Below are 144,179 nucleotides of genomic sequence, written 5' to 3' on the forward strand. Positions count from 1 at the left end.
TATTAACAAACACAGTTTTGCTTAAAACAAATGTAAAAGTTCTCTACTGGGTGTAGTTCAGGTTTTTATTTTATTTTAAGTATGTTGTGTCATCAGACCTATAGACTTTTATCACGGAAGTGCATTATGGGATAGTGTAACACTGCAGTTCTGCTTGTCAAAAGAGGTAAAGTAAATAGTCCACTGCAGTTAAACTCATTGTGGTGACATGAGATGACATGACAGAGAAAAACATTACGTTTTTCCATAACACACCTTTTTACCATTTTGATAATCATTTAAATATTTAAATGTTTTTTTTCTGGCAAAATCAAACAAACATTCTGTAGTTTAAGGAGTTGTTGCTTTATATCAATACAATCCTGTGAGGCTCTAGGAACTTGCGACGATATATTCACCAAATGTCAGACTTAATGTTTCATGGATTATATCATGAAATGATCTGCACATGAATCAATAATGAAAATAATAATTAGCTGCAGACCTACATGCATTTGCCCTTCTCTGACTTTGTATTCTTTTACCACAGTTTTTTACATTTTTTTTTATAAATTGTACAGTAATGACTGAGTGTTTGACGAATCATTTCATGAGAATACGTCGCAGTAGTAGTAACATGGAGTCGAGTTAGACTTCCTCACATTCACAGCTCCCTCTGAGGCAAATATATATATATATATATACCCGGCGATGATCACACGCTAAATCCTCACAGACTCAAACATAGCTCCAGGTGAACTACGAACAATGACATCATTTGACAATCAAGCACAGTCACACTGTTATCATGTGGCTCGCCAAGTAACTGTTAATGTATGAACAGCTACAGTGTCGAGGAGGATTTGTTCAGTGTCTCCAGAGTTTATGTTGTCCGTGTGACCAAGAAATCTTTAGGTTGACTTTAATTTAAAATTACTTTGTGGTATTTGTGACTAACACGTAAATAGATCCATAACAAATAAGAGCTCCAACTGGTATGCTTATGTGACATATTTTTCTCTGAGAGGTTTGACAGGAAGACAGAATGAGTATGTCCTCAAGAGACTGATTCTTCCTTTTGCCAGACGAAAGCCATGTGAGGGCGCTGCAGGCTGTAGGCTGAGCCATTATGATGGGAAAAAAACCAGCAACACAAGATTTAAAATATAGGAAAATGGTGACACAAAAATTAAGATGGAATGAAATGCTTCTTCATATTTTGCCGACGTGCTGCCAGACATACAGTTACAGCCTCAGGTTCTACCTGCGGTGAATCAGCCACCAAGAAACAGGTCATGAGCATATGACTATGCGTGCAAAAATCAATTTAGGCAACATTTATAAAATATGTGTCATACTCATAACTTTGAAGACAGCAGATTACTGGAAAGAAAATGGGGCCAATTCTCTGTACGGTTTTATTAGGTGGAGTAAGCCACAAATAATGAAAATGTAGCAAGTCAATTCAAAAAGAAATCAGAATTGATTTCCAAACAGAGTGGGAGCGAGGGAACATAACAGAGCAACAGCAGACATCCTACGGTAATGATAAGATTTTCACAAGAATCAAAAACAGGCAAGTAGAAGTCCAAGAAAATGTGATTAGATTCTCATACTGTGGTTTTCTAATAAAATGACTATGTGACAAAATAGCCATTTAACCAATATATTTCTTCTGTGGATAACACAGAAAAACAGAATCCCATTATTATGGTTAATATTTTGATTTAGAAATTAGCAGAAGACAAGACAAAAATGAATTCATGTTTATGGAAAATTAGATTTAAATAACTCGTAAAGGCTAGAGCGAGATCCATCAACTCATTGCTTAAATCTCATCAAGATTTTCTTTGTTATTTTTTTATCATGAAATTACTTTTTGCTTTTTCTAAAATAATGTGCTGCTTTTAGGCATTGTTTTTAGTACTCAAGTAATTAATATCCTTTTTTGGAGTCCCTTGCCTTATTTTGAAACTTTTTAGCAAACTATTTGGTAGGAAAGCACTGTGGTTTGAGGAGAGGGTATTTATAAAAAGAGTTTTACATATATTTCAATGTATATGCAAATACAAACTTTCTTTTGGATTCTGTGAAAGAAAAACCAAAAAAAAAAACGTTAAAGTGCTGCTAAGCTTACTTTTGAATTTGTGATACAGAACATCCACTCAAAATAAGATCTGTCTTACAGGCGTTCTTATTAAATAAATCAGTCCACTGTTGGTAAACTGAAATACTCCCTGAAAGCCGAAAACCAGAGGAAGAAGAGTAGCGCCCAATGCATTAGTGCTTCTCACTGACAATGACTGGAGACGTTGGAACTGCGTAATGTTTATCACAAATAAAACTGTCAACTTGAGAGTCGTAACAAGTTCAACAAACCCATCTGTTTTCTGACACTGGAAATAAGTTCATAATTGTCAGGATTGTCCCAGGGTCATTTTAAGTCATCTCTTCCTTTCACTAAAGTACTCTGATAACTGTGACAATTTAAAAAAATAATTCTCAGTTGTTTCACTTAATCTTTTCTTAATTATTATAAACCCACCAACACCATTAAATATTTTCAGATTTCTCAACGTCATTATTTTTTTTCCACCTCCGTCTCCCTCCTCTCTCAGTCCCACTCCTCCTCATCCCTGTACGGGTTGTCGTCTCTCGGTGGCTCTTGAAACCTGATGTTGGCCAGCATGTCCCTCATTGCCACCATCAGACGATTCACTTCCTGGTTCAGCTCCTGTCCAGCTCGAGCAACTTCCATGTCGTCCTCCTGCCTCAGTCCACCCTTATCAAGAAAAAAATAATTCAGTTAAAACACAAATATCGAGAATCTTAGTACTTTCTACAAGCCTTTTGACCTTTTCAAACTGACACACACTGATACATTCTTACCTCTGTGGAGTTCATCACTGAAATTGTTTCTTATATTTCATAATTTTCCAGGTATATTCTAAATAAATCCTGTAACCCCTGGTACAATAGTCTCAACCTGCTGGAAACACTTGATTGTGTTGAAAGACACCTAAAGTTATAAGACCATTATGATTTGTCCTACTGTTTTTTTTACGCATGTTATTGACACTAAACTATTAGTAAATAGTAAATGAAGAAAATCAACACAAACAAATAAACTTTGATGATGTTTTTAGAATCACTATGAAACATTCAACATTTGTGTGGCGAATAAAACCGATTGATACCAGGAATACTGTCGGTTGTGTTATAAAATGTTATGTTGTTTGTAGATATTTAACTCTATTTCAACAGTAACAAAGAGGAACTGGGTAGCATATCTTCCCTATTAACCTTGTTTTCTTTTATCCATATCATATCTCTTCCTCTCCATAAGTGGATAACACAATCAGGATGGATGGAACTGTCCTGATGGAAGACGCCTCAGGCCCGTCTTGTATCTTTAAGCATGTATAGCTGACCCACAAGATGTTCATTGTGTAGTTGTACCTGATATATGAATCTTAATGTGGCTGCAGTTGGTTTTTGCTGCACACTGGCAGTGGACTAAAAGACCAATGATGAGTTAGAGATAACTCTGTAACTCTTTGCATAACATTTATGATCCCCTGGGTACACACTGTTCCATGTTAAGCACCTCAATCATCGTAAAATTGTGAAAGCCCTCTTGTTTTAACCCTGTTTGGACATTCTGTGCTTGGTCTTGCACCACCAAACTCCTTTAACAGCACGAAGTAGCCTTTAAGTCTTAACATTATTCACTAGTAAATATTATGGACCCCAACAGATTGTTTTATAACAGGAATCTTAAAAAATGATTCTGTTGGCAAGTTAAATTCAGAAAAATAGAATGAGCCCGGTAGAAATGGGTTCAGTCTATTTGTTGCTTTCAGCCCATTCATGGAATACATTTCTGTCAGTGTCCTTTTTTTGTAGCTTAAGTCAGAAATCTGTCATTCACGACACCCATTAACAATGTACCCTGTGGAGTTTTCTTGTACACAAACAAGTTCTGTTTACATTCAGTGTTGCTCGACTATACAAATTGTAGGCACCCTGGAGGTCTAGCAAATATGTTGAATGCTTTCCCTTCCCTATAAAACAATTTGTAATAAATAAAATGCATGAATTGTGCATTTTTCAATCCATATACCAGCTTGTCATCTTCATCCATGCCTTAGCTGGCAACTATTGGCATCACAGGACCATGCCCATGCGTGTGCATGACAACAAACAAATAGCGGACACACTCATAAAAACATTGCTCCATAGCGATAGTAGTGGTCCAAAACTCCAAAGGGTACCTTTAGATTCATGATCCGACATGTATTTCTCACCACGAGACTGAACAATTCAGGCTGAAATACAGAGTATAAAAACCTATTTACTCACATTACAACATTTATATGTATATACATATTATCATTCAGTGCTGAGACAGAATAACATGTCATCCTCCTCTGTTTTTCCTTGCCATCAATGCTATCAATCAGCTCAGCTTTTCTGATTTATGTGGAGAGCGGTGCATGCTTTCTTGATTTATAAAGGGGGTCCTTGAATTTTGTGAGAACATATGATAAAACCATTAACTCCTGAATGCTTTTACAAAAAAAAAAAAATATCCCCCATTGATGCTATAAAAGACCACAGATTAACATCCCGCTACGGTTCTCCTTTTCTTAAACAGTGATGATCTACTTAAGATTGGCTGCACCTTGCAAATATGACTGTCTTTAAGTCACACGCTTTGGTACTCAACCAATCTGTCTGCAGTGATTTTGTACTTTCTTATCTTCACATCAAAATGTGTTTGTTGCCATATGGTAAGCCATATGGAAAGCCATATGGAACAAGGAATAAGCAAATAATATGGAGTAACAGAGCAGAAAGAGCAAACACGCTTTAGTTGCTGAGGACAATATGGACTAAGGATGACTGTAAAATTGTGGCAATTGACCGGTATATTGATAAAGTTTAAAACAATCAAAAATCTAACTTTAACTCTGGTCAAAGTTACTGTGAGGAACTTTTAATGGGTTATAAATCAGTCTCTGTACATGACCTTAATAAGTCAATGAGACCATCAGGGAGAAATTGGCTATTTCTATATAGTCATTCTAAATGCTTGTCATCAGTGCCAAAACAGCACGAAAGTATCATGCAATACATTGGCAAAAAGATCTTAAGAAAAACACTTCAAATGTGCAGTCTGAAACACAAAGCCAGCTATTGTGGGAATAGTTGAAATGGTTTGATGCTTAAGTTTAAGCAGAAATATGAAATGTGCTCAACTGACGTCGTATAAATACAGGTAACACTGAAGATTGTAAAAATGTCTCATAATAATTGTTGGAAAGTCAACTTGACTTGGCTTTATAACTTGGCCCTATACATTAATAATAAGGATATATAAGATATATAAATATTTATAAACATCAAACTTCACTAATAGGAAAGATACAGCAAAGAAAAGGCCAGTAAAAAAACACGTTATCGTCTTGTTCTTCAGTGACAGTGTGAAATGTTGGACAGAATTAACTGCAACAAGGTCATATATTTTGCAGTTGTCCCCACCTCAGGGTGACCGTGTGTCTTTGGGGGCAATATTCCATCAGTCAAGCATGTGTGGTGAGGTGTTTTCCAAGATCTTTTACCAGTTTATGTATTTCCACCAGCCCTGGAGGGTCATGCTACTAGTTAGCACAGTGTGTTATTTTAGTAATAGTTGAAAAGAAACCTTGACCTTTAACACAATTAACACTGTGCTCCGTCACTGATTTTGGAAAGTAAATCCAACGAAAACAACCCCTACTTCAGTTGACACTCTTCGAAGGAGGTCGCTTCATAGTGGATTATTCACGGATTGTTAGTTTACACAACTTCTTAAAATGTGTTATATTTGAACATAGACCTTACAGCTGTTAATCACATGATGTGCCCACATCCACATCATGGGTCCCTTTGTAGAGTCTTCTAAGTTTTTATTACACATCAATGCAGCAGCACCAGGATTCATCTTGAGATAACATCACTACAGTTTGCTCTTCTGGTTGAGGACCTTGAATTCACAAATTATGAATGCGATCCACAGCATTACATAAATAACATACGTAAATTCGGTTTGTTGGCCCTTTTTTTTAATTCATGGAAGACAACCATATTGTGAGTCTTTCAATAAAACTAAAGCCCAATTCAATTTGTCAGAACTATTTCCCACCACCTCTTTATTGCCTGATCCATGGAACTGACCTGAAGGTTGAAGTTTGGCAGCAAAGACCGGAAAAACAGCGACAACGTGCTCTCATTGGTTGCACCAACATGCTGCCTATACACACAAACACACATACAAAAAATTATTTGATTGCGGAAAAGCAAATTGCGGAAAAAAGCCTGCACAATATTTTCGTCTTCTTTGATTGTGAGATGGGATTTCATGTGCACAGTTGTGCGTGTCCTACATTACCTTTCTGGTCTGGTGTACGACATCACTGAGTCCAGTGGAGGCAGAGGGTCAAAGCCCATCACAGGCTGACTGGTCACCTCCTGAGGTTTTTTTTTTTTTTTAAACACACACACACACACACACACACACACACACACACACACACACACACACACACACACACACACACACACACACACACACACACACACACACACACACACACACACACACACACACACACACACACACACACACACACACACACACACACACAAGATTAGAATAATTTCCTCAGGGATGCATGAGTTCAGAGATACAGGAATACTAAAAAGTGTGGAACCAAGTTATCAAGCAAAGTTTAACCATTTTTGCAATCACACATAAAACCCTGATTGGATTTGTGAGGGTTTTCTGTATAGCACAGATCATATGATAGTCAGCAGGTCTATGAGTCGATAATTGTTGTCTTTCCCTGTGAGACCACACTTATTATTCAGAGACAAATCATTCTTTGAAAAATTATTCAATTTGATAATTTATGCAAATTACATTTTCATTGAATATCTTTCTAAAATGTTCTTAAACATTTTTCCGCAGGGACTAACTTTCTCCCACAACGTTGAGTCCGTTACAGTTAAAGGGAAACAATTGCACAACATTGAAACAATACAAAGTCGGTTGAAAATCCTTTTATGAAATAGAGCCGCAAGGCTCTGCGTATGAAGCACTATCATTTCATATTTTTAAACATGCAAATGTCTGTGAAAGAAGAAATAGCAACTTCACTAGTAACAAGCCAAATTTGACAAGTTGATCTATCAGCTTGTTGTGATTTTTGTACAAATAAATACACAAAAACTAAGAAAAAAAGCCAAGTGTGGTTACACTTATGGGAGACTAGATCTGTGAACTGGCTGGACTGAAGACATTGTGGATAAAGTGAATTGTGTGCAGGTGTGGGTGCTGATTGATCCTTACTAGAGGCAGACTGGAGGTGGCTTCTTTGATCTCAGAGAGGAGGACGTGACGATGGATGTTCCTTGGTGCACACTTGTACCTCTCCTTTCTGATAACGCAGAGTGATGGGAGTTATGCTAAAGTATGGAGCATGATTGCACAAGAAATAGTGACAGCAGAGCAGCTCAATGAGATCTTACTTATTTTGGCAGTCGTCTACCAGAGGGTCTTTGGCATCAACTCGACGCAGCACCTCTTTCACAGACTCTTCCAACCAAAGCATTACTGCCGCCTCTCTCCACATACTGTGAGTCCTCCCCACATACAGAGCAGTCAGTTCCGCCAGGGCTGGGGGCTGCCTAGAGACAGAGAGGGTAGGGTGAGTTTTTTTAAGATCATGGTAAAAGAAAAGCAAAATGGATACAAAATAAAGCAAAAAGTTATAGGCCATAACAATGTATATAGCAATAACATTATGTATACGTTATAGTTAAAAGCTGCATGATAAACAATACCCTGCTATGTTAATTTAAAGGGGTTAAATTGCATGATAATCAAAACAAAGGGAGCATACATTACCCAATCTGGCTCTTTGGGCCAAAGAAGGCATGTGAGCTGACTGTGGCATCTGGCTGCACAGTACACAGATCCAGCAGAGGAATCAAGACTGCAGAAAAACACATTCAAAGCAACATATGTGGGTCAAAGTACACATTAATAACTTCATTGACGTGGATGGCATGTTATCCCTTCTTTATTATAGAGATATTTTTAGTCACAGAATAAACAATGTGAAGAAAAGACTGAATGGGAATTATGTTTGAATATTCATAGACTGGGAGTAGTTCATTAGAAGTAGAGTCTAACCTCCGGGGAACATGATGAGAGCTTTCTGAAGCAACTGGTCAGCTTTGCGTCTGTCATTGTCACTTTCTTCAGGATCCACATCTTCCTGCTGACTGAGATGGAAATGACAAAGTGCAGTGGAGAATGCAAAGTTTGGCAGCAGGCACAGATTTCTGTGCACCTATAATGCAAACAAATAAATAATTCTGGGTTAATAAATCAAACATATAGGACCATACATACAAAATCTTTGTCGACTAACACGAGATAAGTTTAAATCTTGTGTGTGCCAGAGATAAGTCAGTCAGCATGAAACATGCATAAAATAACGACTAATCCAGGTAGACTAGTCCAGGTGGATACCTGTGCCAAATTTGAAGAAATTCCCTCCAGGTATTCCTGAAATATGGCCTTAACATACGGAGAGATATACAGACAGACATACAGATGGGATGTACTAATGGATGGACGGATGGATGAATGAACGGATCAACGGACGGACAACTAAAGCCAAAATCCCTCTGGCCATGGCTGTCCCCTTGTCAAATTTGCTTTAAAAAGAAGTTAAAGAATTTTAAAATCGAAACGGAAACTACTAAGCAACCAATATAAGGACTTTATAACAGATGTAATGTGTTTTCCCCCTCGGTTTCCGTTAAGCACTTGGGCCGTAGAGGCCGATTCAGATTTATTTTATATTTTCGAGTAGACAGACACACAGACACACACACACACACACACACACACACACACACACACACACACACACACACACACACACACACACACACACACACACACACACACACACACACACACACACACACACACACACACACACACACACACACACACACACACACACAGCACACACAGCACACACAGCACACAGCACACTTTACCTCCAAGTCCTGATGTAACTGGAGGAGAAACTGGTACTCTCTGGAGCGCAGCGCCAGGAAGTCAATGAGCAGGAGCATGCAAAGTGGGTCACCGTCTGGGTCCAAACTGAGCGGCAGACAACACCAGAAGTAAATGATTAGGAATGAACGGGGCACAGGCACACAAACATCTGAATCCAAGTGCAATTAAAAGGCTCAAAGTGTCCTTAAAGACACTGTTGGTTAAAGCTGACATTAAGCTTCATCTAAAATGTTGCCATTTTAGTGTGAAATAAATTATGAGACATCAGAAACCAGATATCATTAAAAATCCTGCAGCTATGCTATTTCCTTTCAGAGTACATTTTAAAGCTTAGGCTGCAGACCAACTTAAGTGGTCCATGGAGTGGCTCAGCTGTGCACAAATTGCTACTGACAGTGATAGGGAAATAAGTTCATTTTTCTGGTTTCCTTCAAAATCCACCACAATGCATTTGATACTATCTAAGCAGATTGAAAATGGTTTGTGTTTGAAAAAACAATAAAAAGGGGGATACAATTATAAGCACTGTTTCTTTTCTCTTGAACATAACATTGAGTTCAGTTTAATCAAATCATATATGTGAGACCATTATTCAAACAGATTATTCTTGCCATTTTAAGCAGGCAGTGATTTATTCATTACTGGTTGAACAGGGGCAGCTGTCAGCTTTTATTCATTCACAGCTGCTTTACAAAAGGACCAGAACATTGCTTTATGTGTGTGGCTAAAGCATTATGGAAGTGTACTTTGTAACAGCAGGATACAGGAGGTTATGTGATTTTCACGCTCACATTGTTTTTGGACTTAAACCAATGTAAATTCAATTTATTTTGCCATTTGCATCACCTCGGTCATACGCATCATCTTACATAAGCCTATATTAGTGTCACTGCTATAGCCTAACAAATAGGGAAAGCATTCAAATGTCTTGATAAAACATATTATCAACCATTAAACAATTTGGAAGTTCTTGTCTGAAACAGATTTTCAAACATTTTCAACCTTTTCCATAATTTTGAAAGGATCATCTTTGATCGGTATCAGTTGTAACATATAACCATGTCATACAAGTAATAAATTGTGTCTTTCGGACTTCCCCCTGAGCCTTAACAGGATTACCACTGTTAGAATAAAACCCTAATAGTCGAGTTAAATGTCTTTGAAGACCATCTTCCAAGTCTGATGACTGCTGTTGGTGGTCAATATATTTAATGAAATAAGAGTTATTTTTGTTTAGCACATTGGATTACATGGTATCCAATGTGATTTAAAATAAAGAAACTAAAGACATAACAAGGCAATGAAAACAACTTTCAGCCTCCATATTTCTGTAGGAATAGAGTGCTGCTCAGCGGTAATACTTACTACTACTAAAGACACCAGGGTTGTACTGAGGAAAAAGAAGCATGTGCATTTTTCTGTATAAAATTACTTTAAGAAAATGTTACTGTTTCCCTTTAAGTCTATGACGTGTATTTCCCAGTGCTCAAAGTTCTTCCCTCTGTACCTCAGAATAAGTTTGCAGTACTCCAACGCCGTCCGTGGGCATCCTCTCTTTTCCAGGAACATCATGTGTTTATAAAGAGCCAGATAAAATGCCCTTAAAACAGAGATGATTGAATCATTTGCATTTAAATTGCATTCAAGTCCTTCAAACACAATTTAAGAAACAATATTTTAAAGTCCAACAGTTGCCTCACAAAAGCAAGGTGTTCAACAACAGCGAAAAAAAGAGGAAAAGGAAGTAACCAACCTGTTCTCTGTACGCAGATAATCCAGTCTGCTGGTACCTGAGGTCAGACTGAATAACGGGTGAAAGGCGCACTCAAAGCTGTACATGGCCCTCTCTGAAAAAAATAAAATCCATAATTTACTTATATCCACAACAAAATAATAATACTAACAATAACATTTCACTGACGCATCAGCAAACTACGTGTGGCACAATATACTGAAAGCAATACTGAACAGAGCTATACAACGTTTCAGGAGCTTGGCCGGGTCAGTTATGCTCTTTCACATCACCAGCAGGACTTTGCATCCCAAAGACCAGAAGGAAGCCAGCGTCTTACTTCTTATGTTCAAGTTCTTATTATTTAGCCTGACAATCTGATGAAAATTAAGAATATGTGATTTGACAGCGTTTTTGTATTTTGCATCAACATATTGAGTCATTTTAACAAGTCAACACTGATGCAACTCACACACTAAAATCAGCTTTGATATTGGCTCAACATTTTGGATGTGCATGGTTTTGATATGAAACACACTTAACCCCCCTAAAATGACTAACTTACTCCTTTTAACTTATTTTTCAGATGATCTCCCTGCTCACTTTAAGGACGCTGGTTAGCACTAATTTATACATAGTGCATGTAACCAACACCTGACAACTTTGATCATAATTACAAGAGGAATTTGGTCACAATCATGATATTGCTTCCAAACTAACAAAAAAATGTAAACAACTGCAACAACATTATTAAGTTAGGTATTTGTTATGTGCCTCATATTTTGTTTGATGATATTTAGCTCAATAAAATATCGATATGATTACAATGCATTTATAACAAGAATATCAAACCATGCCAGCTCTGTTTTAACATAAATAAGGCCTAAAATGTGAACAGAAGGAGCCACAAACAACTTGGTTTAGGTTTAGTATTTGATAATAGCTGTTGATACAACAAATAGTGTTAATCTGCCTCTAACCGACATCAATAAATTGCTGTTAAACAGATTCTGTCTAATAGTTTGGCATCTGGGTCATTGCTGGGATGTAAACGATTCACACTCTTTGGTTTAGAATTTACGTGATTTACAAAAAGGAGCACATATTCCTCACCGATGAGGTCCCTGGCCATCTCCTGATCCTCCTGTATGCGGCAGACATCAGAGAGCTGCAGCAAGGAATCAATATGGTAGGGGTTAAGCTGTAGCAATGCCTGGAGAGGAAAAAAGCAAGACAAAAAAAAGTAAGATTGGAGAAAACGCTTTCAAAGGGACAAGAAAACATGGGGCTAAATGTTATAAGGATGCATGTGGTTACACTATTTCTGCAACTGTAGATTTGTCAGTATGATTACATGAACACACGAGCAAACTGCCATCTGACTTGTTTTTAACTGTAGAACAATACAAGTACATGCATAAAACTTTTTTTTCAAAATCAAAGTGCTAATTGGGACTAAACTCTGACTTCTCTTGTAAAATGTTAGGTACACACAACCATCTGATACGACTTTGAACGTGGTTATTTGAATTGCAGTTGTGGATTATTTGTACTGATGATGATTCAACAAGATTGTTTCATGGTGATTCAAGAGTTGAAAAACATGTTTCATGACCATTCTTGACACCCTAAAACAGTAACACTGATTATTTAGCATCAATACACTGACACCAAAGAGCAGAGAATAACTTTTTTTACCACAATGTTGTTGGGATCCATGGACTCGACAGCATCCAGGAACTTGAACTGTACTTGTTGGTACTGCCGACCGTGCTCAAAGGTGAAGCACTGAATCCCTTCCTTTGACTGCAGTAGGGTCATTGAGATTCCTTTAAATACAATAAACAGTTAAGAACAACAAAACATAAAGAAAGACACAACAGGGTGGTATATAATGAATAGATATTAAATTTACACTAATGGACTTGAATAAGCAAGAGTACATTACAGATGAGCTCTTGAAATCGATATTGTAACAAAAAATCTCATATGTGTTCCTTTCTGTGAATATATTAGGACCACTTATCCACCAAGAAGCAGACAGTGAATTCATTTTTAAACAACATTAATCAAGAGAAAAACAGGAGTCAAGTGGGATAAAAGTAATTTATAATGTCTACGTGTATTATTCCTATTGTATTGTTCTACAGTTTATAGACACCTCAAAAAAGTCATTAAAACTGGCAAACAACAACATCAGTTTCCGCCTAAAATGTTACATTTAGAAAAGCAACAAGCCTCATTTCAGATGTCTATAAGGAAAAGCCTACCTGGGCGGCTGAAACGAGGCCAGCTGTCCTTAGGATTGGTCATCCAGGTGCTACGGTGAAACTGTCTGTTTCTCTGTCGTGGTCTGTCAGAAAAAAACACCCATAAATATAAACACAAGAAAATACTGCAAACACACAGATGGCGTGGGCCATCTAATTCCAAACAGTCTCACAAACCTTTTCACTATTCTTTTTACCTTTGATCCCCCTGAACAGCTCGAGCCCCAAAATATCTCTTCAGCTCCGTCTCTGGGTTGAGGTTCCTAATGAATTGAAACAAACATTAAAATCTTGACAGGCTAAGTGACGACGTGGACCAGCTGAGGAAACACATTCCAAGAGAAATATAGGAGTTGTTTTATTTTCATTTTTAAGACGTGCCCGTGTCTGATGTTGACTCGACTGCAAAAATGCAAAAACATCAAGTCATAATTCTAATTAATTTCTTGTGTGATTTTCAAGAAGCAATATTGAAAAGTTGACTGGTAACCATAGTGAACAAATGGTTTACATATGATAGGCAAGATTAGGTAAATGACCATACCAGTTGGTCATCCAAGCCCCATAGTTTTTGACCTTCAGTGTAGGGATCGTTTTGCCCTTTTTAAGATTATGAACTTTTAAGTTTTGATTATATGGTGGAGATTACGTGGAAAGGACATATCATTGCTAAAAGTCTTTCCTTTTTTTTTATTTAGTACTATATTCTGGACACTCCATCAATGACATTATAGCTGTGCAGTTTGCCCATTTGAGACAGGTGAGAATACATGCTCTGTGTCAGCTTGGTTGCATCGGTGAAAAGAGCAGCCAACATGACATCACATGCTTTGTATCAACACAGGGAATTTGCCTTTGACAGCTAATTTAAAGGGCTTGCTCTGACATCACTGGTTTAGTGTCCATATTTCTAGAAGTTTTAACCTTTCAGCAATTCTGTGTTGACTCAATGAAGTGTATCCCCTGAGATGGACAGCCTCTAAATAGCTGTTTTTTCTTGCGTGAGCCAAGCGCCATCACATGGTTGCAATAAGGAATAAAATAAATGTACATTATAGTAAGTGAGAATACTGAACTGACCATTGCCATGTTAACTCATGTCAGCTGTACCCTGGCTATTTTAGTACTACTACTCCATAAACATGTTCAGCTTAAATGTATATTACACAATAACTAATGGACTAATACAATACAGTAGAAACCAGAGTGTTGTGCACATGGAAATGTAGAGAGCCATACTTCTCCCGCAAGCCAAGCTTGGTCGAAAAAAAGAAATGAACCAAAAATTGCTATCTGATCTGAACCCGTCTATTTTGTCTACATGAGAGATGGTGGGTCACTCACCTGTGCTCAACATGTAGCACAGATCTTCTGTCGGAGCCGCTGCAATCCTCATTTTGCAAAGTCAGACCGTTGGACTGCTCCAGATTTTGCAGCAATAAATCAATGTTATCATCTGGTACAGCCTCCTAGAGTTCATTTAACAAAAAAGGGTGAGACAATGTTTAAATGATGTTTGCTTTCTAAAAGAAGCTACAGTTTTGTTTATTGTGTGTTTAATTTCTTGTGAGTGATTGTAATACCGTGTAATTATCAGAAAAATATTTTCATTACATTTAATGAATGTTAAATATTAATTAAGTTGTCATTAATTCTATGAATAAAGCAAGGAGTGTCATTTATTGCAATTTATTGTATTCAATGTCCTACCAGAGCAGATACAGAATCCCTTCTAAATAAAATTACCTTTCCATTTTCTGAAGTCACTTTTGTCTTTTTCTTTTTCTTCTTCTTTTTAACTCTGTCTCCAGACGAAGACTGTTAAAGACAAGAGAGATAACAGTTTAATATATGTTAACGCGATCAGAATAGTTATGGTTAAGTCAAATCTTGGGATCACAGAAAGACTTCCTTCTTCTCACAATGCTTCATCTACCTTTGTAGACGTTTCCTCTTGCTTTTGATCTGGTTCCTCAGCTTCTCTGTTATCATTTGTTTCTGTGACATTTGTATTATTCCCATCTGGCTCCTCTGCCTCTTCATCAGGTGAGATTTTCTCTGCTTCGTTGTCAGCATCACCGATCTAGTAAAAATGTGCAAGAGAGTGTTGGGTAAAGCCGTGCTAAAAGTCAGTGAAAATCCCAAAGCCCCAAACATCAAGACAAACCTTTTCCTGAAATCATGTCATGGTTACAACACTCTAATGCCAACCACTAAACATATAAAAGATTTGTGTTCAAGGTGACAAGAAAAAGGATATGCAAACTTAATATTGTGAACTACAGCTGCTGAATGTTTCATCACTTGAATAAAAAAAGTGTAGAGTTCAGATTTCAGGTATTTAAACTGGTTGGTATAAAAAGTTCACACATTAAATGAGCTTACTGTGGTGACAAATAATAGACATACAACCTAAGATGCTGGTGACCCTATGTCACAACTATTAACATTAACCTGAAAAAAGGAACAATGTATTTTAAACAAAATGTCATAAATCCTTTCAGTCACACTTTAAGCTTTTGACAGCATAATGTTGATGCAAAGTCTTCATTTACAATGATCCATCTGCTTCATAACACAAATAGCTCTAGTTTCATGAAAGATCAAAAACTAAATTTGTCTAAGTTTCTTTTTTTTTTTATGGTTAAACATTACATCACAACAACTCTTTCTACATACTTTCAATTCAAGTGTCAGTACATGATTATTAGCTTTTTCAGAGGCAAAAAAAATCCACATCTGTCCAATTGTTGATCAAAAAAATTAATACATAATTGTCTTAAACTTAAAAAAAAATTGCATCACGTGCAGATTTGTTATCTAAATAATGTCACCATTTTGGTTGTATGTGATTTAAAGGCTAGTCAACACTTGAGCCTTTTTGTCAGCGTTTTCTTAAGGTTGGTTTTGCAGACTGATTCTGATCAACCTCTTTTTTTTAGCTTACTCAAACCTTAATGTAATGTGTCTTAGTTTAGTTAAATGAGCTGAGAAACGAGCTGCTGTTGACGACACACTGCTAGCTTGAGTTAGCCAGGTCCATGGACGCAGGGAGAAAACACGTAGCAGCGTCACGTTTAACGCTACTGCGCATTACACAGTCACCTTACCAGTTCATAAATGTTGCTGAAGTTTTTCTGAGCCTTGTTTTTCTTTGCCTTTCGGCTGTTGCCTTTGCTGTTAGACGGAGGAGAAACATTAGCCGAGTCCAGCTGCTCCTCCTCACCCGCAGCCTGCTCCTCCGAGTCGTCACCCAAAGTTAGATCCCCGAGATCCAAGGCCTCCTGACCCCGCTGTTTCCCTTTGAGCCGTCGCAGAGCCCGGGTAGACATTGTCCGCCGCTCTTAGGACACATACACGTGTATATTTGTGATTAAACGAGTTACTAGATAGCTGACAGACACAACAACCCAATGAAATGAGGGTCAATTCCATTGGTTTTCCATTTCTTCTTCTACTTCTTCCTCTAAATGGTTCATCACCTCTGGGTGTGTTACTGCCCTCCACTGGAAAGATGGAAAACTGCATCAAAAACTATTAACTCCTTTCATGGAGACAAAATGATTATCATTGTTAATGTGGCAATGTTAGTTTTCAACTATTTGTTCCAGGACCAGATATATAGAACAGGAGAAGGAAAGTGATACATAAAGCAGTTTAACAAATTATTAAAGGATAAGGCACTAATAGTGTGACAAGCAATATGTTTAGCAGGAAATACACAACGGCAGCAGTTGACACATATAAAGACCATATGATGTAAACAATTGGCACAAGCAGTTCAAACATCTAGATCTGATCATAAGCAAATAATAACAGGAGGTATAAGTAAAGCCATAAAGTTGTATTCATACTCATACAGTCGTGTAATTGCTTTCATTTGGTGGTGCTCACTCATTTAAGTTTGGAGAATTTTATAATTCTTCTCTTTCGTAAATCTAAGTCATTCTAAATGGGTCATTTCTTTGATGCACTTCGATTTTGTACCACTTTGAAATTGACTTTAGTGTATTTTTTATTTATTTTAATGTTAAACTGTTTAATAACTTTGAAACAGCCTTCGTGTATGAATTGTGCTGAATAAATGACCTTGTTTTGCCTCACTTTGCCTAAAACTTGAATGCAACTCATACTGCTCCAAATTAACTCAGTCCATTTGTTGTTCTCTCATGCAGCAGGAGGTGGCAGTATTAGCCTGAGTAAAACATCGTATTGCATGATACTTTAATTTAAAAAAAACAAAAACTAAAAACACTGATTTCTTACAAAACTACAGCATTCTTACATATAAGTAGTTTGTTAGAAACATAAACAAAATAATAATACTGTAAATCCAATAAGTGCTGTACATTGATGGTGTGTCTAACATGTTACAGCCCCACAAATTAAAATGGGGAAGTATCATTGCACCTTTGTGGTATCCACACACACGACAGCTGCTAAACAGATCAGATGTGACCAACAAAAACAAAATCCACTTGAGAAAAGAAATTAATGAATAAACATGCAGAACCTGTCGGACAACCAACCAGATGAACTAATCACACATTCCATCATGAGCCAATAAACAATGGCAACGTGACAAACAATGAGAGAAAAGAAACACTTGAGAACAGAAAGGGTGTTTCTGATGCAATGAAATTCAGTGTTTTTGCGAAATGGGGAAGTTGCAAATGCCATTTCTTAAAATAACCATCCAAGGGAAACTTGTAAAACAAGAAATATGAAAGTAGAAGCCAGTACAGGTTATGATTCAAGGCGCACAAGGGATTTATTTACAAGACATCAAAATACAGACAACAAAATAATGATAAATGCCAAATATAATCAGCCTGATACAGCCAAAACCCAAAATGTCAATTTAATCTTAGTAAACATCGCTATGTTGTCCTTCAGGATTTTGATCAGTTCACCTCAAGAAATACAAAAATACATTGGGGTTAAGAACAGAATACAAGTACTTATTACAGTATATTGTAAGATATGTGCATGGCAAACAATACAGTGGATGCAACACAACTTAAAAATATACATTATGGTGGTTGGCACAGAAAATAGGTATTGGTTTGAACTTTTATAACTGCAGTAAAATGCCTACATCACCTACAGTCTTTTGACTTGACAACTTTTGTAAATGGTTGCCACTTAGCAGCTATAGCATTTACATTAAATTCTGTGGCATTTTTTTTTTTGTTTCAAAACTTAAATTCACTTTATCCATCCTCCTTTGAATTTCAAATTAATTTGTCAAGAAACATTTTTAATGTGCTCTCTCAAGGTACAGTATTTATCTGCAGGTTGAATAAGAAGGTGTGGACCCAACATGTAGTCCAGTCACTGGCTTCACTTGACTTCAGAAAACTAATCGTTTGTCCAGACTCAGATAATCTGGTGACCCCACTGTGACTGGTTTTGATGGTTTCATTGTACCAAGCTCTCAGGCAGACAGGGGAAAGGGTACAGAGGATGGGGCAATGAACTGGTTAGTTACTCGCCAACGGGGATGGGGTTGTCATAGGCTGCTCCCTCAAGGTCGTCCACCCGTTTTCTACGCGTCTCAGGAGGAGGTCTCGGTGGTGGATTCTGGGGAGGATTCTTCATGGTGTCTGCTGGCTTTCGGACCATCTCCTTTCTTGGAAGAATGGGCTCCCACTGTTCACCTCGGATAGCTGCCTATAAGCAGGAAGATTAAAAGGAAAACAAGTCAGTAAGATCAAGTTACACATGTCTGAAACCTATCGTTAAAATAACAACAACAATAATGGGAGGATACACAACAGTGGCCTTTATCCTGTACACTCATAGTTGTATGCATAATTATATTTAGATAAACTGTGCAGCGTGCCACTATCTATGACTTTGGTTACCACATCTAGTACTGTTGAAGAATTCAGTCACACCCCTGACCCGTCAGATTTCATAACTAGAAGGCCATGTCTCAACTGAGGAACCACTATTGAAACAATCTCTTCCTTGTTGCCATTTCCTTGTTTCCTTCAACAGGCCACCTCCTGCCTTCTAACATCTTTATCAAATGTTACCTGCTATAATTAGAAATGTATGTGGTAAAAGCTAAAAACTTACCACAAGGTAGATAAGGCTGGCAATGCCGAGACAGACACATCCGAGGACAGTTGCAAGCATAAAACCTCCAGGTACACAGATTCTGAGAAAGAGAGAAAAGGAATTATGAGAAAAGACCATAAAGACAAGTTGTTTGTCTATTGTTGGAGAGACTGACTGTGAATGAGAGGAATGTAATCCAGCAAAGGATAGTGGCTGACATAATGAACTCACGCAGCATGTAAAAATGCTCTGACATAGTAGTTCCTTGTCAATGGCCCAAAGGATTTCACACATACTGTGAAGCAGTACTGGCCCCTGAGGGAAAACGAGAGACAGGCCGGAGCAATAAGCTACACCAGCAATCATCACAGAACTTTTCCAATAAAATACAGCCTACATATAATAAAATTGAATATAGCAAAACGACATCACTTACGTTCTCTCCACACTTGTGCCTTTGGCCCTCTTGCTTCTGGGATACTCCAGTAGACACACAAATGCCCCAGCAGCACTAGTTATCTGTCAAGGCTGTTTCATCTCACAAGGTTCACTAGTCGCATAATAACTACGACAGGACATCAAAGCTAATTTAAATAAACATCTGTGGCTGTGAGCAGGTTCAGTGATATTGAGAATGATGGAGGGACTGATGGTTTCTGACAAAGTAGAATGGAGGATTATGGTACCATGTCAGATAAAAAAAAAGACTTCTATGTTATGTTTTTATCAAGGAAAAACTATAGGGATTTATGTATCCAAATGGAGGCAAACCTATTTGATAACAGATAGTACTACTGGTAGTGACTTTAATTTACTATTTTACTGCACTTTTAGGCTTTGTGATTTATGAATTCTTAGCATGCAATTGTACCAAAATGCTGTCATATCAATGTTAAATAACGTCAGTAAAACTCACAGTATTCCTACAGTTTTGTTTTGCACATATTTAAGTTTAGGTTAAGAAATGTCAAATTCAAGATAGCAGGTCTTTCACAAAGAGACAATTTAAGAATCACTTCTTGAGATTAAAATCAATCATATAGTTTTATGCAAAGTATAAAGGATACACAGCATAAGCAGCAAACTGCCAGCCTCTGAACTGTCCAGCCACCCCCACAATGCCTCCAGTGAGGAGAACTGAAAGGAGGAAGCAAGAAGATAACATTTTAAACTCATGACAAACAACATACCTTTTGTGAATCCACTCAAAGAAACAAGAATGTGTTAAATTGTCCAGCGCTTTGACTCTATAAAGCATTTCCCTTTGTTATTAAACATGCTTGAATTTACAGTGGATTGATTATATTAATGGTATAATACTATATATATTTTTTTTTAGAAAGCTTTGGTCTATTTGGTCAAGGAACTAATGAAATACACAATTTTCCTGTGCAAATATTAATTTTGATCTTAGTTACTCATGTAAGTTAATCAGACAATACTTTTCTATGAAACTCACTTCATAAAGTTCATTTTTTTCAGTCTTAAGAAAATGTTTTATACTCACTGAGTCCTGAGGCCAGAGCCTGCTCATTGGCCCACATAGCCCACTCGATTTTCCCCATTGCGTTCACTTAACCAGCCTCTCTGCAAACTGCTGGGATTCACCAGAGAGCGACTCACAGCTTTGATTGTTTCTACAAGGAAGAAAAAGTATTTACGTGAAGTGAGGTGTGTGTGAGTGTGAGTGAGTGTGTATGTGCAGGCTGGAAGGCGGGGCGGGGCGTAAGTTAGCCGATCCCCGTTTCGGTCGTCGTTTCCGAATAGTGGAGGAGTACAGAGTGAACTTACCGGACAGGTAAAACTGGAGAACGTGAGTCTCATATGCAACTCCTGCTAATTGATGTCCGTTTTAAGTAAGGGTATTTGGGTATAACGTTTATAAACACTACTATACAGAGACGTTTGATTTCTGCCATAGATAAAGGAATGATCTCATGGTTTTAAAATAAACTCATAACTGATTTTTAAAGAACAGTTTTTGGTGCTTGCTGGATTGAACTTTTCAGCTTTTAATGTTAGGCATATTTTAATTTTCTTTTCCCTCCTTTGCATATGTCCCTGACAAATCTTACTAATGCTTGATTTTGGAAATGACAAAAGACAAAACAAGAAACAGCTATATTGACTAAAATATATTTTATTTAAAAATACAATTGACTAGTGTGTAATGTAGGTCTGAAATTAGATTTTCACAAGATGAAAATGAAAACATAATCAAAGAGACATAAATTTAAAAATATCGTAGTCACAAGCATGTGCTCAGATAGGACAGAGAGCACAAGGTCAGCTTCAGTACTGAACAGCATTCATGGTTTACTGTGCTTCTTAAGAGCACACAGGCAGTACCCTTGAGCAATGACAGTGTGTCCATTTATTTAATGCCTCAAAGTTGAGCACATGATCATGTCTATGACTAAACCAGTGAGTCAAACCCCTCTAAAACAGTATCCACCTGTAGATACTGAGAAATGACCAGTTAAGAGATAGGAAGAGGCACACCAGTACTGTTTGATTATTAAGGAAGACATATTAGCATTCACAATGGTAAAGAAGGTGTGATCTGTAAAAACCTATAAACGTATGACAAATGCAAAATTTTATCACTGCTGAGTTGGCTTTATTATTGCCGAGTGGAACTTGTGTCCATTTTGGCTTCAGAGCATCACGCCGTTTTCTTAGGCAACCCATCAGAGCCGAGTAGATGCTGAGCGGGATCCTCCACAACACAAGGGCCTGGTCCAACCTGGAACACAAAACATGAAAAGATCAATATACAAAATAATTCATCTTCAATAAGTTTATTTTTGTTAACATGTAAAAAGGTACTTCATAGGCTTTTTCTAATAAGTCTAAACTTGTGTAAAGGTCAGCAGTGAAGCAGAGGAACTACTGTATATCACAATATGTGCCACAATTTTCAACTGAAGAGGTGCAACACAATATTTTACGTAAGAGCACGTACAAAGGAAATGTGGACAGAAACCTCATACGTGTCACGCAATCTGACAATTGATATATCCAATACATCAACTGTTTATTGTGCAGCCTTAAGATAGACACACCAAGACATATACAACCAAAACAGATAACATTGAGTGTGAGATGTTGTTGATAAAATAAACTGATAAAACAACTGAACTACGGAGTGATTACATCTGTGTGTATGTGTTACCTTGGTACTAATAACGTAGCTTATTCCCTTTGGCAAGGGCTCTAGACCAATAGCCTGTTTCAGCTCCTCAGAAAGAGCCACATGATTAACTGGAAGACCCTTTACAAACCTGCAGAGAAGGAAGAAACATTCAATGGCTCATTTCAAAGAGACTGAAGCAAACACACCTTGATAGGCAGTGTGAAACAGCTTATTTGAAGCCAAAAAACACTATATATCATGGTGTTTTTTAGAGCTAAATGTAGTAACTCTAGTATCTGTCAACTCACTGTCCTCCATTGATCTCTGGGGGGAAGAAATGTTGAATTGCCTGAACAAACTCAGGAACATGCTGCTGTAGCGTGTAGATCACAGCGTTGGGTCCCGCATCAAATGTGTAGGCCAACTAGAGGGGAACAAGGAGACTGTAACCGTCATATAAAGAATGTGAAAACCACGCCACAAGTTTCACATCTTCATTACACCATCTCAGAAACTCAGCTGCATAAACTAAGGCAAATTTTCTCCAAAACAAAAAGAAAAAAAAAAAAAGCATTCACTTAATAGCACGGATGCAAAAGTGAGGAGGTTACAAATCTACATAATGTATGGAGTGCATTACTAAAGACATGGACACTGCCCAAAGACAAATGATCTGAAGAACTTTTAAAGTATGTTTGTAATTTATATGTGTTTGGCCCATTAACTATGAATAATGTACTGCATAACTGATATATTCCAAGCCATTTTACATTTTTTTAAGCTTTCAAAAGGACCAATTTTTCCATTTATTAATGCATGTCATTATGCAGATGAGTGGAGCTCCTAATCCATCAAAGTAAACATTTATTTTTCTTTCTTTTATTGTTGTGTAATAATGCATTAAGTATTTTTTAAAGTAAATACACAGCTGTCCAACACTATACCTAGAGAAGAACATCAATATTATTCTGCTCTTTCTCAGAAAGTTGCTCACCCTTGTCTCCCCGTAGTGTCTGTTATACCGATGCACCAAATTGATAACCTGTTGAGACACACTGCTGAGGTAGAAGATAGGTGGGTATGTGTCAAGGCAGGTTGCATGGAACTGGTTACTGTCCTTCATGGTTAGTTCAGCGAATGCAGCAAAGTCCTTTCTTTGCACGGCTTCAATCATCTCTACCATCCGGCCTGGGACAACAGAATCGGCTCGGTGCTACACACACAGAAAGATCAACATAGGCTCTCTTGTGAATAACAATAAGTAAGCTTAAAATACAGTGTAAATGACAATAATTTCAACAAATTGACAGTAGTGTTAGTACACTGAAAATGTAAGTTAATGTGAGGACCTTTAAGAGACGGCTTGTTTGTACACTGGTTTGCATCCCAGAGGTGCTGCCCACTGGCTTCCTCTCAGCACTTGCCTTTGAAAAAAGCATTAAATACATGAGAAAAACTTTTTTTTACCATTTTCAACTTAAGTGTTCATTGTGTACACTGGTCAAGACGCTTGCATTACATGTTGCACAATTTTTACTGAATTATAGAAGTAAAAGATAGCATGTGACTTTCACAATAGAGCACAAAAGTGCCAAGACATAACTGACTCTCATAGAATTCATAATTCTGTCAGTCTCTCACTCTGAAACACACACAAACTGACCTACCACTAATACAAGGACTCTGAGCTCAGGCCAATGAGTCTCTGGTGCCACCTGCTGGGCCAGACTGTCCTTGCCGTCGTCTTTCTGTCCCATGATCCACTGGACAAACCCTCCATACATACTACGGCATGCGCTGCCGGAGCCTTGCCGAGCAATCCCAGACAACTCTCCCTCCAAACCAAACACCCGAGCCAGAGTGTAAACTGCAACACAATGATGAAAGAGCAGAGGAGACTAAGTAAAATTGAAATTTGTCAAATAGGAGATAGACATGGTAAATTATAGAATGGGAACACAGAGGAAACATAGTTTTTATCCTAAAATGAAACCCTGCATTTAAAATGAGTACTCTAGTGTCATTAGTGTAGTACACACACTAACCTAGACAAGCGAATCCAGCAGCTGAAGAGGCGAGCCCGGCAGCAGTGGGAAAGTTGTTAACAGAGCAGATGTGGACTTTGTGAGACAAACCCATCGTATCCAAAGCAGGTTGCCCTTCATTACGTCTCTTCCTTGCAAGTCGTCGAACTAAATACAGAACACAGAAAAATAAAATGGTGGCCTGTACTCTCTCTAACTGATTTTGTTCTGTTTTTTGTCCTCTCTGTGCTTTTTAAGAAGAACTAAAACAGGCGGGACTCACTTTCTCTCAGACAGGACTGTAGTCGAGGATGGGTTATGTCCTCCTCTTTGCCATTTAGCCACATTCGATCTTCCTGAAATGAACTGCTGGTTGCAACTGTTGTGGTAGTTTTCAGCTGAACAGAAGAAGGAAGACGAGGAAGATAAAGGTCAATATTAATAAGGTCAATATTAATAATATAGAGTCTGAATCGTGTATTTGTACTATCTTGGTATGTTTCCATTACATTCCATTTAAAGTGACCCTGGAATAAAGAGGTTAACATTATATTCCAAGACCAAACAAAGGTTACTACATAGTTTTTCCGGACTGAGGTACCAATGCATGAAATAGAACAAGTGTCTCTAACTATTTCATGACTGACCATCCCGACTGAAACTACCAGTACTGATAAACATGCTATGAGAAGCAGAACTGAATTAGCTTCTCTCTCCACTTGTATTAATGGAGTCTTTATATGAAAGCAGGAAATCAGCAGTTCAATGTAGCAGCTCTGGACAGAAGCAACAACACTTTGAGAAAAGCTGACTGTTTCCCCACAGACACAGGATTCATAGTCTGATGACAACACTGTTCATTAAATACCTGGTCTTGGTGCAATGTGACGCTCAACGATGAGTTAATGGGTAGAATTAACTCTTCATTTCGCTTCCCCCCTAGAAAGCAAGTTTGACACATGGTGAAACAATATGAATATGCTCGACACTTAATCCACCCCTTTAATGCACAGTATTCAGTGAGACACCATGCACAAGTTACCATATAATAAACACATGCATCGTCTTTAAGGCATGAATCAACGTTAGTTATATTCGCTTTCTTAAAGCTACAAACCTAGTTACTACACAAGGGTAAACATGAGTCGAGGAGATACTTACAGTATTTGATGACAGCTATATTCACAGGAGCGGTGCATGTAACTGTTTTTAGCTTGTCCATACTATCCCCAGGCATAGCTCTATATGTAAAGCAACGTTTGTATTGCTAAAGTTGTAACTGTGTACTCTGAAATATAGTGTACCAGGTGGCTCCAGTGTTAAGCCGTGACAGTGAAGCTAACCCTCTACAAGCTGACTATAGCAGTTTCCTCCCGGTGTCTCCCGATTGGCTGTTCTTGAACATGTGGCTAACCCCGCGACCAATCAGAGTCGTTCCATTTTGTGTCAACAGTCGGAAGAGCCAATGAGAGATCATCTGACCACGGTCGTGCGAAAATGGGGCAAGGAGAGAGACCATCCCACACCAGTGTATCTCACTATGGCCGTTTCTCAATCAGTGAACTTCTCTGTACTTGTGTCCTCGTGAACTTGTGAAACGTCATCTAGCGCGGCCCAAGTACTGTTCCAATACACAAGTTCGCATCCAGCCAAGTACGGTCCAGATACCCGGAAGTGTCCTCGCTCCGCCCATTATATCGGGGATGCATCGGAGTAGACTTGTGTGGACTTTGGACAGCCAAGTATCCCAGAATGCATTTCACCAGCAAACAAGAGCCGACAGTGGCGGAGACGGCTCACAACTGTCAGTTATAACTGTCTAAATACTGCTGTTGTTGTGTAACGGAATTTAGTTTTAAGATGTTTTTAAGCGAGAATGTAGTTGTTAAGACTTAAAATATGAGGGCAGTACTCTAGACATGGAGCATTTTTACACTTTACTTTACCTCTTAAATAAATAGGGTACACTAATTTTTAAAGTAGTTTGATACATTTGGCCATCTGTAAACTCTTGTTGATTCAGCAGAAATAGTCAATCATCTATAAAGAAACATTAAGTCCACTTTTTCTATGGTGGTGAAGATCATATGTAATGATACTGCAAAGTGTTTCTGTTCTCGCATTGAGCATAGTCACAACCATGATCATTGTGGGCCAAAATAGAAACCTTTTCAAAACGGTTGAACACTTTTTCATAACTGAACATTTTAGAAGTGGTTCACTAGAAAAACAAACATTTGAATTTAAGGCTTTTTAATATTTTTTTATGTAAACCTTTAACATACATGTCAGCAAAAAGAAAATATCCAAGTGCAACATCCAAAGTTAATTGGATGCTGGCCCTAAATGCAGAACAATGTTTTGTATTCACAGAACCTGTGTTTTGTATTTTATCTAGCTTCTTCTGATTAAACAATAGAAGTCAAACATGGTAAAAATAAAAGGAAAAGAAGAGCTACTACAGAGAGGATACTAGAGGAGTCAAACAGTGCCATGAGCCGTCAGGGGTACGACACAAGCAGCGCAAATTTGTAGCAATTTCATTTAAAAGAGATCACAAAAGAGCACCTTATTTGACACTGTGAGTATTGTACCCCCCCAATTCTCATGCCACAATGTCAACTCCACTTTGTTCGTCCCTCCTGGTAATGTAGTTTCCAGAGACACACAGAAGTTTGTGTGGCATCCCAGGATTCAGGTAACAGGTCAAAGATGGTATCAGAGTCTCAGTGAAGCATATCCTCTCCAGATTTCTTGGCTTCTTCCACTGTTCCCATTTAAAGTTAGTAATCATCCTCATCATCATCAGAGTCCATCACCCTCCGCCTGTTGAACTGACAAGTACAGAGCATAAGGATGTAACATGGACAAGTGACTGATAATGAATCAAACAGAGGTGACATTTCAGTTTAACTTACTTTGACCGTTGTCTTCTTATCTGTTTGCTGACTGACTTTTTCTAGAATCTCGATCAAGCCAGACTCCGAAATCTGACAAAAGAAAAAATCCATTTGAACACTTCTGGCATGTGGAATAATCTCAACATTAGTGTTTCAAACATCGGAGCAGAAGTCCTTTTCTTACCTTTCCTCCCAAAGACCCAAAACGAGCCATTTGAATGAGGTAGTTTTCAACTGCATTGGCCTTCTCTGGCTTCACCAAAGCAAGATTGCTCACTGAAAAAGGAAATCTTTTTTACTACCTTGTGTTCATATTTGAGTGGCATTTAAAGATGTAGATCTCAACCTATTCAACACACAATATAGTTTCAAAGTATTGCTTGACCTTTGCTTAAAACTGAGTAAAAACAGCCTTACATTTATTAGATAAATCCTGTAGGACACTTCCAAAACACGCTTAATTGGTCTATTAACTGTTACACTGCCAGACGGCATGTTGGGTACACTTTGTTCTCCGTCAATGTTTTTGTGAGCTTTTGCGCCAAAATGAAGTGTCGACTCTAGCATTGCTAGTGGGTGTAAATATGTCATGGCAGGTGAAATGCTTGTTTAAATCAGCAGTTCATGAAAAGCTGTGAGCAGCAATACTGGAGGCCAAGCAATTGGCTAGTATTTTATAATACCTTTTGGTTCATCAAGAGCTTGATTCATTTCCAAATTGATTCCTCTCAATAAGCTAAATAAATCTCTTAGCACACTTACATCTGGCCCGGGCGGACTGTTCGAGAACTTGAGCCAATATAGAGTTCCTCATGTCTGTTTCTCTGTGAAAAAAAGTAACATTACCACATCAGCACAACATACTACCGTTTAGATCAAGGACTGAGACCAGTTAATAGAAAACTGAATTTTCTTTTTTATCAAACTGTCAGGCCATCAGAACATTGGCTAGGCAACACAGCTACACAGACAGGTTTAATATTATATTAGGTGTAAACTTTGCCTTTAAATATATTGAGACTCTGTAATAGTAATCATCTCACAATAGTTTGTATATAATTCAGGGCATATGTGTTATTTAACTTAAAGTCCATGTATTTGACTATTTAAGACATCGTACTGTATATTAAGTAAAACCTATTCACTATATGACTATGCTTTAAATTAATGAACACATCTTACCTTTGTTTGGCCTCCTCTCCTTGCTGCGGATTTTTTGAAGCATCCTAAAAGAAAATGTTAGACAGCACTGTCACACACAGGTTGTATCTCTGCATTCAGCTCACTGGGGGATGTATAACAAGGAAAAGGATTTCATACCAGCCCAACAATCCCCCAGTTTTGGTAATGCCTCACAAATGACTTTAATAACTGTCAAACCTAGCTTTCCCATGCTGATTCATTATTTTATTAAATAGAGTTTTTAAGCAAAGTTTCAATCACATTTTCACTAGAACATAATGTTCAAAACAACAATCATTGAGACCAGGTCTGCATGGTTCAAGACAAGGAGCACAGTTGGAGTCAAGTAAGATATCTAGACTCATGTTTTACTACTTATATTGTAGAAGTAACGTTATTTTGGTGAACCAACATCCAACCACTTCTAATCTGTAAAATCATTAGTTATACCTAATGTCTATATAGATAAGCTATGTCTTAATCATGATGGATCATTTACAGTATTCTTTCGTTTTACCTTTTCATCCACATACATTTGCACCTTGAATGATGTCGGACAACTGTTCTATTATATGATGCATATATAATATTTATTTAGTCTGACATTAAATGTTTTATTTTATTTAAAAAAATGTTGTCCTTAAAACAAATCCCTTGTTTTCATAGGAATTTGGCACATTCCCTAAAAACTTGCTGTACAAATATTCTGATTTTAAAGTCTGATTTTAAAAAATAAGATAAGATAAGATAAAATAAGAACTGAAATTTGGTCAAATCTATGAAGACCTACCAATTCTGGATTATTGAAGCTGATCTTGATCAATATGTTTTCAATATATCAGCTAACATTAGTCTTTTTTAACAAAAACAAATGATATTAAACCGTTTTTGATAGGGATACTTTAAATGTCGCCAATGTGTCTATGTCTAGGCTAGCCACTGATATGTACAAAGTATGTACCAAGATATATACTGAGTTAAACCTTTTAAATATGAAAAATTAACGCATCAGCACTCCCTGGAGGAATAACTAGGTAGTTGTGACACTGATTATAAATTACCTCAAATATATCTCCATCCTTTCAGTACAACAATGTCTTTCACCTATATGGTACAATCTACAATGATACCAATCTATCTCTGATTCAATAATATCTTCCTAATTAGTTAACAGTTCAATCAGTGTCAACAGTTAGTTGACACTGATTGAAGGCTGCTCCAAGAGAGCAAGGTTTTCACATTTTTCTCACTTAGGATGCCACTATATCAATATTGTGTTATATAATAAATATACAACGTTATCTATTATGGTCATATAAGAAATGAACTACCTTGTAATATTAGAGTTTGAGTGTATCATGCGGATAATAAAGAAACACACATGGTAATGAAGCTGTCTTACCCTCTCACTTAACAGAAATATAACAGATAATCTATGAAATGACTCAAATCCAACTAAGCTCACCAGCCTTCTGCCTGCTTATGAATTTGGCCATTCATAAAATGAAATCATTTTACATATCTCGTTGTTGGATTTTAACGCTGTCATTGTCAGAGGGGTGTGCGCAGTCTAGTCGATGGAAAGCTAGCATTGCCAGTGAGATGATGATGATGATGATGGTTATTACTGGGATTTATGTTACTTACTACTGAGTTAATTACAGGTTTATTTAAACCAAGCATGGCCCTCATATGTGGGTTATAAATACCCCGTTAGCTAGTTAAATGAGTTCAGCTGTAGTGTCTGTAGCCACACTACGTTAGCTAGCAGCACAGTGAAATCAGCCTCTCCTTATAAGGCGGCCGCGAACACGCTTCCCAGCTCACGTTTTGTCCTTACCCCGTGCTTTGCCTGTAGTTCCGCCATTCTTTGCCGCCTAATTGTCTCTAATTCGTCGTCTGCCATGGTTATCAATTATAATGTGGACCTAGAAGAGCGAAAGGGGGACGAGATAACGTAGTAAAATGTGAGCCGGACTCTCAGCAAAGGCAAGGCCCTACCTAGTTTAGGGGAGAGTAATCAAAGTCGATAACACCGAGCCAACACTCAAAAGGGGGAAGCAATCGAGCGCAGAGTGAGGATCACATAAGAAACATAGGTTACTTATGGAAGGCCATTCCGCACAAAAACATGAGATAACAAGCATAATTATGAGATAAAAAGTAGAATTATGAGATTTTATATTTTTCTGGCGGAAATGGGACCCCATACTTACTGTACAGATTGTATAAATATATATAGTAAACTGTTCTGTTGAGGATAGGGATGGCCTCAAGTGATACAGGAATTGACAAGGTTACTGTAGGGTCTTCTTTTTGAGAGCAATTTAATATACTTTATTTAATGAATTTTAGTCATCTAATTTAGTATAAAATACAGAGAATGCTGAGGTTTCGAAAAAAAACACTAGCAGGGGGATTCACATGCATATTGGCAAAATAACAAAGAAAGAAAATTTGACAAAAAACACTTTATTTAGTAGGTTAATCAAGACATTGTATGCCTTAAATAGGCGTTTACTACAGTGGTATCCTAACCAGTACAGTGTATATGAGAATTTTTTTTGTGTAATCACAAAAAATTATATTGATTACAGTACCACATCATTATTTAAAAGGAAGAATCATTGAAATGAAGTGTCTTGTCAATAGGTGTAACAGTTCAGCTGGTGCTGGGAGGAATGTTCTTGGTGGTGTTGCCTGTGCCCGTGATGAGACATCAAACTTGATATTTCTAGCTCCCTCTGTATGTACTATAAGAGAAACGACTCAGGAGCAGTGGGACATGGTACTTTTGGCCTGGGTCATTTATAGTGAAGACAATCTGCAACAAAACACCAAACATGAAAGAGATCAACACTTATAAGTAAGACTGATGATCATGATTGGTAACTGCATTATATGACTATGCCCAGTTTAATTATGGTACAAATTCCCTGAGCCTGTTACAAAAACATGGTAAGGCCACAAGTAAGTAAAGCAGCATTATGCCTAAGAACAGAAGATGAAAATCATGTTGGCACATAACCCTTTATGCCCTTCCTCACCTCAACATACGGGTAGAAGCCGGTCTCCCCCATACTCTGCCAGTACTGAGCAGTATCAAAATGCAATCTGTACACCCCAGAAGTAAACATTTGTGTTGTGATGAGTCCTGGGCACCGTCCATCAGCATTAGTGATCCTGTTGAGACAAAACAGGATTTAAGACCTATGAATGGAAATAGACATTAACCAGTGGTAATATTTTAGATTTTCCTGTGACCATATTTTGGACAATGTGAGTGGTATTTTGCTTATGACTGTTTTCCACAGGTTTTTACCCAGTGGTTATCAAACTCCAGGCACTAGTGGAGGGATCTTGTCGATAGAGACTGAGGGCCATGTTCGCACCAGGGACACCCATTGCAGTGTTCAGCACATGGGTGGTCAGGGGACTAGCAGGGCCTGCCATTGCTGTGATCTACAGAACAAAAGGATAAGACTTTTAATTGATGTTTATCAGTCTGTGCTTAAATCACATTACACCACGACATTAAAAATTACACAAATACTTTTTGACAACTGGCAAAAAAAATATTCATACAGGACTAGTTTTCTTGAAGTGACATTGGTTTTTAATTGTCTTTGTTAATTAATTCACACTTTACACCCCATCTTACATTCATATACCATCCTGCATTCATCTAGCAGTTTTCGGGCATTGTCAAAAACTAAGTCAAAATTTGGCATACAAGAGTTTTTGATATATACACAAATTTCAATACTGTGCTTTCTGCTTTCTTGATCAGCACTGAAAAGTAAGCCATTTAAAGAGGGAACCTTCAGGTTTTAAAGCAATATGTGGGAGTTATTTGGGAATGCATTGTGAAAATTCGGGTGCACCACTGATAATAATGCTGATATCTTTTTTCCAATGCAGATTTATAGTTTGTCCGTCATCTATTGAAATTAAAAATACGGAAAATACAAGTAGCGAATTCCACATGTATGTTTTGAGTTATTATGTATAAATCTTTAGGGTAATTGAATAACAGGACATGTAAAAACCTCAACTAGATACAGAGGTAGTTGTTAAAACTAATAAAAACATCTGAATGTAACCCTAGATACAATATGTACATTCACAATTTGAAGATTAAATAAAATGTTTTTTGGTAAAATAAATTTTGCAGTGACTGACTGCTGACTGCTCCTCTTCTAACCTCTTTCATTTCTCATAGATATCTCCTCAGTCAGAGTTCATGTTTGCTATAAAATACAATATACGGTACATAAAATAAATTGTCTATTCTATTGAATAAAATATACTATTGTTTTATAATCTCTTAAGCATTTTGTGCTTACCTTATTTCCAGGTAAAATATGATCCTTGAGTTGCTGCAGCCTGAAAGCACTCATGTGTGCTGATGAATATACTGGGTCAGTGGTTTTAACCAAAAAAATATAATTTAATGGTTTATTAAACAGCATCCGATGTTTGTCACATTTTCCTTCTTGCAGTTCTGCACAATAACCTATTCAGCATGACATTCAGTACTCAAATGCTTATCTTTTGGTCAACAGAAGACTGGTTGTGCACACTTTGCTTTCAGCACTTTGAACTTAGTGGAAATGGATGATGAAAGTGGACTGTTCAGAGGCCGAGGCACATGCAGAAGAGCACAAAATAATTCAAGTAAAAGGAATAAAGTTTTTTTTACATTTTCTGGCTTCTGTTTTTTTTCCTTTGAAAGCATTGCTGTAATTTTCTTTAATTCTCATGTACACACTTTTGTTCCCAAGACAACGATGTGTTTTCAGTAAAACCTTTGAGCAATTAAAAAAATGATCTGACATTTAGGCCGTAATTAATTACCTCATGCTAAAATGCGACTAAAGTTCTCAACAATTAACATTAATTATTTCAACTACATTCCCTGATATGATTTGACGATGACATTCCAGAGACACAGCTATTGGTGGAGATGTTTCAGGTGTAAAACGTGTTCAAGAAAGTATCTCCACCACTAGCTGTATCTCTGAGAAGTCATTGTAGCTAAAGACGTTATTAATAACTGATATAATAGGGCCAAAGGGAGAAAATGGTGATACCAATAACTAGGAAGGAGCAAATATTGTGGAACAATCCTGCCAAACTTTCTTAAAATAACTGTATGCAGAAAATGTACTGTACCTCTTGATCTGTTTTGACCTCGCTGCAATGTTTGTGTCACATGAGTTTGAAGTGGACAACTTGTGGAAACTGCTGCAGTTTGAGTCTGGGCTGTGTTGGTTTTAACATCAGGCACATAGCTGCCCTCAAAACAAACCACACAGTATGGATGATAATGTGTACAATTCTGCCTCAGGGTCCGTCTGACCTTAGGTCAAACCACCCGTCCACGGAGAAAACCAGATGTTGTGGGTTAAGAGAGACTTGTGATCATGTGATCTAGCTCTCTGACTAGCGGTAATCAAGATGATGTCTGCAATTATCAGCTCTCTTCTTTTTGATATGGAATCTATTATTATATGTTCATACATTTTTAATTATTTGCACACTAAGCGGTAAAGTTTTGAATTAGTACTTTAACATTTTATGTTTTCTGATACTTAACATATTTCTAATGTTTGTTTCTTTTTCACTTTTTCCCTCTGTGTCTATCTTTGTCTCTCAGGAAAAAAAACACACTCCCATGTTCTGTATTTATACTCAATATGAAAATACCTTTACTACCGTGACAATGAGTATTTCCACTTGGCTTATCTGTAGAATGCAAACAAAAACATGTAACACCATAGGAATAACTTCATTGTTGTCTTTAAAAAAAACACATGAGAAGTCCTAAAGCAAGATTAAAATCAGACAGTTCAACAATTACAGTAAAGTTTACAATAATGCACAATATTACACACTGACCTCTGCATGTCCTAAAAGTGCCAAATACACGATGGAAGAGAGTAGTAAAATTTCTCTAACACATTTAAAGTAGAGAAATTTGTTTCAGAGAGTATAGCATTGTGAGACTTACAAGTAGATAACAACCTGTTTCTCCTGAATGATCAGTTTGACAAATCCATCTCCCAAAGATTACTGTGTTTTTCTTTGACCAGCAAAATTCTGATAACTTAGAAGTATACAATATAGAGAAAAGGTGAGTTGAGCGTCAACAAAGAGCCCAATTGAAAGATCAAATTTGACATATTATTATATTTAAGTTAAGTGTTAACGTGGTTTATAATTTCCCATGCTTCATTTGTATTCCTGGTTGTATATGGTTTGTATGTTATCTAATACAAGATAATATAATTTGGTTCTTGGGAGAAACTGGTAAAACAGCAGAAACGCTGCACGACCTCTAGCAACATGACACATAAATTCTGAAACTGAATTATTACTATATGTACACTGTGATGCTGGCATGTGCTGCCTGTTTCAGAAGAAGGCTTTTATTGTGGACAAGATTAATTGGTAAGCTGCTTACACAAGGTTTTAATCAGAGAACCCTAGTATCTCATTTGGATTCATTCTGCAGTATTTGGATTAATACTGGAATATTGGCGTTGGTGCAAACCCTCTCATAAAAATCAATAAGAATGCCTCCTTAGGCGGGGTTATAAAAAGTTAAATTCACTACCGTTCTTTCCAGTTGTCCTTTATAGTTACTCTCTCACTCTCTCAGGCCAACCTACCAAATTCTTCTTATTCAGATGTGCATGTACTTGGTGTGTTTAAGTCACCTGTGTCAGTGTTTGAGTTTTACTTAAAAGTATGGTCACAGGAACCAGGTTGTTGTGATACAATGATATAATTGTATTGTGTTATGTGATGATATGAGTGTTGGCTTGGAGGTTGTTGTTCTCTTCCTCCATGTTTGGCACTTAATCCATGTCTTCTATGTCTTCTCATGTTCCTTCCTCACATTTCCTCTTCTGGGTCAGAGCTGTGGTTGCTCATCTGTGACAGATAGACAAAGGCGGGACAGTGAGACACAAAACAAAGAGACATTTCACTAAACTGCAAGCTCACAATGACTCAGGTGAAATTGTATGACTGCATATCAGTGGAAGAACTTTCCACCTAGCACTTTTATTATTGCCGCCACTTGGTAACTGTAATACTTTAAGATGCATAAATGTTCTGTATTGTTGTGTGTATATGTTGTGTACTGTGTATGGTGTGTGTTTTTTTCTATGCAAGTGCCAAAACCAAATTTCCATTTAATGCAAATCTAATGGACAATAAAGAAATCAAAATCTGAATGGTGCAAGGACATATTGATTTCAAGGTAGTGGAGTCTCAGTAGTTGTTTCATGACAACTCACTTTGTAGGTCGGAAACATCTGGTTATCTTGTCTTGAATTTTAAAATTTCTGTGCGAAACTGAGTTTTCCTGTGTCTGATTGTTCTAAATTATAATTTTTTATCCACAAAATGGGGCCCTGACATACTGCAAATCAACAAAAATTGTGGCACCATTTCGAACTCTGTCATGAAACTCAATAATACCAGAAACTAGCATCATGTGGTAAGGACAACAAAAGCAAAAAGAACGGCCCACGCTGATTCACTCTTTAGTCATTCCAGAACAAGTGCACACAGACTTCAGGTGCATTTACCGTGTGGTGGTCATCAACGGGCTCCCTCGGGTCAGTTTTCTCCCTGTGAATTCGATGGCGGGAGCTGGGTGGAGAGAGGGAGGAGAGGGAGTGCTCGGGGCTGCTGGCAGACAGAGCGTACAGTGAGCCGGCTGGACTGTCCTCTCTCAGGGGTGACCCTACGGCACAGGAATAAACAAATGCATGCATAGAGTTCAGGTGTGGAGCTTAGATCCTGTTTCCTTTGGAGAAGAAAATACATGTTTTGCATGGTTCAAAGACAAAAACATCTGTGCGCATCCCACTGACATTGCACTTGATGACAGGCAGAGAGCAAGAGTTGGAGGGAAAGGGGAAGCGAGAGACAGCAGAGCTAGATAGTGAGAGGCAGGGGAATCAAGTAGAGTCTGAGATAAATTAATATGAAGATGAGAGCTATCCATTGCCCAAGGTCAGTCAAAGAAGGTAGAAAAAACACATGCACACACTCTATGCTGAAGGTGTGCACTTACAATTGCAGAAGCCACAAGACTCATTTTCTTTTTCATACACAGTATATTTGTATATTCAGCCTGATAATGACTTCCAGGCAGGGGTGGACTCCCTTGAAGTAACCATCTCAAAATAACGTCCCAGAAACATGATAGTGTGCCCTCTTGAATGCCCCTATAGTAGATAAAACATGATAAAGTGCCCTCTTGAATGCCCCATCCAGTGGAGAAAACATGATAACGGGCCCTCTAGGGTGCCATTAAAATAGAGAAGAAAAGATGCTGTGCCATATGGGCTGCCCTACATGCTTGAAATTTTTTTCACACACTAAAACGCACACAAGCAATGACAGCGATCAGATGAGCAAGTCTATGTTAGTCAAGTTACTTTTAGTCAGAAAATACAAAAGTCAAGACCTCTGTGACCTCAATGGTGGGTATGGCCATGGATAGTATGTTGGCTAGTTATGTAATGTTAGCGGTGAATGTAAACGTTATGAGTTTTTCTTTATGAAATGAAAGTTGAATTAAAAAAATACCACAGGGCCCAAAAATGATTATATTCCAGTTAACATATTAGAGATAACCTCTCTCTGTCTCTCTTGTGACTGTTCCTTCACTTCCCTGTCATTTCCCTTCTGTTTGTGAATTAGTACAGTGTTACTCATTGTTCCGAAGCAACAGATAAGCAAGAAACACACGTATCTTGGCTAATCATTTTGCTGTCTTTGCTTTAAAGAAAAAATATTCGATGTTGAGTCGACTAAAGGCAAAATTATGCAAATATTTAGTCGGGGACACCTCCACACAGGCAACATATAAGGTGTTAATGTTGTGTTTTAATCTTGTTCAACCAAGTGGTTAAAAAAAGTCAATAAATGCAGATTTAAAATGTTCCTTTCTCAATAAACACCTTTTTGATGTATACTCATTGAAGTAATATCTTTGTTTGAGGTGGTCAGTTATCATCTCAAAGTTTCTGTGGTTTGGAGGTTTTGTAGTGTATGATTGCAAAGTAAATTTGATGCCTTCTGTGGAACCCATCACCATCTGTAATACATTTTTCACTTGATATTTTTGTGTTATAACCGATTGCTGTAAGTTGTAGTTTTTTGTTTGGTTATTTCAGCCTCCATTCTATTTGGGGTGTCACAGAATGGAACCCTGGTCATCAGAGATAAAACGTAGAACAAGAACTTCAGAACACACAGAGAGATATAAATTCACTCACACTCAACAATTTAGCAGAGTTAACCACAAGTTCTGGATATTCAACTCAATTGAATTTTTCTCAAATTCTTGTATCTACAAATTGCATTTACAAAACAACATGGATGCTATGACGTACTCTTTATTCTCTGGACTGGAGAGAATGATTCAGGTGAGTATGAAATCTTATATAGAATAGTCTTAATTTCCAGTCAATGATGGGACTTGATCAGCTGAATTTTATTTGCATTGTGATGAAAATATGATTTTACTGAAAGGCTGTGTGCTAAATCAGAGTTAGTAATGAGTTGAAGCTCATGAAAAAGTAAAAATACTACTGTAACAGATTTTCTTTTACAAGCCCTGCATTCAAAATTTGACTCAAGTAAAAGCACAAAAGTATTCTCAGCCAAATGTATTTAGTGAAAAAAATAAAGGTATTTGATTGGCCAATTTTACCATCACAGCTGAGTACTTAAAATATACAATTGCATCTGCAAAGTAACTTGTAACTAAAGCTGTAAAAGAAATGTACTGGAGTAAAAAGAAAAAAAAATTACTCTGAAGTGAAGTGAAGTAGAAGAACAAATGAACTGTACTTAAATGTATTCATTTGAAGAGTGCATTGACTGCACCACCAAACCCAATATCTGCATGGGGGACGACTGTAGGGTGACAAGGAGCCCTGAAACCAAGGGTACCAAAAGAAAATCAACCACAGAAAGTCAGATCCCCCCAAAGAAGCAGAGGGTTCGCAGCAACAATGTAGACACCGTTCAACCCAATGAGGTGCCAGTGGAGGGCCTGGTGGCCCAAGGCACCAAGAGAAAGGCCAGCTCTGATAGAGCAAAACCCAGTAAGAGGAGGAGGGGTGGCAACGCTGACTCCGACGCTGGTAAAGCCACTGAGGTGTCAGTGGAGGACGTCAGAGAGTGGGAAGAAGGAGGCCAGTGCTGAGCAGCTGCCAGCAACAGAGACTCACAGGACTCATCAGCACTTTAACCACCTCCCAACAGAACAATGGGAGCAAGTCCACATCAGTCAAAAATGCAGACGTATGCTGATAGTGTGAAAGACAATGAGATGAGTGTATGTGAGCAGATCTACCACTCTTGGCTGGCACACTGCCAAGGAATAATCCGGCACATAACTCCCTGTTAAACTAAAACAAGTTTCTTTTACACTTTTGTAAGGATTAAAACAAACAAGATATAATGTCTTAATTGGTGAGCTTCAGAGGTTTTGGTCTAAATATTTCTGTTACATTTGGACAGCGCCATGGCAGTTATTTCCCCCTGCTCACAGTCTTAAACTAAGCTAACCTGCTAATGGTGGTGGCTTCATATTTACCGTACAGACATGATAGTTGCATTAATCTTGTCTGTAACTCTCGAAAGAAAAGCAAGAAGTTGTATTTCCCAAAATGTGAAAATATTTTTGGGGTGAATGCAAGCACTGAACTTTTTAAGTTTTGATTAAACTAAATGTTGTACGATATAATATGTAGAAGAGCAGAAGATTTTACTAACCCTCAGGTTAACAACCTCTGATTTCAAACATTTTGTCCAGCTTTAGTTTAAACATTAAGAGGTTGAGGAAAAATGTTCCTCACAGATATAGTAAAACATGAATCAGTGTTTGTGTACGTAATCACATTTGAGGACAAGTACCTGCAGCTTGAAAAGCTCGGGGAAGGAGGATTTGGATCAGTGTATGCTGGGAAAAGAAAAACTGATAATTTGCCAGTAAGTATTATTCACCAGTAAGTATTATGTACGTGTTCTCACATCTCACATATACACAGTGATCGCTCCGTGCACTAACCAAAGTACTGGTGATTCTGTCCTGTAGGTAGCCATCAAACACATCCCAAAGTTGGTGTGAAGAGTCGTCCGATGTTGAGTGATTTGATTTGATGTCTCAGCAGCAACTGTTAAAATCATTGTTGAAGTATTTTCCTGTTCTAGTAACTTATTTGTTGATGGCGAAAACACATCCACATGTATCGAAACACTCATTTTGTTCTGTATATTTTTTCCACCAGGTCTTTAATGGGAGGACACATATGGTCCCCACAGAGGTGATCCTAATGTTGAAAGCAGGAGGTGGACCAGCGTCTGTGGGGAAATCTGCAGCCGTTTCATTAATAGACTGGTATGATCTGGACCAGGAAGTCCTCCTGGTCATGGAGAGACCAGTCCCCTGTGTGGACCTGTTGACATACCTGAATAACAACAATAGTCCACTCAGGGAAGACCAGGCCAAGGTACTGAATCTGGGTGGAGCATGTTTCTTTGTCAATGTTTGGTGTTTCCTTCAAGCTTTTACCTTTTTTTCTTTATCTCTGTCTCAGAACATCATGAAGCAGCTGGTGGAAGCAGCCATCCGGATGCACTCGGAGGATGTCTTCCATCGCGACATTAAAACAGAAAATGTACTTGTCAAATCCGATGTTCCTCGAGTGCGTATCATAGACTTCGGATGTAGCTGCTATGTAATGGAGGGACCACACCGCGGCTTGTCTGGTACGACGTCTGGCTTCTGCTCCTGCCCGTCATCCAGCTGTTCATCTCTGGAGTGACTTTCATTAAAAAAAAAAAATTCTGTCTCCATCGGTATGTCTGTATATTGTAGGAACCTCTGCATACGTCCCTCCGGAGAATTATACAGAGGGGGAATACGAGGCCAGCCCCACCACAGTCTGGCAGCTTGGCGCACTGCTCTTTGAATTGCTGGATGGATACAAACAGTTTCTCACCTCCAAGTTCCTCGCGAACAAAATCAACCTTGACAGTGAACTGTCCCAGGGTAAGACAATGCTGTTGTCAATGCAGTACCTTTTTGTAATGATATTAATGTGCAGTTTTTTCCTTCCATGTTCCAATTGATCACTGCAGCTTCCATGTTAATATTTGCTTTGTTCTGTGTCCTCTCTCTTCTCAGACTGCCAGGATTTGTTGAGGGTGTGTTTTGCCATAAACCCGAAGGAGCGTGCCACCATGAAGCAGATGCAGCAGCACCCCTGGTTTAAATAAAACTGCATGACTTGCCCCACAAACACCTCCTACCACCCCATTCAGGACCTAATGTGGATCTGTCTGTCTGTCTGTCTGTGTATGTATCTGTCTGTCTGTCTGTCTGTATATGTATCAATACCTTTGAAATGACCTCAATGGCAATGAAAAAACAATGTGTTAAGATGTGAATATGTCACAATGTGTAGCTGCTGCTTGTGATAAGCTCAGCAAATATCTAATCCATTCAATTCTCTAACATGCAGCCTGAAGGTCTGCCAGAGAAGGAAGCAAATAAGAGACTTTATCCACTGATTATTAGATCAGTCCTCCCGCACAGCTCTTGGATCAGGTGGTTATGTTACTGTTATATTAGCCATGGAGACTTGTCAGATGTTTTTTTGTATTTGTATATTTGTTATGCTTTGATTGACAGTTTAATTTTTGTCTGTAAACACATATAGGGGATATAGGTGTGAAAGTGAAACTAACTAGCAGGCATCACCTGCCGATATCGCATCCGATAGGAGCTATTGGTCAGGTGATTTCTGTCTGGGGATGAATGGCATTGAACTACGAGCAGTCAACTAGTCAAACTATCTTGTTACCTAAATCCTGCTTTTCATGGGTTCAGCTTCCTGTCCGGTTTTAAGTTTTAGGTTAAAGTTTGTTTTTCAAAAAGGACATGTTATTGTGGCAACTACTGAGGACTTGTGTTTGACGATCAGTTTGATTAAGATTCCAATAAAACCAATTTATTTAAAAAGGATAATAAAACCTTGTCCTGTTCCTTCCCTGAGTCGCAGTTGTTGTTGGCAGATAAAGAAACAGTATTGTGTTCAAACGTCCACATGAGGGCAGCAGCAGCTCTTCCCTCCATGCACACTGCTCTGCTGTTGTTCTCAGTCCTTGATATCTGTTTTCTGAAGCTTCATCAGTTAGTTCCTTCAACCACACTGTTTGTTCAGCATGTTCCATAATTTGCTCACATCCATAAATCCAGACATCTGCACTCCAGTTGATATCGGCCCTGCTTCAACTTTAAAAAAATTGTGACTGGAGGGGAAATAATTGATTTGTCAGGTTAAATAGGAGTGCCTCTGATGGTGCAGTACATTCCCATCCCCCAGTTTCCCCTGCGACACCGTTCCTGAATCATTTTGATTGGGGTTGTGACTGGCGGAGCTAATCAAGCAGAAATCTGAAAGTGGCACATTGCCAGAGTCCACCTTAAAATGTTTTTGATGTGGGAATAGATTATCTATCAGTTGATCTCTCACCTCCTTGCCTCCACTGTCTTTGTGAATGAGTGTCTCACCTTTGTGGTCATTCCTCTGTGTGTCCATCCTGTCAAGACTGTCGAGCAGCCCATCGATCTGTGTCTTTATCAGAGTCAGCTCCTTTTTAATCACCTGCAACTCCTCCATGCCCACTGCAGGGATGAAGACGGTAAGAATGTAAAAGACATTAGGAAATTATTACACAACCTGAAAATCTCTTTCGGGATAAGTTAGACATATTGGGAAATGCATGTGTGTGCTTTCTTGCAGAGAGTTAGACGAGAAGATGGATACCAGAGAGGTATCGACCGTGACATCTAACTTTCTGCAAGAAGCCAAAAATGCATATTCCTCAAAATGTCTAACTATTACTGCTAACCAACTACTAAAATGTTACAATGAAAGAAGAAAAGTGCATGCAAAGTTAACCACTTCGGGTATTTTATATACAAAATGTGCATGTTGGCATTTAACTTTGTTAAGCATGTGCATAATTTATTCTTGTTTCTGATTTGCATGATTGAGGAGTCATGCAGCCGTGGTTTTGAATACAGCACATTTTTGTTCCACTGAATCGTTTCTCTCTTCTAAGAAGCATCACATAAAAAAAGGGTTAAAAAACAGTTTGAACTTTAATCCCTAGAGATTGTGTTGGGACTTCAGTAAACTACACACAGCATATCTCGTCTCTGACTGCGTTATACTGAAAGATCCAAGGTTTATATTCATCATTTTATTTTTTGGCATTCCCCTTGCCAGTATTTTAGACAAACAGTATAAATCTGCATCACCTTATGCAATATTTTTTGGACTTGAGTCCATTCATGTTACTCACACTTGGCTGTGGATGAACTACTGGAGTGGGCTCTGGAGCTTTTGGAGTGGGTTCTGTCTCGACTGCGTCTGTTCCCAGAGGAGTAGGAGGAGGAACGGGATCGCTTGGCCAGACTGGGTCCCAGGGGCAGAGGAGACAGGGATGCCGGCACACGCTGGTAGTCATACACCCTAAAAGTTCAGTAGATACCATTTAAAACAACTCATCTTTAACTATGTACGTACAGCCATTTTGATGAATTAGTGGGAACCTGTGTTGTGATTTTATGCAATCCAAGTGTTTGTCTGAAATCAAGAAGAAAGAGAATCTGCTCACAATCATGAGTGGGCAAAATGTTGCCAATTTTAGACTTTTTATGTTTAGGCATCACTTAAATATGCGAACTTTGGATCTACTAAAATAATTTAAAAAAAAAGGATATTGTAGAAAAACATGTTTATGTTCCCTAAAAATGTGTTTAAAAACTCAAAAGGTATGGTATTGGCACTAATGTTGTAAAAAATGCAAACCCAGGACTAGCTCAAACAAGAGAGGGATACAAGCTGGAAAAAGAGATATTAAAGTAAAGATGTGACAATTATAAAAAGCATCTGTTCAAGCACCTCAGATAAATATGGATATGTATCTTCTATATTCTTTTGTCCCTTACTTTCTATCTCTGTTTCTGTCTTGAGCTGGTGCTGCCTCCTCCCTGTGGACAGCTCCATGTATCTATCTGTCACTGAATGTAATTGGTTCTGTCAGGGCCAATCAATAGCTCGCTGCCAGGCTAGTAGTGCTGGTGACAGGGGGTGTATCACATTCAAACTCTATAGTGCTTAAAGAAACCACACTGCGTGTCTGTGCATGTGTGCTTGTGTTTGTTTCAGTAGAAATAGAGGGGATGTTGTGACTGATGCAGAAAGTGATTTGACCTAAACACTCCTGCCCATAAGGACCAGGTAAAACACAGCTACAGGCTCAAAACCAACCAACTGATCAGCAATGAGCAAAACTGCAGGAAACGTGAGAATTAGGCAAATCAAATCTATACATGTTTCTGTTTCTGTTAATTTTAGCAATGAGTGAGAGATTTGGCAAGAAATGTGAACTGAGTGCCTTTTCAGACCTGCAGGTACCAGGTATCTAGATCATTCTGATCAACTCAATCTTGTCTCAATCTGGATATATCTGGATCTGCAAAGCCATGAGAGTGAACAGTTCTACTGCTGTTTGATGCCAGCCAACAACAGGAAGGCAAGCTGTCAGCTCCGAGGACTTGGAGTCGAACGGTAATGTAGATTACTGATTGAGCTGATAGCCAGTTAGTCAGCCCGACTACCTGAAAAGTTTCTCTATTTTTCTCGTTCATCTCTTATATTATATAGTTATAGTCCTCGAAGCCTCTCTACTTGATACTGAGAGTTCTGTGCTCTTCTCACAGCCACAGTACGCAAACAGACACACACGCATCACAATGTCACATAAGGATGAAGTGTATTAGGCCACCATAAGTGTGTGAGATTAGAGGCTTTAAGCATTGTCTGTGTGGAGAGACACACAGACCAAAGATTTATGGGAGTTTAAAGTCCTTTAGAGCAGTTTGCAGGGGCAGATAGACAATGTGTTGTTACACCGGCTTTGAAGTGTCATCCCAGAGAATGGAAGCTCAGACAATGAGAGACTGTAGACGAGTGAGGATTACAGAAAAGTGTGTGAGTGTGTGAGAGAGAGAGAGAGAGAGGTAGTGTTTGTCTCTGTGGATTAGACCCCACACGGAAAGCAGCTTTGTCAGCGGGAGCTGTTATCTGTGTGTTGAAAGACACTTTTCTATCTTGTTCGCACAAGAGGACAGTGGACAAAAAAAAGTAATTTCACTCTTTCCCACATATTGACGTTCCACAAAACAACAACACATGCACACAGTCCCCGCACACTCACACCCATAGGCATAAACATGTGCACGCACACATTAATATGCACAGAAACGCTTCCACACACAGCTGTCAATAGTGCTAGTCAACAGCGTGGGGAATAATCATGCACCGTGTTGAAAAACAAATTGAAAATCAGTGGTGAGTGTTCCCCCTGAGCATAGACGGAAAAATGCAGAGCAAAGCAAAACCAATGCAAACAAAAAAAATCAAAGAAAAGATGACAGTTAACACTCAGAGCAACAGAGCATCGATATGTGCGAGAAAGGCACTGGAATGAGGTGTGTATTTTGTGTGTGTGTGTGTGTGTATTATGTGACTGCCTGCTTTTATTCAGATGTGCTGAGTGGAGTGTTTATGATTGAGGCCTGGGGGCTGTAGGAAGGTCTCTGCACAATTTCAGTGGAGGACCAATAATACAGAGCCACTCTGAATGGAGCTCAGTTTAACTAACTACCTCATCTGCCTAACTACTGCACTTAACTGCCCACTGCACAGGAGTGTGTTCTGCAGTAACATAAAAAAGGTAAACGAACACTGCAAAACTAACTGTGTTCATGAGACATTCCAAACAATACGCTCAGTTTTGTAGTTCTTATTAAAGGGTATTATGTAACCCTAATGGGTGTTGTCAATCTGTTTTGGCAACTGATAGGAACTGAAAAATTACTTAACTTATTCCATGTTTGGCAGTGATTTTCAATTACATTTTTGTCTCAGTAATTTACAGATTGAGAAAATGTGCTTTTGTCAGCTATAAATGCTTGAGTTTTTGTTAAAATAAAGTAAATCAAAGGTAAAGGGGTTCAGCTTTTTTAGTTTTTCAGTGAAGATTTTCTTTTCTTTCGGTTCTAGGCTAGATACTTCTTATGCCTTCAATTCGGTTTAAACAGGCCCTATTATGCTATTTTCCGGGTGCATATTTTTATCTCAAGTTACAGTTAAAACATGTTTACATGCATTAATGCTCATAATCCTCCTTGTTTTTCTCATCCTGGCTGTCCTGCAGCACCTCTTCTCACCCTCTCTCTGAAATGCTCCGTTGTAGCGCTTGCTCCTCCCTCCAGAAAGCAAAGTCTGCTCTGATTGTTCAGCTAGCCCGCTCTGTTGTGATTGGTCAATGTTTCACATTTCAAAAAACTCTCCCTCCAGAGAATGACAAATTAATAATAGGTCCAGTCTGGATTTGAACCCAGGTCTCCTGGTTGTTAAACTGCTGTCTTAACCTCTACACCATGATAAATGTGAACTTCAGCTCTATCTTTTTATTTTGTTGTTTGAGTGCGGGCCAAACTAGCCGGAGAGTTTTACGTGACTTCCATTACATTCTGACTTCATAAAGTTACGGAAATGAAGGAGAGAATTCAATCGAGCCGTTTCAGGCAGCTCAGGAGCAGTGTTTCTGAGGGGGAGGGTCCTTTTAGGCGTGGACTTCAGGTTTTACACTCTAAGGACCTTTTACATGTAAAAAAAATATATATAACACACTAAAGGAGAGGGGGGAAAGTGGAAAAGCATAATAGGGCCACTTTAAAGTGTAGACACCAGGATATAAAAGCAGTTTTGTTAGTTTTCAGGCAGAAACAGAGAAATAAATGTTCTGTTAGTTTGGCTTTACCAAGTGCGTTTTTTCTTCACTGCAACTACACAGTGACACAGACGGACACGGTAACAAAAATATCTATAAGAATCAATAATGTCTCAACTTGAACATTTTGCAATATAATAGTCATTAGCTTTTACTTTTATCAGGAACACTGATGTGAAATGATCAGAGAGATCATAATATCATTTGAAATGATCGAAAATACTAGTGATCCCTATGTCAATATACTATGTAAGCTATTAGGCCTGTCATGGTATCAGATTTTTAATACAGAATTATTGTGACCCCCAAAAAAGTACATAAATAATGCTATCAAATTCATCCTGAACTTTGTGTACTGTTAGTTTTGTCTCTTTTTGGCGAATGAATGACACTCAAAATATGAATATAAGGAGTTGGAGTGAGTATGTAACCATTACTGTACCATTAAATGTGTATTATTAATATTAAATCAATATTTCATTTTAAAATTTCAAGTTTATTGTGAATACTGGTATATCGCCCCACTTCTATGTACTATGTGATTTAGAGCTATGTGCTGCTATGAACTCTGAATGTATTGCCTCAAAAATTCAACGCAACATCTGAAACATTTCATGGATGCAGCTTAAGCAAACTATATAATTAAGTTTGCAAAACACAGAGTCATTTGAGATGCAGCTAGAGTTACGGTGCTCGAATGGGATTACACATCACAAATCCACAAGGTGGGTGTCTTTTCCCGAAAGTGTGTACAGCTCCTGGCTGTTTAGTCGTCACAGGCAACATTGTACTCAAAGACAGGATGACTGACGGCTGTGTGGCAGACAGCGACGGGGAGCAGAGACTATTGGAGACAGCAAGGATGAAGAATCCACTTTAGCCTCTTCCTTTAGCCTCCTGTGACACGCAGACAAGCAATAAGGTGTGTGAGCTGCCATGCGTGGCTTTCTGACATTACCTGTCATTGTAGTCCTCGTGGTAGCTGTCATAGTCCAGGTCGAACTCCGATCTGCAGAAAAGGTGGGGAAAGAGACGGGGGAGGTGGTTAGTAAAGTATTTGTCAAAACTAGACCATGCACTTTTACTGGGGCGATCACACATTTCACTTAACAAACAGCAAGCTTGGTTGGTGCGTCAGTGTGTAAATGTACGTGAGCCTCAATAGATTTATACGGTACAATCACTTCATCTGGAAAGAATGCAGTGTTCATGATCTCCAGCCAGCTAGAAAAAGACATTGGATTTGTTTTGCTGCAGCATCCAAAATGGAAAATCCATAGAAATTGTCTTGTGTGCCAACTGTACCACCCACTGAACATCTCATCTCATGTGTAAGATTGGTGAGGTGAGGCAAGCAGTGAAGCAGGTGAGTGATGTAACAGGAGAGAACTGAAATGGGCTGGTAGCTGGAGTTTACCTGCTCGACAGACCAGAGGAAGTGGAGGACAGAAAACTGACACTAAACCAGAGCGATATGACATTCTGGTGTGTCAGACCTCAGCATTCCTCCTTAATCCGCACACAGAATCCCTAATAATCCCTCCATGTTTCTCTCCCTCCCTCTGTCTCTCTTTGTCTCTCTCACTGACTCACCCCCTCAATCTGTCTTTGCCATTCTTTCATTTCATACTTTCCCTTTGTTTGAACTGACCTCACTCTTCCCATTCGTCTTTCAATCAGTCTCGCACCTCAATTCAATTCAAGAGCTTGACTTGCAATGTAAGTGATTCTGTGCATTGTTAAACAAGCTTAAATATGATACAAATGAAGATTTCTGCATACCGTTCTTGCATTTAAGATTATTGAATCAGTACATCATGACTTAAACCCAGGCAGCAACCTCCGGGTCTGAAAAGTGATGCCAATGCTGAAGTGCCTTAAACTTGGGCAACTCCTCTGGTTGCAAAAATAAGTCTGATTGTATGGAAGTCTATGAGAAAATGACTTCGCACTTCATTTATTACCTCCATAAACACTGTAAACATCACTTTATGGTCTCAATCGCTAGTTTCAAGTCATATTCAATACAGTAGGATCTTCATTTCGTAAATGTTGGTCCCATTTACAGTAAAATAGACGATAAGTGTGCTTTAGGGCGTGGCTATCTTAGTCAAATCAGACAACAATACCACAGTGTTGTCTGGTCTGGGAGTTGTTTGTGTTTTTGTCTTACAACTTTAACCCTTTTACAGTCTGTTTTCAATTCATAAAAGTAAATTGTAACCATTCTGGCTTATTCAGCGTTGGAAACTGCACTCCACAAACCAATGGGTGACGTCACAGTGATTGTGTCCACTTCTTTATTCAGTCTATGCTTAAACCTGCAACAGCTGATCTTTTAACCAGGTATTGTACAGTGCCTTTTTAGAGCGTTCTGCTAAAAACAGCTGGTTAGAGTGGTAGGAGCCAAGAACCAAGACAGAAAATCAAAACAATGAGCTGAATGACACTAAACGCTCCCTAGAGCTGAGGGAAAGACAAATGAGTTTGTCATGAAGAGCAAGCCTTTTTAGGCTTTGGATACATTGTTATTCAAAGTCAAAGTATAAAACAGCTGACACATTTTGGAGTGACTTGTTACCATATATTCAGATCCAAGTGACAGCCCATGTTCAGGCAATATATATTGGTAACAAATATGTGATTTTTTGTTCTACATATTTTGGGAAAATAACACACCCAAAGTCATTGCCATCTGCGTATCTGTCACCCAGGGAGGCAGTGATTCTCCTGGTTGTTGTCATGCTGTTCTTCTCAGAGAAGAAATGTTTTTTTTTTGTATGTCAGGACAATCAGCTGGGGAATAAACCAAATACTTCTCCACATTCAGAATTACACAAACATTCAAATATACACAGACAAACATCACCAGACTGTGAGTGTGGTTGTGTGTGGATCTTTGGATCTTAAGTGTAGACTTAGCTTGGAGTGGACCATAAACACGTCTCCTCCAGAGATACTCTCATGGGCTCCTTTCCGTCTCATACCAGCTGGTTTTCAGAGCTTAGGAGGCAGGAAACCACAAAAAAATCCAGTGCTCATGTCTGAGCTGCACACTTGCAAAAATGCAAGGCACAATTTTAAATGTAATTTAAAGACTGCCCTCTGGTATCCTATTTGAAATAGAGGCGGTCTACATATTGTATTAGCTCATTTTGTGTCTTGATTCTTATGCGTTTTGGGACACAAAAGTAAAAAAGGGTATTTCTAGTGGATTGTCCTTTTACAGTAAGCGTTCATCCTGTACAACTGAAGGACACAGAGAGAGGCATAAGGACAGGACAACAAGAACTCCACAGCTCCTCTGCTGAGCTGAGCATTCTGCTCTCCAAGTGAATTCAGCCAGAAGAGAGATAGAAAACAACAACTATTCACTGAAATCCTCACGGAGGGAGAAATAAGCTGCTGCTCTTTCTGTTTGTTTTTCTCGCATTGGCTTTCACTGGTTTACCTTCGTCATTGTACATTGTGTCAGTGCGTGCAGGGCTCTGCAGCAGACAGGGTAATTATCATGTGTTCAATCGTTCTTTTTTAATAATTTTAGCTTTCCTTTTTACATTTTTTATTTCTGGTATCCTATCTGTTGTTATTTCGTACATTAGACTGCATATTTTTATAAAATATTTTTTTCATACCTAACTTCTACTTAACCCTTTTTGTTATTGTTGGTCTCTCTATTACTTATCATAATCACTTGAAATGTAGTAAATAACAATTAATAACAATAAATCTTACATTTTTTATTATTTAATCCTTTATTTAACCAGAGAGGTCCCATTGAGATACAATATCTCTTCTGCCAGGGAGTCCTGGTCAAGTAAAAAAGTTTCATGAACAAAAATGGTACAGTGAAGCTATGGTAATGAAAATAAACTACACAGTTCACTCTTAAAGGTGAGTGAATAATAAAGAATACAATATACAAATTTAAACAGTAGAGATCAAATACATCATGTTTGTTGTTAATTAACCACTGAATGTTTAATTAATACATATTCTTCATTAATTTCGTCAAACAGGTATTTTCATCTTATTTAGTGAAGCTTAATCTGTGACAGGTTAGCACAATCCATTTAGACTGTAATTACATCCTAAGTGAGCAGCCAAGTGACTGGGTCACTATGGGTGTGTTGGTGGGTTGGTCGGGGTGTGTGTGTGTGTGTGTGTGTGTGTGTGTGTGTGTGTGTGTGTGTGTGATAGTGAGAGAGAGAGAGAGAGAGAGAGAGAGAGAGAAAGAGAGAGAGAGAGAGAGAAAGAGAGAGGGGCAGATGGACAGCAGGGTCACTAAAGGCTAATTAATTTCTTTTCATAATTTCTCAAGTGCCAAAGCAATCCATTAGACATGGCTGGCTATAAATCATCTCAGCCTCAGCGTGCCTGTGTGTGTGTGTGTGTGTGTGTGTGTGTGTGTGTGTGTGTGTGTGTATGTGCATAAACCAAAGCCGAGTTGCTTTTTGTGTGAACAAAGCATCCCAGAGATTTCCTCCAACATGCACACTCAACACCCGCCGTAGGCAGAAAACCATCAGTTTCACTCCTGCTGAATCTATGGGGGAACCTCGAAGGTGTGTGTTTGATGAATTATGAGAGATTTAGTTCAATTGGCTTAGGGCCTTGACAGATGCAATTTAAATCTTGCTGACAATGCATCAAAGTGACATTTTATGTGAGATTCATGTTTTCTCGATTGTGGTGACATCTTTGGTGATAAATATTCACTGCTGTAGTCTTTTCTCCTGCACTTCTTTTACAATCAATTCACAACATTGTCAACAGCTTTTTGTGTATTTATCAGAATGGACATTTAAAAAAAGTTTATATAATATATACAAGTTATGGTACAAATAAAGGCAGAATTTCAGCTCTTGTCTGAAAGTAACCACATCTACAGAGATGGGAAAAATATATAAACATGCCACAAACTCTGATAATACGGTTGTCTAAACGGGATATGGTTAATATTTCTGCAACGTAAACATGGAGCAGGTCTATGTCACAGTATCACTAAGACCTGCAGTCACGCAGTAGAAAGCAGCAACTGAGTTTGGGCCCAGTCACTGCATAGATTGCACCTAAACCATTTAAGTGCAAGTTTTTTTAATTTGTTGCATTTCTGCTTTGTTTGATAGTGAAAAAGACAGACAGACAGGGAATGACATGCAGCAAAGAGCCCTGGGCCGGACTAGAACCCGTCCCACTGCAGCAAGGACCGAGCCTTAAATCAGGAGTGCACGGTCACGTACAAACACGACAAAAAATGGAATAACAATTTCATATCATTCTTTGTGTATAGTACAAAGATTTGTAGAGCAAACTTGTCGGAATTGAAGAAATTAGTTCCAGTTACTTTATCTCCCTCTGTCCTCCTCCTGAAAAATGTGATGGGCAGTAAGTTGCAGGCATGACTGAGCTCCTTTGAGACTACAGATTTAAAACAGAACAGGATGCAGGTTTACGTAATAATGATAGGAGCGGACACTGAAAGATTACGGAGAATGCTCGTAAAATAACAGAGGGGATGTGGTTTTGCAGATTATTCTTGTGTGCTATCAGTAGAGCCCTTTTCTAAATCAATTCTGCAAGACTCTTGAAGCTCCAGCTAGTAATTGTAGCATGTGAAGAATGATCTACATTTCCAGATCATATAAAATGCAAATGCAACTCAATCGAAGCAGTATGTTTTTAACATTGTATCATCATAACCCAGAATGGGTTTTGTCTCTATACAGAAAGTCTCTTCTATTCTTATTAAAGCCTGATTTAGAAAATTTTTGACATTACCAATCTCAACCACATAGTCTCAAAAACACCAGGATGAAACTGACAAATAAAATAAGCATCAAAGGATAAAATGGTTTCGTCAGCATACAGATGTATTTGGAAATTATGCACAAAAGAGACAAAATATATATTTTTTAAATGATTAACAGCACAAGCCTCAGAATAAATTCAGGAATCTAGATTATCTACCTCATACTCTGACTTCTATTTGATAATAGCTCTTGAACCATTTACAACATCACTTAGAGAGACAGTCTTATCATTTATTACCATCTATTTAAACAGAGGCACCTTTCACCTCTCTTATTGGAGCACTACAGGGGTTAAATGTGTAGGGAAGCCGACCCGCATATTTTGTAGAAAAGGATTAATGAGGTTGAGTCTCATGTTGTGTGTGCCTCCATTTTAAACAGTGTTAATGTGCTCCTCATTGTGTTCCATAATATAGCCATTGTTTTCACATCTCACCTGTTACACAATTAGTCATATGAGCAAATGCAGTCAGATTAGAGTGTCGCTGTGTGACAGTTGGTGACATTCTCAATGTGAATACAAAGGTGGGTTTATTGCTGAGCTTATGGTGTGTATGTTGCTAACAATAAAGCTGCAGTTCAAGTTGAATCTGCCACTAAGTTCTTCCAACTTGTGAACCCCAGCTCAGAATATTACTTTATTATGTAAATAGTGCAAAAAAAGGGCAGTTGCCAAAAGCAATGCCATGGAATTGAGTGAGAAAGACCAGACCTCACACACTCTTCTTTATTTGTTATTTATTGTCTTAACTCCTGACTGTCTTTTTTTACACATACACATTACAACATAGTTCTTTCACACTTTTTTCTTTTGAGATATAATTCTATGATGAGACATATTCCCGCCTTTTGAGTGCGGAAAAATTAAACCAATGCTTTTGTGTCTTCACGCTTAGATCACTTTAATTCTTTGTATGCTCTTCTCAGCCAAGGAGCTGCAGCTCACTTTCAGCTGGTTCAAAACACTGCAGCTCATCTCTTAACAAAGAGAAAGTACAGGGAGCACATTATTCTAATATTGGCCTCTCTCCATAATCTACCCGTGGAGTTTAAAGTTAAATAAAACCTTGGTAATTACCTATCAGGTAGTGCTACAGGGTGAAGTAACTGAGAACATTTCTGGATTGTTTGGGGTTGTGTCCAGAAAACCATGCATTTACAGTTTTTGCGCCTGCAATTTGGAAAAGTTTACTTCCTATATAAAATCATCAAATTTAGTTTATTCTTTAACGTTTTCAGCCTGTATACATCTTGATTACTTACCAAAGTTCGGAACAATAGTTCAAAATTAATTTTCTTTTGCTTATATAGGAGCAACAAAGTCCTTCATCACTGGATAAAATACTCAGATCAAGGTTAAGTGCTGAAACCTTGTTAATATGATCCATAGCAAACTTCAAGTGTGTGAAGAAAACTTCCCTGTTTTCATTTGACATATAAAAAAGTGGTATGTGTCAAGCTCTTACCAAGATCGGTGTGACCTAAAGGTTTAACAATAAATTGTGTTATGCAATTAAGACAAGTGTGCAGATGGTTTGACCTTTTGTTATTGCACATTTCTTACTTAATGGCGATTTGCTTTGGTTGTATTTTTTCATGCAGCAAACACAGATAAATACACAGCAGGAGGATAAATGAGAGAGATTCTAATGGGTTAGAAAGCAGAAATATGGCTAAGAGCGCTTCCATGTTCCCTCCAAGTTTAATTTCCACTTTTAGCAGTGACTCCCAGCGCTCCATATCTCGTAAAGTCAAAAAAAGGTTGTTATATTGCGCACGTCAAAGTGAAGTGCAGTGAGACTTGATGAAAATCCAGCTGATGAAACCTTAGGACAGGCTGCTCTACTGTAGAGGATACAATTTGTGTTTGAGAGCAGTTAACTGTTACTCTTTTTCATGCATAAACCACTTTATGTTTCCATATACGGTACAAATTCAACAAACATCTGCTATCCATTAGAAGAGACATGAAAAACGTAGGTGGTTACAGCAAATGCCCAATACTACAATTACCTTTAGGTAGCAGAAGGAATCATGTCTCTTGTCCATTGGGAGCAAAAAAAGGAAATTCTTCTTTTACGCCAAATATGCCACAATGTCGGCAGAGGGAGGAAGTTGGGGTGGAAGGATGGGTCAACAAAACGTCAGTCGACGTTGGATTCATTTAACCATGACCGCAATTTTCCCAGCACCTAAGTGGTTAAAAACCATCACATTGGCTAATTAGCATTTTTTGTTGATTTGTAATAGTTTTGAATGCACAGGGGAAAAATTACATCTTGTCGATCGTGGCATTAGATTAGAAAACACTTATATGTGTCGTATTTTTGTCATTTAATCTGAAAAACGCATTGAATCTGAAACAATTATTTTTCATGGCCTTGGTGGTAAGAATATTCACTAGACAGGCTGGATTTTCTCGTCAACATGGCCCTGTATCCAGAGGAAAATATGAGAACAAAATAACAAAGCAGAACCATCGAGAGACAACACATTGGAATACAACCCACATCTACACAGAGGGACTGACAACAGCATGCAGTCAAGAAGAAATGAGATTACTGTGCGTAAAAACTGAGCAGTGGGATTTTTCTTCTTGCCCTGTCAAAAAATAAGAAAACTACATTTGTGTTCACGGATTGACATGAGGGGAGAGACAGAGAGAGAGAGAAAGAGAAGAAAGAGATACCATGGGATGTTAAAGGGTGAGTATGATCAAGATGAGTGCAGAGAAGCTTTGATGGGGGAGGAGGGGGAGATGAAGGGAGTGCTGGCAGCTCCTTCTCTCTCTCAGACACACTTGAAGGAGAGACAGAACTAATCTATTCCCTCTTTTCCTCTCATTTAATCACTGTCGCTGTTATTCTCTTCATTTTACTCACATTCACAATTTATTCTCTGAGACTTTTTTGTTTTTTGTAAAATGCACGGGTGATGCGTCAGATTTCCCTGCTTTCAACACACATGCATAAAAGCATTGTCACTCAGATGATTACAACAACAAAACTGAATACTATATCTGATTGTTTTATATTAATTATGTTTAATTTGAATGCCGAAATAGCTACTCACACCAATTTTCTTTGGCTGGGGTTTTTCACACACAATGACATATAGTGTCAATCATATGTTTGAGAGACCTTTCTATACTGTTTACACGGTGGCATTGCAATACAATATACCTTTAATATATTTGGCTGCAATATTGCAAATCAATGAGCAAGCCTGCTTTATGGCAATATTGGATTATAAGAATTTTGTAATTATGTAACGTGATTTTCCCATCTGACATTATTTGGTATTTACATCTGGCTATTTTATCTATAATATTATTATTAGAGTATAAAATCACCCTAACCCTTATAGATGACTATATTTCCAACCCCTTCACATACACACAACGCAGCTTTTACAACTACTCCTGAGGGAGAATTAACATTTGACAAAGAGCATCTTTATTATTACTTAAACATGTAGCGATCACACACTCTGCTGCTTTAATCAATGATGTGTGCTGGACAGTAGCCGATCAATAACACATTACCATGTAATCTGCCCCTTGACATTCATTACTGCTTGGCCCACTTGTCTGCATCATTTGGATGTACTGTATGTACTGTGAAATGGTGATGTAGAGCAACAGGCCGGAGCATGAGAGGAACTAGAGTAATGGCAACTCCAGGAGCTCATCGATTCATATCCTACATGCATCAAGGTGAAATTATAGCCCGGGAGAAATGTAGGAGAAGTCGAGGTACAGAGATAAGGGTTATGTTACAGATTGCATTCATCCTTCCTCACTTTAGTTTAAGTAGCCCTGAATGGCTGACAGCCCTTTAGGTTTGATTGCAGCCGCATCACAAAGAGGAGCAGAGGAGAAGTGCATTGACAGAGAGGAGCTGGGGAGTGCTGCTGCATCAATAAGGCATTGAACAGAGGCCAGGACTACAGCTGGAGCTTAACATTCAGTACCTATCAGACAAAAGACATGCATCAGGGAACAGGAGACTCAATAAAGAGTGTCCCAAAGGAGAACGATTTTTTCTTTCTTTGGTCCATTTGTCCATCACAATGCATCCCTCTTGTCCCCTCAGAGGTGAAGTCATCAGTGGTAAACTAACACTCAAATTGCAGGAGGAGGCAGAGCCAACTTGCCAAAGCTCTCAAACAAGACAGGGAGGGTTAGAAAGGGGTAGAGTGGGGAGTTTGTTAAAGAGACAAGGAGGATGGGGACAGAGAGAGGGATGAGTCAGATTCCCCTACAGCTGTCGGGGTGTGGACATTCCTGACTGATGCAGCCAGCTTGTAGGCTCACCCATGGCAGGGACAAAGTGGGGTGTAGCATGGTATGTTTACTGTTTGATTAGCCAAAGAATGTCAGAGTTGGAAATAATGAGCGAGTCTCATGAATCATCATCATTTTTAGCATTATTACCAGCAAACTGTGATGGAAAACTTACTATTACTATATATATATATACATCAGGGACGAAGACAGGGTCCTGACAGTCTGTAACCATTAAACCTTAATGTCACCATTTGCCGTTGGGCTTTGATCTCACAGCAACTGAAGAGGTTCAAAAGACTGAACAGAAGCTCTGCAACACTAAACACATGAAAGAAACATAACAGAGATAGGAATCACAGTGATGTTGCAGATACAGTATGGAGAAGAGGGGCTCACTGTACTGACCCTGGACTGTCTTATCAAAAGATTAACATAATCTGCCTTTCAAAACAGGAGGTCTTACAGTAGTTTATTGTGAAAGCCCAAAGCGCTTTTATCAATGAGTCATTTAGCACTCCTGCAGGACAGGATATGAATAAATGAATATTACTGTACATGTTTTGTAGTCACAATAAAAATACTTTTTATATAATCCAGTCTGATCAGGTGCTACATTTGGCCTCGGATACAGGAATACCAAGCAAGTCTAAAAATAAGATCACAGAGCCAAAAAACTGCAATTTTAAATCACTAGAAGACATGCAGTATAATCTGTGTGTGTGTGAGTGCAGCAGTGATTTCTGTACGTGTGTACAATATGTGGGTGTAGGTATGTCTGCGCACTGTAAATATGGGCATATGTAGTTAAGTGTGGGTTTAGATCGATGTGCTAAGGAAACAACAACCCATCAACAATGTGGCCTAATCCTCCTGGAGGCAGTGTTTGGAGTGGGATAAGACCAATTCTTCTGCATGACTTGAGACCATCTGCACACAACTCAACACGCAAACGATGCTACTTTATTTTTTATTTTTTAACCAACTTTGAAAATGTTCTTCTGAATTGAAGCTTGTTGTTGTACCTCATGAGGGAGTGAAAGGTAGTTGTCATCCGCCTGTTGGTGATGCAGTGCATGTACTTTTTGTAATATGAATATGTGTGGCTTCTCTCCAGGAGGGCCAACTGCTTTTGCTCGCTGCCATTCATCAAAGCTCAGGGTCTCGCTGGGAGCAGTAATTGGAAGTTTCAGAGTTCAGGTTATTAAGTGCTTATTAGCTGCATTACACAGCAGTAAGGTGACAAGTGACATCCAGGGCCACTCACAGAGAGACCCCTCCCCTCCACCCATTACCCGTAAAGAGCTTGAGGAGCACAGATATCTAGACACTTCCTCTAACAGGGGCGACTACCCCCATCAGAACCGACTGAGAGCGCAAAGTTAAAAGGTTACCCGAGGCTGCCTGGAGTAATTAATCCTTTCAGCCTTTTCAACTCTGTCAAGCCCCTCTATCGTTTTTGTGTCCTGAACTATGCTGTTGTCCTGAAATTATCGAGGAATTAAAAGCTAAAAGTCACTTCAGCTCAACAGCATGAAGGGCAAAGCAGCATGGTTAACTTCTTTGCTCGCTACCAAAAGGAAAGTTATAAAGACAAAATACCAAAGCTCTGAGTGCGTATATGTCTGTGTGTGTGTTTGAGTAGCTGTCTCTAGTTAGACTTTGTCATCCAACCTCCGAGCAAACAAATCCAGTTCTCTCCTTGGACAACAAGAGAGGATCTGAACATTTAGGGGATATCTAGGGCAAATAATAAGCTGCCATTTCAAAAGGCCCTCAGAAACGCTGTCTGTGGTTTTAACTGTGATCGACATGACTGATATTTGCAGAGTCAACCTCAGACTGCAGTGTGCGATCCTCACTGGACAAAACTTATACCTCAGTTAACATTAGTTATGCTAAGTCAAAAACCTGTATCTTCTTCACTTTTTTCAAGACAGAGATTAAAAAGACAGGGATGTGTTAAAAGAGGGAGACAAAGGTACGACTTGTACACGAAAAAGGTGCAGTCGAACTAATAGATCTAAGGCTGATTGATGGCAATACTGGATTTCTATGCATTTTTTGCATTTATGTGATTTAGCATTGCACTTTTTTAAAGTCTAAAAACAACGGGTTTTCTTCCTTGTTAAAACCTGATACACACTTTAGTACCTTCATTGATATCATCTCCACAGTATGTAGTAGTGATGGTCGAGGTTAGTGGTAGAGGAATAGGTTTTTAAAGCAGACATTTTGGCCTGTCACTGCAGGAATATCACAAGTGTTATCCTAACTCATGGCTCAAAACTGTCTCTGTTCTATTCAAGTGTCCCATTAAGCCACGACAGTGCTGAGCTTCTAGAATTTGGTCAACAGAGGGAGTCCACGAAATGATAAAACACCAGGATATTAGTGTGGTATTTGAAGGGCATTCTTCAGTAGGCATCACAGGGTAGACTGAAAGACTAAATGGAGTGTACAGTAAAGCGGCAGGGAGGTGACTTTGAGGTATGTGTGCGTGTGTGTGTGTCTCTCTCTGGGAGGCCAAAGGTCAAAAAAAGGTCTGGCTTGTTTTTGCTGATGCATTCATTAGCATAAATGTGTGCTTGTGCACTTGGCACTGTGGCAGAGGAAGACATGGCCACAACAGGGTGTCCTTTTAATGATCTGTCTTCAAACCTGTCTTTGTATTGTGGCAGGTGATTCTGCAGAGTTGCTGGTTTCCCCGTTCTATGGGATGAAAGAAACCATTCATCGTACATTCTGTTAATGCTTGTAAATGCAAGGTTCTACAGAGTTACTATCATTATTTGATATTGTCAGTGCATGCATACACATCCTGAGGGTCACTGGGGTCACTGATATTCTGAAGTACCTCTTGGGACATGCAACCACTTGTACTCATACTCACATTTTTTTTATATACCACACACTCTGCTAACCCCCATTACCCCTCTGTGCTGACAGAGAGCTTTTACAGTCCAGGAGGAGAAAAGGCTCTCCTGCTGCCTCCCAATCGCTGACAAAGATAACCTTCCCCTCCTCACTCTTTTTCACTGCACTCCCTCAGTCTCTCATTGCCTGTATCTCTTCCCTTGCCAGAGCACAGCACCACCCATTAAGCGATATAAGCAGTTGCTTAGGGCACCCATGTCGGGGCCCATGAAATCAACACAAGACAAAGGGAAAAAAAAAGTAACTTCTAAAAACTGACATTTCATGCCATTTTTGCCAGATGTTTTGTCCTCCTCTACATGGTTTCATGGAATTTACTGTGCCACTACAAACGATTATATTTAGAAGTTCCTCAGAAGAAATCATAGGTGTTATGTTTATGTTTAATGTACAGTTTTTTCCCTAAAATGGTTATGTTTTACCTGCTAGAAATGTTGCCCCTTTTTTGGTGCAATTTTATGTTAACATGTTATTCAAACAGTGCACCTTTTATCTTTCTTTCTCATTTCATCACTGTATCAGACTATGCACAAATTATTTGTTATTTTAATCAATGTATATTATTCACAACATGGTAGCCTTGTGCATCATATATCTTTTTGGTCGTGTCATATCCTTACTACATTTTGACATCTCAGACATGAAGACAGCTGAAGTTCAGCTCTTTCCAACGGAAAAATTTAATTAAAATGAGCATCAGACTTTAACCAGATCAAGCTAAAGGCCCTGAGAAAGACCATACATAGGGTTTGTGGGTAATAGACAAATACTGTATTTACTGTTGTCTATTTAAAGATTGTGTTGCTGATAATAGTCTCACATTAGTCTAAATGCTTATTAATACACTATGTGTGTTTAAACTGATATTTACAATATACAAGTTGGTTCAGTGATATGTGAAAAGGCACCACGTTAGGGGAGCCCAAAACCAAAACCTGCTGAAGGCCCCCAAAGGTCTAGGGCCGGCCCTGCCAATCACCCTATCTCTGTGTCATTCTGCAGTTCCTCCGTCATCAAAAAGGAACTTGGAGTATGTTTTCTATGTGATGCTCTGTAAAGTTTATGCCAGCTTCAATCTGGTGATCCAAGCAGCGAAACAAAACACCCCACAATCCCTTTGAAACAGAACATTAACAACTACAGTGTGCTTAGAACGCTGTGGCATGTGAGTGAAGTTCCTATGCTCCTGGACTGGATTATCCAAGTGTTTTCAGAGATACTATGAGGTGAAAGTCAATTGTTTTTATGGTTTTATTTTTCACAGGGCCTGGTGAGGCAGGTTGCTCCCCTAAGCTGACTGTCTAAATGCATGCCAGTATTGATCGTCCTTCCTCTGGCCATTCAGACAGCCTTGCTGAGGACACATTAAATGCGTTATAAGCCATTACGGGCTCCAGGCCTCAAATCTCACCTGTCTAACTTTAAATATATTGACATATTGTGCTCTGACAAACTTTTTATTTTTTGACATAGCCCCTAGGTGTGAACTGATGCCTGAGCAGTGTGTTAGTGTGTGTGTGTGTGTGCGTGAGAGAGAGAGAGAGAGAGAGAGAGAGAGAGAGAGAGAGAGAGAGAGAGAGAGAGAGAGAAAGAGAGAGAGAGCTTGTGTGTTTGTTTATATGTCTATGCACAGTATACCCCCTGTGTACTGTGCTGAACACTGGGGAGCATGTGTCAGTGAATGGCTGTGTTGGGTACACACAGAGACATTGAATCTGTGTGTGCTGGTAAGTGTGAGTGTGTGTGTGTATGTTGAATGTGTGTTTGTGTGTGTGTGTGTGTGTGTGTGTGTGTGTGTGTGTGTGTGTGTGTGTGTGTGTGTGTACAGGGAGCAGGCTCGTCCTTCTGCTGCCCCGGGGGCTCAGAGCCCATTTCCTGTTGTGCAGTGTGATAAGTTTCCCTGTCAGATCCTCCCAGCACCACTATATTTCTGATAAGCTCCACTGCTAGTTTTCCCGACCTCTGGCACTGAGATCAATTTGAGATTGATTCAGAATGCCCTGCTGGGCCGAGCTGGAAGATCAATTTGAGATGGATTGTTCACGCCAGGGGGCCAATGACACGCAGTGCAGTGCTCACTTGCTTTCCCTCCTTTGCTTTCTTCACCCCTCACTCTCCCTGACTGTTATTTCTTTCCCTCTCTGCATTTTTCTCTCGTATCTACTCCTTTCTCTTTCAGATGTTTCACACTGTACTGTTGTGGCTTTGTATTATACCCTGCGTGTCTTTGCATCAATCCTTATTCATGCCTCTTTTTCTACCTCTCCCATCCGCTTCCCTTTTCTCCTCCCAGCGTCGAGTAGGCAGCAAGGATAGAGATGACTTCATTAGCAGGGGGACCAACCCCTGTAGACTGATAAGCCTGCAGGACAGAAGAGATAACTCTTCTGGCTTGGTAACACAGTTGGAAAATGTATGGATAGAAACCAACACCCACACACACTCTCTCTCACACTCACACACACACACACACACACACACACACACACACACACACACACACACACACACACACACACACACACACACACACACACACACACACACACACACACACACACACACACACACACACACACACTAAAATGGCTAGAAAAGTATTTTAATTGTCAGCATGTCCTGAGCTACTGTGTCACTACCGCTGACTCATGACCTTTCTCCACAAAGCATCAGGTCTACAGCATCCATATCACTCTCTCCCTCCTTTCTTCACCGTCTCCTGGTGACATCATCAGTTGTTCTCCGCTGTCTCAAAAGATGTGGCAGTGGCCCTGAAACCAGCAGATGCACTCTCCTCCCTTCTCTGCACAGAGTGACCTTTTCCTCAGCAGTACATCCACCTCTGACTGCACTGACCTTTACCTACAGTACAACCCCCGTCATCTCTCCCAGGAATGGTCTGCAGACGGCAAATTGTCTGTGCATCCATCCACGCAGAGAGAAAGCCGACAAAGAACAGATGGACATAAAAATGAAAATGGCAGTGACACTGTAAAACTGATGCTGAAGTGGAAGTGGAAAGTACAGAGGCAGGCTGAAAACACACTATGAAAGGGTTAAAGTTGTAAGATGAAAACACAGAAAAACACCCAGACCGGACAACACCGTGGTAGCAACTTGTCAATCAAAAGGTAGCCACGCCCTAAAGTATTGCCTGCTTCATCATCCATTTTACACTACATGGGACCATAATTTACAAAATGAACATGATGTTTTATTGAAAAAGATGATGAAAAAGAAGAACATGCAAGTGTGACCACACTTGAAGGTGGTATGACATGAGATGAAATATACAATTGGAAATAAAGGCACACAGTCTTTCCTCGGAGGCACTATGTTGTACACAGAAAAGAGACAAAAGTAGTTGTAAGAAAAAAAACAGATCTTAAGGGACCAGTTTAAATCTGACCTACTTTCTCACCTCCACACATCTGGTAAATCGCTTTTTTACGTGGACGTGCTGGTCGGATTATCGGTTTCAGAAGGTGTGTTGGCAAAATGTATAGTTTTATGTGACACAACATAGTGAGCCAGGCTCTTAAACAAGCACCAAGCTTCTTCTATTATCAGTCAGTGACCTGTTTGGTCACATAGTGTCTGACATGGCTACAACTCAAGCCGTTGCATCTCACAGCAAAAACACTGACACACACTCTCTCAAACTCTCTCTGCACAAGCAGAACTGTCTTGCTATTTTTTAGGAGAAACTAAATGGTGAGAAATTCATCAATGTGAACTGGAGTGCTTTTTAATATAAAATAAATGAACAACCGAAACCGAAGTCAAGCTGCAGGTAATTTTCTTCTATCTGTATTTTGACCCTTGTTTCCCTTCATTGGTTGATCACTAAAACTATCAAATATAAAATATCAAGTAGATGCTGCAATAACTTCTTGTGAAGTCAGCAAACACAAAACATCTGGTTTTATGTCCTGTAAGGAAATGAATGTGGTAGCCTGCCGGATGGTTATCGCAGCATTCAGAGAGTCACACAGTTGTAAGCTCCCACTAGACTCTTGGATGGTTCAGGAGCAACCTGTACACAGTTTATCATCATGACCCGACATCCACTCTATTAAAAGGGTGGAGGGTGGGGGCAGATCCCTAACCCGTTTTTTCTTTTTTAAATTTTTTCAGTCATGTTTTTACAAGCAACAACATGCTATTTCTTCCTATTAACAATACATAAATACGAGTTATAATCTGCCAGTCTGTGGCCCTGCACATTATGCAAACCCCCTTTTTAAAATAAATCTATTACTGTCATGTTTTAAAGAGTCGATCAGGATGTTGTGCATACAGATTTAGCTGTGGGTGTGTGTCATAACAGCTGGCAGCCAGCTGCTGTGTTGTGACAATCAGAGTGATGTCACAGTCCAGCAGAAAATGCTGGTGCATAAAATGGGTGAATTTCAACATCGCTTCCTTAAACAGATTGCCTCCATTTCCCCTTTGCTTTTTCACTGCTTCTGGTGGTTTAACTGATGTCAGCCAGCTGAACCTCAGGGGAGATACACACCAAAAATCTGACATAATAAGTATTGCACGGAAACAAATAAACTCATATTGCCAACTTTAGCTTTATTGATCTGAAAAACTACAGTTCCATTTCCATGAAACTTGGTGCAAGGATAAAGTACGAGCCAAGGATTGTCTATGATTGTCTGAATGTTGTTCGTTACCATAACCAATAAAAATGATGGCCAAGACCATATCAATAAAGACCGAAGTTGTAATTTACCAGAATTGTCTTTTTATTTGTTCTTGCCCTCTTATGTGACCAATTTCCTGTCACCCTCTTGCCCATCTTAGTAATGTCGGTCATCAAATTAGCGTTTAAATACTGGCAGGCTGTGTATTAAACTGAACAGACATCATGACATCATCTCCCACTGCTCCTGGCAGCTCCAGACTTTATACCCTGATGCCTCCACCTCTCCTGCCCCTGTTAGTGTCTATGAGCCTATATGACAGATGGGCCGCTGCGTTGCTTCCATTCAAACTTAAACTTGTCTATGACCCATCCTTCTGATAATTAAAACAGAGTTGAGAAAGCAGAGGAAAAAACACTGAGCAGATGCTCAGTACGCTCTGCCACTTGGTGTTCAGGCCAGTCCCCTCTCCACTGAGATGCAAAATTGAGCAAATAATAAAAGGAGCACTGTAATGATCTGAACACAGGCCGAACATTTCCACAGAGACTTCACATCCATAAACTAATGATCAGTGTTAGAGGATTGCACAAAAATATCAACAAAATGTATTCAGTTCATCTTTGAGTTCAAGTAGATATTTGTGCTAAATTTGAAGAAATTCCCTCAAGGCGTACCAGAGGGATCACCTTTAAGAGAATGAAACGGACGCACTTACAACATGAGAACATAATGCTTACCATCACAGCTGTCACCAGTGCAGAGACATTAAAAAACTGCCTAACTACAGCAGTCTTTTGTCCTGGTTATCCCTTACAGCTTTCTAAGTCATTAGATAACTGTATACACACAAATGCACACCTCTGGGGCCCTTCGTCTAACACCTGAGCCTCCTTATACAGGCCAACACAGTACAGTGAGCTTTTGTAGTAGTGCACTGGAGCGCACAGAGGCCACGGCTGCAGAAGCAGCAGCATCTGGATTGTGAAATGCTTGCCCCTGTTTCTACCACATCCCTCCTTTCACAGCTGGGACTCGCCAAGCTAGAGGGGAACAGTGACGGTCAGAAAGCAAAGACGATAAATGATGACAAAACTCTATGTTCTCAGGGTCACTCTGGAGCAAATGGCCGTGGGGGAGACATATGTGAGAGTGGCAGTGGGAGCAGAGGAAGAGAATGGAAAAACAACATGCCAGCTATCATGATACAAGAAATGACTTTGGCGACATCAAGAGAAATAAAAAGCTTTCATTGAATATAACTGTTAACTTTGAGCTAAATAATCCAACTTTATAGCAATAATAAAATGCTGGCAACCCACACAGGGTTTCACAGCAGATTACATTGCTTGAGCGTCTTAGACATGAGCTGGAAAGTTTGTTCGCAAAGTAATCTAGGCCACAGGCAGTAGTGTTTGTTGGCCAGCTCTGTGAGAACAGTGGGAGGAGGGAGGAAACAGGGCACACTGCTGCCAGACACACAGAGCAGGGTTATTGGAGCCTGGACAGAGAGGCTTTTGGTGGCTGTGTCGCCTTGATTTACATTTGTGACTTTAGCTGTAATGTAGTTTATGTTGCCCGGAAATGATCATGTAGATTGGCTTGTTTTATAATTTTGCTCATCCCTAGAACTCCAAATCCATGAAGTGTTGTGCTGGGAAATAATTCAAACACATTTAGATGCTTTCTTCCAATGAAAATGACAGCTAAACCATTTTGAATGACTTTATATTTTTGCAGTTTTGCAGCTCTAGGGATGGCATAGAGCAGTTCATCTGTTGGTGAAGTTCATTATTCTACACAAAGTGTAGATGTGTTGTAATCTTTATTTAACATTAGGCTCTCTTAATCACATTCACTGTCCTTTAAACTACTGTGTATATAACATTTTCCCATCAGTTTACTTGTAACTGGAAAAGTTGGAAAGGACAAATGAGTAGAATCAAGTTTTTTCTTCGCTTCTATTGACAAAAGAGTGTTGCATAAATGTGACCATGCAAAATAATTTCGAAAGAACTGCACTTTTGGTCGAGTCAACAATTTTTTTATTGATTGCAATGGAATGGTGGATAGACATTCATGATGCCCAGAGGATGAACCCAAATTACTGATAATGAACAAACAAAAAAAGTTTCAAAATTTAATAAAAAGGTTTTCAAGATTGAATTTGATTTTTAAAAAGCTAATTCTTAATACCAGCTAGCAATGCTGGTATTGATTTAGGTCTGTGTGTGTGTGTTTGTTGACACATTTTTGTGAATGTGGTAGCAGCGCAACCGTGCAAAATGCTGTCACGTAGCTTACAGTTGTGTAGTGGAGATCAAAATGAATGATTGACTTTGAAGATGGTCGTGGTTCGAGCATCAGAAGTAGGGGGTAGGAAGTGGTGAAGTGGCCAATGGAGTCCCAATTCAAGCCCCTGGCCGGATTTGGCATCGCGGCTGGTGAGATCCAAACGCAAGATGGTCTACAGTTTTGTATTTGAGTTTTCTTTTTTACAGTTTTTCTCAAACACATTTTTAGAGTTTCAAATCCTTCAAAACTTAATTTCAATCCTGCAAAAACCTTTTTTTATTAGATTTCAAGCTTTCCATACTTTTTTTTTGTCTTTAGAAATATGACATTATATTCACCCAATAAAGTACAGCCTCAAAGAGCCGCTTACATAGCTGGGGACTTTAATCTCGTTCTTTAATGTGTGAACAGGCTGGACAAGCTCTTAGATTGGTTTAGCCGACTTGATGTGTCCATAAACCTGAAACGGCAACAGAGAGCCAACTTTAAGTTCTCAGGCTATATCAGAGCTGCTACCTCAGGTGTAGTTCATCTGTTGTTAGTCATGTGTGTGTGTGTGTGTGTGTGTGTGTGTGTGTGTGTGTGTGTGTGTGTGCGTGCGTGCGTGCGTGCGTGCGTGCGTGCGTGCGTGTGTGTGTTTGTGTGTGTATTGTATGACTAACCTCATTAATGCAAGGCTGCACGCTGTTGAATAACTACATGGTGGAATAGGCAAATAACGTTTGGGGGTTTAAGGTTTAAGGGAGTGGAGGAGATAGCGCAAGCAGAGATTAACTGGTTTGAAGGACATGCTGGGGACATAATGTCCCATACTGCGATATGTATAACTCTGCATGCTACTGTATGCAATGATGGAACCGGCACAGGGACAGGAAATGGAGCTGCCAGGAATGAAAAAAATAAATCAGTATTTATAGTGGAGCTCGACACATATGTCCCAGTTATGCAGAATAATAATGAGATTTACTGATTTGGCTCAGGACAAACAAGTTGGCATCAATATTATTACATGTTAATATTCATTTCCTATTCTTCTTTGTAATTCAAACCTATTTTGCATCCTGGCGTGCTCGGGTGGATGTCCTGCAAAGCCTTTCAATACTATTTATTATGTTTACCCCAGTTGCTTTAACCGGAATATCTCTCCTCTCAATATAACATTGTCAGCAAAAAGCCTTGTAAGCCTTTTCACAGCAATTACATTTTTTTTTTTTTTACATCTGTGAAAGTGGAACTAAAAGTATGTTTACAGGAACTCAATAACATATTGATATTTTTGCAGTAACAGTGAATTTCTCATGTGATGTTTTCTAAGGGCCTTGCTTTGTTTTCCACGTCCATTTGTGTATGAAGGATTACACTGTATGTGGACATCCAGTGAACATATAGGAGAAAATGCATTGTCAGAGTCTGTGGTTTGTGCTCATAGAAGAGATGAAGATAAAGACCTACTGAGCTGCAGCGAGAGTAAGAGTTGCAGTTCAAGGAGATAATTGAAGGTAAAAGTAATGAAAGCCAAGAGTTTTAAAACTATTAAACTATGAAATAAAAGTGAATATATTTGAAAATTCTTAACTATAATAACCTTCAGTCCACACACTGTTGTCTCTCCCACTGCCCTCCATTCTTTTTGCCAGCTATCTAAGCACACAGTTAATGTTAGTGTAGCACCACGGCACTGTATTGAAGCGCCCGCAATAAACAGTAATCAGCTCCTGTCATATGTGTGCACTACATCAACAGAGAGATTAAAACATTGATGGATGGAGACAGCACCTCTGGCTAGAATCAATAGCAGCTTACATACACAGCTGGTATGAAGCTAATAACGTATAATGCAGCATTGATTGCCACGCTGAGGTGCAGCCATTGAGTTACCGATAAAAGGTTGCAGCAAATAATAGAACGCATGATTATCTCAGAGTGTGTGGAGGCATGAGTGTGTGTCTGTGTGTGTAGGGGTTTTATACTCACCCATAAATGGTGTTGCTGGCCCTCTTACTCGCTGCCCTGGAGCGGCTGGACTTCAACTCTCCACTCATGCTCATGTCTGCATGGAAGAGCAGCCAATTAACCTTGTACTGATACAGTAAAGAGCATCAAAATAACACAACACAGCAGGGGTGCAAAGCACCAGGAAGAACATTCGGATAAATATCTAACCTGCAAAGCACTCTGACTTGTCTGGCCATGTTTATCATACACCCTAGTTTACTCATTATTTGAGCAAAATTAACCTAAACTGCTGCACTTGCTGTCATCATTTGACATGATAATGACTTTAGGGCTGGCTAAGACCGACAGTCATTGTTTTTCACATAAATCTATCATCCATCACTTTCTGTTGATTGCTTCTGCCACTCTGAGCCAGCTGTTCACCTCCATGTTTGTCTCCAGTCTGCAAGCGTACATCAGAAATGTGGTGTAGCTTTAGACTTCAGTCTCAAAAGCCAAACCCCATCTCTCCTGCAAACATGTTCCAATGGGCCAATTAACCACGGGCCATCTTGATTACAGGATATGCCAACAGCTCACTGCCCATGTTGGTCGGGGCTCACCAGTGATTTTCCAAAGGTGAGTGTGAAAGAGAGAATTAAAAAGTGAAGGAGTAAAAAGAGGAGGAGAGGAGAGGCGGCCGGTCTGACATGGACAGATGGGTGGTGAATGGAGTGTGACTGGGCCAGCTGCACGTACACTCACTCAGCGTGACTGTCAAATGGCTGGAAGCTACAATTAATAAAGTATGGGTTTGAATGTGTGAAAAGAAATTTAGACACGTGTATGTGCCTTTACCTCCCACAGCAGAGATAATTTCCTGAATTTTTTTGTGAAACAGTGACCTGTTTCTCTGTAGCCAACTCTGCTGGTGAGGAACTGGCCCCCACTGCTGACAACTTAACTATTACTTGCCTGAGCTGAGCATACATGCAAACTACTACTGTGACTGTGTTGTTGATATGAGGACTATAGAAACAAATTAAATATATCGACATGTTTTAAACACATACAAACATATTAAAGTGGAAAGATTTGTTTGAATAATTATGGCATTTCAAAAGATATGTGAACCATATGATAACTATTCTATTTTAATATAATGCTCAAACAAGCAGGGCAATTAACTCTTAATTTCACAACAATTTCAGTAAGTCGTAATGCAGCCTCTAAGACCAGAAAAGGATTTACTCTAAGTGATACGATATTATTACAATTATTACTGGAAATTTCATCATGTTGCCTGCTTCTACTTGCCATACTTTTTATGTGCTAGTGTAATATTTTAATGTGGCATGTAACTACATCTTCCTCCACTATGACAATAGAGAATAATAGCTAAACACATCTTTAAATACATACTGAACAGTTCCTCATCTACATAGATTGGGGCTGAAGTGATTGTATTGCAGAAGGAAACAAAACTGAGTTTTATATTGTGTTTTCTGAGCAATGTGTTAAAATGACACAATTTGTGTGTGGAAAACTGATTCCTGACTTTTGAAAGCTTATTTACTTTTCCAGTGGTATGTTTTCCCAACACTGATGTTGGGATGAATCAAAGACAATTGTTGTACATTACATTGCATATCAGGAACAAGTCCAAGAGACTCCAGTATAGGTAGAAATGAAACAGTAGTTAAGTAGACAGCATGTTTGTAAAATATAAGCAAAGGGCACCAGAGGACACATCAAGGTCAAACATGATCAGCCATGATGAGTAAGAAAGCCTCAGGTTTCAATGGATGTAAGGCTGAGTGCCAGACTAAATACCGAGCCAAAGAGAGAGACGGATTAAACATACCACCTGGAAACAAAATAACACCATAACATCATGGAAAAGCTTTTTGTATTCTAAATTATTCTGCATCTCTAAAGAAGGCCTTTGAAGACTCCGGTCAGTCAGTCAGAATCCACCCTGCTGAAGTGTCCTTGAATTTTCTACAAGCTCCATGAAAGCTGCTCTGTCTGAACCTGTGCTTTCACCTCCCTGCACACACTTAAAAGACAACTCTCTTATCAGGGCCAACTATTAATTATCTTTTTAATCACTACCTATTAGGCTTCAGGTGATTCATGTATGCAACAGTAACACTCAAGAACAAAACATCAAGACAGTCAAGGACTCTGCTGAAACACATGAATAGGGGGAATTCGTGCACAGAATGCATTTTATGTTCACAGACCTTTTTGGCAAGCAGCCTCATTTTCTGTGCAAACACAAGTGCGCACACACACACACACACACACACACACACACACACACACACACACACACACACACACACACACACACACACACACACACACACACACACACACACACACACACACACACACACACACACATACATTACTACCGCTTCCCCCAGAATTTCATTCTTGCCAGTAAGAAATCCTCCACCATGAATTGACTTAAAGCCTGACACTCACACAAACACACACCCTGAAAACTGTTAACATAGTAACGCGCATAGGAAGATGTAATTGCCTGCTGTACGTTCTTATAATCTGTGCACTTTGAAGTCACTGATGTGTGGAAGATCGGATAATAACACAATCAGATAAAAGAAACGCTCAATTTTCTGTCTTATATCATCATTTATTTTTTTTCTTGATTTTTCCATTTTTTATGCAATGGGTTGAACTGCATCCTTAAATTGTTGATATGTTTGTCTGTTAATCTCTTAATTACGCAACTGATTTTTGAGCAGAACACAAATGCTCAGGCCGATGACTGACACAAATATTTTCTGTGGTATTCCAAACATTCCACCCAAAAAGACACATAATAAAGCCATTATGACTAAACGCCTATGCAACAATCATCTAAACTAGGGCAACTGGGATTGAAGAATTGATTTCACTTTAACTGGCTTTGGCAGATTTATGAAACTATTTCATACTTTGATGAAAAATTAGGCAGCTTTTTTGTTCTTTCCTTTTTTTGTATTGTACATGTTCCTTTATTTGTGCCAGAACTTTGATTCTATGTGGTAAAGACCTTGCTTTGTTGCCACACTTTCTATTTGCAACCTGCTATACATTTTGCTGATGTTTTAAACATTTCATAGATCAGAAAAGAGGCCTGAATACACTCACAGCTTTTTAGTCCTCTCTTTCCTCAAAGTTTATTAATCAGGCCACAGTCTCGCACTCTACATATAATGAGAAAGTAGTTTGTCAAATAAGGATTTAAAAGCGCAGCGTGCATGCTTCTTGCTGTCATGCTGAATCCTCTCTATGTCATGCACTGCAAGTGACCTCAGGTCAGACTTAAAGCCAAGCGGCATGACGTTTTATATTTCTCTCTGAAGGCTAAATGCAGAGCAATTGCTGGCTTAACTGTCAACATAAAACATGGAAAATAACGCACAGATTTATAAAACAAAGCTGATAGAAAACATATGAAAGGTTGATATGAATACATTGAATGTTGAGACCAGAGGTGCTGATGTGAGCAAGAAAAGTTTCTCTATCAACAGCAGCAAAAAAGGAGGTGAATGAACAGTAGAGTTTCACTGTAGAGTCTTTCATCTTGTATTGTACACTTTACTAGAGGCTTAACAGAAATGCAGCTTTGTAAGAAGACTGCTGTTTCTGAATTATTTTGGAAGTTGTGAGGAGATTTTGCAGCTCAGATGAGCCTACAAATGAAATGCCCTATTCATATTTAACGGCTGGGGGGGGAAAAGGCACGCTTTAGTCCATCATTAGACATAAAAAGGCTTTGTACGTTTCTCTTTCACAAGCCTTTATGCCCAGAGAGTAAGTGCTGACCTTGCCAATGTGAGAGACAGATATACCTACACAGTTTTAATGAAGTTGTCATAAACAACTCTAAATGCATAACATTGTTTACATCCTAACCCAGAACATTTCACAGATCCTTTTCAAAACCACCACCTGATTGGGTCAATGTGTGGTTATGGACAAAGAGAGAAAAACAGCTCTGGGGCAAAAGTGAAGATGAACCTGGGATTCAGACTAGCTAACAGGCTTATTCTATGAACAGAGAGGCTTGTATTAGGGAAGGCAGAAGATGGGAGGGTAGGGCACACAATGAGAGGCACAGTGGAAAATATTGTCTTTCGGACACACAGTGCTGCATGCAAACATCCACTCATACATGTATAAACACACACGCATGGGGATAAACAATCGTATACTCACATCTTGGGCTGAACAGGGTCATATCAGGGATGCAAAACAACCAGGAAACTGAGAGACTCTAGAGCTAGCCGAGGATTTCTTTGCTTCTCTCTTGCAACTCTCTTTTTGCGTCCTCACTCTTGCTGTGTGTGTGTATGTGTGTATGTGTGTGTATGTGTGTGCGCTGAAGCTGTCGTTCGGCTAACTGCTGTGATACTACTGAGTCAGTAACAAACCAGCTAGAAAAGCACCAATGGGATGTACCAAATGTTTTCCGATGGCAGGGGTGCACAGGGTTGCACTGGGCTGTTCCATTAGCGGGAGAACTGGCAGGAGGATTGGATGAGTGTGCAGCTGGTTTCCCCTCAGCAACAGGAGCTTGGCTGGAGCTCAGGGCATACACATTCCAGCCAGGCGAAGAGGAAGCTGCCAGTGTGTGTGTGTGTGTGTGTGTGTGTGTGTGTGTGTGTGTGTGTGTGTGTGTGTGTGTGTGTGTGTGTGTGTGTGTGTGTGTGTGTGTGTGTGTGTGTGTGTGTGTGTGTGTGTGTGTGTGTGTGTGTGTCTTAATAGACATGTCAAAGAACAGGGACTTGAAGACACACAGATGTGCACCTCACACTGACAATGTACAGACTGACAGACTATTCATTCACAGTATGAAACATGCACAAGGGGATTCGTAGGAATAAAGAGACTTGACATGTTTTAAGAGGATCATTTATGTATTAATTAATGATTATGAGAGACATTCATTGATTAATATAGGATACACACTGGATATACACACACATGTCCTGGGTCGATATTTGAAACCAAACATGAAAAGATTTACAAGGAGGGCAACAACTGCAGTCTCACTATACAATTTTAACTTGAAAATGCTCAGACAAGCAGTGACTTAATCTCCTCACCAAACTTCAACTATATTGAATAGGTGAGCTACTTAAACAAACTTAAGCTTTTAACGAATCTCCATCATTGTTATTTCATTTCACAATGTTAATTCCACCATTGAGACCTTGATTATAATTAATACAGCATCTGAAAACGCACCCAGCTGAATCACTTTTAACACATTGTAAACTGTGCATGCTGTTTAATCGTTGCTCCATTTTTGTTGTGCGGTAGTTGGAGCGAGAATACACCTGAGGGTATTTAATCTTTCTGGCTCCTGAGGAGAGGCTTTCATGAGGGTTTAATTAGCTTCTTTAACAACTGACACAGAGTAAGACTGGCTGTAAAACAAACTTTAATCTTGGTAAAATGATTATTACCTCTTTTCACACTTGGCACAATTGCATTATTAAACTGTTAACCCTTGCATATCTGTGCTCTAATGTGAAGAGCAGTGTTTCTGTTGTATTATAAAATATGAAGACCTTTGTGATCTTGATGCTGATGGGTGCTTTTAGATTCAGTAATTGTTTTTTTGTTTGCTTTCATATGCGAGTCAATGACATCCTGTATCAAAATATTTGAACCCAGATTAACATAAAGCCATACTGGCATGATGCAAACATGGCATGTTTGCATTTAAGATAATGATATACTGCCTGAGTAATTCCTTAAAACAAACAGTAACCAAGCTGCCTTATGCGGGTGCAGCCTTCTCAACTCAGATGTATTTGCTGACATTCATATAATATGTTAGGTCTTGACCAAGAACATAAGGATAAAATAGCAGAGCAGTGACTGAATGAGGAGGCGGAGCAATAGTTAAAGTATTCTATAAAATCCATGTAAACTGTGGAAATTTTCTTTCTTGTTCACAACCAACACATAGAAGACACATCAGCCGACAAAAATGATCAATAATATCAGTGAATAATGCCATCAAAAAGGCCACCATGCACTGTTAGGAGGTCGTGGTTATTTCACGAATTTCTGTGAGACCAGGTTATCCCAGAGGGCACTTGTGATTTCCCCCGCGGTAATGACGCCACATACACACTATTCATAATGCTGCAAATGTAAGGAGTTTCATCAGTGGGCCATTGGCTCAATCACCATTGTGTTACCTCATTCAGCAATAGACAGTGAATGCTGAAGATGCCAGTAGTGTCACAGCAGCCCACCATGGATGTATGATGATACAAGTACCAAGATTCGTTCCACCCAGTGTTTAGGCTACCACTGATTTATTAAGAGAGCTTGATGTAGCAGGACAGCCAATTCTCCAAAAAATCCCCTGTGGTCCATTTTCCCCATATAGATACTGTAAAAAATACGACATTAAACTTTGTATAACACTATTCATACAAGAAATGCAGCACAATGTGCTTTACAATAGAAGAAGATAGACATAGAATGCATAAAAAAACTCCAGTGGAGGTTATTTGAGACCGGTCTACTAACCCAGTGTTAGAATGAAAGAGAATTAAGATATATATTGAATACATATTTACTGGAGTAAAATATGTGAGTACTTATTCTACCACTGTATAACTGACATAATGAATCAGATTGTAATAATTATAAGATTATTGTTTATTCATGTATTTGCTAGTTTTATTCAGATTTGTTAGAAAAAGGGGTTTCTGGGCCAGACAGCATCACATGAACTACAGTTCAAACTGTGACCACATTGCTAAACCTGCAGCACAGCCCAGCATTGCTGCTCCTGGCAGCTTGTTAAGCACACAGGAAATCAGGGACATGTACAGTCAGTTCTCTATATGTGCAAGAGCCTACACCAAACATAAATGCACTCACACTATTCATACATTTCTAGACTCTGGGAGAAAGGTTCCTCCTCGTACTGTATTTGTTTATGGCTATGACTTTCATCCAGTTTTTCCAGATCAGTGCATTCGGGTTCACTGTCAGCTTTCAGAAGAATTAAAAAGAGAAAGAGTAGAGATGCGAGGGGGTAAGAGAGGGAGGGAGAGAAGGAGTTGAGCAGAACCTGGCTTAATGCAGCACAGCTGACTGACTCACCCTAAACAGAAAGGGCTGAGGGGGGAGGACAATAGCAAAAGAAGAGAAAATTAGCCTGCAGAATGAGAAAATGGTTTGAATGAGTTTAAAAGCACGGGAAACCAAACAAATATGGACCGATATGACAGGATAAAATAATAAGGAAAAATGAAACAAAACAAACAAATTAGAGGTTGAAGATTAAATGAAAAAGATATATATTTTTTTTCCTAAAGAGGTGATATGCATTTATGTTGAAAGGCTATAGGCTGTCGGCCTGCAGAAAGGTTTGTTTTAGTTGACATATTCAAGCTGTGCTTAGCCAACTGACAAATTGAACACATAGCAAAGAATATAGGCTCTGGGCTATAGTGTTGATGAACTCTCATGAGTAGGCAGGCAGTCATGCTGAGGTTCAATAGTCAGCTAGTATTGACTAAAACCAAAATCAATAGGTGGCATACAGTAGACCATCTAAAAAATGTATAACCTCTTCCTGCATGGTAACTTAATTTATAGAAAACAGGCTCCATTTCTGTTGTTTGTGCGACAGATCTTGAGAAGACAGATTGACAACTAGAATCCTTACACCCTTTTTCTCCTTCACGCTCACTGCTGCTGTGTTCAGGAACAGAGTCATTTAAAACCAAGTCACTTCTGAATTCTCATAATGATTGAAATGCAAATCTGTTGGAGAAAGAACTGAAAAAAAAGATGTCAAAAGTATAGAGCTCGTTTTGAGCTTTTGACGCCTACAAATCATAGCACAGGGATATTTCTTGCCAGAAATAATGATATACGTACTCACCATAATACACTGTGGGTGTATTAATGTCTTTGCAAAGTTGGATCAATCATCCATCCCTGAACAGTTATGACACAACTTAACAGCATTTGTTATGGTAATTTGAGAACTGAAGATTTTGAGCAATCCTGGTTGCTTATTACGTAGAGTGTTGCAGGGATGACTTATTTTTGTAGACCAACCCCAGAAGTTAGCATCGCACTGCGGTTCCCTTGTCAAAATGCCAATAGGATTTTGGATTATTTCAGAAAATACGCTCTATGTCAAACACAAGTTTATGATACTAACAAGCTATAAACAAACTACTACACATGTTACATGTGCATGATAATACACACTGAGTCTGTCAAGGTGGTATAGTCACCATTTTATAGTATCATTTAGTTACTTCTTAGCAACCACCTTTGTCAAGGCACGTAAAAGCTTTAAAATTCCTGAGAGGAGTTTTTACTGACGTATTTTATATAGTAGAATAAAATGTTTAAATCTCTTAAGTTTGTGTTAACAACATACCTTATTTCAGGCAGCTAACCAAAAACCCTTTCAAAAAACCCAGTGACTTTGAGACAAGGGAACTACAGGTGCAAAAATGTTATTTTATATCCGGGTTTTAGGACCTCTAGTGTAGGAGAGGAGGTGTGAGGAGGCACTCTTACACTCAAACACAACTTCATAATAAAACCATATTTTTTCTGGTAAAACAGGTTAATATAACTCTTAAAAGGCCCTCTAACTAGGATATGTAAACCTATATAGACTGATGGTAGTTCAGCCTAACAGATACAATTTAGAGAATTGCATCACCTGTCAGAGGGCCCAGTAGATTTAGGATTGCACAGCCCATCATACATAAAGGTAAATTCTAGGGGACAGTATACATGTATATAATACAGACGAAATTATCAGTTTTTGGTTCTTGTTTCAGCCGAACTTGATCAGTTCATGAGACGACCTAAATCCAACACACACCCTCCTTTCCTGATTAGCCACTCTCGGTATTCACACCCAGACAGAGAGAGCAGAGCACGAACACCCAATGAAAATCAGTGTTCACCGAGGTATTGCTGTATCTTGACATGATAATCTTCTTTTTAAATGCACCACTGCACTCTTTTCCCCCACCATAGAGCACCGCAGACAGATCATACATTATCATCGAGTGCCTTTCTCTTTCCTTCCCCTTCTCTCTCCGTGTCACACCCACCGACTCCCTCTCACATCGTCTTCCCCCGCCGCTCTCTCTAGCTGGAGTGTCTCAGTGTGAAAACCTCATTATGTTGTGCTACTGGACCTGCAAACTAAATTGGACAGAGAGCTATAGTCCGGGTTTGAGCCAGTGTGTGTTTGTGTGAGTGTGGATGAATGGACATATATGCCTGTTTGTGTGTGTGCAGGCCCCTGTATGTGTATCAGTGGTGAATAAATCAGGAAGGGCTCCATCAGGGTGATAGTGCCCAGGTGGTGAGATTTTCCCCTTTTTGTGCTTTGGGTAACTGTGGCAGCAGCTTGATTTGGCTAGGCTGATAAAAAGAGACCTGCAGCCAGCTACACATTTCACAACACTTTGACTGGCACCTCAGTCACTCTGCTTTGCTGCCGGCCCTCAGCTATTTCACTTAACAGACTTTAGAGAGATAATAACCATTCTTTAGCACCACTGGGTCTTTTTTCATTCAGTTTGTGAATAAATACATATTACTAGAGGAACAAAGTATTATTTTGTATTTTATTGGCTTTTAATGGAGAAACATCAACAAAACATTGGAGTCAAATCTTTGTTCTGTTTTGAATGAAAATTGTGGGCCAGTGCACAGTGCTGTAAAACAGGGAATTAGACAGTGTCTTTGTTGTTAGGATCTGGCTTTAATGCTGGTAACTTGAATGTGAGATAACAGTGTCTACACTGTCCAGTCTGATATCTGTTTTGGATGAAGCTGTCTCTCCCTGGAGCATTTCTCGGATACAGAACACACACACTGACTGTACTCTGTTTCCAAACTTCTGATGTATTGAACAAAGAAAGCTGGCCTGACGACGAACATAGCAGGTTCCTCAGAGGATAATCCAATTTTTATTGGCCAGCCTCTGACGAAGCAATCAGAAGGTGGATTCAACAATGCTCAGAGATTGGGAGAGTGTTAAACTCAGTTAACTTTGCATTAGTGCCTCTTTCCTTGGGTCGTGCTGTGAGACAGACACTATAGAGAGTGTGGCTGAACTGAGTAGCATTACCCAACAGCCCCATTCATCATCCTCCACAGCCCGTTCTGTCTGCGTCATGGATAGCCTTGTTCATTCAGACTGCCCAGCTGTGACGAAAAAAAAAAATCCCTCTTAACTCACTGGAGGTTTCTGAACAAATACCAGAAAAAAAATACTACATAGGACACATATTTGCACTCATGTATGTTGAATTTGCTGTAATTTTCACTACAGAAATCTGTACTATAGGCCTATTAGTGTTTAGAAACACAGCAATGTGTGGAGTGTATACGTGGTATTTTGCTGTCTTATTGGGGTCAGCATCATATCCATTAAATTCATGCAAATGAAACATTCCAACTGCTGTTGTAAATGAGTACCAAGTACAGACAAGCTGACCACAGAGTGTATCTGAGGGCAGCAGGACTCTGAGAGTCAGATAAACTAGCTTATGAGGTTAACACAGTGTGAAATCTGGATGCGGAAAAAAAGGCCAGACTTTCCCCTCCCCAAAAAGCTACCACTGAGAGTAAACAAGGTTGTTGTCCAGAGAGAAGTGGGAACAGCTGCTGGCTTGGGAAATAGTTTTCCTTTTCATGAGCTCCATATTACAAAGGAGCAAAACACTGCCATGTAGCTTCAGTGTTGATCAAAATGCATAAAGGATCTTACAGTGAAATGATTCACCATAAATTTCATTCAGGATTGTTGGTCGTGTCAATTTATGGTTTATGTCAGCAGTTCTAGTGGGACTTCAGCTGTTGCTATTTTGAATTTTATTTGTATTTAGCCTCTTGCTTTTGAATTATCTTACTGTGTTTCATTTCCCTCTTATCTGGATTTTACCTCTCTGCTTCTAACCGTCAGTTTGGGGACATTTTACTGAACTTTTGGCTCCACGACCTTGGGGAAATGCTGGAAAAGTGCTAGTCGCTCTGCAACCTTGACTATGGTTATATTGTTATAATTGTTCTCTGGAATTTGCATAAAATTCTTCAAATGTCTCCTGCTGGTTACAACTTAAAACAACGTTATAGCAAAGTAAGTAAACTAATTTTAACTTTAAAGGTAAAGTAAAAAGAGCCAAGAGGAATGTGTAAAAACATGAACACAACTTAAAAATACTTTTTTTATTTTGTCATTCTAAAGCACATTTGGTCGAGTTTGTAAAAAAAAAAAAGTGAAAATTGCTCACTTATCTTATCTGTTGCTCCAGCGGGCTGTTTAGTGTCCAGGGTCAACAGACTGTAGTTGGTGGATAAATCCTTGGATAAATAGAGTTATTAATTATGCAGAATAACATCTACTTTTGTTTATTTAAACTGTCTCTAACTTGGCACTGATCTGGGATATACGTATAAGAAAAAATCTAATTATTTTGGTTGAGTTAATTTGTTTAGAAATATGAAACCATTGCATATGAGTAAACATTTTGCTTATCATATTGTTTTCCTTTCTCTGCAACGATGGATTTTACAGGGCAAAGTAAAAATCAATATGTTGCTTTATATCTGATAAAGAGATGGCTCTTAAAGGTGTTACGGCTGAAAAGTCAAAGGCAAAGAAACACAGAGAGAAACCCTGTCTCTTACTAAATTATTTTCCTCTACAACTACTAAAAAGGTTTACAGTCACAGTCTTAAATACACAGTTAACATTGTTAACAAAATAAAAATTATGTAAAATAAAAAATGTCAAGGATGACATTTGTTTTCACAAACGACACAAACAGTGGCCTCTTGGGTGAAAGTCTCCTGCCCTTCATATACATAAAATACATTTCCCTTAAAATTTTGTTGACAATGCGATTTTGTTGTACGGGAACGTAATTGTCCAAATGTATTACTCGACCTCAACCATTCGTCTCCTCATCCATTAACCGACACATACAACAACGAGCTGCCATAGTGGTGTGGAATAGATATTAAACACAGTTTTCATTCATCTGGCTATCCACCTGGAGTATCTGAACAAAAGCTTTGACAAATTAAATTTGCTTTTTAACTTTTTAATTGTATCATTTAATCCTGCAGGAGGTTGTCATAAGCATGTCTGCTATCGTCTTGTTGCCATTATGCCATACAGTATTAACAAAAGATCTACAGCAAACAACTGTTTTGGTTAGTTTCAAGCTTTTCTCAACCAAATGTACACTACATGAACATGCCAGACAGCCAAGGTTAGCAACTAGCTGGTGATCATAGAGGAGCATTTAGCAAGACTTACAATGGATTTGTCAGGTGAAAAGAAAAATGTCTCCAAACAATTTACTGTGGCATAATTTTTTTTTATTTGTCAGGCAAATCTATCAGAAACTTACCGCAAACACATATTCTATTTTGCATTATGTGTCCGATAATTGTTACCTTGTAGCCATATACTTCATTTTTGTAACAGCCAAGAAGACATTCACTTGCCTCACATTTCAGTCATCTTCACACACATCAAACAACCTCTCAACAGGTCGGTTGGTCCTTGAATTGCCTCCTTTTGCTGACAGTATCACGTGTGGTAATGAGCATCGGATCAGTGTGTGTGTGTGAGTGTGTGGAAAAGGTTTGTATCAGTGTTGGTTGTATTTGTTCAGAAAATCAGTAGCCTAATGATGAAGAGGCTGCTCTTTAAAAATAATAATTGTCACTTACAGCGTTCTGCTTTTTGTCAGGCCTAGCAACCTTCATGACAGCACTCATAGTCGCTAACTGCTTCCTGGTTATTATCATTTGACCGTTTATCCACTGACTCAGAGCTGTCTCTCTCTCTCTTTCATATAAAGTAACTGTAGCAGATTATCCTCACCCGACGCATCAGTCCTCCTGATCCTTTGCACCACTTCTCCTCTGCTAGCTCCCTCTTCATTCAGCAAGTGACACACTTTCCCCACTCGGTCAGACTGCATCACTCTTTGAAGTTAATGAGTCAAAACTATCAGTCGTTTCGCTTTTAATTAGAAAACGGACAAAATGATTACATTTTTAATTGAAGCCGTCACTTTCAATTAAGATGACATCCTTGAGAATCCCTCTCCTCTCTCAACTCTTTATTTATTAATTTACCAGCAGCTTCCTCAAGATGTTACCCTCATTTGCCTCCTAATCTTTTTTCTCTTCCTCTTTCGCTGTTAGGGACCCATCTCCAACCGCAGATGACCATCGAGGCTCTGATTTCAAGCACTTCCTGTCTTTAATGTTGTAATTTTACTCACATCTTACCATCATCATTACCCCCATTATATTATTATTATTGTTTCTTGTATCTTTGGTCGGCTCCCCTCTAGTCCCCTTTCTACCCACTAACTCATGTACCTTGCTTTCCTCTTATTTTTCTAGCAGTATCACTCTCTGTCTCCTCTTTGACATTCAATTACAAACTATATTAATACACATTGTTGAAATGTGTATTCAACTTGAATGGCATCATTGATGTAGTTTTTTTTATTATAAATGTATGTCAAATTATGTTTGGGGGTATCTTGAAGTGACGACTTGACAATATTCGACAGCACAAAATGTTCAATGACATCTCTTTGCATGAATGCTAAAGAAATAATAAATTCAAAAATACGTCTTATATTGCATTTTAGGCACTGAACTGTGAACCGTAAATCTTTCACGCCAGCTATAATACATTATAAATGTAATTACAGATAAGGAGCATAAAAATATCAGAAAAATGCAAATGTACAAGACTGTGTGCTAAATTAATTTTTTTGGAAAATGAACTAAACACCATAAAGTGTGCATACATCATTGCTGCATATACACTTATTATGCAGGAGTATTGCTTTAGCCAGTCAGGATGCATAGAATGTAAAAACAGAAGTTGTTCCTGTTTTTTTATATTCATTCTTTTGTTGGCAATGTGAAGACAAGCTTGTTCAATAAAAGGACATCATGTCTGACAGGAAAACAATGGCGAGCAAGTTGCTAACCAATGGAGAAATCATCAGTTGTGCTTTTCATGGTAGCCAGTGGAAGCAGCAACGTATCTACAAAAACGTAGATACAAAAATAATCAAAAGGAAATTGATTCAGCTTCTATAGTGACATAACGTAAATTAGAATTTCACAAGTTTATAAGTAAGTAAGTGACATTAAGGTTAAGTGACATGTTGTCTTCAAACTAAGTAAATGGCAAATGAAATGAAATTGTTCCCCACTGTTCATCAGTGTTACTGAGGAGTGGTTGAATTAACTTGTTTTCTCAGGTTCAGTTAACCTAACTCAGTTGGATTTACATTTTCTAAAGTGATGTGTTTCGAAATCACACTGAAACTGATTAACTGCATTTTTCTGTATCTATATTGTATCTATTAATAAGCAGTTGGCGAGCACAATACAATTTATGGTGTATTCACATAGCTCATTTTGAGTCCTGGCAGATATGACACACAAATATTGAATCCGGATTCGCGGCAAAACAAGTGGACTGATATCGCGGGGTCTCGACTCGCCTCAGTCAAAACATGCAGCGGTTTGTTTACAATAAGAGCTCAATAGACCCTTCAATCCAAAACAATAGGCATTTAAACATAATATAATCAAGTTTACCCGAAGCAGAGTCTGAAGAACAGTTGTCATGCAAGTGTGTGGTGGTATGCACCCATCAGAGGTAATCTTTGAACTCTTGAGGCGGCACCTCTTCTAATAAGATGCATCAGGACATTGTTTTCTATTTGCAGCCCAGATGCTCACTGGAGCTGGATATTTTGTTCATTTAATGAACACTGGTATATGAACCACATAAACGCAATGAAAACAATAAGTAATACACACTGTTGGTGCTCCATAATGAAGAAAAAAAAAGAGAAGGATGTGTTTTGCAGCAAATCTTTCCGATAACATTTCTGACCAGTGAGAGAACAGCATGCTTGAGGCATTTGTTAACAACTTTTGGACTGCTCTTGAATGTTACCATGTGAACACAAACAAACCAAGGGGAAAATAAAATAAAAATAAAGTCCCTGAATCGGAACTGCAGACCTGAAAACGCCTTTAGTTGTATTAAAGCTGGGTTAAATAAAATACAGTAATTATCTATCATTATGTCTGTACCCTGGGCTTTCCTTTTCCCCATTTATTTGCCTTAATCATATATCTCCTTTTCTTCTTTTCTTGTCCTTCACACCCTTTTACAACCCTGTCTTTGCGCAGTCTCTATTGTCTTCCTCTCCTCTGGCTCTCCTATCCTCCTCCCAGAGGAGTGGGTGGCTGCAGCTCTTTACAGTCCATTTCCTGGTGAGGAGGCTCTTGACTGCAGCCCGAGCCATTCTTTCCCCCTACAATGCTGTGTTCTCATTAACTCTTATCAAAGTTCATCTTGCATCCAAATGCTGCACTGAGAAGAGAAAATGAAAAAGACAAAGCAAGAGAGAGAGAGAGGGAGAGAAAGAGAGAGAGAGAGAGAGAGAGAGAGAGAGAGAGAGAGAGAGAGAGAGAGAGAATCATGAAGATAACGGACAGAGAAATAATGGTTTAATGGTGATTGAGGACGGGCAGAATAATCACTGCAGTCCTCTGACTAGACTGAATATTGGTTTGATGTAAAATTAAAACTGTGTTCATATCTGAAACTCTGATAAGCATGTTATGTTTTTATTTTTTCAATAGAGCAATACGTTTCTTTGTCAATTTTTTAGAGCTGGAAAAAAAGTTAGAGAAGCATAACTGGCTGGGACAAATAATTAAATAGAATTTATAATCATAATTCAATCTCACTCTCACAATATAGGCCTCTCGATGAATACCCTCATGTTATTTGCTTTCAATCCAGCATCAAAAGAGAAAATGCCAATACTCACAAACTACAAGAAGGTGCTCGGCAGAAATGAAACAGAGGATATAAGCAGGTGGACCATAAAGCGAGTACTTAGTGTAATCTTTACTTGATTTGTTCAGATGATTAGGAATCACCCTGTAATTCTGTCTGTAAGCATCATCTACCTCTCCTCATAAAAATACACAGTCACTCCTCCTCCTCTATCATCAGATCCTACAGTGCAGCTGGATTTCCTCATTGAGATGTAAAGAGCGATAATTGGAGACTGATTGCAGCCTTCAATGACTATCACAAGATGCTTAAACACACAAGAGCCCTATTTATGATAAAAAGAAACCCTGCTGTCTGATGAGAGCTTTCATCTAAACTTGTAATATAATCTGATGGATAGGTATTTTGTACTGTGTCTGTTGCAACCTTTGCGTGCATATTATGCCCTGTGCTAGCCAACGTACTGCTAACAGCCAGCAAAACTTGTGCCCAATTGTTTACTGAAAATGTCAAGAGGCAATACTGTTCTCAAGGACTGAATAGTGTAACGTTACTTTGGCAGTTTGATAGATTATTCAAAATGAGGAGCACTTTAATGATACAACAGCCGATTTAATCCATGTTGCCAGGTCAAAGGTCTACTGCTTTATAACTACAGATGGATACCACAGTATTTGGTCTTATATGAATGCTCAAATGTGTCTTCTTGTTAACAAAACTCACACAAAGACCAAAACCAACATTGCATTAGCCTTTCACTCAGTTCTCTCAATAGACTCTGCTCATTGTTCCTACAAAATATGTTAATCTTTAAAAATAGTTCTCAAATACATTTATTTTAATTTTTTCAAACACTAAATCATTTCATGCTACAGCTGGGCATTGTAGTTTTTAGAAAACGTTATTCAAACATGAGTAAATAGTGCAATTGTTGTCAGCTTCAGATTAATTCACATTCATTGTTTTAGTGAGTCTTTATCGCTGCAGGGCAGTGTTTATAGAATTGACTTAAAATACAATACAGTGCCCATTTTCATTTAATAGTTTTACTAAATGGCACAGAGGAATAAGCTTTATCAGGCTTTGACTACACAGGCAACACAATTCAGTTTTCAGAGGGAACACAATTCAGTTTTCATCTTTTAGAGTTTTTGGAATAAGTTCTGCTCCATGTGGTCAGAGGAGTTACTGTCGTAGTATTGTAGTATTGTAGTATTGTTATTTAATTTTAGCTGTCACGGCTCAGTTAAGGACTGGTTAAATAGGGGTTACACAGACCAGAATGTAGACAAAGAACACTTAACACAGCTTTACAGACGCATGCATTTGTAGCGTGCAAGGCAGCAGTTCAAAGACACCCAAACAGCTGCCGGTATACTCAATCTGAAGTGCTTGTTAGAGGGTCAAACACCTCACCCTTGTTCGATGTCGGATTTGAAGACCCGACAATTTCAACTTTACAAAACAACAATTTCACATTAATTGACAAAACGCAAGTGAAAGCATTGCTTGAAACACTAATAATGCTAAAATAAAATTACAGCATTTCTCATCATGCAATATTTTGCAATCATATTTGTAGATCTTTGCTAGTAGTTTGATATGACAGCAGTCAATATATCAATAATAGAAGGAGACAATCGATGCCCAAACAGGACATTTGCTAATTGAGCATTGTGCATGCCCCAACAAGGCTGGTAGGACAACAAACATTTGAACAATTGAAGAAAGACATTTTATTTCAATAGTTATCACAAAATGTTTTCGACTATAAAAACTGGGATGCTTCTAAAGAGGATGGAGAAACGTGTTTGAATTAGCAGTGGAAATAAAAAAGAGAAAATGTTTGGTGGGAAGTTGGCTGCAGAATAAATAAGGCAATCAAGAGGAATGTTTTTGTCTCAGGAGAATTGTCGATGTTGCGGTGGGTGATTATTAGTAGTGCTGCTTAAAACTCATCTGGCTCAATGGGCTTCTTCTCAGCTCAGGGCTTTCAGAGTCCCACAGCACACATGCACTTTACTCACAGCTCAGTAGCATGAAGAACTATGGAAACCCTCCATCGTGACCGATATAAACACAGGGGGATATCTGATACTATTAAGAACAGCATTGAATTTAACCATGTAAGATGGTGTTGGAGAGTGTCCACTTTGCCCAGGAACTCTGTCCCCCAACTCCAATATTTAGGCATTTCAAATCAATAACTTGTGTCCCTGGGTCTGTGTACATAGTGTGCTGAGTAAACCTCTTGAGTTATTTAGTGTAAACTGCCTGTGCCCCCAAAATAATCACTTCTGTAAGGAAAAAGATAGTTTAGGGGATTAGATGTTCTCTGTACAAAGGAAAATACAGCGACTTGCTATTGCTTAATGTGTGTGTTTAGAGACAGCCTTAGGTCTTTGGGATGGCACTGTTCTGCTGCTCCCACTTTAATTGGCTGCTGGCCCCTCAGCCTCGCCTGAATGGGAAGTCATTTAGGGACCTTTCACTCTCATAGAGGATTGTCGGTTGCTGCTGCAGGAGAAATTGCATTCCTGTTTCCATACAATGGCTGGTCTGAGTTGGACGGGGCAAGAGTATCACTGTCATTATCATGACAATGGAAGCTAATTCCACTGCCACCGGCGCCATTCTGAAACCCTCTGCAGCATCCGCTTATCAGGGGGCACCATGAGAGCAGCAGGAAGCTACGCTAGCGCCGCGTCTGTGGTAAAGATTTACACATACAGTACACACACACAGGCAGACACACACAAACACAATCAGGACTCACATTTTGTTTAGAGAAGCAGGCACAGGCATGAACCAACACATCAGCAAAAAAAGTTTATTACACAGCACATCTCACTTAGTGACACACTGTGTGCCCAGACAATTATCTAAATTAATGTTGTGTTTTCCTCACTATGGATAAGATACATATCTGAACCAGTGACAATGTAAAAGGCCTTTTAGTGTAAATTAAATAAATGTAACCTCTTAATCCCAGTGATCCATCATTACCTTGGTCATTAAAAATGCATGTTGTGCAGCCAAACATTGTTAAAACCAACAGAAATGTATTTAAAGCTAAATACATTAAAGACACGTTAAAGTTTCCAAACATATCGTTAATACAACTCTCGTTTTTTTATGTTTCTGTCATGCAGGACGTGAATCCAGGCCTATATTTACTGTTAAGATACGAGAGTGGTCAATTTGTCGTCTAATTCTCAGCAAAAAAGTTAATAAAATGAGTTCCCCAAAATGCTGAACAATCTCTTTAAGCTTGCAGAATCATCCTGTTGAGCCCAGTTAACAAGTAAACAAACCTAACCAGCTTGTTTTTTTGTTTTGAGAGATTTGAATGCAATGTGAGCCACACATTATTTCACATTATTCATTGTGTAGAGGCATTGCATACTTAGCTTGCAAAGGGAATATCTAAAATGTGTCGAATAAAGTGTAAACTTAGTAGAACTGAAACACAATTAGGATATGGGTTTGCTCCTCTCAGCTCTTCCCAGCTGTTTAGCCCTGAAACCTCAGCCGTGTTTGCACTATTTCACTGTGCCGTTGATTCGTTGGTCTGACCCCATTATCTGCAGCCTTTATCTCTCTCTGCCCTCTGAGTGTATTATCATCTGCCGTCCAGCAAGATCTTCCTCTGTTCCCAGTAAGGCAGTATGGCGTCTAAACCACACACACACACACTTGTACCTAAACTAAAATTCTTGTTGTGCATAATGATAACACATGTTTTTTGTTAAGTGGAAGTATCAGGTTTAAATCCTGGAATAAATTTTGTCTGGATTTGCATCACACAATAACTACATTTACCACACTGTAAAAAATACAATATACTAACATAGACTAAACAACTCCTTGACTGTGTGACATGTTTAGCATATACTCAATTTATTATTAGAGAAATGTTGTGTGCATTGCATATATTGGACTGAATACAGATGAGTAAAGGTTAAGAAAGAGATGGACCCTCAATGTGATAGATGTAGGCAGGCACAAATTACATATCTTCTAGCTTTGTCCAAGTATGTTTACTGGATATCTATCTTTAACTCTCTGTGATTAGCGCTCATTGCACTTTTTGGTCTTTCCCCAAAAAACACAAAACTTCATAAGGATGGGTTGCCCTTGCCTTTTCTACTCTTATTGCTGGATGACAGATTCTCTTATATTGGAAATCCTCTCTCTTCTAAAGTCAGTACTTTTTGCCTCTACATGCATACTGATCCAGTTTTGTTTCTGGCAGATGAGTCACGGTGTTCGTGAGCGCTGTGGGTAAATCAGCAACAGAAACACATTAAGCACCTTGAGGTTTGTTGTTCAATGTGTTATTCAAACAGAAGTCAAATGAATATACCATCTCCCTTCAGGTTTAGATTAACCTTTAGACTGAAGGCATCCTCAACAAACCTGATAAATCCCAGTAATGTCATTAATAGCTGTTACAGAAACATTCGCTGTCCAAGGTGCTGAATGGATTTTTCAGCAAATACAATTTTCCCTGCAACATTTTACATGATGATAGGGCCAGGATTTGAATTTTTGATTTTTTTGTTAGCTTGGTCAGAGTTTGCTTTTCCCTTTCCGAGATCATTTTACACTATAACCACTGCCTCACAGGATGTTCTGTAAATGCAGTCAGGAAATTATTTTAAAATCTTGTGTGTTCTTTCTCGAATCAAACTTTTTAATCCCACTTTGTCGTAAACTTCTTACTATCAACTTGCTGGGGGTCAGAGAGAAAGAAATCAGGTCGTTTTAACAGTACAGCACTCTTACTGTATTGTGCTCACTAAATAGCTATTTTCTTCCTCTCTGGTATCTATCTGCTCTATCAAAGATACTGGTATGACAGCTGGCTCAGCTGACTTAGCAACTCACCTTCAAGCCAACCTTCATCAGCATCATCATCCTTTAGGAATCACGAGTAATGAATGTCTTCACAAAATGTCATGGCATGCTTTAGAGGTATTTTTATTTGTACTAAAGTGGTGGCCTGACCGACAGACCGACATGCCCCAGCATGGCTGAAAACATAAATATGTAAACGATGCACTTTGCTTTCCATGGAGAATCCTTTGCATGAACACATCTGTGCATTGGAATTGTCTGCTCTGAAAAAGGCTGATAAAAACTACAACAAATTAAGAGAATGTGTGGACCGTGGGGCTTTGTTGCTTTCTTATCCAGAACTTAAAGGGAATCTCAGCTTTAATTATCTAGTTCTTTGCTTGAGTGTAGTTTTAGTGCTTTTGTTAATTGCCCTGTCTCCACTTTTCTATAAAATGACGTGGTTTTTCAACGTGGCCCACCATCAAAACTGTAAGAAATCTTCTCTTTTCTTTTTCCGCATTTCACTGAGCAGCATTAAGAGAACTGCCAGACCAAATTGATTTCTAAGTCACTTGAGGCCGGTGGATGTAAAAGATACAGCAGCCTTTTTTCATTTCAACTGAAGCCGCTCACTCAGAGGACATATGCAAAGAATGAAAGAAGACTTTTCCTGAGTAACATTCAACTATTTAATGATAAACATTTGCAAACTGAAACATGTACTTTCTATACAGTACATCTAAACTACATTGATCTGTGTACAATGAATGAAAAAAAACGTGGCCATTGTCCCATCCAACATGTAACACATACTGCACAGTTGGTTTCACCCCTTTCCAGAAATCCAAGTCACCTGCTATCCTCCCATTGGGCGATGTGCTTTGCAGCTGTAAATGCACACAAACACACAAAAACATGATATAGGAGACTGAAACTCTTTAAATGCATATTGAAACAATCACACACACACAAGCACAGACTCTGGAGATACACAGCTTAGTGTCCCCCCTCAGGCTGTGTGATATCCACTTATCATTTTATCACCAATTAACACAACACTGCAAAGAAGGCTGGAAATCACTCTGATGGGATGGAGGGCTCTGTGTGCTTATAATCAGCTGAATTTATGCATTTCACTCTTTGTTGCTTCAGTGAAAATTTGCTTTTATTTCGAGAGGAAGGGTCGGAACATATTTGATCAAAGAATATTCACAGATGTTTAGCTTTGTTAATGACCACTACAGTATGCAGTTTAATTAGCGCTGATATATAATTTGACCAATAAAGCTCCTCTTGATTTTGATCTGCTAGTAATGTTTTAGACTTACACAAACTAAACAAAGAGAGACATAAGGAGGTCTTCAGAAAGCAGGTTGTAAAAAGGTTGTACTGGCAATGTTGACCACATTCAGAGCAGGTCACTCATTCAGCTATGGGTGATCAATACCAGATTACACAGCAACCACTTACAAAGACGCACTCAAGTGGGCAAAACTAAACATCTGCCACCCTCTCATTCCTTACAATCAATGTAAGTGGTATGTGTGTGTCTAAACACTGCGGGCCTTTGTGGGGCAGATGTATATTGATCGCCCAAAGGCTCTGGATGGCGAGCACTGAGTGCCATTGATTTAGACTGAGTGCCTTGTTTAAATGTGTATGCAGGATCACACAGATCTTTCAATGTTGAGTTCATATCATTAATGGACACACTGGATTAACATTTTAGACGTCACCCTGCTGTGATTATCAGCCACAGATAATTGTCTGCACACAGAAGAGAACAGCAGGTGTGACTATCCAAACGAATACAAGAAGCTGTAAAGCTCCATTAAGTGATATTTTTGACATTAAACACTGAATCAACTCAATGTCTCCACATCATTATTCCCACAGATCTTCAACAGATCACTGGAGCTGTGTGGTCCCTTTCTTCTTAAAATGCTCCACAATAATCCCTGTCCTCAAGAAAACCTCCATCACAGGATTAAATGACTATAGGCCCATCGCCCTGACATCTGTGGTCATGAAATCCTTAGAGATACTGGTGTTGACCCACCTGAAAGGACATCACAGGACCCTCCTGGACCCCCAGCAGTTTTCCTACCAAACAATGATGCAGTCACTGCACTACATCCTGCAACAGCACAACTTCAGACTGGCGCTCAACACCATCATGCCAGTCATCCTACTCACTAAACTCACCCAGCTCACTATCCCTGCTTTCACATGCTAGTGGATCACAAACTTTTTTGACAGACCAGGGAATGAGTCTGCAAACAGATGGCAGGCTGAAAAGTTTGGTGTTGTCAGAACAACCTGGAGGCGAACACCCTTAAAACTGTGGAGCAGACAGTGGACTTCAGGATAAGCCCTCCATAACCACACTGAACAATACTGTGTCTGCTTTGGAAACATTCAAGTTTCTGGGATCCATCATCTCCAAGGACCTGAAGTGGAATTCCAACATTGACACTATCAGGAAAAAGGCCCGGCAGAGGATGAACTTCCGGCTCCAGCTCAGGAAGTTCAACCTGCCTCAGGAGCTGCTGATACAATTCTACACGGCAATAATCCAGTCTGTTCTCTTTACGTTCATCATTGTGTGGTTTGGATCGGCCACCAAACAGGACAGGAACAGACTACAACGTACAGTCAGGACAGGCCATTAAAGCGGATTCTCATGTGTAATGTTAAAGACTGACCACCAAGTCTGCAGCTCAAACTTTTTGCTCACTGTTTTAGTTTTCTAGTCTTCACAGTAATTTATGGCTGAGTTTAATATGTCTTGCAAAAGATGTAGACTCAAACTCCCATCTATATTTTTCTCAGGATGAAAGGGCATTTGGGGAGAAGATGAGCAAGTTTCTCTTGAAAGTCAACTGTGGGACATGCTGCTGCAGTTGAAGAAATGCAGCCAAATGTGCTTAGTATTCAGTAAAGGCAATACTATCAGTGATCAGCTATTTTGGTTTTGTGCCCAAAATGTGACAACAATGGAAAGTCTTAACGATTCTACATTTCTATTATTGCCTTTATCAAATATCACATTTGTCGGGCGACACAGTGACTTGGGTGTTTGTGATACCCCCTCCAAGCAGGTCCTGAACATCATATTGGATGGTCATTTGTACAAAAAAGAACTCAACCTCATCCCCTCAACACTTTTATTCACCCTTACCCATATGGAGCCTTACCATGCAGGCAAATGTATCTGTTCTGTGTTTTACATCGCTGGTCGTTCCAGTTAAAGGCACTTGATGCCTGCAGCTCCACACAGTTTCCAAAGCTAGACAAAGAGAGATGAGTAAGTGACCCTGGGCGCAAAAGTTTTTCACTTATTTAAATGTATTGTAAAGTTGTTATACTTTTTCAGACCAGTTTTGTTTGTTTGAATTTCTGATGAAGCAGAAGATGTTATAGTTTTTCATATAATAAATCCCAAATCAAACAAACTGGGGCCAAATATATTCAGATACAGATAAAGAAATCAGACAATAGTATTTAATTTAAACAAGACTTCTTGATTCGAACATTTCATTACTGACTTAATAACGAGTTAATTATGAAAGTAGTTATTACAGACAGATATGATAGCTGTTAGATGGATAGATAGAACAGAGAAAGGGAGTGAGGGAGACACAGAAAGAGAGAGACATCTAGTGGTCAAGGTGGAGATTGCAAGTCAACATCACTAGCTGTGTCCCAATCCAGGGCTGCAGCCTTCGGAGGACCCAGCCTCCGCGGTCTACGTGGGCCGGGTCCTTTGAATACCGCGAAGGCTGCACCGAGCGCTCCCCGGAATGAGACGGTCTGGTCCACAAATTATTTCCTGGTTACGTCACCAGCATTTCGCGCCCCCACCCTTTTGCCGCTCCCGTCTCCTAGCAACCAGCTGCGGTTGTCATAAAAGAGTATAAAAAAGTTAAAATATTAAAATGGACGAGCTGCTGTAAATAGTGCAGCGGCTCCCGGTAGCGTCAGCTGGTTAATTAATAGTGTCACGTAAATTAACATAAGTGTGATCTGATTAGGTCCCTTGTTTTTAGTTTTAACACTTGTATCTGTAAATATTCACTTGAGTTAAAACCCAATGATTATATTTAAATGTGAACTCTCCCGTTGCTGGTCCACTAGTCACCATGTCGATAAAAAAAAAAAAAAAACTTCACCGGCACGCAATGCATCTTGGGATATGTTGGGCCGCGAAGGATCCATCAGTTGTATCCTCCGAATCTGGTAAAAGTAGGCTGCATGTGTCGCTGTGACGTAATCGGTCTACAAATGCACCCTCCGAAGGATGCAGCCGCTGGATTGGGACACAGCTACTGTCTTTTCCTGGTTAGTCCATATATAAATAATAAAATGTATTTGATACAACCTTAGTGGATAATTTAATATTAAGTTCTATTTAAGCAGGAGATTATTTCAGAGATAAAAACAAATGAAAGAACAAACTACGGAAATCTCCTGCAGTAATAATTAATACATATTGTACATCCTTAGGCAGACACATCAGCAGATTGAAAAAAGCCTGAATCTCACACCAAAAAAAGTAATTTTCTACCTTTCATATTATCTGCTTCTTGTCTGTTTGTTTAGCTCCATTGCACTTGTCCCTCTGTTTATGATGTACTCTGCAGGAGCTTTGGTCTGTTAGGAAATGTGTCTCTTACCCTTGGTTGTCAGGTTGCCCAAAGGCAAAGCTGCTGAATCCAGGGATCTCTCCTGTGTCCCAGCGAAATGAGTCTTTCAGAGGCTTATATGTCAAACCTGTGGAGCAAAGACATTGCTGTTTTATCCATGCAGCATCTCCACAAACTCCACCTGGTATCTGTTCAAAACGACAGCAGAGTCTGCCAACTAATCTGGTAGTGCTGTTCGGTGTTAGGAAACATTATCATATCTTAAATTCTTTTGGAAGAAAGACTGTACCAATCCAGAAGTTTCGGGTCTCAAAGTCAGTGTTGGTGACCTCGTTGCTGGTCTCCAGCTGGCTGAGGTAAAACGCCAGGATGTCCTGAACCTTCTGATTGTAGATCTGAGCTAGAATACCTCGTCGTTCCTGGTGGTGTAAACAGTAGACAAGGCCACACTGGAAGTTGAATGAAATATGTAGATTTCATAGTAGAGCTTGTCTCAATCCCTCAGTGGGCAACACAGACCTGTATCTCACCTGACAGTGACTCTTGGCTCCATAGTAGGTGTCAGCTTCTGAAGACACCATGAAGCAATCACCATCTATCATCACATCACAGCTGTAGAAGGGAAACTGCACTTTCTCTGTTGGGACACAAGCCACCAAAATACCAAAAGTGAACAATAATGATGCAGATCACCCATAATGGCTCAAGCTAAATGAACAGGCTTAAATATGTTATAAGAATTATGTTCACTGAGATTTATAAAAGAAACCAAATCAAGTTACAGAAAATAAGTTTGTTGCCTTTTTAGCTAGAAGGTATGAATGCACAGAAACTCATTCTGAGAATGTAAATAGAGTATTAAGGATGTTAAACTGTGCCACTTCTACTCCTTATACGGTGAATCGTATTACCACTAAATGGTCTTTGATGCCACCTCTAATAAGTAAATATGCTGGATGTTCTCATCATGTCACCACACTCTCTTAAAAATAAATACAGAATGTAGCAGCAACCACAAGAATTTCAGTGTGTGCCTGTGCATGCTTTTGAATTTGAAACCAACCTGTGTCTCAGAGTGCAAACTGCTGAGGTATTTGAAAACACAAAGAGGAACACTGCACTCACCTGCACACTCAGCACCACCATAGCCAACATCACACAAGCAAGAGCATTCTTCCTCTTTGAACCGACCGTGTACACACTGCACACTGCATCGTACTGAAAAACAGACACTTGGCACAGTGAAACCTGCTTCTCTGCTTTGAACATTAAAGAAAACTGACCAATTTAACAAGGCCTGATATCAATATGTGTACTATATCCATACTGCTACGCTTGATGTTGATGACTGGTACCCTGGCAGAGGCGTCCGGTGAAGCCTCGGTCACACAAGCACTTGCAGGATGAGATGTTAAGATGGCCGTGTTGACCACAGCTCATTCGACATGGATTCCTTGGAATTTCTGATTAAAGATTTGCATGCACACAAACACAAGTACACATCAATGCACACACAAATAATGCAAAATGAACACCTGGAAATCTGATCATTTTAGCCAAAATCAGCAGAACTCTGATTCTAGTTAAAGTTATGTATTCCAGGATATATATATATAAATTGTCATACCACATAATCCTCCCACATAGTCCCAGAGTTTAAAGCAGCCAGACATGGAGGAGGTGCAGAGTGAGCAGTACAGCCCTGTGTTATAGGGCATCACCAGCCAACCATTCACCTCCCAGTTACCCCTGCAGCAACACAAATACATACTGTAGAACACATATACTAAGAGAGACACAATAGCACAAGATCTAGAGTAGCGTAAGGAGGGCTTAGAACAATATTGATGTTCAAAATGTCCACAGAGAACAGGGACTTGACTATCTTTTCTTTTTAATAAATGTACCAAGGACTCCCTGGAAAGCGGCATTGACTTTTCATATAAGTACTACTGTTTTTAACACCATAAAGATTTGTGACCTGGATTGCAGATAAAATGATTGTTATTTTGTTTAAATTTTAAAAGTATTAATTTGTGTTAAAATTGTATCCTTTGCTGTTCTCAGATGAATTCATCAATTACATTTTTGGGAGGAAAAGTGTGTAATTGTTACCCAGGGTAATATGCACAGACAAACATCTCAGATGAACCTCCTTCTCTCAGACACAGCTGGCTGGCACAGCCCACGTTACTCGAAGTGGCCCACACCAACTACACAACAACAGAAGATTAGACACACAACATCAGCACTTATATTTTTTACTGTAAAAGTATGACTCCACACAAACAAAGGCACAGTTTATATCTGCTTGTTTATACCTGTGTATAGTGTTGACAGGTTGCATTCTCCCCACATTGCCCACTCAAGTAGAGAAAATCTTTCCCCTCCTCAAACCAAGAGTGAATGGCGTCAGAAAAAGAGGTGACACCATCAGCAGAAAGATGTGTGTTCCACCCAATATGGCTGAAAGATGAGGTATGTTCTGGAGGGGGGTCTGTGTTACACAATGCTGCCCTCTTCTTTGCAAGTAAGGCCAACTTCTCATTCCACTCCTGTAAATAAAAATAAAACATATCTTTCACTCTTAACATTTACAGTCCGGCTCGTTAAAAGAAAATGTAACATTAAGTTACCATACTTACTTTATTTTATCTGTGTGTTTTAGAAGCTCAATTTATCCTGTACACTTCTGTCAGATTTAACCATCAATATTTTTGTCACAGGTCATCTGTCTGCTGCTTCATGACGTCAGAAACCCACACAACATTTCTAAGACTTCATGAAGGCATTTTGAAGCTGTTTAATTCCACATAAATACTGAATAATCAATTGTTTATTAAAATTAAGAATTTATTAGCAATTACATCAATTATTACCTGCAGGAAATGTTCATAATCAACTCATTTAATTATGAAAATATGTTACTGGGGTCTTTTGGACTTGGAGCTGCCCCATAAATCTGAAATGAAGGTCATATTGTACTTTGTAGATACTGATTAAAACTGGATGAAAGGAAAAACTATTTGGCATGAAGGTCATTCCTAATAGTGCATGAGTGATTTTCTTATCCCGCCTAATCCTTTTCAGGGGTCGGAGCCAGTCTTAGAGTATAGTTGGCAACAGGCAGGGAGACACCGTGGGCAAGCTGCCAGTCCACGGCAGGGCCAACAAACTGACTGACACTCATTGTGTGCTACAGAAAAACCCTTCACTAAGTGACACGTTCTCCAAGATTTGTAGTGGGTGATTCAAATAAACAACTGTTTTCCACACAAACGTTCTACAATCAATCACTCTGCCACATCAGTACCTAGTAGTGTAAATACAATTATTACCATTCCTGAATCTACGTTGACATTTTGTTTAGTCAACTTGTTCACTATCTTAATGGGAGTTTGATGGAGGGTCGATATCACTTTGATAGACACTACATGTTTTCCACATCTCTCTCAACTCGTTTTTTTTTATTGTGTGTATGATCACCAGTAAAAATCAGAGCACTGGAAAAAAAATCCCTGTTTAACTGATGCTGCTAATTTTTCTATCACGCTTTCCACATCAATCCCGCCAGCTCTCATCCTGTTTGCATTCTTCACCACCATCAAAACCTTACAGCTCCCTTATTATAAAGTGGTCCTTTTTCTTGAATCTAATCAACTGCCTGTCCAACACCTTTTCTTTATGGATAGACAGAGAGTCTGGAGGATAGACATCAGAAGTATGAGTGTGGCTTAGAAAGGCGGAGTCCCCTTGAGTTCATTGTTCTCTGCTCTCTGATGTCTGCCAGGCAAAGTCATCGGCTCACACTTTGATGCCACCAGAGGTCGCCGGGCAATATTTCATCTAAGACATTTCATTTCAAGGCATGTCATGTTATATCCACTGTGGGATTTGAATGTCTCATTCGGAAATATGTGAGTTTATACTCTGTTTTGCCTTCTTTGTGGCGCAATCAACAACTGCAGTTTACCAAATTGGCTAAATCAATAAATCTTGATATTTGGCTTAAAAGCTCTGTAGATCAGTTTTTTTTCACCCCAACTGCATTAAAATGGAAGTACCGGAGCTTGAGAAGATCTGAGCACGGTTAATAAAATACAATCTCACAAACAGGTCATGATTTGCATATCAAAAGTAAACGCTGAACTTTCATTTCTGTCTCTGAGAGTGAAAGTATGACCTCATAATACTTCCTCAAGAGCTCAAAGAAAACCTGCAGACATGGTGTAAGAAAGGGAGGAGCATCACTCATTTCTTAAATATTGGTATTTTATCTACCCTTGAAAGCAAAGCCTAAAGGTCTATATTATAATCACTTCAACACAATCTCACCACAATGCCTACTGGTTCATTCCTCTGTGAAAAAAACCTCATTCAGATATTCACAAACACAGCCGAAGCCTTGAGCCTTTTAACGTTTATCAGTAAAGCTCTTTAATGTGCCTCTTCAGCTCGGCAAAGCTTCCTCTGAGGGTTTTCACTGGGAAATTACCTGTAATACCACAGCTGTGAATGCAGAATGATTATCCACATCCTCTTTTTCTCATTACTGCCTTATCAGTTGAGAACAGTTCTTCGAGGCTGAAGAGCAGTCGAAGAAAGGGGGCTCGGTCTGTAGGGGTGGCTTTGAGGATGTAATCTATGACAAAGTGACAGTTTGCCCTGGCTAAAAAATCTCATATTAGGCCCGGAGGATATCCAATGCATTGTGATTTTCATAATCCATTGTTACCTCGCAGCAATAATCACATGCAGACGAGACAGTTGTGCAGTTAAGGAATGTATGGCTAAGCAATAGATGGAGTAAGATAAGGAGAGGATTTACCGTAGCTTGGGTGTTTTGCAGAGAGTGGGATTAAAAAACCCATTTCACACATTAATATTAAGAATTGTTGCACATTCAGCAACACCTCACCATGATCCCTTAACTGTTTTTATCACTCTAGAACAGTTTTTTAACTATACGTGTTGATCAACTGACTAACAAATGTAAAATGTTGCTTAAGTTTATTCTTATTCTGGTAGGAAAAAAAGATTAATTGGTATCATTTCACTCAGAAGACTAAGCACAGCTAATTGATTTTGGCTTCATTCTGAATGTCCACACTATCACTCAGCCTGCAGCAGAGCACAACAAATGATACACTAACACAACCATTTCACACTGTTGAGATATCAGTACCACAGAAAAAGACAGCTCAACAAGAAACCTTTTTTTTTTACTATTTATGCCTTTGTTTAGTGATTTCACTTCTGAAAAATAAATATTTTTGTGAAATAACTCTGTTTTGATGGGCTTGTCCTATAATAACAGATGTCTTATGCAGGGACCAACAAAAATGGTCACACAGTCCTCCCTAGTCATAGATGTTATGGTGGGAGAACTGGAGACTTTTGATTGATTAATTGCTTTGTGTACCATATTGTGCTTTGCCTGTGTAGTAAGATTAACAAACCGTAAAAAAAAGAGCTCTGTTGGAATTACAGGCCTCTCAGAACTGTTGACTCAAATCCTCATCAACCTCATTGCAACGTTACACAACACATTACTGACACCATCATCATCATCATCATCATCATCATCATCATCATCATCATCATCAATAGTGTTTTTCTCTGCTTAGGATTTTGAAGCTGGAGTTTGATGGCAGCTGTTTGAACTCAAAATCTAGGGGAGAGAAAGTCTACATTACGGAACAGCAACTCTTCATAAGAGACAACTGTGGGCTTCAGACTAAGACTAACCTTTGGTGTGAAAATCAGAATGCAGACTGACAATAATTTAAACTGCCTTAAACTCACATTTAGGTGACAGCAGCATTCATACCAACACACACATACACACACACACACACACACACACACACACACACACACACACACACACACACACACACACACCTACACACACAAAAGAAACAGACAATAGATGCCACAGACCATTTTTTGCATATTAGCTGCCATGGGATTGACCCGGCTGCGCAGTCTATTGTGCTGGGCAACAATCTGCGAGTGCTCCTTCACCCCGAGCCCTGTAGAAAGCAGAAACGCACATTTAGTTACTATGCCCCTACTGCCGTCACCATGGCAACGGGAATGCAAATGTTTTGGTGGGATGCTTGTGTGTGTGTGTGTGTGTGTGTGTGCGACGTTGGAGATTGGATTAGTCTGTCACAGTTTCACTCACAGTACAAGGGTCATTTGGGTTAAACACACACATTTTTTTTATAAATCTCAAAACAATATTTTAAGTTTTGCCACGTACTGAGTGAACAAGCATCCCCTAAAACAGATTTTAAATTCCCTAAAATTTCTCAAACTTAGGATGCTTGGACAAACATTATATAGACAGTATAATCACTATAAAAACATGTAAAAATAATGAATGCTAATATTACACAAATGTAATTATGTATGTGTCTTCATAGGATAAGTCATTATTGTTGAGGAGCTGTACATTAACACTTAAAATGTCCTTTTATCTGCTTATAACTAAATTATAATGTAGTTATGTTGTAGTACATGTATTAAACCATGTATTATAGGTTATAGATGAAGAGGTTAAAGTAAAGTGTTACCTATTCAAAACTTTGCGATCTTGGAAGCCATGTAGAATAAATTCTATATTAAATTGACTCTGAGATCCTTAAATCCTTAATATAAGGGCAGATTGTACATTAATAACATTTTAGTGACTTCCATCTGCTTTGATCAAATGAACCTATTACATCCCTTAAAGTTTCTTATTACCCAGAGCACATTTCACCAAAAAGTTAAAGAGTGTAGGAAAACTGCTCCCCAGTGATAGGTTAATAATTTCGACTGGCGTTTGGCAAAATGCCATCAAAAATAGTATTTTTTTAAGCTGATGCCAGACTGCTGCAGCACGGCAGACAGCGACAGCAACGTTGAGCCGCTGGTGCTTTGCCAGTTGGATTTGGACAGCTAAGAATGCCCACTTGAGTCCACAGCTTAAAGGATTTCCACTTGATTGCAAACATAAGAAAACAATTCTCACTTATAAAACTTATAAAAATCATATTATCTTACACTTACTTGCAACAATTTAAACCACATCACAGAAACATGCCTACATTCTATTTAGCAGTCAACACGTGTGCTTGTTCATCACCCTGCACGAGGTCTAGACTAGACTAGTGTGTTTACCGGTGACGGTGGACTTCTGGAGCTCCGGTTTGTGTGTGATAATCCGGTTGGCGTAGATAAACGGGGGCAGCAGAGACAAAACAACAAACAGATCCAAACACCGGGACGCTGTTCCGGACCCCATTGTGAACTCCTGAAGTGTCTCCAACAACAGTGGCCACTTTGCTCTCCGTTATTCTGCCTCTCTGCCCTTCTCCTCCCTCTTTTCAATACAACAACTTTCACCCCGGGGTGCAGCGAGAGGAGCACGAGAGCTATCTATTCAAATGAAGTCCACTAGTACACTCACTGTATACTCTTACGTACTTTAGCAAGTGATTAGAATATTCCCCTTATCGTTCTTTTTAAAAAAAAGTCACTGAATTTACTTTCGCAGAAATCTCCAAAGTTGTTCGTGCACGTTTCGCAGTGCAGGTGGGTGCAAACGTGCACGAGGAACAGTAAATCCTCGTCATTCTCATTGAGCATATTATAGAAACTTTTTTCCTTTCATTCTTATAAAGTGAAAAGGAAAGTTTCAGGTTAAAATGTTTCAGGCGGAAAAAAAAACACAAAATAGTCTCTATTTCATACAATTATACATTTTCTAGAATGAAAAAAACAACAAAAACATTGAAAAAAGAAAAGAAAGAAACGTTCTCATAGCTCTTTCTTATGCTTTTATTTACATGGCTTTGTTTCTGAATAGCAAAACCTTATAATTGCTTTTCTTTCTTGAGCAGTCATCACAGGAGACGGTGGAAGTATTGAAAGTGAAAGTAACCATACTAAACTGATTATATGAAACATTATAAGATAAAGTAGTGCATCCAACATTTTAGCAAAACTAAAAGAATACGTGCTCAATTTTACAGTGTTCCATTTTGATACTAATTATTGGATTATTATCACTGATATATTAACAATTTGACAGTTTAGTTCTTTAATCAATAACAAAACATTTGTAAACTGATAATGTGATTTATGCATAAAATCATGATGTGTAAAGTATATGGCAATATCTGAAAAATAAAGTAAAAAGTACAAGTTGTAGATTAGAATAATAAAGTGATATAGAGTGTAAATACTCAAATAAAAAACAAGTATCTCAAAAACATAATTAGTACTTGAATACATTTAAAGGTAAATACTACTTTCCACCACTGACAGAGGGTACTGATGCCGGTCAGCAGTCAGTCATTGATGACAAAACATATCGCTTAACAATCGCTATCATCATTTCCTGTTCTATATGACAAAAAGAGAGCTTAGTGTGAGTGTTCATCATCGTTAAATAAGCGTAAGTTTGTTTTGAGAGACTGATGAACATGAGACAGCAGAACTTTAGGTGGTACAAAATGATCAGATAGGTGTGAGTTCGGAAAGGTACAGGATGAAGCTGTCTCGGTGTCTGTTTGAACATGGTGACAATGTTTTTCTATGGATCCAGTGTGGGAAGTATGAATCATGCTTCCCACATTGTGGGATGATTCAGTGTCTGGAGATGACTGCAGAGAAACACAATAGACACTTTTTTCTCCCCTGTGGGCTGAATGTGTTTCAGTCCCCATGCTGCCCAGTTATTCTTATCTCTTTGATTTTTTGCTGCATCAGAAAAGAGACTGTCTGACCAAACAACAGCTTTGCACACAATCTGTTCTGGGCTCAGTCAGACATGGTCACCCACTAAGAGGATTTCTCCAGAGAATCCAACAACCAGAGGAACGACTGTTAGCTTCCTTCCTGCTTGAGCTCAAAGCATTTCCAAAGAGCCTCAGCATCCTCATTACTCTCTGAACTGCAGTGATTACAGAAGTCCATCTCCACACTAAATGTTTTCTCTACAGCGGCGTAGTTCAGTTACTATTTCAGTCTGAGACACACTCACATCCTTAACATTTAATTTAAATTAGCGGATTTTCCACAAAGGCAATTATGTCTGTAGAATTACTTTAATTTTACTTCCTCCATGGCCAACATTCCTAAAGACAATGCTGATGATAGAGACAACTTGCAGAGTAAAACTCGCAAACTCATTTGAAAGCCATATAATATCTACTCTGCTGGCGTTGTCAGTCAGGAGAGATGCAACCTGAGTTTCTTAAGGTAGAGCTAGGTCTAAATCATTTAGATATAGTGGGGGGTAAATGGTAAGAAAAATGAATTATTAGTTTAACAGCTGTAAATCACCAATGTGTCAGCCTTCAGTATTAATATATAAAGGGAAAATAAATATTTTCTACCTGTCACCTTTATCCATCTTTTTATATTTAGTCCACTGTCATATTGCTGTCCAGAGCCAAAATGTCACACATTTTGTTCAGTCCAACTAATATTCGGTACATGAATGCATGTGTGAATATACTCCTGTAGAGGGCACAGCTTGTCTGTGACTTCTCTACGTCACTGTGAGTGAACATTGTGTCCATCACAGGTAAGAAATATTACTCTGAATTTAAGTTGAGCTGACAGATTCTAGACAGAGGAGTTGGAGGATGTATGGTAACTGAACAAAAGGTTAGAATGTAATTTTAACCCTTTCTACAATTCATATATTTTTCTGTTTATCATAACTGACAATATTTGCTCGGTTTAATCTTGTGTTTAAGGATTGCTGTTAACAACCATTTAACAACATCAGAAAACGTTAAAAACTATTGATAGCAGGTTAACCCTGATGATTTTCATCTCAAGTGGAGCTCCGTTTTCTTTCACTTATGTATAAACGAGATATTACTAAACTGCTCAAATGGAGAGGAAGTGCACCCCAAGTTAGGTAAAAGGATAATAATGTGGTCACATTTTTCTTAAAGTCTCTTTTCCCTGATTGGCTCCTGAAAAGTAAACCCAACATTCCTCAGCGGTTCTCTGCAGCAGCTTTTCTAACTGCCAACTGTGGTCATTCTCTCACCTGGAGTCTCTGCACACACTCAGTTCACACTGCCTGTGACTTCTGACACATTTGAGGACTGATTTTCGACTTTGTGTTGGTTTGGATCAGTGGAGACATGATTGCTGCGATTGTCATCACCTCGTTGTGTTTCTGCTCACTCCATCCTACTTTTGGACAGGTGAGTGAACTCGATGACACTGGCTGATGCAGTTGGACTAAGTTGAAAGTCCTGACACATGCTCACAAAGAAAGTTCTAGTCTATCTATTGAACTTATTAAATATGCCTCTTAATCATCCATAGCTTGAAAGGCAAAAACTGTTTTAATCTGTCTAACCTGAGTGTCCTTGCTTGCATAAATTCTTTTTGACAGAGCATACCTTGAGCCCCCTTCACTTTGCATGCAAGCTTCAGGAACTAGCCTTTAGAAGCAGTGAATGGATGCACTCAATATATTTATGCTTTGCTTCAATGCAATCCTGCTTAATGTTTCCAAAAAGCTGCGTCTTTTTTGTGACTGACTATTTTAGGCCTTTGCATGCTTGTCTTTGTTTGTGCCTGTGTGTTACTGAGAGATGGCCATCATGCTTTAATGTGTGTATATATTCGTGAGGGTAGGTATTTAAAGTCGTATTTCAGTGTTTCAAAGTCAAAATCATTTGTAGATTTAATATTACTGTACTGTCATCTTGAGCTCCAGAACTGCATGCCACCTACACACTGTCACCCAGTTAACATGAATCCATGAGAAATGTTGCTTAGCACTGGCAGAAAGAGGCCTTTGACAACTACACTAAAAATGCCAGCCACCCCTCCCAGCTGACTGAAGCCTCTCCAAACCCTAGTTCTTTCCAAATCAGAAAGGTGTTTTCAGCAAATATTGACTCTTCTTACATAACCCTGGCTGGACGAAAACACTAATTGGTTGTCTGAAAACATGCATGAGAGGACAGGGCAGAAGGCGTAGAATGACGCTGTTGAAGAGGACGTGGATAGAAAACAAGTCAGAACCACTCCCTCGTCCCTGCAGCCAATAGAAAGAGAGGTTGTAACAGAGGTAATGTTTATGCTGAGGGCGTTTATACCAGACAGACTGAACCCTAAATCCACCACATCATAAAGAGCAAGTTATCCTTTGCTGATTTCATCCCCTCTTTTAAAATGACGCATGGCAGTTATATAACTTTATTTAATGAAGCTTTCAAATGTCCAGACAGGGTCATGCGTGAACACCACATCACAAGAGTAGTGAACTTTCAGAGAGTGTTCCTGTTTTTATGACTGAGTTACAGTATCTGGCTTTGAGAGGACGAGGTCTCTGCTTGCAAATACTTAAATTGGCCAAACATACTGTGATCCTACTGCATTTACTGGCTCATATAACAGCAAAGCATCTGTACTGCAGGTCTTCAAGGGCAGTCGTTCAGCCGACTCGTTTGTTTACATGCATTTGAGCTGAATGTTTTTTTAAGTTTTGTTTAGAGCCTTGATTTAATTTCATAGTGTACTTTAAATGAAACCATCTACTTGCACATTTGAGTAATAAAGCAATAGATTTACTTTGGTTGGATAACGTCAGGTATCACAACATTTTAGGTCATTCATAATGCACACAGTATTCTCCCCCCCCAAAATTATTTATGTAAAGCAACCTTGTGGCAAAATTTTCAATAATAGACAGAGTTGAGGTAACAAAGTGCAACATGATCGAGTGTAATGAAATGAAGAATGTGTGGTAAATATAGAAAGCTTTTAATGGATAAGCACATTTTTTTGCTTAGACACTATCAAAAGAATAAAGATCTTTTGATTGAAAAAATCTCTAAATCATTTTGAGTCTTGTGAATGAATGGAAAGTTAGTTATCTGGCTAATACATCAACGTCATCACTGGCGTGTGGTCCTGCGGTTTCTTTTTCCATGTTGACCAATATTTATTTTTTAATTTGTAGCTTTTCTGTACATTCATAAATTCAGCAAAACAGCATTCCTTTTTGAGAAAACTCATAAGAGATTATTAAAAAAAAGTTTTCCTGTAGCTTCTAAGAACCAAATAGTAAAACTATGTACAGGGCAATACAGTCTGTAATGCTCTTGTGGTTAGGAAGAATGGAGTGTTAACACAAATCATAATCTTCTCATATCAAAATCATGGAATGAAAGTGCTTACCATTATGTGGCTACACTTACCTGTACAATTTGACACACTTGTCAGTGAATTATAGCTTTGAAAAAGTTGTTGTGAAATATTAATCAACACTTAATGACATTAGTTATTCTCTCTGTTTTTGTCCCAGGACTGTCCCAGTAGACAGGAAATACAGGGCTCTCTGAAGCAGGTCCAGAAGCTTCTCTCAACCCATGAAGCCTCGTACTTGCAGAGCCTTCGCAACCTGAAGAAGAAAATAAACCTGTTGCTGAGCAGCGCTGGGAAGCAGACAACACGATCCATCAACAGTAAGCAAAACCCCCAGATAGACAGATTTATTCAAATGTTAGATGTGGAAATATCTGACTTTCTGCTTCTTTATCACCTTCAGGTACTTGCCCAAGACTGGACGCACCCATCAATGGGAGGAAACTTGGCAAGTTACACAGCGTGGGCCATGAGGTTCACATTTTGTGTGACCCTGGTTATGAACTTGTGGGATCAGAGAGCAGGGTTTGTCAGGAAAGCTTGACCTGGAGCGGCCAGCAGCCTACCTGCCGAGGTGACAGACCAGCGCTGATGATCTTCAGCTACATGGCCTCACTGTGATGGTCACTTTCTCCACTGCCTCCTCCTCATCCTCTTCCCACCAGTGTCTCTCCTCTTCTTCACACTGGACATCACTCATCCTGTTATCTAACCCACTGATCACTACACCCCTGTCATCGTCCTTTTGTAACCTTCCCCTCTCCTGCTCTCTATTGCCATTCCTCTTTATTGTGCTTCATGCATGTCAGCAACGTTTTTCTATATAGAGATACATTTCATGTGTGACCCTTGATCATATTTCCTCTTTATGTACTCCGGACGTTGTCCAGAGAGCTTATTGAATGCCTTGACATGTGATATTCCAACCTGCATGTCCTCTGACAGCTCACTGACTTTAAGATAACAGCTCAAAGGCTGTTTGATCAAGACAGGGTTTCCTACACTAACATTAACTCATCTGCTCCATTGTTTAGTTATTCACACTATAACATGCATATGCAATGATGTCACGTCTTCTTATCTTCATGCATCAAAGATATTCGGTTGCATATGTCTTAGTATCTCTAGAGGGTTCTAATGAAGAAATGGAGTCTTCTTGTTTAACCTTCCTGTCTATCTTTTCCCTCAGACATCAATGAGTGTGCGTCCTCTCCGTGCCTGAATGGTGGGACATGTGTGGATGAAGTGAACCAGTTCTCTTGTGTCTGTGCCAAAGGCTGGGCTGGAGTGACCTGTCAGAGCCCCGTACCAACATGTAAGTATAAAGTTGTTGTGCAGTTCAGATACCTGGGGTTCCGGCCTCAGGTTGCACCAAATGCTTCAACACCTTAAGCAGATGTATATTACAAATAAATATACAAGAAAGCCCAATACAAGAAAGCTGGTATCCTAATCCTCCCAGTCTGCTAAAGGGAATTACATTGGCCAGAAGTTTGGCTAGCCATCAAAAGCCAGTGCTACATACCGACAAAGTGGGTTTTATTAAATTCCAGCCAGAAATTCTTGTTGAGTGGCAGTGGTCTGCTCCCTGATGTGGATTGACCATAATTGCTATTTACATGCTAACATACAGTTTGTTAGGACTGTTGCTCATTAGACAATGGCTCTTTTTATTATTTTGGGCAACCTACAATTCGTCATGTCACAATTATGACTAGGCTCACACACTCAATTCATACCTTATGAGATTTGACAATCAAATGTACAGAACAGGACACTAAATAATTACATGACATCGCATCGTCATATGTGTATTAAGGCTGAGTGATACAAGCATCTTCACGTGGTGATTTTGACTGAATTCCTGTGTACAATATAATTGTCCCAAACCTTGAAAAAATATATTTCTAAACAGCCCACCTGTTCAAAAACCCCAATTGAATTACATGAATCCTAAACATACAGATGTTGAATTGTGGAGGCTTGTCATGACATTATGTTGAATTTGCACATGGGATTAAGGCTCTCTCTCTTAATTGGACTGAAAAGGACAACTTTGAAATAACTGGAAATAAACAGCAGGAAATTAAAACACTTACTATTCCTCTTTCTTGTCTTTGTCATTCAGTCTTTGTCACCATGACAAACACCTCTGCCGCCACCTCCCAAGGCACCGCCGCTGCTGCCACCCTGCCGGCTGCCACCATGGGGCCTTTTGTTCGTCCATCACGTTGCACTATAATGCAGGGGACCACCCACTGCACCTGTGAGCCGGGGTACACCATCTCTGGCAGGGACAGCAACACCTGCACTGGTAGGACTAATACCTCCCCTGTGACCCTTTATTTTCCTGATGCGGAATGCTAACTGTGTGTGTGCTCTTCACATTTAGATATAGATGAATGTGAGCTGTTCCATAATGGTCAGGCTGGGAGACTGTGTTTACATGCCTGTGTTAACACAGCTGGAGGCTACCGCTGTACCTGTCCTATTGGATACAATGTGACTCGCGATGGACGCAGCTGTAAAGGTATGTTTTTCTTTTTCTGTATTTTCATTTGCCATCACTTTTCAGTTTCTTAATTTCAAAGTTTTCCACAAGGTACTTTCTGTTATGGCCCCTGTTGAGAGTAGTGAGTGAGGAGACATCAGGCAGTTTATTACAGTATATATCAGTCAATAATGTCCCAAATAACTTTTCTGTTTGTGTAAATGTCTTACTGTATTTATGTTTCCTCACAGATATTGATGAGTGTGCCACCAGACAAAACAACTGCACAAAGGACCAAATGTGCATTAACACATACGGTGGTTTCCAGTGTGTCCGTGTGGACTGCCCCAAAATCCGTAATGCTACATATGTCAAGACGTCGCCTATGTGAGCAATCTGAATCTTTTTTTAATTTTTGCAACCAAAACAGGTTCCCTCCCCACTGTATAAATAATATTGATTTTCCATTCGAATAAGTAGATATGGGGATGAAGCTTTACACCAAATAAAAACTCTGACAGTATAACTAGTTTGACTCCATAGATTAAACACCATTTCTCACTCTTTCCAGGCGTTGTGAACGTAACCCCTGTCCTGTGGACAACAAGTCATGTTCCCAGACCCCAAACTCCTTCTCCTACCATTACCTGGCTGTCGTCTCCAACCTGTCAGCTCCTCGTGTCATGTTCAGGGTCTCAGCATTACGTCCAATTGGCGACACACTTCGCTTCTCAATGCTGGGGGGAAAGCAAGCTCGGCGCCACTTCACAGTCCAGCGTTCAGACCGTGTGACAGGTCAGCTGATGCTGGTGAGCCCAGTGCAGGGCCCTGCCACACTGGAAGCAGAAGTGGAGATGACCGAGCTAGAGAGACGAGTCCAGCTGGGGAGGTACATCACAAAAGTCACCATGTTTGTTTCCCAGTATGAGTTCTAGAGAGTGAAGGGTGAAAGTGGAAACATGCTTACAGCAACTCAAGAACTCTTGACAATCTGAAGTTTTATGGTGGTATCTTTAAAGTGTTATGTTGCTAAAGAAGTTGCTGCAGCCAAGTCTCAAACCTGTAGTAAAGTCACCAGGAACCAGAATACTGACTCTAAAGTGATGGATGGATAACTGTCGTGCACAGCTGCATGCAATAAATGTTTTAGAATATGGGTTCTGAGTGATGTATCTTTTGGTTGATTTAACTATAAGAGCAAGAGTTTTATATGGATGAACTGTAAAATATTTATTGCACAAATATAGAAATGAGTGTAGGAGATATAAAAGTTGAATGACATGATGTATCAAACACTTCAAATAGCATAAACTGCAGTAACTAGAAAATGTAAACAGACCATCTTGAAAGAAAGTGCTATTTTTCTTATTGACAGTCTTGCTATGTTGACATTCATGATATGTAAAGATTTTGTAATTCTCTTTAAGATCATGTTTTATTTATATTCTGGTTTCAGTACAACTATAATAAAATCATAAAAACACCACATAAACCTTAAAAAGTAGAGGTTTTTATTTGCAAAAGCATTCAATCGTACCTTCTGCAGTATTCTGTAAGAGCAGTCTGATATATATATATATATATATATATATATATACACACATATATATACACACATATATATATGTATATATATATACGCAGTGATATAGTATGTGAGCAGTGGTTGTTTGGGAAACACTTCAGTTCTCACAGTACAGAGCAGTGCTGTTCAGCAGACAGACAGCCAAAGACAGGCTGCTCAAAGAGCCACTGTGGTCTTACAGTTCATGAATAACTTTAATTTTTAAATTTGAAAAACCAGTACACACAGAAAAATACACATGCAACGATTTTTCCAAATATACAACTCCCCATGAAAGGAAAATCATCAAACGTGCACGTAAGTAAGATACGTTTGATGATTTTCCTTTCATGGGGAGTTGTATATTTGGAAAAATCGTTGCATTTTCGTGAAGTGTGAAGAAATGTTTCACCTCTGTGCTGCACCAGACATGGCAAAGTGTAGGTTCACTGGAGACAAACAGGATGTCTTTAGTTGCAGAGGAGGCTCCAAATTGTGGCTGAGACTCACTGAGGACACAGCTGAAGGGGTGGGAGAGCTTTAGCCACAGGATCCTAAAACGAGATTGCACGCTGAGTGAAGAAAAAAGATGCTTAGAGATAGGGAAGCAGACAGAGAGTGATGGCTGAATAGAGAGGGCTGAATAGAAGACGATTCACCCCAGCCAGTCACTGGCTGAGGGGTGCAGGCTGAATTAAAAACTTCTGTCTTTATTACCGCAGCAGAATAGACCTCTCACTGTTCTTCAGTCCATTGCTGCCTCTTTGGTCTTAATGGAAGAATAAGCCACGGAGGAGATGAATTGGGAGGCGTTTTTTCAGTCTGTCCCTCAGGGATCCACAAGAGGCGTTGATTCAGTATCCAAAGTTTACTCATTTTCTACTCCTCTCCCCCTATGAAACCCAAATACAACTCCCTCTGCTCATCTACAACTTACCCTTTCTGCGATTTTTACCCTGCATTGCTTGTGTGAGGTCCAATCCGGAACCGAAAAGCAATCTACAATAATGTATACAGACTGGACTCTGAGAAAGTCTGCCTCTCTGAGAGCACCTGGTCTGAATTCTGGTGTTTTGTCCGTGCTGTTTCACTTTTCACCCCTCACTGTCCTCTCTTTTCCTCCCCACCTCTACCATATCATATTACCTCCACCATCTCATCCTTCTATCCCCACTCCTCCATTGCCACCACCCTTTCTCTACTGCTCTCTCCAATGTGGCTGAGTCACACCGCACTGAGATAAAAACCCCTAATGAGTGCTGGCAGTGTTTACAGGGACTGAAATCAATATCCTGATCTTATACTGCTTTTGAGGTACGGTCATAAGAAACCAGCACACACTCTCTTTGACAGTAGGATGGGTTATCACTGGTACTTACTTTTGAAAGGAAATACCTCTGACTCCTCTGAAGTTTGATGGAACAAAGGAGAGTGTGACTGAGTTTTCTGAGGCTCCAAAGAGTGCAGATTGGACTCTACAGTCAGTTTGGCTCTGGGCCATTTCATTTGGGCATGCAGGTGAGGGGATGAAGGAAGGAGAGGAGATAGCAGGCATGCCAGTAGTGCCCACTGTTGCTGTTGTCAGGGAAGCTAAACTCCCTTGCGCTGCCGGTTGGTACAGTTAGAGTAGACAGGATTTGAGGATAAAGCAGCCCATTTGAATCCTGAATCAGAAACCTGATCTGCTCTTGCACCACAAAAACACTGCCATTTTCCTTTTCTCTCTGTCTGTAACCATTCTCTCTCTAAGTGCATACTCAATTACTGCATAGTGAAATTTAAGCATGTGGTATTTAAGTCTTTACAAAAGAAAACCTGTATTTTTTTGCATGTATTCAAACCATGGTGTTACACTGCCCCCTCCTGCTCCCGGAGGAGACGTGCTGCCTCTCCTTTTAAACTGATGTGTTAGTTCAATCACTTTCGAGTGTGTTGTTGCAGTTTGTGATTGGCAAAGTGGCAAAAAGACCCAAGTGCATTCACATTTATGGAAAGATTAAGTCTTTACACGAAATTAAAGAGACTGATAGAGTAATATTAGCTTTATACAGTTTGAAAAGAAGATACTGCTGGATATATTTAGTATATGAAAGGTCATTGTTTTGTTCTCAAGCTAAACATAAAGCTTGAAGATGAAACATCATAGACAGGAGCATGTGTTTGCATCTTCAAAGTGAGGAAGTCAACCAGGGGTGTTGATATGTAGCGTATATTGACAATAAAACAAATCTAATATTGATATCATATTAATGATATACAATCTCTGTACAAAATATCCTGCCTTTTACACACAGTGAGGATTGCATCATTTTTGTTATTTGTTGTTTGTGACTCAAAATGACACTCATTTTATGGCTTTCTTTACATGTACAGAACTACAGATATTTGTTGATGTAATGGCTGAAAACTGAGACTGGATGTACACAAATGTGAGCCTGATGACGGCGCAAATTAAAGTCATGGACACTTACTTGCAATATATTTACAGATACATTTTGGACTTGTTGGCAAACGATAAGGCAAATAAAAAAAAGAGAAATGGCTCACTTCCTGTCTTTGGTGCCAAATATTTAATGTATTTTAACATCCTGCAAAACGGCTTTAAATTTTGTTGATAAGCAATAATCAAGGCATCTTGTAGAATTGCTTAGTGCAGTCGAAACCATTAGGGAAGTGATTTTACGGTTTGGGCTCTAGCGCTTTCACACAACAAGTATTGCTGAAGGCAGAATGCAGCACATTGTACACTGTTCATCTGATGTGAATCGAACCCAACCTTCAAAATTTGTCAGCATTTTAAAGTTGAGTGTCATATCCATGACCTAAAGTACAGAGCCAATAAAACAATGAGAGTATCAGTGTCATAATACTTTCTGACTGCACTGTATATGATTAATAAATAATAAATTAAAAAAATGAATGATGGCTGAATTCCATTAAGCTGCTCCAGTTTCAGAGTCTAGGTATTGTGCATGCTGGCTCACTGACACACTGTTATTGCTCACTGGGAAACCTGAATAGAACAGAGCCATTGCTAATATTATTAACATCTGTGCTTTTCCTACTATGACAAAATGTCTGCTGTGAAAATGACCTCCTCAGAAGGGAATGGACACTTCACAGGAAAGCTGGTGAAACAACATGACTATGGTTCAAGCAATGACTACAAATGTTAATGAACACCTTCTCAACATTGTAGACTTTGTCGTTTTCCCTATTTTGCATAGTCACCTATGTTTACATTGGCTATTATTGCTAATGAAACAGTCTACCTTTGCTTTGTGAAAAAATTAGGCATAAAGTTATGGTGTTTATTGTAGCTCAGAATCTGAGAAAGCATGTTTATTAACAATAACATTCACACTGATACAATACCAATTTCTCAAAGTGTTTATTCCTGGGGAATTGTCTTCATGTTTGCGATGCTTTGAATATCTAACTTGTGGAGGAGCCCTTGCTTGCAGCTTCAATTTTTTAACATCACTGTTCGCAATTGAGAAACGTCTGTTCCCTGGTCTTCATGCAACTACAGAGTAAAATCAGTCCATTTTAATGGGTGTTAGTGTGACTGGCTGCGCTGTAACAAAGGTGTTCTTATTTATGATTGCCCTCAAGTCTCTTGTGTCCCTGTACACATTGATCTCTATTCATGGTTTTATTAACAACTTGAAGACTGACATGAATTGTAAGTATGCCGCGGTATCAAGCTGTCCTCATTGATGTAAAAAAATATATTTTGAATGTGAGAGGAAGGTGCATGAATCGGGTGTGTCTGAACATAGCCTTGTTAATGAAATTAAGTCACACCCACAAGTTCAACCAGATGCTCAATGGCTGAACCCTGCTGGGACATTATAAACAGTATTTTTTATGGTCAGAGGCCTGGCTTTATACACATTTCCAGCAGGATGATGCAGTGTGTCACTCAATTTCAGATCAAGTGTGAGCAGTACAACAGTCCAAACATGTCTACCAACAGGGTATAAGTAAGGTGATGATTGGTAGAGGCAAATCAATAGTTGGGCGTGAAATATAGTGTTCATCTGTTTCAAGCAGGGTTTTTGAGAACTGACATCCTGAAATGAAATAAGAAAATAGACAATAATCATAACCAAGGAATACTGTAATTATGAAGAACGGGCTCTTCCATTTCAATAGACAATAGTCAAAAACACAATGTGACTCAATGTAATAATAATATATATATATATATATATATATATATATATATATATATATATATATATATATATATATATTATTGTTGTTGCTGTTGTTGTTGATATTATTATTATAATTATTATTAGTGTGTTTTATTTTCTATTTTATGTTATGCATTCAATGTATTCTAATTCATCATATTTAATCAAGTGTTTATGGTTTCCATCTTATTTTCCTTGCTTTTATGTTCAATCTGTCTGCTTCCCCTAATTGCTTTACACATAATTGCTTTACACATAATTGCTTTACAAATAAAGATTATTAATGAAACTATTATTATTTATTATTATTACCATTATTATTATTATTATTATTATTATTATTATTATTATTATTATTATTATTATCATCATTATTACATAGAGCTATTGCAAAACAATATACAGATATAAGGTACATTATAGTTAGTGCTCTTAGCATTTACAGCTCCCGGCGTTTGACGTCAAGATGCTGTCAGGACACTGAGCTGAACTATAAAGGACACAACACCAGAGCACTCAGCTCGTAGGAGGAATGACAGATAGATGTCTACAAAGAGGAACAGCACAGACAGGTGAGATAAAATGATATCAAGAAATATGTTCAGGAGACGTGTGTGTTTGTGAGTGAGACAGAGAGATAGACAGAGACTAACACATGTAAGGCAGGATTTATAAACTTGTATTTTGTTGTTTGCAACGGGGCTGTACATTTCTTTTCATTTTACTTTTTCACTAAAATGTCCACTGTTGCCATGTGGTGACTGGCTGGATGTATGGGGTGGCTATTCATTCTTAAACAAACACTATTTGAACTATAGAGAGTTAATAAGAGTTAATCCCATTGTATTGTCAAATTATTAAGTGTTCTTTCTGTTTGACCAAAGTCTTTTAAGAGGTTTTTCCAGATAGATTTCACTAGATTTCAGCACCACAGTGTTGGACAGTAGCAGATGCTCTTCTACCTCTCATTATAGTCCATTTATTTGTGTGATATACGCATTTTTTTCATTATATTTGAACATACTGTATAACTTAAATATAACTAGAAGCTGAAAAACACATTCGCATGATAATTATAATAAATCCATATTGTGCAACTAAAGCCAGATATGTTTTCAGGGAGCTCTGCAAAAGTGAGACTGAGATTAGCATTATGGTTGAATATCAGCATGAGCAAATGTTGGAATCTGCATACAAAACAGCCTTAAAAACTCTGATTGGTGTCCACCTGAGCAACTGAGGGATCAACATTTCCTCCAACATTTATAGATGGAGCTTAACTAACATATCTCACACAGATGCAATACATATGCAAGGGGCTGGATTCAGGGACTGCTGAAGAATTGCATTGGAAGACACAGCATGCATGCAATAATGTGTATAAATAACTGCATTTTACTCATAATAGAAGCATCTGCTTATATCTATCTGCATGTTCCCTTCATCCACCCTCAACAGTATACAGTATATGAGGGCACTATGTGAAGGTATGTATATTATTCCAATATGCAGTTCTTTGCTAAAGACAAATACAATCATTTTATGACTGATGTATCAGCTATTTTATGATTTACTATAGCTTAAACATTTTAAGGCCATCTACTGTATATGTAACAGTTTGTATTATGATGCCTCTCAAACACTATAGATACATTACTATTTTGTGATGTCATTTTTGTTGGTTTTCTGATGTTTGAGTTTGAATAAAAAGGCATTTCTGATTGCTTCATTCCCAGGTGAAAATGAAAACAGAATAATGTGAATATTCAATGTTCATTCACATGCCTTGTGACATTTAAAACATTGACATGGTTTTCAAGGGCTTGTACAACCTTATATTTAGAAGCATTTTTATTAGTTTCATGGATGAGTTTGACATTGTGTGTTCATGTGTTTTGTGCTATGCCAAGAGTAATACAATTAAATCGTTATGTTCATTAATATTTTGATTACCTTTTTTCTCTCTTTTCCAAAGGATGAACCCATGTGTTTGTTTAAACCAGAACAAATTTCAGCAATAAGTTTTGAATGCTTTGGAAGACTGAAGTTGTTGTTGTAAGTGCACTACTCAGACAACACCTCACAGTCTTCCTGAATATTCAAAATGTACTTCTCAGTAAAGATCACATTGGAAAACATTGCAATCTCTTGTTGTTTGTGATTATGGTTATTTTGCAATTATAATAAAAAATATTGCTGATGTGTTTCTGTGAACTTTACCTGCAGAGATTTCCATTGAAAGACTGTGCTTGATATGAATAAAGTTGTTTCTTCCCAAATCACAGTTTGTTTAATCTCAGTCATACCATGTGTAAGCAGCTTAAACATATTCATCATTTAAGGATGACAAAATGTCTTTGACTCAATCTCTTACAATGTCAGAACTGTTTGTGTGCACGAGTAGTTGGATGTGGAGTAGAGTGTGGATGATAGTGTTGATTCTTTCCTAAACTCACAGCCTTTATCTACAGTGGCAGCAGCAGTCTGCAAAAGACTGGAATAACTGTGCTACTGCAATGGCCGTCCAGTTGCCTTTTATCTACTAGTTATTACTACATATTGAGCCTCTGTGGTGAACATGTTTCTACTATGGTCAGTTTGGTTTTGGAGCACAGATGATGCCCAATCTTCTCCCATTGAAGGTGTTACTGGTGGTCCTTAGAATAGTGTGATCAATCTAGTTTTATAAGATTCAGCTATATGTTAGTTAAGGGGTTTTGATGGCATAGTTGCACATCAGCCACTACAATAGCGCTCCCTGTAGTGGCTGATGTGCAACTATGCCATCAAAACCCATGCATATACAAGAAAACAACATTTGAATAGCTGTCCACTGTAGTGACCTCTATGCATGAAAGGGTTAATATTCTCAGGTGCATATTTAGTCACTTTGGTATTAAGACATAATTCCCACTAGTCATGTGTTTTATTCTGCAGCTGCAGTTCAGCAGCTATATATCTTCTTCTTCTTTTTTTGGGGCCCTCTCAGCCATGATGCTTTCTAGAGACCACACCCAAACTTCAGCCCAAACTTTAGGGCTCCTCCCCCTCCTCTGCCTGCTCCTCAACTTCTGCACTCCATAAAAAAAGAAACTCCGGTGTTATCCTCAATCCATGGTGCAACTTCTGCCACATTTAAGTGAGTTTGTTTTAACTGTTAGCGGTAACCAAACCTTGCTCCACATATCCACACTGTTTAACGTCCACACTCTCTAACGGGACCATGTTTCTGAGCAGCCCCTCAACATAACCAGGTCCAGCCTCATCCTCATGTTGTGATGTTCTTGTTCGCACTGCTGGCTAACATGCTAACTTTAGCTTAGCTCAAGTCATCTGGAGAAACAGGCGGAGTAGCCCGTGAGACTTAAGGAAGCTTCTTGTTGTGGTATATTTAGAAAAAGGCCGACATGTGTGTGTGTGTGTGTGTTTTGTGGATAAAGGTTTCCTTCTTTATAACGTAGTTAGTTAAACAGTGGTGACGGGGGCTCGGTGAGCTAACCTGCTAACATGGTGAAAATAAGTCAACTTTAGCTACTTTGTCACGGAGCACAGGGTTTTAACTTTATTTATAGTGATGACGTCAGCCTGTGAACGTTAACCAGCCTTACTAGAGAATAAGGATTTATGAAGCGAGATTCATCTATGTTGATCTGTGCAGGGACGGTCTGCCTTTAAAATCAACTCAGTTCAAGCAGTAGATTTCTGACTGGCCCATCCAGGTCTGAGCTGAATAAATACACTACCATCTCTGCAAATAGTCTGAAAACTAAAATTAATCCTATGTCTCATATCTATTTGTCAGTTATATTCTCCCAGTAGACCACATGACACTAAAAACCTCTGCAATACAAATACACTGTGCAATACAATAGTTATAATAGTTTCTGTCTGTATATATAATATTTCAGTTACTGTGGTTTTTTTTATTGCTAATTTGCTTATTTATAATACTTATAATACTTATTCTTGTTTTTTTTTTTACTATGTCTCTTGTTTGCACTATCCTCTATGCTGCTGTTATCCTGTAAATGCCCCCGCTTTGGGACTAATAAAGGATTATCTTATATTATCTTCAATTAAATGTACTTTTATATATATAATGCAGCTCCAGGATGTGTTGAGTTTGCATTAACAGTATTAACATATTAAACACTCATACACTTGCGTTTTGACAGCTGTCCACTTGCTTTGTGCTCTTTTTTGGGGTTGTCAGGAAAAAGAGAAATACACAATTAACTTGCCTTAGGTCCAAAAATGAATGCACAAATCCCTTTAAAGTGTAATCTTGCTAAACTGAGAGCGACAACGGCATAATATGCCTGTTACCTCAAGGCAGGACAATTTGTACATCAATGTGATGAAGTACTGATACTGATTTAATTAGCTTGAGAAGCCAAGATCAGATATTCCATTCTGGTTATTTTTTATACTAACAGTTTCTACTTTTCAGAATAGTAACTATATCACAAATATAATCTATATTGTTTGTATATTGATTTCATTAGTATAGGATATCAATATAACCCTCTCCTGCTGATGGTTGTATTTTACAATATGGTTTTATGGCAAGAATTGTTGCCTACCTGTACAAAAAAATAGTTTTTGCTGCTAGGTCGCTTCATTGCATTATTATGTAATCATTCACATTCTCCTTTACATCTTTCAGCCAGACGACATGAGATGTTGAAAAAAACCATGTATCCCCTCTAGTGGCCCAAAGATGATCCATATGTAGCAGAGGATCAAAGAGGAGCTCCAGCGGTGCAGCGGAAATGTCTCCCAAAGTGCCCAGTGGCCAAAGCAGAGGGGATTATTCTGCAGTACAAGTAGCTGTTCGAGTGCGTCCCCTTCTGCCTAAAGAGCGTCTTCACTGCCACGAGAGCTGCATCACTGTGGACTCGGAACTGGGTCAAGTTACTCTGGGCCACGACCGAAACTTTCTTTGCGACTACCTATTTGAAGAAACTTGCTGTCAAGAGGATGTTTATTCATCGTCTGTCCAGCCACTCATAGATGCTTTCTTTCAAGGTTTCAATGCAACAGTCTTTGCCTATGGTCAGACAGGCTCAGGCAAGACTTACACCATTGGAGAAGCTAATATTTGTAAGTTCTTTTTTTTTTCTTTTCTTCGATTGTTCAATTTCATTTGTTTTCAGCTCACTCCTTTTCATAAGCCGATTCAAAAGAAAACAAGACCAGGTGGAAAGTACAGCACACATTACTTGGGCTTGTCGAACAAAGTACACACTGTGCTCTTATCAAGTTTTACCATGACAAGCCAGTTGCGTTCAATTCTGTGTGCTTTAATTGTGTTTGTAGGTTCCTTTAGAGATGAGGAGCAGGGTATCATCCCCAGGGCGGTTGCAGATGTCTTCAAGCTGCTTGATGAAAATGATCTCACAGACTTCTCTGTCCGAGTGTCCTATCTGGAGGTGTACAAAGAGGAGTTCAAGGACTTACTGGAGGTGGAGACAGCCAGCAAGGACATCCAGATCAGGGAGGATAAAGGCAACATTGGTATGGAATAGGCAGCCTGATTTGTCTTCAAGTGTGTATTTGTGGTTGTGATATGAAATGTTATGCATCATTTTACTTAAGTGGTTTGTTTATGTATTAATCAGCATTTTATGTTTTTGTCTTTTTGACTTTGTAGTTTTGTGTGGCGTAAAGGAATGCGAAGTGGAGGGTCTTGATGAGGTGTTGAGTTTACTAGAGTCAGGAAACACAGCCAGGCACACTGGTGCAACCCAGATGAATCTAAACTCCAGCCGGTCACACACCATTTTTACCCTGTATATGGACCAGCGCCGGGGAAGCTCTCGCCTTTATGGGACCGCTACAAATTCTGGACCACAAATAATGTCTTCCAAGTTCCACTTTGTTGACCTTGCGGGGTCAGAGCGCATCTTAAAGACGGGGAACACTGGAGAGAGACTGAAAGAGAGTATCCAAATTAACAGTGGTCTTCTGGCTCTGGGAAATGTAATAGGGGCACTGGGAGACCCTAAGAGGAAAGGCTCTCATATACCGTACAGAGATTCTAAAATCACAAGGTACATTTTAATACGTTTTTGCATAGCACTCTAATAGAAATTGGTGTGAAATGTCTCTTTGGTTTAATTCATTTAATCCTTGTTTCACCTAGGATACTAAAAGACTCTTTGGGAGGAAATTCAAAAACACTGATGATTGCCTGCATCAGCCCATCTTCCTCAGACTTTGATGAGAGCCTGAATACACTAAACTACGCCACAAGGGCCAGAAACATTCAAAACCGGGCAACGGTCAACTGCAAGCGTGAGCCAGATCGGGTCGAGGGGCTGGAGCAACAAATCAAGGCCCTTCGAAGAGCCCTCGAAAACCGCCAGCGTTCAGAGACCCGCATCATTTATCACGCTGATCCAAACAGGAGACCTCGACTTGGGGAAGGAGAGATCAGCAGACTGCAAGCCCAGAGCGCCCACTACAGGACGTGCACAGACACTGCTTACAGGTTAAAGCACAGTGATTGATCAAGTTGAATGTAGTCTCCATTATTGTTTAATTTTGCTCTAAGGGTGTTATAACATGTTTTGACTGCTACTATCTATCTTAGTATGTATTCTGCATGTCTTTGACCATTGACTGGTAAGTTAATTTATGAATGACTGTGTATATTTTATATTAATAATCCATGGGTTCCCCATGCTAAAGGTCATGCTATTAAACAAAATTAAGGATATAAAATTATGGCCAATTATGTTCTATTTTATGCCATATAGTCCAAGCAGCTTTCTCCCTGACTCTATTGTTAATCCTTTTTTTCATTTAAACCACCACCATAAGTTGAACTATCCTATTTCCACTTGAGCCAAATGAAATACAATTGCTAGCGTTCGTTTGAGAAATTTCACTCCTGTGTAATTTAGAGACAGACAATTTTTGACAAATTTTGATTGAGTGCAGCATTGCTGAAAAGAAGTAGATTGCTGGGGGGTTTTGTGTTAACACTGTCTTCTTAGCTTTAGGAGCTAAAAGACACACTCTTTGACACACTCTGGTAAAAAAAAATCCATATCATCTTGATCAGGCTTCATTCAGTGGAGTGTGTATAAGGTCTCTATTCCTGACTTTGAGATGTGTATTCTGCTTCATTTTCATACATTTAGATTTAAGAAGGATAAGTGCTTCCTTCATTCAAATGTTCTATCGTAAATATATAACACAGGTTGCTGCGGGAGCTGCAGAGTGAAGGGGCTCTGACTGCAGAACAGAGTCTGAGAGTGAAGGAGTGGCTGTGCTCAGTGGAGGAGGAGCGCAGTGGACTGACCACGGCCTCAGGACCAGACAGCGGCATCGAAAACAGCTCCACTGAAGAAAGTGTTGCATTAAGGAGAGGAAGGCCTTCTGGGGGGAACCAGGTTTGTCTATTTCACACTTCCTAGGAAATATAAAAAAATGTTTTGGTATCAAGCACTGATAAGTTTATGAATGTGTTTATACAAACTATTACCCAGGATCAAGAGGCTGCAGAGGAGAGGTGGAGCAATGAGCATGGAGAGAAAGAGGACAGTATTGTCCTGCTTCAGGCACAGATTCAGCGGCTGGAGGGAGAGAACACAGACTTTTTAGCAGCTCTGGAGGACGCTATGGAGCAATACAAGCAGCAGGTGAGATCCACTTGAATTTTAATTCTGTCTTTCCAATAGTGCAGTATTTCACAGTTTAATCATGGCATGCCACATTCATGTGTCACCATCATATTAAACAGATTTTCAACACATTACGTTGTTTCTTAACTGATAATGTTACTTTGATTGCTTTCCTTCTGTCTCAGAGTGATAAGCTGCAGGAGCAACAGGACTTGATAGTTGAGCTGCAGTGTCTGCTGTCTAGTCCAGGGCTGATGGGCCTAGGCCTTAACGTGAGACCGCGGCCACACACGGCCCCTATGGGCTCCATGCAACACAGTCAGAATGGAGGCTCATGCAGACAGGTAACCAACCAGCACAGGTAGTCTTTCAGCCTGCAGTGTTTTGTGCATTCAAAAGTTTAAAATGTGGTAAGAAATGGAGGTGCATGCTCATCAATCGGGTGAGCACATACAAGGTACCTGAGTACCATCTTATAAAATAAAAACACTGACCAAAAAAAAGAGGCACAATTTATTTTAGCTTGTTCTTACTATACTTTTTATCCAGATCCAAATTAATTCAACTCTTTACCAGAAAATGTTGTAGCTTACTAGATCTTTAAGTTAACGTGTGTGTGGTTACAGGTCAGCCCAGTGAGCAGTCTTGATAACGGGCCTTGTGGGGATCAGGAGGGTAGCCTCTATGAGGAGCAGGAGATCCCAGGAGGAGCAGAAATGCAAGAAACGGAAGAAGAATACAGTCAATCCAACCTCAGCCAGGAGAGACGCAAGTATGTTGTGTTTATGGAAATCATAGTTTGCAGCTTGCACTATTTATATATAAATATATATATTTTTTATTTTATTAAATATTGCACACATTACAGACTGAGCACATGCACTCATGTTATGTATGAAATGTTAATAATGTAATGATTTTTTCAGACAGGTGAACCTGACCTGGAACAAGGGGGACATGCTATCAGGGGGACTAGCCATTGGTGGTAGAGGACTCATATCTCTGCCTGAGCCAGACCAGCACCCCTGTTTAGCCAGAAAAGCATGTAAGTCTTAACAACCTAAGCTGTCCCTATATGTTAGAAATATATTTAGTATTGATTGGTGAGGTACGTTATGTAAAACGATCCGTTGGATTTCTGCTGTTTGCTAGGACTCGAACATTCTCAAAGGTGTTTGTGTTCCTGCTATTTAAATCATTTATGCATACATCCAATTAGTAACTGTATTTAAATGGGCACTCATTGAGAAATTCATTTTCTGAACATTTAACATGGTTGAAGTCTTCTAGAAGCCTTTTTGATCCCTCATGTGTACTCTCCTGTGGTTCACCATGTGTTTGTGGAGAGGCTTCTACAGTGTTGCGCCTCAGATGTATAGACATGCAGTGTTTGGTGAACTGAATGTGTCCATTTATAAGTATATTTTGGAGACACAGCTTTTTATCGTGTTTTAGTTCCTTTTACAATCAGTTATTACATGTTGTCCTGATAATGTCAGGGTAACCTAAGGGTTTGAAGTATTTTCTGTTTTTAATTTTTAACAATTCTGTATTTTATCAAGCTCCAAAAATCAGCGAGTATTAAAACAGGGCAAAATTAGTGTATTGGGAACTACATTAATGTGACCGTGTGTGTGTGTGGTTCTTTGTGTGGAGGAGCTGAGCCTCGCCCAACAGTGAAACACTGACACAGAGAGCAGAGGAGAGGAGCAGCGTTCCTGTAAATTAAACCAAAACATAGCAGCATAGTTGTTTTATGTGCATTCAGCTTGGGTGCTGTGAAAAAGGCTTATAATTGTAGGGAAAACCCTGATTTTCATAAATTGATAAACTTATGCAATTTCCGCATTGCAAAACTCATAGGGACATACTTTTGTTGCCTGGTTTAAGGCTCTACTCTGTGGTCCGAGGGTCATATTACACCCAATTTATGCCCATGTGGAGGACAAAACAAAACAGGGAGTACTGATCTGTGTTGTTACTAAAGGAAGATCACACAAAAGGGGTTGAACTTTTGCGATTGCCTTGAAGCTCTGTTACCTTCCTCATGATACCACTCTGCTGACCTTCTGTTTATTCTCTCAAATCTCTGTAGCCAACTTCAGCACTGGGGAGACATCTGTGCGTGAAAGTCTGAAAAGTTTTGAGGGCGCTTCAGAGTTGGGACTTTTTCAGGCACAGCAGAAGATCAGGGAGCTTTCTGTCACCATCCGTATGAAGGAAGAACTCATCAAGGAGCTGGTCAAAACAGGTATACATTTTGATCTCATTAGCTGCATCCTTAGCTTTGTCTCGCTAAATAGAGGTTCTCTTTTATCATTTTATCAATTGTTTGTGTTTTTTTTAGGTAAGGATGCCCAGGCCCTGAACAGGCAATACAGCCATAAGATCACAGCTCTGGAGAGGGAAGCTGTGCAGGCTCGACAGGAGCTGCAGGAGGCCCAACGGCAGCTGCAGGACCTAGAGAGGCAAGAGAGAGAAATCAGCACGACGGACAAATCCAGAGCACAGGAATGTCGCAGGAAGATAGCTGCTGCTCAGAGCAAAGTTCAGGTTTGACTGCCACCCCTCTGTATTTATGCCTAATAACACGTAACAACAGACAACCAGAGATTTAGTGATGCTGATTTATGGGCATCTAAAATAATATTTTTGAGCAGCTTGGATACTATTTTAAACCCATGTCCTTTCTCTTGTGTATAATTAGCAACAACACTCTACTATTCTTTATTTATATTGTTATGAACATGACCTGTACTTACATTTCTGAAAAGGAAAATGTGTTTGGTTTTCGTACCAGGTTCTCAGTAAGCGTCAGAGGGATACAGCTCGTCTTGCTAACCTTCCTGCCCAGAGCGAACGTCGTGTGTTAGAGTTGGAGCGAAGTGTTAAGAGTATGAGGCAGCAGCAGGAGCAGCTGCAAAGGCGGCTGCGCCAGGAAAGTCAGCAGAAACGACGTCTGGAGAGCGAGATGCAAAGAAGAACTCACAGAGTCAAGGTAACTCAGGCCGATACAGCAGGGTGGCAGCTCACTTACCCTGGAAGAAGCAATGTTCTCCAGTGTACATGCTGAGGTCCAACAGTCTCATCCAACCTAATGATTTTATTTTAACCAATTTATCAAATGAAAATCACCAATAAATGACACACCTGCAGTTTCAGTAAAGTATTATTCCCTTTTTCTATTACGTTACCTGATGGCGAAATATGGTAAAAGTGACTGGACAGCATTCATTTCTTTAAGACAGAGATATATTTGTTCTATACTATTCCTGTGATTGACCTTTATCTTACATCCCTCCATCCCTTCTGTAGGAACTCGAGATAAAGAATGAGCAGCAGCAAAAGATTCTGAGAATAAAGACAGAGGAGGTCGCTGCCTTCCAGAGGCAGAGACGCAGCGGCAGTAACGGCTCTGTCATCTCATTAGAAGAACAACAGGTGGGTCAAGAATCTCAAGCAGATTATATCTCCCCTAACTTTGAATTTATAGAAACCAAATTGCATCTAAACTGCAGAAGAAAATTACTCATACAATGGTTTGACTTTTTCGAATTTGTCATTTTGTTTGTGCGGCTGTCACTCCCCTGCAGCCTTAGTTTGTGTGTTTGTGTCTCTATTTTAGCATGATGTGTGGGCTTTTGTGTCTTTACTCCCTGTGAGCAGAAGATTGAGGAACAAAAGCGCTGGCTGGATGAGGAAATGGAGCGGGTACTGGACCAGAGGAAAGAACTGGAAGATCTGGAAGGAGAGCTCACTAAACGAGAGCAGATCCTGGCCAAGAAAGAAGCCTTACTACAGGAACGCAGTGGACTGGAGACAAAGAGGCTCCGCTCCAGTCAGGTAGTAACAACCACAAACAACTCCTTTCAAGGACACGGCCAACTGGCAAATGCTAAACATTTTTTATTTATCTTCCCTCCAGGCCTTGAGTCAAAACCTGGAGATGCTTACGGGGCGCATTGAGACACTTGAACAAGAGTTGAGTGAGAGGAATGGTCTTCTTCGCAGCAGCAGTGCTCAAGACTCACAGCAGATTCGCGAAGAGATCTCCAACCTCCGCCAAGAGAAAGATTCACTGCTTAAACAAAGAGTGGAGCTGGACGATAAGCTGCGGCAGGGAAGCCTGCTCTCACCTGAGGTCAGATATTACTCCTGGGTTCAAGCTAGGCATGGGCACTATTTTTGGTAAAACAGTTTACCAGGGTATTTAGAAATCCTTAAAGTATTTTTCAATACGGTCGTAACTACAGATGCTCGTTTTTTTTTTTTTTTTGTTTGTTTCACTGAGGCATCTTCAGGGAGGATGGTACAGTAGCCTACTTTATGGTTGAGAATAACAAATCTGCCATTAATGAAAACATCTTTAATAAAAAGAACATAAAATATACTTTCCATTTGAGAATATTCTATTGTATATCAGCCGCCATCCATTCAAGCGTAATAAAAACGTTATGTCAACATGTTTTTAATTGTGTGGCAGAGAAAGATCAAATTATTTCAAAGTAAGAGAGATATTGCTGTGCAGAAAAACTGAATTTAGTACCTCACATGACAAACTCTCACTGGAAGCTGTGATATTACCTGTTTGTGACTGAATGTTCATGTTCACGTCCTCATTAAGTCCATCTATTCCCTCCTTTCCTCTGACATTTGTAGGAGGAGCGATCAGTTTTCCAGCTGGATGAGGCTATCGAGGCCCTGGATGCAGCTATTGAGTACAAGAATGAGGCCATCACTCAGAGACAGAGACAGCTGAGGGCTTCTGCCAGTATGCTCTCCCAGTGGGAGATGAACCTTATGGCCAAACTCAGTTACCTGTCTGCCTCTGAGACCAGAGCTCTGCTGTGCAAGTACTTCGACAAGGTCTGTGCAGTGCTCAACATTCAGCTTTTTTGTTTTTACCACTTTCTCATCTACTTCAGCATTGCAAAAGAAATGTATTTGTATACATTTTTAAACAAGCTGACTAGACCAATAGCAATGGCAACAATTGTTCACTCTTTCATAAGAAGGCTGAGCGAGGTGTCAGACCTTACGTGTAGTTACTCCTTGTCTTAACTCAGTGTTAATGTTTCCTGTAGGTGGTGTCTCTGCGGGAGGAGGAGCGTAAACTACAGCTTGCGCTGGCTGAGTTGGAAATGCAACTGGATGAGCAGCAGAAGCTGGTGCAGTGGTTGGAGAACGCCCTCGATCGCACACAACTGGACACAGATCGGCGGCTCACACAACAGCAGAAGGAACATGAGAGGAATGTGCAGCTGTTACTGCAGCAGTGTCGAGGTACAGAACTTTGTGGATTTCACCACTTCAAATATATCACAAATACCAAGCTCTTTGCTCACACTGGATATATTTTAGATTTAAGTTGTTAACCATTTTAGTTAGAATATCTTCTTAATTCTATATATAAACAGATTGCTAGATTATTTTCATAATCATCACATTAAGGTGACAGCATATTCTCCTTGGTGTTTTTCCGCCTCCACAGAGCAAATCGACGAGGGCCTGGCAGGAAGGCAGCGTCAGTATGAAGGATGGATCCATAACCTCAGCAAGGAGCTGACCCACTACAAGACAGCAAATCTGGAACTAAGCAACAAACTGAGGGAGCTCTGTGGTTCAGGCAGCCAGCTGAAAGGTAAAAGTATTATTAAATAAGTGTTCCATTTAATATTTATGATTAATATAATCATTGTGTTTACAGCTTGGAGCAGGATTGCTTCAGATATTTAAAATATTAAGCCATACTTTGATTCTTGGCATTAAAAAAATGAATAAAAAGCAAATACCCTTCCACAAATCCTCAGGTAATTAAACTTTTTTAAATCAGTCATATCTCTCAGATCCTTACATAGATTCTCAGCAACTACCATATCTCTATAAAATGGCAGAAAAGGAACAAACCTGAATGTTTCCAATTTATTTACACATAAGTGTACATCATCTGACATCCGACATCCTATTTTTTTTTTGACCCTCAGATCTCTAACTCAACATTTGTTTTGATGTTCTGTAAGCTTTGAGAAAGTCTGTTGGGTAATTCTCACTATTAAGATTATTGTTTTCTGGCAACTCTAACGGTCCTTTTGACATGTGTTGTCTTTCAGCTGTGGCCTCTGACGGTAAACCAGCAGGCATTGGCAGCATGGAGAAGCTGACCCGCAGCCCTGAAGACAGTCCAGGAGGCAGGGGGTCGGGCCAGTCCGACAAACCTTCCAGGTCCAGGGAAGAAATGCGTGAGCTGGTGAACACGCCACTCCCCTCCACGTGGAGACGCTCCTCTCTCCCCACAGAGGAACCTGCTGTCATGGAGGAGTTCTGGCTTCCAGCAGCTGGGGATGTTCCTGCTAACCGTGTAGTTCAAACCGGTATGGGGTCCTGGGGGGGGCCGGCATCCCTGCCTGTGGTTAAGTCTCGAAGAGAGTCCCGCCGCTCCAGCCTCAACATCGGACCACTGACTTCAAACAATGCATTAATTGATGTGCGGAAAAATCCTGTCTGAAAATAAATGTACTCTGCTACATAAGACCTTTCACATAGATGGTTATAAAATATTTTTGAATTAGCCCTCTTTAGTTTTTGTATTTCAGTTTCTGTACTTGTATAAAAACTTTTATACACAAGGACACACACTGACTTTTACATGAAGCACTTTCAAAAAGGTAAACTTTATGTTTCCATGTCATACAGTTATTGTTGGTCTATGGTCTGTCAACCATGAAAGTCAACAAGGTGAACCATTATCGTCATTACAAAATGATGCTCTCTAATCATGTAGCCTTTTTACCTTCTACAGTATTTTATATTAAAATGTTTTTGCCACTCACACTCATCTGGTGTTTTTTTGTTTTTTTTTCATGATTTCTTATTATTAATTTCATCCACAACTTGAGACACAAGAATCGAGAAATTATTTTTGCCGTTTGTTCGATAATCCTTTTTTAAATCGGTGTTCAGGTTGGATGTTATCACAGCTGATGCAGATGAAGCTTGAAAGGTGCTGGGAAATGTCACATTAGTGTAAGTGTGGTGTTGGTTATAGTGCAGCCTCAGTGGGTCTTATTTTGTCACACATCCGTACCACAACCTCTTGTACATCATTGCTTCATTTAAATCATCACTTTTCTAACGTTATATGTAATTCCTGCTTCCATCTTATCACCTGTTGGGGTGTTGTGTCAAAAACTGTTAAAGCTGTATCACCCAGTATATAGACTACAGCATCTCTTATCTGGGACAAATAGCCATGACTTGCAAATACACATAAATGTAGGCCGTTGAAATTATTGCACCTCTAAATTTAGGTTATATATTTTGTCTTTAATCGTAGAGACAGTTACAGGTGGACTTGTGTTCACAACTTTTTTTTTTTACCATACTATACTTAGTCTAATTCATAACTTCTTGCGACATACTATACTATGACTTTTTTCACTATTTTATGACTTTTCGCCAATGCACTATACTATGACTTTTTCTACAATTTATTTATTTTACAAACTAGGCTATACTATATTATACTTTTTTTCTGAAATACTATGCCATTGCTTTTTTATGACTTTTCTCACACACTATACTATAGCTTTTTTGCGACTTTCTTTGACATGCCATACTGTATACTGATTTTAAAGGCAGGAGGCTTCAGACAGAGGATAGATGTAGGCCAACATGTTTATTTCATCCACAATGAACATATACAATTATGAACGCCATCATCTCTATGTAACATTCTGTGGCACGGGTAGCAAGTGGTCTGGGCAGCTGCAGTGCTTGATGGAAACTGTCAGCATTATATATTCTGCCACACTATAGGAAACTCTGCCCCTCACCTGACAACAGATTTACAAAACACATTACAAAAGTGATACAAAGCCTGAACATGAGGTTAAAGTACACTAATTACCACACGGTATCTCCCAGAACATTTTAAATTGTTTCAGCCCGAACACCATGGAGAGGAGAGCCAACAAGTGAGTGAACTGAAAACAAACATTACATATTATCTTAATGTTCATCAAGCAGCAGTTAACATGACCTTCAATCATCATTTTGGCAAAGATTAAACTACTTAGAGCACATTGTTTAATATACTATGATATTTTTCAACACACTAGACAAACACTTTTTTATGATGTTTTTAACATACTATACTATGACTTTTTGGGTATACCATATTATTACTTTTTGTAATACATACTATTCTAACTTTCTTTTTTACATACTACATTCTGTGTCGTTTTAAGACATTTCTGAATGCAGTAAAATACTTTTTTCCACATTCTATACAATGACATGAAACATTTTGGGACTTTTTCCAAAGACCTATTCTTTAAATTGTTCATGAATTTTTGACCATACTTTATTATGACTATTTACATATTTTCCTTTAATGTTTTATTTTCCTTTAATTTTTTACATATTACACTATGATTTTTTCTACATACTAAACTATGAATGTTTTTGACATACCAAATTATAATTTTTTATGATTTTATTTTTTTACCATAGTATATTATACTGTTCTGTCTATTTTATGACTTTTTTTCCATTCTGTAACGTGACTTTTTCAACAAACTTTACTGTGACTTTTTAATGTTTATTTTAATCATACTATACTATGAGTTTTTGACATACTATACTACTAACTGTACTCTTATATATACATTATATACATTCTGTGACCTTTTTTGGTTGACTTTTTTATGAAAATGTATTTAGCATACTATACTATGACTTCTTTTGACACTAAAACATTAATTTAAAAGAAATCTTGGATTTAGTTTTTTACTGTTTCTGACAAGCTAAACTATGACATTTTTTACATACTACACTTTTACTTTTTTGACATACCATAGTAAGATTTTTTTATGATTAAATCTTTTTTACCATATGTCATATCATATTCCATTTTTTTTTACGTACTATACAGACTTTTTTGAAATACCATATTGTGAGTTTTTTGGACATCCCACATTTTAAAACTTATTTTAACCTACTATACTTTGACTTTTTTAATAATTTTTTTAACATTCTATGACTTATTGTACATACATATAATGACATATTTTGACATACCATAACATTACTTTTTTCTTTTATATTCTATTGTAAAGACTTTTGGGGCATTCTTTAACATGACATACTATACTGTGACGTTTTATGATTATTTTTTACCATACAATACCATGACTTCTTTGCCATGTTTTATTTTAACTTTTAAAACCTTTTTTACCATACTATACTCTTACAATGGTATAACTTGGTTTGACATACTTTATTATGATTTTATTTATAATTTATTTCGACATGCAATATTATGGCTTTTTTTATGATTTATTTTTAACATCCTATACTATGGCAATTTAATGACTTTTTCTTTATACTATGCTATAACTTTTGTATGACTGTTTTGACATATTACAGTAGTTTTTATGATTTTTTCAACAAACTCTACTATGCTGTTTTCATGACTTGTTTCGACATTCTATACAATGACTTTTTCATGATTTATTTTTACCAGCTTTACATGGAGCTTAATTTGTTGAGATATTCAGAATAGCTCAATACATCTGCCCTGTTACAATACAGGATCATTCTTTTAACTAGTCATCTCCCCACATATGGAGTATATAGCAAAGCAATCTTGTGAGATAGGAGTGTGTAGACACCATCTGAGCAGCAGAGGGCAGAAGTGTGTAATATTTCTGTACTCATCTCAAGCACCGTTGAGCTGAAACTTGGATTCTTCATAAAATATTTGCCCCTTTTTAAAAAAAAAAAACGATTAAGAGCTCAAGTGTTATTGCGGATTTGAGGCATCTTAAAAGCTGCAGATACACAGGATTGAGCAATAAATTAATTGAATTGAGCTTTATGGGTATAGATGAGGGAAATAATTACACAAATAGAAAAAACGATTTTGGTTAAATCTAATAGGTTATATATGCCTTATGGTGCTGGAGATGGCTAAGCAGAGAGTCAACGAGGTCTGAATCATTCCAGAAAGAAAGCAGCATTTTATTCTGGGACAGCAATCATCCAGTTAATCTGAGGGAAACGGCTGGTTTCAGGACTCTGACCACTATGTAACAGAGTAGGTGGGGTAAAGTGTATCTTGCAAGATTCTTGTCCTAACTGCTTTGTGTTCAATCTTAAAAATAAAATAAACAATTGCTATTTAACTGAAGAGACTAAACCTGAACTGTTTTGAGCTGGGAACAAGCTTCCTTAATGCAACAGGAAAAGGGTTCATCTCCTAAGAAGTTTTGAAATAATGAGTTGGACAGTGTAAAATGGAAAACTTCACCAACAAAACCACTGTTTCTCAAGGCCTATGAAGCCATGTAGTTTTTTCTATCTTGAATATGACCACTCTAGTTGTGCAGTAGAGCAAAGTCTTAATGAGCTAGTAACTGTTTTGTATCTTGTCCATAGACATGAGAACATAATTGCACACTACAAATAAGGGGTGACCTGATACACGTTTCTGGCAAAGGGCTAAAATGCATATCAGTCAATATAGCTGTTGGTGTCTATAATGAGCCGTAAAAAGTTTATGAACTAATGAAAGAGGAGAAAACACTACGAGTTAGAGCGTAAAAAAACACACAACACTGAATCTAATTGTTCATTGTTGTCTGACACAGTGTCTTTTTTTATTTTTCACTACCACAAAGGGAGGGAGGGGGGGTCAAAGTCAGACATTTTTTTATTCTATGTAAAGTGGCTTCTAATATAAAGTTTAAGTATATATTTTTATAGGAAAGTTTGTGTGCATGCTCCTGAAAGTGAATACATTAACTTCCTTCAAGTCGATTCAATTCAATTCAATTTATTTTGTATTGTCCAAAATCAAAAATCACAAATTTGCCTAAGAGGGTGAACATATGTAAAACATATGACATCCTCTGTCAGGGGATTCCCGGATATGAATAATATACCATATTTGGAATTAATGGAAATAACCCAAACTAAAACAACCTGAGCTATTGATGATGAAACGTATATATTTTACAGTGGGCTACATTTCCTATCTGGTTTCCTACTCCACAGAAGTAAAACAATGCAAGCCACGTCGAAACGTCGCACATAGACACACAGGGGACCACATGCGATTGGTTATCAGCAACTTGCGGTCGGTGTGACGTCAGCGCAAACGGAGGCGGGGCCATTTAGAAAAAAGGCTGAGAGCAGGTGAGAGGATGTCACTGGAGGCTCCGTCAGGGGACGCAGCGCAGCCTCAGGACCACTCGGGCTGGAGGGAGACACTCGCTACACACTGCGGATGACAGGCCGGCACACCGTCCCACATCTTTGCGCTCGTTTGCTCGGACCTGCAGAATAAGAACTCCTGATCACGGATACAAACACGACATTCAACGAGGATATCTCACCCAAAGCCGACCGCGAGACCCAGCCTCGGCAGATGGTGTGTGGGAATTATCGATCTGATCCACGCGCTCACCTGTTTGTCAGAGCGAGGCTGCACACAAAGTCAAGTGTCCTGCACATCTGGAGCCCGGACGATGCTACCGACCTTCCTCGTCACCACATTTGGATGTTTCAGACTCCATGGACGCAGGAGGCACGATGTGAAAGTGAGTCTTGTGGCTTCATTCGTCCTGTTCATTTCATCTACATGCATGTTTTGAATTAAGCCTAATGCATCTCATTCTCAGCATGCAGATGCATCGGCCTGGTATTAGACATATTTTAAGTCCAATATATTACGGGCAGTCTGCATTCATTTAACCGTGTTATATTCAAGTCTAATGTTTCAAAAAACTGTCCATAGTCAAAGCCACAACCAATAGATAAAGTCATATGAGGCTAGTATGTCTATGTTACATTTCTCGCATTTAAATCTCACATGAAGTACATATTTAAGGTACTGTTTAACCTTTTTTATAAATACATTACGGTACTTGTTGTAACAATGAAGCTACAGGCCTGTTTAACCAAGAGCCACTCTCAAACGCTCCAGTAGATTGAGTCAATAGGGGCAACTTCACAGCAATAGTGCGAGGTGTATTAGCCTAATATTTCCTGTCAAACACAGTCTGAAGTACGTTGTCTTTCCAATATGTTGATTTATATAAAGCTATAATAATTGAAGTAAAATGTGTGAGAGTTTTCTCCTAGATATACAAAGAAAGTGACGCATGCTGTGAGTGCATTTACTCCCCAATTAAAACCACTGACGTCAGACGTACTGACTAAGAAAACCGTGAGTTCATCATGAGGTTATTTTGAGTTAAGGTATAGATTATAATAATAATCTAGACAGAGAATTATAAGAATTATTGACCATTTCAACTGTTACATAATGTATTTAGAGGTAATACAAAATACTATCTCAGTGCCAGCTTCATAAAAACATGATATCAATTGATTGTATTGCAGCAATGTGTGATTGTAAAACAGAAGAAATTGATAAAAAAATGTCATATTCAATAAATGACTACCAGGCACAATCATTTAGGCTTAGGCCTCTCAGAGTGTCAAAAACCCAAATATTTGTAAATTGTTATAGTATTGATAAGCAAAAGCTTTGATGAAAAAGTATCATGTTTACCTAATTAAAATGTTAAAGGCCTGTTCCCTTCTCAAAGCAAATCAGGGAGATTTGAAAAATGTGGGAGGCAGAGACCGAAAACTTAAATGTACCAGTTAGCAACGTAAAGTGCAAAAAGAGTTGAGGAAATGCTTCTCAACAGCCACATATACTGTACAATTTGTAACTCTGCCACACCTTTTTGATAATTAGTTAGCTACTGTTTATGCCTAACATTTCAATTAATTACAACTATCCTTAGAAGTATTCAGGTCTATCTTTGACTAATAGAGGGATAAACATTGTATTTTTTCTTTTTTAAAGAAATAATATTTTTCCATTTGATTGAAAGGCTTGAAAAAGTTAAAGGTTGAGGTATTTCAGGTTTTCTAAAATCGAAGTTGCTATTGAAGCCCTTGCAGTGTTAACTGGCCTGTAATGAGGGAAACATTAACTCCATCATGCCTTTCTTTGTTCCCAGGAAGCTTCAGACTTACATTTTGCTGTTACAGCAACCAACGGAGCCTGTTCCTGTCTTTGGTTATCTAGCTGTATGAGTGCTAATCCTCCATCATAAAGCTAGATAACCGAAAGTAGGAATGGTCTCCAAACCTTCAGTTTCCTGCGTTAATGGGAATAAACAAAAAGAAAACACACATACAAGAGGACATCGTGTCTTTTCAGGTGGGTTATGAAACACTATATAGCTGTATTAATCTGAAAATTTAAATGACTCACAATTGGAGTTGTATTTAGTCGAACAACAGAGAAAGAATCAGCAACTATTTTAAGTTATTCTTAAATCAAAAATTGTTCCCATTTCCAGCTTCCGATGCTTTGCCTAATCAAATGTGATAATTCATTGAAAATCTTAGAATTTTGAACTGTTAGCACTTTAGTGAGTCTTAGGCTTTATAAAATTGTTATGGCATCACTTTGTTTTTTGTCAATTTACACCAATTACATTATTTGATAATGAAATAATTATTAGTTGCAGGCAAACATGGTTAAAAATTATATTTATGGCAGAACTAACTTTTCAAAATAATGTTTTCTGTCTCCTGAGACCATGGGTGAACATGGGAATAATTATTTAAACAAATCAGACACTTTCTCTTTTATAGAGGGAATATACAAAAGTAAAAAAAAATCCAAAAGGAGCCCGTGCTGTAATTTATTTAAACACGAATAAACGTTGCTGTCCTGCACTTCCTTTAGACATACGACTTCGGATACCTGATACACTTTTTTTGCATCAAAGTTCTTGCTTTTGAGTTGTCCCCAAAGTGTCTGTTGAACGAACATTAAAACAACAAAACAAAGTTAACTCTGACTCAGTGTTCCTATTGCTTTAGTAAACTAAAACACTTTAGATATCATAACTTGAATCTACTTAACTTCCATTTTAACATAGATGTTATTCTTTTCACAATTCTTAAAATTGCATTAAATCCTAAAGTTCTTGCATAATTATATCAAAACGTGTCCCTCTATTTGTGTTGCTTCTAGCCACAGTGAACAATAGATTTGGCGTTTCTGATTGTAAACCAGAACTTACATTTTAAACATCCACAATTTTTATTGTAAAGAAAAAATAACACAGACGGCCTCACACTGCTTCACTAACCCCTGTCCTGTATTTATGCAAAAAAATATATATACTTGAATATCTAATTCCAAAAACTGGTCCAGACTGTCAAGCAAGGCAACAAAAGGAAAGTGTATTTTGAATCAAACAAAACACTTAATTTCATGTTGAATGACACAGAATGTTGTAATGTAATTGCAGGCAGTATTTGATGTACGGACACAGATTGTGCAGCAGTTATATACTGCCAACAAATTTTCACCAGGTGTTGGAAATGCAAAGGAAATCTAAAAACATTTTCCTAAATCTACATGGCCACCGCTGTGATCTTCTTTACTCTGAAAATAAAGGCCTGCATCAGACATTGCAGGTCAGCCTCCTTCACTGCCAAAATATCATGCTGTCTGTATGGAAGCCATCTTGAGGGAGTCTCCCTGCTGCCTCTAAAATGGTTGTGTTGGCACATAGCGGGGCACTTTAATTGGTCCATCGTTAGCTGTCTATCATCTCCCTAATCAACACTGTCTTTAAGCCTTCCTGTCTTGTGTCCTTTACAACATGTCTCCTCTGTGGTGTGATCTCACTACAAGAGGTGTAGCTTATTAGTGAGGTCACGTTACTGAACCCTCTTAAAGGCCAATCAATGAATCCGTGTACATGTAAGTGCTACTGTGACTGAACAGTGAATTAAACAATCAGTGATTTGGATGTAGACAATCTCATGACATTTGATATTATTAAAGCAGCATTTCCTGCACCTGACACCTCTAAGATCCCATTAAGGTCACGAGTGGGGAAATAATAATAAGTCAAATTAGTTGAGTCAAATTTATAAAAAACAATAAATTGTAGCAAACTTAACCGTTGATAAGCAAATACGCTGCTCTTATCAAAAAGTACCTGATTCAGATTTTGCAAGTTAAATTAATTGTTGCTTGTTATAGAAAACATGATAGATTAAAACATTTGTTTTATTTAAAACATTCACAGATATCTAATTTGTGTCCTCTTCCAAACTCTGGACATTTGAAGGTCATTAAAAACTGCTAAGAACCTGCAGTCACCTGTCAGAGCCAATTTGACCGAAACCTACATACGCCAAACCATAATAAAAATGTCAAAAAAGATATGTAAATCAATACATTTAATAAAAAGGAAAAGGTAGATGCAGTTAAAAATAAAAATAATAAAGAACACTTTAATGTTTACAGATATGTTGTGTATTGTCTGTATTTATTTTGTCATTAAAAAAGACACACATTTCAAAGGAACGGGCCAAAATGTTGCTATCTTACATGTACAGAAATTGTTTGATATTAATTATTTTAAAAATATACAGATAAACAAGCCTTAATAGGCCTCTAATAAAGCCCTTATACATAACTTCTTCCTGAGTACCCTTATTTTTCGGCAGAGAATGCAGGCCTTTAGTCTGTAAATATGCTTTGGTAAAATCTAGTTAATTAATGTAGACTATTAATTATTATTTATCTTTGTAGGTGTAACAGGTAGAGATACAGACCATCGAGTTTGTCCCATTAACAATAACTATTGTAATATATCATTTTCAACTACAATCTCCATCAAAGCGCCGGGATGATGTGTAAAACACTGGTGGGAGCAGTGTTACTTGTTTTCGTTAATCAATCAATAAACACGAATTAAGTCAAACTAGAGATGGAGGCCTATGTTTCTACATTTGCATTTGGCACTATTTCCAAAAAGACCGTATACCTCAAGGGCTGACTAATAAATATATGTAATAGAGAAAATAAAAATGTAACCCTCCCTCCTTAACCTCAAACATCTGTCCATTTTTCTCTACTTAATTGTTGCAGGTGGACTCACACCGTTCAATACAATTACATATGTATCATCAAAAACTCAGGTTTATTCGAAATTTTACAAGTATAGCCTAGACATAATAGGCTACTTACTTACAGAGCGGTGCGTTTTATCCGCAGTGTTGAGACAGTGAGGAGCTCACAGGACAATGCGCTGGAGACATGAACGCGTCTTGCAGAAAGTCTTTATCAGACATGAGCGCTCTCTATTGCTCTCTATTGTCTCTATTGCTCTCTATTGCTCTCTATTGGTCTCTATTGGTCTCTATTGGTCTCTATTGGTCTCTATTGCTCTCTATTGGTCTCTATTGCTCTCTATTGGTCTCTATTGGTCTCTATTGCTCTCTATTGGTCTCTATTGGTCTCTATTGCTCTCTATTGGTCTCTATTGGTCTCTATTGGTCTCTATTGCTCTCTATTGGTCTCTATTGGTCTCTATTGCTCTCTATTGGTCTCTATTGGTCTCTATTGGTCTCTATTGGTCTCTATTGGTCTCTATTGCTCTCTATTGGTCTCTATTGGTCTCTATTGGTCTCTATTGGTCTCTATTGGTCTCTATCGGTCTCTCCGCCAGACCAATGCCGTGGGATAAAGCAGGCCGGCAAAAAAAAAAAAAAAAAAAAACAAGAGTGGCCTTACAAAAATGGGAAATAAAGGAAACAATCACGCAACTCCAGCCGATAATGAATAGGAACCAGACAAGCCCCGCATATTAGCATAATTGCATAGAAACGAGGGCAGCAGAGAGAGTATTTAAAGGCGCAGCGACACACAGCCTGTCCTCCATCAGCTAGTATCTGCCTGTCTGGAGAACACGTCAAATATGAATATTTAAATTATAGTCGAAGAAAATGGACAGTCGAAACTATTGGCATTAAACATTTGTTATAAAAGTGCATATGTAGTCATCTACTATGATTTGCCCTTAAACCTGAATTCAAATATATTTTTAAATGCTAGAGGTTCTGCATTAAAAATTGAAAAAAATGTATAACCTTTAAAAAAACGAACAAACGTCTGTAAAAGAGAAATACTGAAGATATTAGTCCAAGTCCCACACATTCACAGCACCCATCCCTCCAGCTCTGAAACAATCAAAGTCATTTGTCAACTATACATTTCATGAAACATGAAAAAATATATATATATATTTTGAAGAGCTGTCTCCAAATCGCATGGTTTTAAATGCTGGTGAGGAAAAGCAGAAGCCTTTATTTATGCTTGACTTAAAGGTAGATATATTAAACAATAGTCATTAAAGTTTTAAAATACTTCAAACAACCCACAAAAACCCACCACCTTCATTTTAACATGCAACATTCCTGCTATTCATTAATTGATTTTTAAAGAATTTGTCCTCATTTACTTCAAAATAATCAAATGCTGCACAAGTGACCGTTAATGATACTAGTTAAGCCTATTGAGTTAAAATCAGTCAATGCACATCCATGTTCTCTCCAGAGTTTTATATTGTCAGTTATAATGCTGCTGGCCTGTTGTCCTCCACGTACCATCTCATTTTTATGGAACAATCTGTGTTTAAGGGTTGCTGTTTTCTTATCATGACAAAGGCAAGTATTGGTTTTTATAGTCCACGCCATGGCTTGAAAAAATAAAAGGGTGACTGTTCCTTTATTAGATACCAAGCCATAATTAGACAAGCAGCTGGGGGGAGGGGCAGGTGTGAAGCTGGGTGATAATATGAGCTCATACAGCAACACTGTGTGACTTCCAACAGCACATGTGTTAATCCGCCCTATTAGTTTGTTAAAAAATGGGTTTAATTCTAAGATTCAAACATTTCTATGTGTGTGGATGAATCAGTTATACAACAGTTATTGTGCATAGATGCACAAATACTGATGCCTAAAATTATATTAATATTAATAATTTCATATAATTGAGGAACCTACTGTAAGGTTTTATGAGAAATTAATAAAAACGTTAATAAATAAGTGACCTACAGGTAATATGCACCTGAACACATGTAAAGTACAGAAAAAAATTCCCATGATGCATTAACACAGTGCAGCCCTCTCAGACGCTGCATGTAGGTGCTGTCTGCTGCAGCTGCACGAGACCTGTTGGTAAACAGCAGCCAGCGTCCACATTATCATTCTGATCCCGGCTTCACTCCACAATGGCTGCTTTGTGAAAGGAGCACTTGACAAAGGTCCTCGTCTTCTTTTGGCCAATGTTGTGTATGTGAAAGGGCGCTGCTAACCCCGAGCATTGAGGTGGGAACGTCGCGTTAGACCAGACAGTGCAGATGTCTGCATTAGCTCTGCAGCCATGAGAGTGTCTCCTGGAAAAGTTACCCCTTTGTCTTCCTTCCTCTTTATGTCTGCGAGTGACTCTCTCACAGTCAGTGTACTGGTGTGGGGTCTCATGCCAGATCTTAATGAAAGAAAAATAACGTGTCAAATGTGTATCCAACTTGATTCACATAAGATTAACTCAATAGAAAAAACAAGACAATAAGAACACCAAAACAAAATACACTAATTGTAACCAACATGGAGCATGGACACAAAAAAATATAAATACCATATAACAACGGCATAATCTCCAAGGGATTTAACCTATTCTATCACTAAGGTTAAAATACACTGAACTACTTTTATTGAAGTTCGCTAAAAAACTATAAATCTATTTATCCGTTATTGATTTCCTTTATAACTTAAATAAAACTGAATAAATGGACTAAAAACACAAAAAAATTGGCATCATTAGAGAAATACATGTTTTCTGAGCCTCTGTCACATGGCAACAGAGGCCGCAACGGGTACTTTAACACAGAAGTAGAAGATATGATACACAGATCCGACTGTAGAATTAAACAAGCGATGGAGCAAGGGTGGTGGAGGAGTGATGCTTTCATTGCCAGGTATCATCCTCATCATCCTTAGTAAGCGCTGTTTTGTTTTCTGTTGTGAGACATCGCTCTCACCAGAACAAAGCCACGGTTTTACAGAATATGACCCAGGCATTCTGGTCCAAACAGGACAAACAGCCTCATATCTCAGCACCAGAGCCCGTGTAGAACTGAACCACTGTGAGCTCTCCTGAAGGCAGGACGCTGTACGTTTTACGTCTCTGCAGCCCCCTTTCCCCCCACATGGATACCACAGCTGCGATCCTTTCTTAATCTGGGGATAAACGTGATTACCCTGCTATGGCTTGTTCTTGGCTTTGTAACAGCGACAGGGGATCTTTCACAGCTCCCTCTTTTCCCATGGTCGAGTGGGCCTGAGCAGCTAAGACCCCCAATGTGGACCAGTCGCCATTCATCAGCTTTAGGCTGAAGCAAACAAGCACGTCACACCGACCCTGAGGCAGATAGATGGTGTTAAACACTGGATGTTGAGAATATTACGCACATTATTAATGACCTGCAGCTTCTCACGGTCCGAATCTCAACTATCTCTCAAGATAATTTAAGAAATCAAAAGATAAAGTTTTTGTGCAGAAATACTAGTAATTATAAGTATTAAGTAGTAAAAATATTCTGTAACAACTACAGCACTGGACATTATTATTAATATTATCATTATTATTATTATTTATTAATATTAATATTAATATTAATATTAATATTAATATTAATATTAATATTAGTAGTATTAATATTAATATTAATAGTACTATTATTAGTAGTAGTATTATAATTAGTTGCAGAAGTTATCATATTTATAAGTGTTAATATACATTGGTATTTATTGTATTATAACATTTATATATTTTTTTAATTTCATAATAACTGGACAATTTATAATAATGCAATTACAATTAAACTTTTTATTTTTATATATTTCACTAAAACAAATTAAAAAAACCCATAATCCAATCGAGCCTTTTCTGAAACTTTCTACCATGAAATTAACTTATCTTAATTTAAATAAACCCAAACAAGCTACAAACCAAGATGAAGTCATAATAAAACATTTGTTAATTCATGATATACACAGCTGATTTTTATCGTTCACAATATATAAAAGTATTGTGGGAACTAAATTGCAGAAGAAAGTCTCTAAGGAATGGATTTCCATTCTGCCCCGCCAGTCGTTCAGACTGTCAGTCAAGTTCAAGTTCACATAGGTGGAAATGTCTCGACTCTTCATTCACTTCTGTCGTTCCTCCCCCGTTCCTCCTCCTGCCTCCCTCCCTCCCTCCCTCTGCCCCTGTGCTCTGCAGTGACTGTCTGTACGGTGTTACTATGACAGAGGGCCTGTGGCGTTGTTATGGCAGCGGGCTGGACGGCCCGGCTATGCACTGGTGAAAAGGACAGCCTGTCAGAGAGAGAGACTCGGGTCCCCCCCAACAGCTGGGCACATGCTCCCCCACCCACCCCCATCCTCCCCCTCAGGCCTTACAAACACCATCCAGACTCTGGGAACACCAAGAATTTCACATTCATCATCCTCTCACACACTGCAAGCGTCTCTTTTCCTTCACAACCAACTCCTAACTCTTGTGTCCATCCATCCACCACTTAACATCACTCTTCACCTACACGGCCAACCGACTTCCTCCCACACACACTTCTCCATCCTCCTCTCCTCCTAGAGCCCAAGTAATCAATTAAAGGATTTCAAATTAGAAAACGGAAAAGAAAAGAAAATTGTGGTGAAGACAAGTACGTTTTCAAACTAAATGCATGTGTGTGTGTGTGTGTGTGTGTGTGTGTGTGTGTGTGTGTGTGTGTGTGTGTGTGTGTGTGTGCGTCGGGGGAGGGAGATTTTGTTGAGGTCTCATTCAACTTTGAGAATGAAAGGCTGATGATTTGCATAAACTGCATGCTGTCTGAGGGGCTCGGGGGTGGCAGCCATACTGAGAAAAGATATGAGAGAACATGAAAAAAAAGAAAGCACAATCCTGCATTGTGGAGCTGCAGGAAGAAAGAGGAGGTTTGAATAAGAGAGAGGGTGAAAATTGGGAAAGAAAAGGTCTTACCATGTCTCCCAGTGGGATTAAATTGTCCTGGAACCTCTTTATATATAATTTGGTGAATCTGGCAGCGGCATGGCTGCAGGGCTGATCTCACATCAAGCTCCCGCCACAGCTTCATAAGAGGAGAGTGCATGTGCCGGATGATGCAACCAGTTTGAGAAAAGTGTAAATGTTCAGAGTGGACATAATTTTATCTGACTATACCTGCACATAAATGCACATATTGAATTACAGCGCGGATTCCGATTTTTTTTATGTTTTTGTCGTTTTCAGAAAGGACCAATGATGCTGATGCCGCCATGTGGAGGATCTTCAGAGCTCGTATCAGTGTGTTAATCACATGGATTAACAAGCCAGTCCATTGGGTTTGGGTCTCTGTGCAACTAGGCTGGGAATACAGTTTTTGCCATGGTTCATAAACAGAAATAGTCTACCATTAAACTTTTGCATAAAACAGCAGGTTTGAATGAGCTTTGAATTTTTTTTTATCTTAATGTAATGATATTGACTGTTATTTATTTTCTATTTGAGAATCATTTCTATGGATGGAATTGACTCAAATGTGATTATTGATATATGATTCAGCTTTCTCTTGTCAAAATATTTTGGACTTTTTGTTTTTGTAGTTGATAATTTGGGATTTATTAGTATCTTAAATTAAAACATTGAAAGGCTGTTTTTTTTTCATTTACACCTGGTTAATTTATATATTTGGCATTTTAGATTATCAAAACAAGATGATGTATATGTTTTGCTCCTTAATCAATAAAATGAATGTTGGAGAAATATAATGACTTATAATGTTATTATTTACCTTGTTAAAGCAGTTTATAAAGGCAGGTGTGTATTAGCACCTTGGACAGAGGCAGCCGACTAAAAAAAGCGACCGTGGTTTGAGCCATCTGGAGACACATCTATACAGCAAAATAGCTGCAAATAGTTTGCATAGTAGTGCTGTTTAAATTTCCCATAGACCTACGGTACTTTTTCACATATCACCAGAATATGGAGTCAGAAATGGAGTGTGACGGACGGACTTTCTGCCAGGATGGGTTTACTTTAGACCAAACTATAACTATAATACCTAAAAAGTAGGTTTTTTTACCTTAACCTAAGGAGATTTGTGGTAGAAAGCCCAGAAGGCAAACTTCTCCCAGATAAAAAGGCCTCACCTTTCTTAAACGATGATGAATTAATATAAACTATTCAGTCACACCTTGGTGATGACAATATACTCTACTAAATTGGTTAACAAGACTATAACGTGACTGCATCTCTACACACAGTGTTTTAAAAATGTATTATCAAAAATACTTAAATGTGATGTAAGAATGTAGAGTATAATAACAAAATACATTAACAGACTCCAGCCGTTCACTTATTCAACAATGAAAGAGATGCCATGTAATCTCACTTGAAGGTATTATAAACCAACTGTTGAGTAATGAACATCACTATTCAGGCGTAAAAGCCTACAAGCAGCCTGTCTGTAGCTGCAGATTAGTAAACTGCCTCCCACAATGAGA

At 38.8% G+C, this 144,179-nt stretch overlaps 9 protein-coding genes across 10 annotated transcripts; 2 read left to right on the top strand and 7 right to left on the bottom strand.

Annotated features, from left to right (window-relative positions):
- Positions 1 to 1,301: 1,301 nt before the first annotated feature.
- Positions 1,302 to 16,569, bottom strand: tcf25 (transcription factor 25 (basic helix-loop-helix)). The gene is made up of 18 exons (XM_054611815.1): positions 16,234 to 16,569; positions 15,060 to 15,206; positions 14,870 to 14,941; positions 14,468 to 14,592; positions 13,321 to 13,386; positions 13,124 to 13,206; positions 12,552 to 12,682; positions 11,967 to 12,066; positions 10,875 to 10,968; positions 10,629 to 10,721; positions 9,100 to 9,205; positions 8,219 to 8,378; positions 7,931 to 8,018; positions 7,552 to 7,710; positions 7,373 to 7,460; positions 6,413 to 6,492; positions 6,199 to 6,274; positions 1,302 to 2,761 (listed from the first exon to the last, which is right to left on the bottom strand). The coding sequence occupies exons 1-18, from the start codon at positions 16,453 to 16,455 to the stop codon at positions 2,594 to 2,596; spliced, it is 2,058 nt and encodes a 685-aa protein (XP_054467790.1). The 5' UTR covers positions 16,456 to 16,569; the 3' UTR covers positions 1,302 to 2,593.
- A 1,306-nt stretch (positions 16,570 to 17,875) lies between these two features.
- LOC129102785 (cytochrome b-245 light chain) lies at positions 17,876 to 20,882 on the bottom strand. Its single transcript, XM_054613057.1, has 6 exons — positions 20,697 to 20,882; positions 20,257 to 20,326; positions 19,626 to 19,700; positions 19,421 to 19,504; positions 19,208 to 19,289; positions 17,876 to 18,796 (listed from the first exon to the last, which is right to left on the bottom strand). Exons 1-6 carry the CDS (start codon positions 20,752 to 20,754, stop codon positions 18,611 to 18,613), a joined length of 555 nt encoding a protein of 184 aa, XP_054469032.1. The 5' UTR covers positions 20,755 to 20,882; the 3' UTR covers positions 17,876 to 18,610.
- Positions 20,883 to 21,319: 437 nt separating this feature from the next.
- Positions 21,320 to 25,732, bottom strand: mvda (mevalonate (diphospho) decarboxylase a). Its single transcript, XM_054615397.1, has 10 exons — positions 25,511 to 25,732; positions 25,218 to 25,288; positions 24,633 to 24,747; positions 24,371 to 24,517; positions 23,993 to 24,192; positions 23,675 to 23,749; positions 23,320 to 23,538; positions 22,634 to 22,749; positions 22,365 to 22,473; positions 21,320 to 21,935 (listed from the first exon to the last, which is right to left on the bottom strand). The coding sequence occupies exons 1-10, from the start codon at positions 25,584 to 25,586 to the stop codon at positions 21,855 to 21,857; spliced, it is 1,209 nt and encodes a 402-aa protein (XP_054471372.1). The 5' UTR covers positions 25,587 to 25,732; the 3' UTR covers positions 21,320 to 21,854.
- An 853-nt stretch (positions 25,733 to 26,585) lies between these two features.
- On the bottom strand, positions 26,586 to 30,476 carry pdcd5 (programmed cell death 5). Its single transcript, XM_054616825.1, has 6 exons — positions 30,272 to 30,476; positions 28,432 to 28,475; positions 28,012 to 28,073; positions 27,434 to 27,525; positions 27,268 to 27,339; positions 26,586 to 27,183 (listed from the first exon to the last, which is right to left on the bottom strand). The coding sequence occupies exons 1-6, from the start codon at positions 30,335 to 30,337 to the stop codon at positions 27,133 to 27,135; spliced, it is 387 nt and encodes a 128-aa protein (XP_054472800.1). The 5' UTR covers positions 30,338 to 30,476; the 3' UTR covers positions 26,586 to 27,132.
- Positions 30,477 to 30,825: 349 nt separating this feature from the next.
- LOC129103080 (5-hydroxyisourate hydrolase-like) lies at positions 30,826 to 32,962 on the bottom strand. Its single transcript, XM_054613347.1, has 4 exons — positions 32,778 to 32,962; positions 31,754 to 31,893; positions 31,479 to 31,614; positions 30,826 to 31,255 (listed from the first exon to the last, which is right to left on the bottom strand). Exons 1-4 carry the CDS (start codon positions 32,901 to 32,903, stop codon positions 31,166 to 31,168), a joined length of 492 nt encoding a protein of 163 aa, XP_054469322.1. The 5' UTR covers positions 32,904 to 32,962; the 3' UTR covers positions 30,826 to 31,165.
- Positions 32,963 to 34,124: 1,162 nt separating this feature from the next.
- On the bottom strand, positions 34,125 to 72,663 carry si:dkey-234i14.2 (heterogeneous nuclear ribonucleoprotein C). The gene is made up of 7 exons (XM_054613334.1): positions 72,492 to 72,663; positions 68,298 to 68,373; positions 47,300 to 47,350; positions 42,841 to 43,010; positions 42,044 to 42,157; positions 36,033 to 36,190; positions 34,125 to 35,370 (listed from the first exon to the last, which is right to left on the bottom strand). The coding sequence occupies exons 1-7, from the start codon at positions 72,511 to 72,513 to the stop codon at positions 35,332 to 35,334; spliced, it is 630 nt and encodes a 209-aa protein (XP_054469309.1). The 5' UTR covers positions 72,514 to 72,663; the 3' UTR covers positions 34,125 to 35,331.
- A 17,125-nt stretch (positions 72,664 to 89,788) lies between these two features.
- LOC129107100 (C-type lectin domain family 18 member A-like) lies at positions 89,789 to 100,960 on the bottom strand. Its single transcript, XM_054618477.1, has 12 exons — positions 100,821 to 100,960; positions 99,594 to 99,685; positions 95,972 to 96,205; positions 95,766 to 95,863; positions 95,278 to 95,399; positions 95,006 to 95,113; positions 94,776 to 94,868; positions 94,181 to 94,287; positions 93,940 to 94,069; positions 93,681 to 93,777; positions 92,202 to 92,293; positions 89,789 to 89,891 (listed from the first exon to the last, which is right to left on the bottom strand). Exons 1-12 carry the CDS (start codon positions 100,942 to 100,944, stop codon positions 89,854 to 89,856), a joined length of 1,335 nt encoding a protein of 444 aa, XP_054474452.1. The 5' UTR covers positions 100,945 to 100,960; the 3' UTR covers positions 89,789 to 89,853.
- A 2,847-nt stretch (positions 100,961 to 103,807) lies between these two features.
- LOC129108535 (fibulin-7) lies at positions 103,808 to 109,253 on the top strand. Its single transcript, XM_054620385.1, has 8 exons — positions 103,808 to 103,870; positions 105,988 to 106,147; positions 106,231 to 106,401; positions 107,017 to 107,142; positions 107,956 to 108,141; positions 108,220 to 108,357; positions 108,570 to 108,705; positions 108,890 to 109,253. Exons 1-8 carry the CDS (start codon positions 103,808 to 103,810, stop codon positions 109,251 to 109,253), a joined length of 1,344 nt encoding a protein of 447 aa, XP_054476360.1.
- A 7,878-nt stretch (positions 109,254 to 117,131) lies between these two features.
- kif7 (kinesin family member 7) lies at positions 117,132 to 128,538 on the top strand. 2 transcript variants are annotated; one of them, XM_054611713.1, is made up of 20 exons: positions 117,132 to 117,223; positions 118,751 to 119,187; positions 119,404 to 119,601; positions 119,738 to 120,137; positions 120,230 to 120,577; positions 121,292 to 121,484; positions 121,581 to 121,733; positions 121,901 to 122,059; positions 122,342 to 122,487; positions 122,642 to 122,760; positions 123,811 to 123,966; positions 124,063 to 124,268; positions 124,516 to 124,713; positions 125,031 to 125,156; positions 125,382 to 125,558; positions 125,641 to 125,856; positions 126,375 to 126,581; positions 126,800 to 126,998; positions 127,207 to 127,356; positions 127,826 to 128,538. In XM_054611713.1, exons 2-20 carry the CDS (start codon positions 118,857 to 118,859, stop codon positions 128,218 to 128,220), a joined length of 4,077 nt encoding a protein of 1,358 aa, XP_054467688.1. In that variant the 5' UTR covers positions 117,132 to 117,223; positions 118,751 to 118,856; the 3' UTR covers positions 128,221 to 128,538. The 2 variants fall into 2 exon arrangements, with proteins under 2 accessions (XP_054467688.1, XP_054467696.1); XM_054611721.1 differs by lacking the exon at positions 117,132 to 117,223 and adding an exon at positions 117,313 to 117,338.
- Positions 128,539 to 144,179: the final 15,641 nt, after the last annotated feature.

The sequence above is a fragment of the Anoplopoma fimbria genome, chromosome 2 (assembly GCF_027596085.1).
Source record: "Anoplopoma fimbria isolate UVic2021 breed Golden Eagle Sablefish chromosome 2, Afim_UVic_2022, whole genome shotgun sequence".
Lineage (NCBI taxonomy): Eukaryota > Metazoa > Chordata > Actinopteri > Perciformes > Anoplopomatidae > Anoplopoma > Anoplopoma fimbria.

Excerpts from the sequence above, each read along its gene's own strand:
- tcf25 (XM_054611815.1), bottom strand. The coding sequence starts at position 16,455 with ATGTCTACCCGGGCTCTGCGACGGCTCAAAGGGAAACAGCGGGGTCAG. Across the intron at positions 14,942-15,059 it reads AAGAGGAAACGTCTACAAAG|TCTTCGTCTGGAGACAGAGT; the intron begins GTAGATGAAGCA and ends TGTCTTTAACAG. Across the intron at positions 12,683-13,123 it reads GCCTCGTTTCAGCCGCCCAG|GAATCTCAATGACCCTACTG; the intron begins GTAGGCTTTTCC and ends TTGTATTTAAAG.
- LOC129102785 (XM_054613057.1), bottom strand. The coding sequence starts at position 20,754 with ATGGGGAAAATCGAGTGGGCTATGTGGGCCAATGAGCAGGCTCTGGCC. Across the intron at positions 20,327-20,696 it reads GGCTCTGGCCTCAGGACTCA|TTCTCCTCACTGGAGGCATT; the intron begins GTGAGTATAAAA and ends TCCTCCTTTCAG. Across the intron at positions 19,701-20,256 it reads CAGTTTGCTGCTTATGCTGT|TGCTGCTGGGGCATTTGTGT; the intron begins GTATCCTTTATA and ends ACAGATAACTAG.
- mvda (XM_054615397.1), bottom strand. The coding sequence starts at position 25,586 with ATGCCTGGGGATAGTATGGACAAGCTAAAAACAGTTACATGCACCGCT. Across the intron at positions 24,193-24,370 it reads TGCTGGATTCGCTTGTCTAG|TTTACACTCTGGCTCGGGTG; the intron begins GTTAGTGTGTGT and ends ATTGTGTTGCAG. Across the intron at positions 22,474-22,633 it reads CCAGAGATCAATGGAGGACA|GTTTGTAAAGGGTCTTCCAG; the intron begins GTGAGTTGACAG and ends CCTTCTCTGCAG.
- pdcd5 (XM_054616825.1), bottom strand. The coding sequence starts at position 30,337 with ATGGCAGACGACGAATTAGAGACAATTAGGCGGCAAAGAATGGCGGAA. Across the intron at positions 28,476-30,271 it reads AACTACAGGCAAAGCACGGG|GATGCTTCAAAAAATCCGCA; the intron begins GTAAGGACAAAA and ends ATTTTCTTTTAG. Across the intron at positions 27,526-28,011 it reads ACAGTCCGCCCGGGCCAGAT|TGAGCAATCTTGCTTTGGTG; the intron begins GTAAGTGTGCTA and ends TTCCTTTTTCAG.
- LOC129103080 (XM_054613347.1), bottom strand. The coding sequence starts at position 32,903 with ATGCTGTTTAATAAACCATTAAATTATATTTTTTTGGTTAAAACCACT. Across the intron at positions 31,894-32,777 it reads ATATTTTACCTGGAAATAAG|ATCACAGCAATGGCAGGCCC; the intron begins GTAAGCACAAAA and ends TTTGTTCTGTAG. Across the intron at positions 31,256-31,478 it reads GCTTCTACCCGTATGTTGAG|ATTGTCTTCACTATAAATGA; the intron begins GTGAGGAAGGGC and ends GTTTTGTTGCAG.
- si:dkey-234i14.2 (XM_054613334.1), bottom strand. The coding sequence starts at position 72,513 with ATGACCCTGTTCAGCCCAAGAT. Across the intron at positions 47,351-68,297 it reads GCCAGCAACACCATTTATGG|ATCGGAGTTCGACCTGGACT; the intron begins GTGAGTATAAAA and ends CCTTTTCTGCAG. Across the intron at positions 35,371-36,032 it reads CCGTTGATGACCACCACACG|ATGAGCAACCACAGCTCTGA; the intron begins GTAAATGCACCT and ends TATCTGTCACAG.
- LOC129107100 (XM_054618477.1), bottom strand. The coding sequence starts at position 100,944 with ATGGGGTCCGGAACAGCGTCCCGGTGTTTGGATCTGTTTGTTGTTTTG. Across the intron at positions 94,288-94,775 it reads TGGTGGTGCTGAGTGTGCAG|AGAAAGTGCAGTTTCCCTTC; the intron begins GTGAGTGCAGTG and ends GTGTCCCAACAG. Across the intron at positions 94,070-94,180 it reads GAGCCAAGAGTCACTGTCAG|GAACGACGAGGTATTCTAGC; the intron begins GTGAGATACAGG and ends TTACACCACCAG.
- LOC129108535 (XM_054620385.1), top strand. The coding sequence starts at position 103,808 with ATGATTGCTGCGATTGTCATCACCTCGTTGTGTTTCTGCTCACTCCAT. Across the intron at positions 106,148-106,230 it reads GACAACACGATCCATCAACA|GTACTTGCCCAAGACTGGAC; the intron begins GTAAGCAAAACC and ends TATCACCTTCAG. Across the intron at positions 107,143-107,955 it reads TCAGAGCCCCGTACCAACAT|TCTTTGTCACCATGACAAAC; the intron begins GTAAGTATAAAG and ends TTTGTCATTCAG.
- kif7 (XM_054611713.1), top strand. The coding sequence starts at position 118,857 with ATGTCTCCCAAAGTGCCCAGTGGCCAAAGCAGAGGGGATTATTCTGCA. Across the intron at positions 120,138-120,229 it reads AGAGATTCTAAAATCACAAG|GATACTAAAAGACTCTTTGG; the intron begins GTACATTTTAAT and ends TGTTTCACCTAG. Across the intron at positions 121,485-121,580 it reads GGCCTTCTGGGGGGAACCAG|GATCAAGAGGCTGCAGAGGA; the intron begins GTTTGTCTATTT and ends ACTATTACCCAG.